This window comes from Muscardinus avellanarius, assembly GCF_963383645.1.
Source record: "Muscardinus avellanarius genome assembly, chromosome: 1".
Lineage (NCBI taxonomy): Eukaryota > Metazoa > Chordata > Mammalia > Rodentia > Gliridae > Muscardinus > Muscardinus avellanarius.
The window spans coordinates 65,176,978-65,321,156 of record NC_137786.1 but is presented as its reverse complement, the minus strand read 5'-3'; the positions used below and the strand labels follow the sequence as shown (position 1 = coordinate 65,321,156).

General features: G+C 39.3%; 2 protein-coding genes across 3 annotated transcripts; one reads left to right on the top strand and one right to left on the bottom strand.

Annotated features, from left to right (window-relative positions):
* Nucleotides 1-10,612: 10,612 nt before the first annotated feature.
* On the top strand, nucleotides 10,613-24,983 carry LHFPL2 (LHFPL tetraspan subfamily member 2; the record flags this gene model as incomplete). The annotated part of the gene is made up of 2 exons (XM_080706134.1): nucleotides 10,613-11,039; nucleotides 24,727-24,983. The coding sequence occupies 2 exons, from the start codon at nucleotides 10,613-10,615 to the stop codon at nucleotides 24,981-24,983; spliced, it is 684 nt and encodes a 227-aa protein (XP_080562260.1).
* A 14,140-nt stretch (nucleotides 24,984-39,123) lies between these two features.
* On the bottom strand, nucleotides 39,124-142,466 carry SCAMP1 (secretory carrier membrane protein 1; the record flags this gene model as incomplete). Of its 2 annotated transcripts, XM_080703809.1 has the most annotated exons (9): nucleotides 39,124-39,288; nucleotides 62,646-62,763; nucleotides 65,575-65,676; nucleotides 89,084-89,243; nucleotides 93,855-93,983; nucleotides 95,484-95,592; nucleotides 96,527-96,625; nucleotides 122,092-122,169; nucleotides 142,303-142,466. In XM_080703809.1, the coding sequence occupies 9 exons, from the start codon at nucleotides 142,357-142,359 to the stop codon at nucleotides 39,124-39,126; spliced, it is 1,017 nt and encodes a 338-aa protein (XP_080559935.1). The 2 variants fall into 2 exon arrangements, with proteins under 2 accessions (XP_080559935.1, XP_080559934.1); XM_080703808.1 differs by lacking the exon at nucleotides 122,092-122,169 and having other exon boundaries at nucleotides 142,303-142,359.
* Between the last annotated feature and the right edge of the window lie 1,713 nt (nucleotides 142,467-144,179).

Sequence of the window (144,179 nt, the reverse complement as noted above, 5' to 3'; positions counted from 1 at the left end):
CATCTCAATGAGAGGCAGACAGACAGACAGACAGACACACACACACACACACACACACACACACACACACACACACACAACATTGCTAGCTGTGTCCAGAGAGTGGGGCAACATTCTAAATCCAAACCATTACAAGGGCGGAGGGAATAGCTCAGAGGTAGAACACCTCTGGATTCAACCTCCAGTACCAAAATAAAGCCAAGTTTTATTATTTTGGGGTTTGTTTGTTTGTTTTGCAGATCTGGGATGGAACCCAGGGGCATTTGACCTCCGAGCTATATCCCCCAGCCCTATTTTTTATTCTTTATATTGAAACAGGGTCTCACTAAATTGCAGAGGGCCTCACTAAGTAGTAGCTGAGGCTGTCTATGAACCGCGATCCTCCGGTCTCAGCCTCCTGAATGCTGGGATTACAAGCGTGCGCCACCACACCTGGCTAAAGCAATGTTTTGATTACAGTGGCTTACTTAGTTGAACTGTACAGTGTGTGCTTCTGAGACTGTTGGCCAAGTTGAATGTGTCTCACTAGATGACCTTTACTATTGTTTAATTTCAAGACAGACTTGCTGCCATGTGTGTGGGAAAGGCTGGTAGCATTGAATTTAACCTGACACCAAAAGAGACAGTACGAGCAGGTGTCCTGACCCAGCAGGGCTCCAGTGCTGGGAACACCGGGCTTGCGCTGTGGCTTTGGGACCTCAGCACTGGTGACAGCAGGGGTGGGTTTTTTGCCCAGATGGCATGACCATCCAGGGTGGCTGTGATTCCACTTCATGTGGTCATGGCTGATGGAGGGGGCCCTCTGGAATTTTCAGCTGTCACTCAGAAGGAGAGGAGAGCTGTGGACTACTTCTCAGATTGGCACATACCGGTTCTGCTCACATAGGGTGAACAGAAGCAGGTCCCATGGTCAGGCCTGATGTCAGTGGGGTGGAAAACTATAGTCTTCCCCCAAGGAGGGACAGGGACTGTGAAACAATGATACCATCTTCCCTAGAACCCTCCCAGAAGCTTCCAGTGAGGACTTGGCTCTTGGTCTAGTCCATCTTTGTGTCTTTTTGGTGTTCTGTAGGGTTGTGTGAGAGACTCAGAAATAACAGATGGCCTGATCCTCTCTGTTTAGCATGTTTGGGATTTGCTAATCTGCTGGGAGGGGATGTGGCTGTTAGCCCTGCCTATTGTGAACAAGCCGTGGTTTTCCTCGTCTGTCAGAAGAGCTGGGAAGGGAAGCCTGCAGTTGCTGTGAGATGAATGAATGTCAGTATCCCCCACACAGAGAGATGGCCAGCTGTCCACTGGGTCGAGACAGAGCCTGTTCTCTAAGGGTGATTTATTCTCTGTTGAGTCACTTGAACAGAGGACCTTTGGAGCTTCCCCTCGACAATACAGGGAGTGCACGAAGTTTTTATTTATAAGTTCTGTTTTCCACCCTTGTGCCTTTTTGTCATTAAAACCCTTTGTTTTCTTATTGATCCTGAAAGACTCAGAAGCTCACTTTAAGATTTGTATTTGGCCCATTATCACAGAATTCATTATAAACTTGCAAAAGGCCTTTTGGTTAAAATTATGTAAAAGTAATGACAGTAAAAGGCAATTCTGTTGGGCATGGTGGTGCACACTTGTAATCCCAGCATTTGGGAGGCTGAGACCGGAGGATTGCCATTTGCAGACAGCCTCAGCTACTTAGTGAGGCCTTTCACAATTCAGTGAGACCCTGTTTCAAAAATAAAAAGACTAAAATCTAGGGTTGGGGGTGTAGCTCGGAGGTACAATGGTACTGGGTTCCATCCCCAGTACCACACACACACAAAAGGTAATTATTGAAATTCAAGTTTTAATTTTATTTACACCAAGTGAAAAAGAGCTTTTGACCCACAGTGGGCCCAGGTGCAGGTACAGCACCCCCCAGCTAACTCAGGTCCCGCCTCCACCCTGGGAGTTCTTTGTCCAGCACCTCCTGTCTGTCAGACACAGAGCGGTACATCAAGAAAGATATTCCTGTAGGCTTTTAGATGAGGACGTTTGTAGACATGGCAGGGGCTAAATAAAAAATATGGAAGTGGGTTTCAGAAATCTTAAAGGAGTCATTTAGAAAATAGGACCAAACAAGTGGACCTGCTGGCTGCAGGCCCCGCCCCCCTCTAGAAACAGGTGCGCAGGAAGCAGACCACATGGACCCGGGGAGCAAAGGCATGCAGAAAGAACCGCGGGGCTGGCAGGATGGTGAATTAAAAACAAACTCAACAAGGCCAGGAGGCAAGGACAGTGCACAGGATATTCAGTGCAAATTTGTTCAGGTGCTTTGGGGGAAGGTGCTGCTGGGCAGCTAAAACAGCCAGCAGGTTCAAGGGAGAGGGCAGCCCGAGGCAGGGCCAGGGAGAGGCCAAAGTGCCTGCAAACCACTCAGTTTACTTCATCAATTCCCTGACATTTGGAATGACTGAGACCACCCTGAGTGTGCACCGAGTGGCCGTCCAACTCTGGAGGAGGGCGTGAGAAAACCCCTGCCACTGGCCAAGCTTGGGATGTTCTGAAGCAGCGTCCAGGGAAAGTAAGTCAACAGCAAATGCACTCCTGGTCTTAATAATTGGAGAGCCCCATCTTGCCACTTTCAGAATATTGATTTCTGAAAACAGAAGCAAAATTTATTGTGTAACCCAGAGAAACCTCCCAGGACCCCAGGAGAGGCAGGCCCAGGGCACTGTCTGAGGGCCAGTCTGCTCTGACAAGCTGGGAGACAGGACGAGAGCCTGTCTCCTCGGACACTCCCACTAACATGGACTCTCACATTTTTTTCAGTAACACAACTAAAAATGAATTGAATAGTGTGAAAGTCTATCCAGATTATAAAACATGGCACATTCATCAGAATAGACCTTTTGAAAATGTAAAGATTTAAAAGCCCTTTTTTTTTGTAGTACTGGGGTTCTTGGAAGCCCTTCTACCTCTGGGCTACACTCCCAGACCTATTTTATATTGTTTTTATTTGGGAACAGGGTTTCTTAAGCCAGCACGGCTGGCTTCAAACCTGCTTGATCCTCCTGTCTCTGCCTCCCAAGGGTGGGGATTACAAGCGTGGGCCACCACGCCCGGCTAAAAGCCAATTTTTAATTTGTACCTGTACTGCTCTCAGTGGAAGCAAGCGGATTGCTCCTAGTCCACACCACTGGACAGGTAGGGCTGGATGTGTTTCTCCTTGCAGCTGTCCTGAGCACTGTGGGATGTTTAGCGGCATCCTTGGCCCACATGATACGAGTGGCGTCCTCATCCAGAGTTTTGTGACAACCACGAATGCCATCAGACATTGGCAAATGTCCCTTGAGAGGTGGGGAACAGAATTGCCCCAGGTGAGAACCACAGCTTCAGCGAGTTGGCAACAGAGTCGGAAGAGGACTTGCCATAAAGTCTGAGAAAAGATTTTGGCAAAAGCCAGAGACAGTGAGCGGGGTTCGGCCAAAACTCAAAGAATAATGTACTTACTATGTATCTGGATCCTTTTCTTCAACAGAGTCAGATGTGTGCACTTTCGTAATTGGTGTGTTTTACAAAGTGATCAGAGTGACAGTTTGCAAAACCTCCTTGGGTAGATGATTTAAAAGAGAAGAAGAAAAAGTCACAGGAGGTGCTGGGTGTTTTGTACCAGCACTGTCCTTCCGGTACTGAAGGCTCAGTCTGTTCTGAAGAGAAGGTCCTGAGTGTGGGGCGCTCATGCCTGCCATCAGAGGATTAGCTGGACAACAGCTGCTCTCTCCACAGAATCGCTGTCTCTGTGACTTGGGAGGCTTCCCGAGCTGTGCAGAGGATGGGCAGCTGGCCGCTGGCTCTGTCCTGAGGGAACTGAGCCTCACTCCCCCCTCGCCTGCTCCTGATGGCCTCAACTTCACTGGGGAGGTGTCTCCTGGGAGCTTGTTAGAGATGCAGGTTCCGGCACCACCTCCAGAACTTTGCCTTCAGTGGGTGGGGACCAGGAACCTAGGCTTTTTAAAATAGGTGTCCCATATCCTCCTCTAGGAAATGGGGGAGGTCCAGGGGCCATAGAAGCAGCACTCTAGTAGGCCTTCCCAACTTTCAGAAGCAATCATATGCATTCTACTTCCCCTGCTGCTCTCATCCTGATAGAAGACCTTGGTGGTGGCCACCATCTTGGCCAGCTCTTGTGTGACTCATGGCCTGAGGGAGGTGCTAGGAGTGAAAAAGAAATTGGCTAAGAAATAACCAGTGGCCTGGGTGCAGAAACAGTCTGTCAGAGATGCACTGATTATTTGGGCCCCAGGGCTCAGTATAGTAAATTTATTATTAACTGGAGCTAAAATTCTTTTTAAATTTAGTGAAGGTTTCTTGTTCTTCATGTATAGTGGGTTGCTCCTGTTCACATATCTTCACGAGCAGCTGGGGCATCTCCATCCTTGGTGTTGCTAGTTTAAATTACTTAAGCTCTGTGTTTTGAGGCCCAGTTTCTCAAGAGGCCACAGCTAGAGTTCTGAATGTACAATTCAGAACTTTTTTATAGTTTGTTTTTAGTAGATTTTTCAGGTAAGACTAGATCATTGAGCTTGCCCTGAACTTTGACTTTGAACCACTCCTTTTTGACCTTGTCCCCAGACTTGTTCACTGGGTCTTTGCCTTTCTCGGCCAACTGTCTGGTGTCTTTCTCCTTCTCGCCGTCCTTGGGCGATGTCATGGAGCTTGAAGTGCATCAGGGGCCCCTCGGCCTCAATAGGATGTTGGAAAAAAAGGACGTGCTGCTCACAAATATGCCCAGAATTCTCTGCCCAGGCTGATCTTTTTCTTTCTTACTGTACCACAGACATTGTGCTAAGTTGACCCTGTGGTAATTATGAATAAGAGTGATAGATGTTGGACACCATGAACAGAAGGTGTGCTGGTATGGTACACACAGCCTCGTGAGCAAGGTGCTACTCTCTTATTTTGAAGATGAGAAAATCGAGACCTGTAGAGGTTAAATGTAAACAGCCTGTTCTAAGACACAGCTATTTGTTGATAGAGCTGGGTCTGTTTGGGACACTGTGAAGGCACCATGCCGTCCCCAACCCCCACCCCCAAAGTCCCTTGCCCTTTCCCAGCATGATGCCTACTGACTCTCTGGATAAGCCCTGGGGCAGAGGTGATGGGCAGAGGACAGTGTCAGAGGAAAACAGGTCTGTCCTTTACGAAAGGGGACTCTAGAGATGGAGGAAGAGCCATGGCCTCCAGGCAACTGTTAAATTGTGATCTTATTACCTCAAGGCTTATTTTTCTTCATAGACTATATTCTCTTGGTTTAAGTAAATCTTCTGAGGAGAGGCCACATTTGTTTGAGGTCCTATCTTCCTCCATAGGTCTGCAGATCTTTTTGTGTTTTATAAGTTATATATAAAACACACAGCCAGGCATGGCGGCGCATGCTTGTAATCTCAGTAATTGTGAGGCTGAGACAACAGGATCGCAGGTTTGCAGCCAGCCTCAACTACTTAGTGAGGCCCTCAGCAACTTAGTGAGACCCTGTTTCAAAACAATAACAACAACAACAACAAAAAAAAATAACCTTTCATTTTAAAGAAACACAGCACATATTTCCAAGGAGCAAAATTTCTCTTTAGCTTCCAAGGTAGTGCTCTTGGAATGGGGTATCAGAATCCAAATTAAAAGAAGCCTGCCCAGACCAGCCTTCCCCTCACTCCCCCACCAATTCTGGTTCTGACCCTCCTGGCCTGGAGAGGACCCTAAGCACGGTGGGGGGCAGGGGGGGGCAGAGTATTTTTTTTTCTCTGCATATACCAAGTGCTTGTATAACATTAGTGATTCTTAGTTGTTTCTCCAGGACTGTTCCTCTCAGTGATGTCATAGGAATTCTGCAGTACCACATTTTGAGGTGCTCACTAAAAATGTTTAAACTGAATCTGAACTAGCCATTAGAGTGGACTTTACATTTCTGTAAACAGAGGATAGAGAACAAGTTCAAACTATGTCACGAGGAAATAGATCCAGGTTTCTGGATATTCTGCATAACCAGCCTCATATCTTCAAATAGTCAAATGTCAGAGGAAAAGTGGGGATGGGTAGGAAGGAAATATTTTTTTTTTTTTTGTCTAGAAACTAACTGTAATGTATCAGCCTTGACTGAGTCATGGTTTTAGGAGAAACATGACTGTTAAAATGGGGTGGGACAGAGAAATTCAAGTATGACCAAGGCGTTGGATATGAGGGAATCATTGTCTTTTTTTGGGTGTATTAATTTTACTCTGGTTACTTAGGAAAATGTCATTTTTAGGATGTTATGCTTAAGTATTTAGAGATGAAGTGTTAAACATCCACCCATATTTAAATTGATCAGAAAAATATTTGTATGTTATAGGAAAAATATGGTTGCTGATTGTCTATTCTTGTCAACTTAAATCTGTTTGAAATTTTTATAATAAAGTTGAAAAACAGAGTCAAGACAAGTAAGCAAGGTAGTGTTCATCAAACCCTTGTTTGACCTGGTCTCATTCTCCGTATCTGCCATTTCCATCATGCTGGAGAAAAATAGACTGTTTAATGAAGCTTTTTTTTTTTTTTTTCCCCGCTACTAGGAATTGAAACCATGGGACATTCTACCTCTGAATCACACTCCCAGCATTATTGCCCTATTTTAATTTTGTTTTATTATGAAGCATGGTCTTGCTAAGTTGCTGAGGCTGGCCTTGAACCTGGAATCCTCCTGTCTCAGCCTCCCAAGTATTGATGCAGCTCTGATTGCAGTCTCTCCAGTGTCCCTCTGCCCTCTATGTGGAGGTGCACTTTGCTCCTGGGCTTTTGTTCCAGGAATCTGGCCAGCGGTGCCACCTAGTTCTGGTTTCACACTAATTTCTTTGACTTCTCTCTGACTGGAGGAAGCTGCTAGAGGTGGAGTCTCATGATCTAAGCTAAAATCTCAGTGTAGCTGTGCTCAGCACCTTCACCACCTTTTACAATTAAGGCTGTGAAAAATGTATACAGTATATGACCGATTGCCACAGATCAGTTATTTATAGATTCCTTGCTCTCTCTTCTGAAGATGGTATTATTGTGTATTACTGAACAATTGTCTTTTCTTTTTTAAAAGTTACTTACTAAGAGGGTTTATGTTGTAGACTTTTCTGACCATCTATAGTATTATTTTATGAAAGTCAGAGGGCTGTCTAGATTACCCACTCATCAGAGATGTGATGGGGAAGTCTGGGGGCCTAGAGGGCAAATGTATTTAGAGGCCCAGAGAGAGAAGACTTTTCCTGGAAATGGCAGCGTGGGCCTGGTTTTATGAGTGAGCTTGGTGGAGCTCTGTGGGGAGAGTGGGGCCCAGCATCCCTGTTGTTAACAAGGATCTATAACAAAGATCTATTTCCCTCTGGGAGGGGTGTTGTCTCAGCAGGTGCCTGCCTTTCTGTGCATCTGGCCAAACCCCGCCACTTCCCAGAGGAGCTCAGAGCACTCTAGAAATCCCCGCTGCCTTTCTGGGTTTTCCCTTGTTCTTCCACCCTGAGGACTTTGCTTGGAGCTGGGGAAGCTGCAGGTCCAGCTCAGCCTTACATATCTTGCATAGCTACTTGTTCTATGGTGGCAGTTTAGCAAGTGTGCAGGAAAGACCAGAGTATCTTATCTCCCAGTTCAGAATGGAGAAGAATAAATAGACCCATCCCAGCCATTCGAGTAAGTGTGAGAATTTGGATGGGAGATTGAGCTTAAGCATGCAGGCCCTTAACCCTACCTTAAGTTTGGTCTGGGGTATTTTGGCAAGCTCAGGGACCCCATTTTCCCTACCCCTTTAATGTCATATTTTGGGGGGATCACAACCTAATCACATTCCTGCCTCTGAACAGAGCTTGCTGGCCCAGACAGAGGACACTGACATGACCATTAAGTTACAGATCACCTAAGAGATTGTAGTGGAGGCCGGCAGTTCAGCAAGGGGACCAATCTATATATTCACATTGAAAAATTGCCATTCAACACAACACAGAAGAGACAGGGACGAAGATGGGCTGGGCCTAACAGTCGATCCGTTTTCTAATCAAATGGGGAGGCTTTGTAGAGGCCTCAGTTTCTCCTTATTGGGCGGGCTTTCCACCTGCTGACTCAGTGTGTTGACTGAGCCTGGCTGGGATGAGTCTGTTTATTCTTCTCCATTCTGAACTGGGAGATAAGATACTCTGGTCTTTCCCACACACTTGCTAAACTGCCACCATCAGAACAAGTAGCTTTGCAAGATATGTGAGGCTGAGCTGGAGCTGCAGCTTCCCCAGCTCCAAGCAAAGTCCTCAGGGTGGAGGAACAAGGGAAAACCCAGGAAGGCAGCGGGGATTTCTAGAGCGCTCTGTCATCTGGAATGATCATTTTGGTTATCAGTGATCTTCTCTGAAGCTCACTTTGGGATTGGTGGCATTTTCTCAGGAGGCTAATTCTCTCTTGTAATATTTGGGAGAAGGGAGAGGAGTACGTGGGAGTAGGATGTGTGTGAATCCGTTTTCACCTGTTCACTTGGCAGCTGGTTTAAACAGTGTGGAAACAGGAAGTAAGACCAAGACCCTGCCCCCGAAACCCAGCAGGAAGGATGGACAGGAGCCCCAGCCCTGAAAAGCTGTGCTTAATCTTTTCCTGTGTGCAGCACCCAGGGCTCTGATCTGCTGAGAGCCTCCACTGGTTCAGTTCAGGTCTGACCAGTGTCATTAGCATTAGGGGAAAGCTGCTGAGGGAGGGAGGGGGGTTGATCCCTGTAGGGCGGGTACTGTGCCTGATGCCCTGCAGGGTCCTTCCTTATTCCCTACTCCATTGGTGAGGTAGGGGCTCCCGCACTGTCTCCATGGGTGTGGCAGGTGAGGAGGCTGTGAGTGGTCCCACCCCCACATGGCCAGGAACCTGACCTGTAGGAATCCCAAACTGTCTCAGTGGAACACACCAGCTCTGCCTCCCCCAGCACTCAGCACCGTCCATTTACACACATACCCTGACAATTCAGTGTGTATGTTCTTAGGATAACAATAGTTATGTGCTCAAAATTGCGTCTTTGTGTGACAAGTGATGCCGGGAGTTTTAAACTCATTGAGATTTATGGGATGAGTAGCCACCACTCACTGGGATGTTGGTGGGCAGGCAGCTGATGCAGGGGTAGGGATGGGCCTCATAAGCTTTGACACCGAGCTTCATTTCCCTCCTTCCTTCCCTGTAACTCCCTGCCCACCGAGCCCAGCAGGCCAAGGGGCTGGCTCTCTGTAGTCTTACTGGAGTTGACATGACATGACCCCCATGAGTGAGATCAAATCATTCAGAGCAGCTCCATCTGCACAGATGTCAGATGTGAGCAGCGTGATTCAGCCTGACCTTGGAGAAGAGGCAGAAGATGGTGCTGCAAATAGTGCTGCCAACCCCCGATTCAGGGCTCCTCTGGAGGAGGGTTGACCCACTGGGGCAAAGTCCTCTGGTAATGAAGTCATTTGTCCCTGGGAACAGAATGAGTCCTCTGTGAAATCAGAAACAATGGCCATGTTGAGCTCTGGACCTGGGGTGAACTAAGCTAAGGCAGAGAGGCACATGCGATGAATTGGGACAGTTCAAGGGATGCATTCTTCATGGACGAGTTTCTGCTGTCAACAAGTCCACTCAGTTGTAATGATGCTTAGTAAATGGTCATTAATGTCTCTGTTTTGAGTCATTTTCCTAAGTCATGAACTCTTTAAGTTTTCTTCTTCTCAGGGTTTCCACTAGTATAAATTATATACTGTCTAAAATAATTTGAGAAGCGGATGAAAAATAAGTTTGGGGGTTAGTTTCATTTATTTTTCAGGACTTGTTTCATTTTACATTCTCATTTACTCAGGAAGCAAACACTCTCTTACCTCTGCTAGTACTTTGATTTACAGGCAGTAAAAGCTGGATGCTCACTCCGTACTGTTCAGCAAAAGCTTTTGGTGCAAGTTTTCCAGAATTTATCTTATCTAATCCCAGAACAGCTGTCAGAGTCCTGCAAACTTCAGAGAGCACAGCCAGTCCATTGACATAGCTCAGTGCCACACATGCCTAGATGTGGATTCCTGTGCTGTTTGCCTTTTTCTCATAAAAGACGGGAGCCACATCCCAAGAGCTCAGCCACGGGGCAGTGTCCCCTGTCTGTCGGGTGCCGCGACACTGGGTTTTCCCCTGCCTCGGGACAGAGTCAACCAGCGCTGTCTGTGATCAGGTAGAACTGGAAAGACAGACGCCAGGCAAATGCCCCAGGTCCGGTCAGGGGCGCTCGGCCCTAGGGCAGCTCCGGGAGCAGACAGGAAGGCGGCTGGCCGGGGCACGGTGGGCGTGGCCTGTGCCGGGGCGTGGCCTGCGTGGGCGCGGTCCGCGTGGGCGTGGCCCGCGGCGCTCACTCCCTCCCTCCCTCCCCTCTCTCCTCTGTCGTAGGTGAGGCCGCCGCGGGGCTGCCGCCGCGGGACGGAGCAGCGGGCGTCCCTCAGCGCGGATGCGGCGGGCGCGGGGCGGCGCTGCCACTGCGGGCCGCGGGAGTGAATGAGCGCGGCCGCGACCCCCTGTCCGCGCCGCCGGCCGGCCGGCGCGCCTCGGTGATCGACCCCGCGGATTCCTGCCTCCTCGAGCCCCCTCGGCGGCCAATATGTGTCATGTCATCGTCACCTGCCGCTCGATGCTCTGGACCCTCCTGAGCATCGTGGTGGCCTTCGCGGAGCTCATCGCCTTCATGAGCGCGGACTGGCTGGTCGGCAGAGCCAAGAGCCGCGGCGGCGCGGAGCCGGCGGGCGCGGGGGGCGCCGCCGAGCCCCCCCACCCCACCCTGGGCATCTACGCGCGCTGCATCCGCAACCCCGGCGTGCAGCACGTCCCGCGGGACACGCTCTGCGGGCCCTACGCCGACAGCTTCGGCGAGATCGCCAGCGGCTTCTGGCAGGCCACTGCCATCTTCCTGGCCGCGGGCATCTTCATCCTCTGCACCGTGGCCTTGGTGTCGGTCTTCACCATGTGCGTGCAGAGCATCATGAAGAAAAGCATCTTCAACGTCTGCGGACTCCTGCAGGGGATCGCGGGTAAGTGCGCAGGGCACTTGTTGACTCACCTCGCTCCGCTCCTGCTGCTGGGGAGAAGACCCCTCCGCGGCCGGGTCTCCGCGCTGACTTCCTCTTCCAGGGGATGGCGCCAGTGGGTCCCTCGCCCAGAAGGGAGCCCTGTCCTGTGGCGTGGATCCCCGCGTGGCTCGCTTCCTCGGGGTCCAGGTTCTTGGGTAACGAGTACCTCTAATCCCACCCCCCCCCCATTAAACTAAAAGCATGCCAGTACATCTCCCGAGGCGGTGGTGAGAGGAGTCCCACCCGCAGGAGGCACTGTGCTAAGAAGGAAAGTGTAGCTGAGGTTCAGTAAGAAGTGGAGAGTCTGCCCCCCCACCCCCCCCCGGGATTTCAGCTTTGGGCAGGAAGACTGGCTGGGAAGGAATTAGTATCAGCTGCGCTGTGTTTAATGACGTTCTGATTTAAATTGCCTGTCTTCTGGAGCCTGACAGAATGTTCTGTGTTTCGGATCCGAAAAGGCAAGCTAACTCTTCCACTTCCTGAGAATTTCACACTAATGAGCTTGTTAGAAATGGGTAGAAAGAAAAGTATGGACTCTTTATAGGTATCCCCGAGGGAAGGCAGGAGCTGCAGGCAAAGGTCCACTGGCCAGCACTCCCCTAGGCTTCCCCAGGGGGCTCAAACGTGGGCCCTGACCCAAGAGAGCAGCAGTCTGGCCCCACTCAAGAGACACTGTGGCAGAAAAGCACACAGACACCGAGTTAGAAGACATCCCACAGAGGTAGAAGGAATGGGGTGTAACTTTGGTTTTCAGGAAAGAAGTATTCACCTTTTAACTAAGATACTCCAACAGGAGAAACAGGAATCCACCAGCAGCCCTAAAGAAGGCACAGGTGATTCCACCTCAGTAACAGGCTGAAGTCTAGTCAGAGAAGAGAATTCTCTCTGAGCCCCATTCCAGGGCTGCAAAGAAACAGTGCCCAAGTGAATGAACTCTCCCCCCTCAGCAGGGCTGCTCCAGATAAACAGATCAAATGACAAGGTTTTGTCCAAACAGCTGATAAGATAATGTTTTCTGTTCCTCAAATCTTAGGGGGCCCTTGTGTGCTGCATTGGGGGTGGTATGGGCTAGCAGAGACAGCCAGAGGCCTGCTCTACTGCTCTGCCTCCACATTGGCTCCAACCCCATTCAGACACCAGCACCCTGAAACTTTCTGTTCCAAAGTAACAAATCTTAGGACCCTCCTTTCTTTTCTTTTCTTTTCCTTATTGGTATTGGGGATTGAACCCAGGAACATTCTACCTCCAAACTATCTTATTTTTTTGTTTTGAGACAGAATCTCACAAGTTGTCGAGAGTCCTGAAACATTGTTGAGACTGTCTTCTCACCTGTGATCCTCCTTTCTCAGCCTCCCAAGTATTGCGATTACAGATGTGTGCCACCACTGCGCTAGGACCCTTGTTTTATCTACCAATATCAGCTGTACCATGAGTGACCCAGGCAATCCCAAGCACTTATAGAATCCAGCATTGCCAGGATTCCATTTAAATGTACCACCTTGACCTTAGCATCCCTCTTCTGAAAAATCGGGAGATTGGAAAAGATGACCTTACCTTAGATTTTTTTAAAAAAAGATTTCTGATTCTGTGACATTTATTGTCCCCTTTTGATTCACTTCTGAAATCTGAAGTCTGTCCCTTTGTGTTTGGCATTTTACCTCCCAGAAATGTTAGCTAAGAAGGGTTTCAGTATTTGGTTGTCTTTTTCTTATCAGAGAAATACTCCTCCTTTTTTCTCCTCAGTAAGTACCTCAGGAATTAGCTTAGACTATGAAGTGTTACTGAAGGCTTCTGAAAAGTCTAAATAAACATGTAGATAGAGCTGGCACAAATCTTACTAACCCTTTTGAAGAGCCCTGGTTAACCAGAGAGGAAAATCCGTTGGACTTCACCTGTGTGGAATTCATACACCCTTCATGATTTTACACCTTCGTTGCTGGTGTACAGATTAGAGACCTGGCTTGTCCCAGGGATTCTTCTCCTCCTGAGATATGTGGTGGGGCTCTGCCTTCTATCAAACCAGTGGCCATGTCAGCATGTGGGTAGGACATCTTTTTTCTTTTTTTTTCCAGTACTGGAATGGAAATCTAGGGGCATTTTACCCCTGAGCTACACCCCCCAGCCCTATTTTTTTAATTCTCTATTTTGAAACAGTCTCACTGAGTTGCAAAGGGCCTCACTAGCTGAGGCTGTCCTGGAACTGGGACCTTCCTGTCTCAGCCTTCCCAGATGCTGGGATTACAAGCATGCACCAGCACACCTGTCCTGGGGTAGGACATCTTGGTGCTCAAGACCACAATTGATTTTCATAGTCATGCAGAGGCAAAGTGCAGCTACATCCTTTAAAGACTGTTCATATTAAGGTTTTTTGTTTTGAGGTACTAAGGATAGAACCTAGGGGCATTTTACCTCTGAGCTACACCCCCCAGTCCTATTTTTTTGTCTTTTTATTTTATTGGTGGTACTGGGGTTCCTGAAAGCCCTTCTACCTTCGGGCTATACTCCCAGACATATATATATATATATTTTTTTCTTTTTTTCTTTTTTCTTTTTGGAAACAGGGTCTCTTAAGCCAGTGTTGCTGGTTTCAAACCTGCGCGATCCTCCTGTCTCCGCCTCCCAAGCGCGGGGATTACAAGCGTGCGCCACCACGCCCAGCGATCTTTTTATTTTTGAAACAGGGTCTCACTGAGTTGCAAGGGGCCTCACTAAATAGCTGAGGCTGTCCTCAGATCTCTGCCTCCTGATTGCTGGGATTATAAGCGTGAGTACATTAAGTTTTTAATAAGGAATAGTCCAGTGAATTCCACTTGTAAGGAGGTTAGTCCAACAAATCTTGTGTATCTTTGTTTATAGCAAGCGTGCAAAGACCAGCACGTAGATCATAGGTAGTGCTCATACACTATGGTGAGTTTTCCTGACTTCTCTACTCTTGCCTGCCTGCATAAGGCCCCTGGGAAGAAGAGTTGAGCAGAAGGAAGTCAGGGTATACCCACGGGGCTAATCTGCCGTTTGCTTTTCTCTTCCAAAAAGTCTGACTTTCCTGAAGAAATTTCAACTTTCTCTCCACCCTGTTACTTAGGCAGCATCTCAAAAATTCTGAAATTACTCACAATTTTCAACTGGCAGGAGGCAAAGGTTCCTGTCTAGTCAGTCTGCTCTCTGGGGGCCGCTGGTTTAAGGCTAAGCACAGAAACCCAGTAAAGAAGTGGTTCCTTTTCCCCTTGCAGCCTGGCCAGCAGCACGCCTTGAAGAGGAAATCCTGAGAAAGAGGGACTGAGCTATCCTCCACACCTTCAGGGTAGGGGAGGGAGGCTTTGGGCTCTATCCTTCCTGATGGAGTTTTACACCAGGCAATTCAAGCCAATGCAAGTGGCTTCCCTCGTCCTGGAATGGATGGCTGACCACACCGCCATGTCAGTGTCCAAACCTGCTGTGAGCACCAGGCTGTCCTCTCCCATGCTCTGCTCACGAGACACTTGAAACCACTGTGAGCAGGAGGCTGTGGCCAGAACACCACAAGCATTCTTCAGAAGCCCACTGGGGGCTGGGCTGCCTCTTACAACTCACATTTTCGTAAAAGTGGCATTTTTATAAAATAGGACTGGATAGAAACTGCATAATACCAGTATATTCCTTCACCACATAAAATTTCAAAGGATAAACAGGCCTCAAGGCTTATATGTAGCTCTCACTGTCTATAAAATATTAATCATTAAAATCCTGATATGGTGATTTTAGGAATGTGGAGGAATCTGCTACCTCAATGGAAATCCTTACCTGTGTTACTTTAAAAAGAACAGAAAGGCAACTGTTAAAGTTACCTAGATTTGCCTTTCAGGGTCTGGCCTACCTGGGCACCAGACTGCCTCCATAAACACTTACACACAGATGCCCTTGGTGTCCAGCACTCGCTCTGAGCAGTGAAACCTCACCTTCAAGTGGCTGTGAACGTTGACCAATTTACCTCGCCTCTTTGAGCCTGTTTTCTCACTTGTAAAATGGATAGAACAGTCTTACATATCTCAGGGTTGTTTCAAGAATTAAATTAGGTAACATAGGAGAAAGACTTAAGCACAATGCTTGCATACAGTAAATAATGGCAGCGGTATGGTACTTATTAAAAGTATTTCTGCCTTCTTGGCAATTTTAGTTTATTTTTATGTTTCCCAGAATTGCTGCATTCTAAGGAACAGGGATATCATTTATAGTCTTTAGACTTGACTCTGCTTTGTGATCATTCCCGGGCGCTTTAGTAGACTGGCTGTGTTGGAGCTGCAGGGTGCAGAGCAGTCCCCCAGGCTTTGGTGTGCTCAGGTGCGTCCGTCTGTCCCAATGATCATGTGTTTTAGAAAGCAAAAGATCACAGTCGCATCACAGGAAAACACATTTCTTCCTCCTGTCCCCCTTCCACTCCTTTTTCTGGAAGGAGTTTCTACAGTTGAGTCTTGATTGCAGGTGGCTTCTCAGACTCCCCTGGCAGAATAAATCACAGGCTGATTGGACTCCACTAGGGAGAACTTGGCCAGGACTTGGCAGAGCCAGAAACACACATGGGCTGGTATCCCCCTGGGGTTCATTACAAAAGCTGGGTAATCAGCCAGCAGGGCTATGTTTTCGCCAGCTGTCTTCCTTAGGTTGTGACCTGGATGTAATCCATGGTGAAACTGTAGAATGCAGAGATCCAGGTTTTCCATGACAGCATCAAGCAGTTTGTTTTTGGAAATGCATGTAGGGCTCTGAGACGTCCATGGAATCCCCAGTGACTCAGGTTTGGGAGAAAAGCCATTAAAATGAGCTCAGGGTTTGGCTCACTTGTGCTGGCTGGGACTGTTCCTCTGGGGTTGCCATGGGGGCTGGACTAGCACAGGAGCTGCGGGCCTGGCTGCCTGCTGTCTTCCGCTTCCCCTGTGCCTTTTTGCTTCTCAGGTCCTGTCGTCTCTCATGCTCAGTTCTCCCTCTGGCCTCTATCCACAAGGTTTCAGTCCCCTGGGATTGCTCAGCAAGCTGCCACGCCAGTCTGACCTACTAGGTGGCGGGTGGGCTGAGCTCTGTCCCTGAAGGGCAGAGTGGAGGGTGTGGTCCTGGGGATTGCTCTTTGCCTTGGTGGCTAAGGTTTTCTTGGATGTGAGGAAACTAGTTGAGAATGAAAGAGGGCAGTATGAAAAAAGAAAAGAATCGGAGAAGCCAGGTGAATGGCTTTGCCTTGGCTGCATGTAGAATAGCTTCCATCGTGAATCTGAGCGTGTACAAAAGTGTCAGTAGGCGTGTGGACTCACCAGGACCACCATCCAGGATTGGCAGTCTCCTAGGAAAAGTGATGTCCACAACCCAGTGTAGACCCAGGCTCCCTTTGGACTAGTTCCTACCCTATCCATTCACTCAAAGACAGATTAGCCACAGAAGAGAGAAATGAGCAAGGGGCTTAGGTTAGGAAGCAAGGAGCGCTCCACCGCATAATTTTACACCTGAACAACTTTCTTAACTCTTTGACCTTGCTTGCCCAACTTCAAATGCCTTCAGTTGAAGGGGTCTGAGGACAGAGGGAACATACTGCTTCCCCTTGTCACTGAGAACACTAGAGGCTTCTGGCCTCTAAAAGGGCCTCCTGATTTCTCTAGATGATGCCTGCATCAGAAATCAGGGCAGCTGTTCCACTACTGAATCAGTGTAAGATAGGACACAGATAGGACCCATTTACTAGTCCATCAGGCTTTGCTAATCCCTTGGTGTAAACAATGTAGAAATGGTACATGATAAGGCAGGCCAGAACTAAATTTCAGTTGAAGGAGCTGTTATTGGAAGCCTGTTAAGTGCAAAGATTTGTAGATTTGTGTCTACAATTACTGAAGTTTCTGCTTCCAAGCTGTGTTAGTCATCACTTTATAAACTGTACTCCAGAGGAAAAGAAATATCAACATGCATAAAGAGAATGAAGAGCTCAACCATATCATTAGATTAAAAACTACTGCCTAAAAGCAAAGGGCCAAGCAAGCATTAAGGTAAGTCTAGATACTGGGATCTGTTTTAAAAGAATCGATTGTAAGGATGAGAAGAAAATTGCGAACTCTTAAAATTCAGAAATAGCGATTAATGTAATAGCAAGTAATGTAATGAGATTACATTACAATTAATTAATTACAATTAATGCAATTAATGTAATGAAATGTATAAAATGATTTGCCATGGTTAACCACTTAATTGTTGACATAAATGATCATGGAGCCATAGATGATCTATGTTCCAGTTACATTAACATGCTGGGTATAGTGGTGCACACCTGTAGTCCCCGTCCTTGGGAAGCTCGAGACAGGGGAATCACAAGTTCAAGACCAGCTTCAGCAACTTAGTGAGATACTATTTCAAAAAAACAAAAAATAGTGCCGGGGATGTGGCTCAGAGGTAGAATACTTCTGGGTTCAATAGTTAAATGTGTGTGTGTGTGTGTGTGTGTGTGTGTGTGTGTGTGTGTGTGTTCACACACACAAATTACATAGATGAATAATCACTTAAGCATGGCTCTGAATACTGACACAAAGCAATTCAGGCACTGTTTTAGTAACTTAAGGAAATGGTGGTGTTCTTCTCTAGGTTGTAAAGCCATTTCAAAAATAATCTTTGTTTCCTGTGGAGAGCTGTACTATAGCAAATCAACCATGTTTATGAGTTTATTGTATATGATTTTCTCAGTAGCTTTCTTAAATGGCCAGCAACTGTTTTGTAGAAGACAGCCCCCATATAGACTAAATATTAAATATACATATTCAGATGAGTCTAATATTAAAACACTTTAAGATTCAGTACAGATATGTTTCCACAACCCAAAGTAATTTCACGTTAAAATGCAGAGTGGCTGTGTGTCCAGAGTGGTAGAAACCAACCTCCAGCACCTCATGTCCACAAGGTGGCACCTGATTTGTTGTAGTTGTTACTTAACACTATCTGTATCCAGTGACTTCAGCCGCCAAGAAGTTTACTTACTGTCTGAAAAATTTCATAGCTCAGTAACTTTTTAAAGTGTCTTTTAGTGTCCTATACACTGCATTTTGCTCATTTTTGCCAGTTTATCTTGAATTATCAAACAGGAGCTGTCTTACATAAGCCCAAGTGTCAGGTGAATAATGTATGGACAAAATATTTTAAAAAGTTCTCCTAGTTGCATAGAAGCAGTTTAACATCAGCTTCTTGCTCTGAATTGTTAAGCGATGCTTTATCACCAACGGATGTGAAGGAATAACCTGGATATTTGTCAGAATGTGTGTCAAGTTTTAGAGTAAGGTCATGTGCCTGTAAAGAGAGACTGTTTCGGGGAAAGGTCTAGGGAGGTGGCAACATTTTTACAGATTGTTTCCACAGACCCAAGGGCAGCAGATAGTTCCTAATTAATAGCTATTAATTCTGAGTAATTATAACAAATTTCCCTTGAGACCCTGGTTATGGTCTTTTACCAAGCCGACAAGCAGATATAATCCACTCTACAAAGCTACAAAGACATTCAAGCCATCAACCCAAACCCTTCTCATTCCTGCTAAACCCTCACCTCTCATTCTTGATCCGGTTCTTGAAGCAAAGTTCCTGAATGTCATGGCTGGACCCTGACCTAGCTTGTCCATAAAGTCTTAAAACTTAAAAAGTGAGATGCAGTAAAAAGAAGTTTGCAACTTGACTTCAAGGAGAAGCTAAAAAAAAAAAAAAAACTAAAAAAAAAAACCTCCTTACTGTTTACTTTGGTTCCTGCATAGTAAATAGGCTTTTCAGAAAGGTGACTCCAATTTAATGCAGGTTCCGCTGAGTTCCTCTGCGACCGCTCAGAAGGGCCCTAGACCAGGAATTGCTGCCTTTGAACAAGTGCTGGATCACTCTGCTAAATTCCTGAGTCCACAGCAAGACCAGAAGGGCTAGGCCAGTCAAGCAAGAGTCCATGGAGCCAAATGGCTTCAGTTTAAAGAACTGTCCTTCATTCTCAGAATATATCTTTTACTGTATTCTTTCCTTTCTGAAATGACAAGAGGAGATAATAGTCTTTTTTTTTTTTTTTTTTGGTGGTGGTACTGGGGTTCCTGCAAGCCCTTCTACCTCCGGGCTACACTCCCAGACTTATTTTATTTTATACTTTTTTAAAATTTGGAAACAGGGTCTCTTAAGCCAGCGCGGCTGGCTTCGAACCTGCGCGATCCTCCTGTCTCCGCCTCCCAAGTGCGGGGATTACAAGCCGTGCGCCACCACGCCTGGCTTGATAATGGTCATTTTTAGTCTCCTTCTATTAGCAAAATAAAAATTTGACCTCACAATGGTTGACTAACTAACTACCACTTACTTGTCATTTTTAGTTTTCACCCATGGAAACTGTTCTGGAGTATTACACATCTTCTACGCAGTTTTTTGTTTGCTTCTTTGTTCTTTTGTTTTTTGTTTTTTTTCCATGTAGAGTATAGGGAACCTACTGCAGCCTTGTCTTGATGACTGGGGACCATAACTGCGGGATGTCTCCCAAGTCCCTCAGGTGAGAAGCCTGTAGGTCCACAACATGCTCTTGGGGAGGAGAATGCCTGGATGCAGAGTCAGTGGCTAGGGAGCCCATGTGCCAATATGGTACACCCTCCTCAGGTCTTGAAGATGTCTGACACTGCCTTGGATACTGTAGAAGGAAAATGTCCCCACCTAACAAAGACCCACAGATGGCTGTGAGGAACTTTCAAGGTGACTTCCAATTGTCAGCACAGAAGATGAGTTCAACAAAACTGACAGAAAAGAGAGGGGGCGCACAGGCGAATGTTAACTGGCGCACCCAATCATTTCCTGAATCCATTCTCCAGCTGCACCCCCGAGGGAGGTCGCTGGTGCCAGACTCAAGCGAGATCACTGAGCATGTTATTCTGCTACTGGCAATGGACCCTTGTCCCACCCCCTGGTCTGTGGCTTGTCCTCGGGGCTGCTGGCAGGAGATCACCTTTTCTGTGGAACTGTGGTTGACCCTGTCCTTTCCCCAGGCTCAAGCTGCTTCTAGAGACCACCCTGCCTTTGCCGCCACCAGCAGGGGCCACCTTAGCCCTCCTTTGCCCCCCACTCCTGGCCTTGGCCTCTTCCTGCCTGTCATTTTTCTGCCCAGCTCCTGCTCTCTGTCCATGCTGCCTCCCTCCCTGGTGCCCGGGCCAGGTCCCGCCAACTAGCCATAGCCCCGCTCATTGGCTTCCTCTCCTCAGCCAGGCAGGGTTGGAAACAGTTTGTTTTGTGGCTGGAAGTAAGACTGGTCTCTAGATAACTGGAAATTTATTACCTTTAATCAACCTACTACCTTTTGCTGTGTGCCTCCCAACAAAGAATTATTTTCTGTGGCCTGGAAGGAGGTTTAGGTGCAGGTAGTTAAGTGAGGGGCCAGGCTTGTGGTGGCCCCGAGTGTGTTTCAGCAGGAACAGCATGGCTGGAGTTCTGCTGGCTGAGACTGCCGACTCGAAGCTTTTCCTCCAACTATTTCAAAATCCTGGTGAGAACTTTGTACATGGCTTTGCTTGAAAAATGTAATATAGTTGTTATCAAACTCACTTTTCATTAATTCAGAGTTCTCTATCCTCATGGAGTTTGCATTCAAGCTGGTGGGGATAGGACAGACAGCAAATAAAATATGTAAATTATATAGTATATTATTTACTGTCCTGTACCTACCAGCTTGAATGCAAACTCCATGAGGATAGAGAACTTTGTGTATTCTATTTTAAATGTCCCAGTTGCCTAGAACAGTGTTTAATGTGTAATATGTGCCTAGCAAAAATTGTTGATTGATTGGCTGATTGATTGATTGAATGAAAGGCGTGGCTAGGGCAAAAGAGGCCTGGTTATGTTTGGGTAGGGAGGGAGAAATTGTGATACTTTAAATTAGGTAATCAGGGTAGAATTATTGAGATGAGATTTAATCAAAGCCTTGAAGGAGATAAATAAATTGCCATATGAGTAATCCGGAGAAAGCATTCCAGGCAAAAACAGTAGCTAAAATGACAGATGAATGTGGGTTTTATGAAAAAGAGTCAAAGATGATACCAAAGTTTCTGCTCTGGGCAGACGTGAGACTCAAACTACCATCTGTTTAGACAAGGTCAACAGGGTGAAGAACAGAAAGCAAGCATTGAGGTTTGAACATGATTTTAAAGTACCTTGTCAGACGTCCAAGAGTCAGTCAGGTGGACAACTGGATATTCACATCGGGAGCCCAAGATTGGTGATTAGAATTCATGAGACAGAAGTATTTAAAGCCACAGAAACGTGTAATTGATGAGGAATGTGGACATGGAAGAGGACACATAACTGAGTCCCGGGTTCTCTGGGGACTGAAGGCAGGGCAGGTAAGGCAGAAGAGCAAAGGGCACCGAGACGGCAGAGCCGGTGCGATCTCCCATCCAGAGGCAGAACACTGCAGGGTGTTCAAAATATAGTTGCCAGTATCTGTCCTTAGTGTGTCTCTTATCTAGTAGCCTTAGTACTTGTTGAGCTTGATGACTGAAGCTAACACCTACTCCTAGTCCACTTAAAATGACTCCTGGTCTGTGTCCAGAATGGAGGTAGGATCCAGAAGGTCAACCACTCTTGCCTGGCTTGCCAAGTTCCTGTTAGAGACAGAGACACTGAGGGCGGAGGGATCTGTAGTGTCCACCTGGTCCCTGTCCACCTGGTCCCTGTCCACCTGGTCCCGCGCTAGTGAACTGAACCAGGTCAACACAGACTAGGGAACAAGCTCATCAGGTCTACAGCCTAAATCCCTCTAGGCACGGGGAGACCAGATAGGGGAAAAACAATGGGTGGAGTTTTCTTGTTCTTCAGAGAAATGCTAGAAGGGAAACAGATGTGTGACAGTTAGATGATCGCCTGCTGTGTTTCTGAATGAGTCAGTGGCTGTTTTAGAACTCTTTGAACTTCTGGCCTTGATTACCCAAAGTTTACTGTCACATACCCAACAGGTTTGTGATTAAGACAAAACTGTGTTGTCTGATTAGAATCAATGTTGATTCAGTAAACAGTTACCAAATAATAGCCATCAGGAGGTAAGCAGGATATGGGAGATTCTAAGAATAAAACTTTACTGACCCGGGTGGTAGCACATGCTTGTAATCCCCAATACTCAAGAGGCTACAACAGGAGGATCACAGTTCGTGGACAGCCTCAGCTACTTAGGGAGGTACTTTGCAACTCAGTGAGACCCTGCTTCAAAATAAAAAAAATAATATGGTTGGGGTGTAGCTCAGAGGTAGAATGCCCCTGGGTTCCATCCTCATTACAATAAAAATAAATAAATAAAGCTTTTCTGTAGACAAGAGGCTCAGAGTCCCACTAAAGGACCACAGTATTCCCAGATGTGATAATAATGCTTGGGTCTTAGTAGATAATTTGGTAAATAGTTGTTAAGTAAATACACAAAAATAATTGTCAATCTGGTGTGGCATTGCCCACTATTTGGGAGGCTGAGACAGGAGGATCATAGGTTTGAGGCTAGCCTCAGCAAGACTGTATTTCAAAACAAAAATTGAAAGAGGGTTGTAGCAAAGCAATAGAATGCCCTTGGTTCTAATTCCTAGTATTACAAAACATAAACAAGTGTGATAAAAACTGAAAAAGGCAATTCCTAGAGCAGTGGGGGCACAAAGAAAATAACACAGGAAGCAGTGACAGATGTTTCACATAGTGACATTTGGGCTGGGATGGGGGGTATTTCTAAGTGGTTGAGAACCCAAGGGGTTACCACCACTGAGAGTGCCTCTTTCAGAGAAAGAGATACATGTATGGCGTGACCCGATTCTTGGGTATCACCAACCTGAAAACGTGTTGAAAGCTATGAAAGTGGACTATGTCCACTCCTATAACCCTCCCTGGCCACTCAGAGCACCCTACAGGGGGGTAGCCATGGTGTGCCTCAGTGGGCATGCCTCCCCATGGCCTCTGTGGGGCCCACGTTTATCCAGAGGTCCTCGAAGCCTGCACTTGGCGGGCTGCTTGGCTTCGCTGTCCAGAGACTTTAGGTGTGTTCCGCAGCTTTAGAAGGTGCTTCTTGAGCACACTCCTGCACATGCTCAGCGCCGTGACTCACTGTGGCTTTCCCATGATGGCAGTCTGTTGTTCCTGTCCTTAGGAAAATCCTTTTACACAGTGAGACCTAGGCTGCCTGTAACATTTTGTCTGGAAGCTGTCTGCACAGGAAGCAGGGATGTGGTACTGAAGATCACGCTCAGTCACTCTACAGAGCAGTAACGGGCCCAGAGAGCTTCCTTTTAAAGCAGGAATAATATCTTCCTTCTGTATAAATGGGGGAAATCCACAAAGAGGCCTTGGGTCCCGCCCTCTGTTAGCAGATAGTGAGTGTGGCAACTGTGTGGCTGGCCTGGGGGAGAGAAGTTGGTGTCTGGAAGGCTGGGAAAAGCCCTGGGGTCTCCCCTTCCTCATGACTGAGGAGCAGTGCTGGCCTCAGCCCCTTCCTAGTGCCCCGCACACTAACACTTGAGCTGCTCATCTTCAGACCAGGTAAAGCGCTGCTCAGGTATCCAGCAATGTCTTGTCTTTCCAAACTGGAGGACTGGCAAGACCACAAGGAAGTTTTCTTTCCACTATAGGGGTTTGATTGAAACCTATGTTTGAAGGCCAGCTGTCTTATTCCTGGGCAGTGGTAGACATGACCTGGGATATGCTTCTGCAGCTGGTCTTTTCCCAGTTGGTGCTACAGGTTAGGAGGCAGGACTGACTACTCTTCCGAGTGTGTTTCATTTGTTTTTGTTACCTTCTGTGCCTCAAGCACAGTTCCTACCTTCTTGGAGCCCACAGGTGGGAAAAGTAGCATTCCAGATGTTCAGTGAGCAGGACAGCTGTGAGGAACAGAAAAGTAGTAGCAGGCATGCACTGATACAGTGATGGGGTAAGAAAGATGGAAGTGGAGCTCATTACTGTCTACTCCAGGCCAAGTCCACTTAAAAGCATCCAGACAGAAAGTCCTTTGAAGTTTGCAATTTATTTCTAAACATATACTGCCCCACCCATGCAGTTGTTTGTTGGCAAAAACTAGCAAACACTCCTTCTGGGCTTACCTGAAGCACTGACTATCAGGTTAAGAGCTGCTCTCTTTCTGAGCCCATCGCTTACATTTAACCAGGAGGCCAGGTGGTTCTGCAAATTGCCTTAGACCAGAGGTTGGCAAATTCTTTCTGCAAAAAGCCAGACCATGAATATTTGGGGTTTTACAGGTCATGTGGTCTGTAGTAACCACTCAGCTCTGCTGTTCTGGCATCAAAGCAGTCATAGGTGGTCTGTAAGTGGCCATGACTATGTTTCAATATAACTTTATTTATAAAGCCACATTTGGCCTGAGAGCCTTAGTTTGCCAACTTCAACCTTAGACTCAAAGGGAAATGTTTACTGCACTAGGAACCTATTGCAAAGAAGTAACAAGGCAGTTTGCTTTTCTAGAAAATATGAATTCGTGTACTAGTGGCTAAAAATACTAATAAAGTGACATTTCAGGAGAGATGGGTTGCATGAAATGTCCCTCGCAGTCTGTCGCAAAATGGACACCACTGTCCAAAGCAAGCAAGTCAAGCAGCAGAGGCAGCAGCTCTAAGCAGGCTGTAGTTGAAGGGCACCGAGGGATTCACCTCTTTTCTCTCTTGTCCCACAGGCCTGTTTCTTATCCTCGGTTTGATACTCTACCCTGCTGGCTGGGGCTGCCAGAAAGCCATAGACTACTGTGGACATTATGCATCTGCCTACAAGCCTGGAGACTGCTCCTTGGGCTGGGCCTTCTACACGGCCATCGGTGGCACAGTCCTCACCTTCATCTGTGCCGTCTTCTCCGCACAAGCAGAAATTGCAACCTCCAGTGACAAAGTACAGGAAGAAATTGAAGAGGGGAAAAACCTGATCTGCCTCCTTTAGTTTGGAAGAGACATGAACACTATTTTCTTGTATAATCTTGTGAAACAGTCCTCATCATTTGAATCAAGTGGAGAACTAGCCTTTACCTATCCAAGTCACATTCCACAGCTCGGGGCCTTAGCAGGACCAATGGGAGGCAATGGACTTGAGGGGCTGCAGTGCAAATTACAAGAGACAGAACCTGAAAACCTGTATCCAAACCCTGGGGGCGCTGGTGGAGTCAGGTCAGACACCATCTCCCCAGGGCTCAATGAAGGATAATGGTCTGAGTGTTAAAGCAGCTGATCCTCTGATAACAAAGGAGACAATTAGCTGGCTCTGCAGGCCATTCTGAGGCAAGTCTGTGCCCCACAGTCCTATGCCTGTGAGCATCCTTGCCTCAGTACGAGGGTCTAGGGTTGGTGTTTGGGTTTTCTTCCTAATGTTCCCAGTCTCAGCTGAAGACTGAGAACTTACTGGGGATGGGATGTATGCTAAAGGCCACAGCCAGACACTGTCTCTTGCCAGCTGACTGAAAGGGTCAGCAAGGACAGTTGTTGAGCCTGCTGTGGTTCCAGGGTAAGGTGGATCAACTGAACTGACACTCTTAAGATTTTAGAGTTTTTTGAGTATAGAAAAAGTAAGGATTTGTACAATCATATGAGAACAAAAATACAAAACCGTGCCAGTTGAAAACAAAGTATTTCTTCTTCCCAGCAACCAAGCTGGTGCCCACACTGATTAGGATTGTACCTTTACTGCCAAAGGAAACCTCACTTGGTTTGGTTTCTCTCTCCTAAGGACAGGGGTCTCCAGACCACCTGTGGCTCATTCAGGTGTTCACTGGGAATGGTTGTCAGAATCTCAGCCTCTGGGGGAGACCTTTTCTCTGACCATACTATAGTCAGCTGGATTGCCAAAACCATCAGAAGCAGAAAGGTATTTCTCTGCAGAAAACAAAAAACAAAAAACAAAAAAAACTAGTCACAGAAGTTTCTCTAGTTACTAATGCTGACCCTGAAAGCAGACTAAAACATTAAAATGCTGCAAATGAAGAGTTACATCAAAGACTTTATACCCAAGAAAGCATGGAGTAGAAATGTAATGCAGAAATAGGAGCTAGATGAACATCTCTGACCACGCTTGTTTACAAACACAATCAAACACTACTATTAAAAGGATTCAGGGCCTTTAGTTTCCATAATTTACCAATGTATTTGATTCAGGAATATTTTAATCAGAATGGCCAAAGTAGCCAAAAACAACCTGATGAGGCATCATGTAATTTCAGGATTTGATAGAAATACTCCTTAGCAACTGAAGCATGTGAGGCCAACCCGCCAGATTCCTAGAGGGATTAAAAGTATAGGTCTCCTTGGAATTATGAATCTACTCACTTGAGGCCTTGGTTTTGAGAATTTAACAGTTACTAAGCACCTTCTACTGGTAAGGTATTGTGTGCTAAATACCACCAGATACACAGCCCTGACTCAGATTTTACAGCCTCACCCTGGTGAATCATATTAAAGCTGTGAGCCTAGAGCCATGCTTTGGTGCAGAACAAGTAAGTGCTTTATACATAGAAGAGGCCACTAAAGTTTTATTACATTTTTTGTGGCCTTTGGCCAACACTAGAAACCAACTTATCTCACAGATGAAAGGCTAAAGGCACAAGAGGTAAGGGGGGTAGAACCAGATTTTAATGAGTTCACCAGTTTTGAACCAAAGTGTAAAGTAAGCAAAGTGTTCTTTTGTTTTGTTTTCCTTAAGAGAGAAGGGTAAATAGGCATCCTAGTAACCTAGGTAAAGGCTCAGGAAACATTAACCATCTCTCTAAACACATGAAGATAATCTATGGGAGCTACTGGATAAGGCTCCTACCCCTGATTGTGCATTTATAATATAACCAAATCCCTTTCTGCCAGCATATGGATAATATTTTGCAGTCAATACTTTTCTTTCAGGCAAATCTTCATAGACATAAATTTTTCTTAAGCTTATCATCAGATTAATTTATTTTTTCCTTACAAGATAATCCATTTTCTAAAGCTAATTTTACAGTCTGTCTCCTCCTTATAGACAAGTCACAAGACCAGACGATCCTCTGAGCATGTCCATCAACCTGCTTCTTAGCTAATGTGGCAGTATACCCTTAGGTCTACATGGTAACAGTCACAAATAAAAATGTGACCTCTCTTGGCCAGAATAAAGTCACTTGACAGTATTTATTAATTTGGATGTTATAGAAGACAAAAAAGGTACATGTACCAACAAAACCCAGTCCACTAAAAACTATGTAAACACTGATGCTGTAACAGCAAATTTTCTAGTAGAGACAGTAAAATGGTAATGTGGTTCTCTAAATCTTTGGCCCATTTAACAGACTTTCTTTGGGATGAAAGAACCATCTAAACCAGGCTCATCTAGACCCAAATTTTCCTGCATGGCTATTTAAAAACCACTTGTTGCTATTTTTTTTGATAGGAACATTATTTTCACCAGACATGTCTTATTTATGTTGCCTGCATTTGCGCTTAAAGTTTGGTCATGGGCTTGGCTTCTCGATGTACTCTAAGGCAGAAATATTTGCCTTGGAGTCTGTGGATTCTTTAAACCTGTGTGCTAATTCAACAATGTTACATTAATCGTGTAAGGGTTTTTGTATAGTTTTCAAACATCTGTGGTGTAATGATCTATGTTAAACATGTATTCTGTAAAGTGCCATAGTCTTTTTTATGTGTAGCATATTTAATATATATATTATACATACACAAGTTTGTGTGAAAGATGTGCAATAACAAAGGTGTATGTATGTTTTGTTTTTTGGAAACTGGACAGGAGTCAAAACAGGGATGTTTCTGTTTTGGCAATGGAGAGTTATGCATTTTTGCCTTCCTGGCCTAGTCATTAGCCCATAACAATTAATGCTACACAAATCTTATGTGAAGAAAAGACTGGTATGAAATCATTTTTCCTGGGTCTGAAATAATCACTATATTTATATGGAAGTTAAGCCAGCCAGCCAGGCCCAGTGAACGCTAGTCTTTTGTGTGAAATGTGAAGCTGCCATGTTGCCTTTTCTGTTAGCGTGATAACTAGTAGCTAGTACCTAGTCACTGAGGAGCTATTTCTTAACATGCTTTCATAGACTATGTTAATGCTAGACCACTATTTAAGGGCTAATCTCACACCTCCTTAGCCATAAGAGTCTGGCTTAGAACAGACCTCTCTGTGCAATAACATGTGGCCCCTGGGAATCCCTGGCCTACATTTGTGTTTGGGTAACAATGACTCCCAAGGGCCAACAGAGTTAAAGGGATGACTGGGATTTCTTCTGAGACTGTGGTGAAGCCCCTTCCAAGGCTGAGGGGTCAGTAGGTGCTCTGGAGAAACTTGGCACCACTTGATGTTCAACAGCCACTTGAGCCAAATAGAAAATTGTATTTACAGCTGATGGACTCAATTTGAGCCTTCAAATTTGTGGTTATTCTATTATAGTGTAAACTAATACATTATTTGTCTAGCATTGATTAGGTTCCTGTGCATATGTATTTTCACAATGTGCCCCCCTGCCCTCCTCAGATCTGAATTAAACCAGATTTTGCAAACTCATTCTGTCAAGTCTGAGTATATTGACTTCAATATGCTGTGTGCATGATTTGATCATGAAATACCTACTGGTCCAAACTTGTTTTAAACACTAACTTATTGTATCATTAGAGAAAAAAATACTCAGATATTTCTAACTATTCTATTACTAATATACCTACTGAAAGTTATCTTTAACTTCAAGATAAGTATATATTTCTTCCTTGGAGAAGCATCAACATCATTAAAAATAACAAAATTCTCATGTACTATACAAACATTTTAAAGTAAAGCTATAAGAAATAAAAGTGCTTCAAAGAATTTCTTTATATTCTGTGACAGGGAAAAAGTTAACTGAAAGATACATTCCCCTATTTCCACAAAAATACCCAAAGTGAAAGCCAACCATAAGGACATTCCACACCCCATTTCTTGAAAGTATTCCTGCCCAGAAGAAGCCTCTCCCTGAACAGTTTGATTTCTAACTTAAAAACTCAAAACACTAAATGTCCTTTCCATAAATTCATTCAACTCTTTACACCTCACAAAGCACTTGCTGATAGAATAACCCAAATGGCTTTCTTCTCCTGATCTATGACTTGTGATTGCTGAAAGTGTATTTATGCTTTGTTTTTAAACATACATTACAGGTTTCTAATGGAAATCAAAATTAGAAGCTGGCAAAATTACCCAAATCATTTAAAAAATTCTCCAAACAAATCATGACCTGAATAACCCAAGCAAAATTTGAAATTTTTAGTTGCTTTTTTTTTTTTAGATGCCATTACATCTTTCTCAAAAGTTAATGCACAAGGAAAGGGTCCCTGACTTAAGTTTCAGCAGAGGCCCCAATGTGCTTTCTGTCCTTAGTTTTTACCTAATAGTTCTGGACCACCTTTCCATGCCTGGTCTCCTGATCTTACTTCTACATCCCCTTTTTTGCTTAACAACAACAAAAACACCAAAGAACAGTCTTTATTATCCTGGACATTTCTTTTATGTGGGAATTATTTCAGTAGTTTCAAGTAAATTAATACCTTTTCAACTCAAACACTAAAGCATAAAGGAAAGACACTGAAGCAAACAGGACTACTCTTAAAAGCACAAGAATCAATAATGTCTCCTCTACAGAGACATTTTGTAGCAGCTTAGTCATTTGACAAGGCTGTCTTATTGCTGCCTCTGCTACTATCTTCTTCCTTGCAGCTTCCTCTCCTTATCCTAAACAGTTTTGCAAAATATGTGTTCAAGATATGAACTGCTAATTTTGCTTAGGTACACAGGATACAGATAAAGGTACAAATAGAGGAAGCAGTGAACCCAAAACCATACAGGAAAGAAAAGTCAGTAAACATAACTATTAGCAGCTCTGGGTTTTTATAGCCAAACATTCTGAAAGATATAACACCTTCAGGTAAGTAGCCCATAAAGTGCTATGTCCAGGGGAAACCACTATAATTTCATGAGAAAAGTAAGCCCATATTAAGACAGTGATAGTGAACACAGTCAACGGGTGGGAAGACTCAGAGATGCTGGAGGATAAGAATGGACAGCCCCAGGACTGATCAGCAGCAGTGTAGGAAGGAGAGGAGGGTCTAGGATGACTGTCCAGTATTCAAACACTGGGTAGAAAGTGATACAGTCACCAAAGTGAATCCAGAAGGAGCAGGAACATGAGCAGTGGCGAGGTTCCCGGAAGGCTGCCTCTGGACAAGTCTTGTGTGCTGCTGCGAAGAGCCTGGAGAGACCAGGTGAGAGAGAAAGATTTGGGAATGACCTATCTACGTGGAGAGACAGTATTTTTTTTTATCATTATGCACATTTTATGTGCAGATATTATAGTAATCACTTTAAACAATTCTTTTATTCATCAAACACCTTTGAGGCAGAACTCTTTACTTCATAGATATGTAACTGTCATTTAGGTATCTTAACTGAGGCTAGTTAAGTCACTTGCCACAGGAGAGAAAGATAGTAAGTGGAAAAGCAAAAGCTCAGAAACAGCTATGTTATGAGTCCTGCCTAGAAAAAGGAGGAGAAGTTACAGCCACACCCCCGGGGAACAGTCAACAGAATAGTTTCAAGTTAACTCCAAAGGGCACACTGTAAGATCACAATGGATGATAACGCTGCTCCTTCTTTCCTTTCAGAGAAGACCCTGGTATACTTCAACTCACTGATTGTGATTTAGCTCAATCCTGAACACAGATAGTAAAACCCACCAGGTACACGTCAATGGTACAACAAATGACAGGCTTTGAAAACTGTTATCTCCTATAATAAATAATCTCACCTCGGGTAAGCAGCTGTTATGATCTCATGAGCAGCACACTTAACCTAGTAATTCAGGATTTGTCTTCCACCAAAGTTACTCCAAACACAAAACAGCCAGTTGGTGCCTGGATACTGATGAGCAAGAGTGGATACTCACCAGCAGGCCATGAACTTCTTCACTCTGGAGGCTTCCACAGGCTGTATTTTCCTAGTGTCTTTTGTCCCTAAAGGATTAACCTGAAGTACTGGACATGGACGGATGAGAGGGAACACAGGAATGGAAGAGTGGCACCGTGTGGCAAAGCAAGCCCGCCTGGAAGAAGTCAGGGCCTGGTCCTTCTAACTGCCCTTCTCCAGGCCTCCGCCACTCGCTGAGAAGCCGTGCATGATGTCCTCATCCTCTATGAAAATAGGGCCAATAGTGGAGGTGACATCAGAGGTGTGGTGGGAGAGTTAAATCATATGTGTAAAGTATTTCATACAGTCTCTACTATCTAGAGTCCTTATTACAAGAAGAATCTTAAAAGAATACTCTGCCCAGACTAACATCATTTAGAGTTGTTTTCAGAAAGTACATTTTGTGAAGGATAACATAGCCTATTATCAAAATTAATCTAAGTTTTACCTAGAGAGACTCCAAGGATTGGCTACTGAGACCACCATTTCTTTTTCTATCCAGTTACAACACAGAATGCAGCTAAACATCTTACCTCAGCATTTTCACGAGGTGGAAGGTTTCTCTGTGGACGCCGAATAAACAGTCAGCTTCTAGTTGATAAGACCAAAAATTAGACAAGTAGGTAGCAATGAACAAGCCCACAAGCATGGGAAGCCAGAATGCTCAAGAAAGAGACCTCCGATTATTTGTCAAAACTTATAAAAAACTGTTTGGGGCTGGGCGTGGTGGTGCACACTTGTAATCCCAGCATTTGGGAGGCTGAAACAGGAAGGATCACGGTTCGCAGACAGCTTCGGCTACTACTTAGTGAGGCCCTTTCCAACTTAGTGAGACCTGTTTTAAAATAAAGAATAAAAAACAGGGCTGGGGGTGTCTCTCAGAGGTAGAATGCCCCTGGGTTTCATCCCCAGTACCATACGAAAATAAATAAAAATAAAAAACTATTTGGAGCTGGGCATGGTGGTACATGCTTGTAATCCCAATACTTGGAAGGCTGAGACAGGAGGATGGAGGTTCCTAGACAGTCTCAGCTACTTAGTGAAACTTTGTTTCAAAATAAAGAATAAAAAAAAAAATAGGGCTGGGGTGCAGTGGTAGTATGTGGAGACAGAAAACCCTTTACACAGCTGATGGAGGCATAAACTAATACCATTTTTCTGGTGAGTACTTTGACAATGCACATCAAAGGTCTTTTTAAAAAAATATACATATGTTGGCCCACCAATTTGTCAAAAAGAAAAAAGAGAATCCTGGGTTCCTCAAATTCAATAACAGTATATTCCTCGATAAGTAATTTATAATCTTAAAGATGCTGAAAGTCAGAATGTAATTGAATAAAAGGACTTCACTGAAGCTATACAGTGAATAAATGTTATAGAAATGTATCTGAAAATATGAAAATATATTCATTATATATACGCTAACTAAAAAAATAAAATCATTGTGTTAGTAAAGATTCTCCAGTTGAAAACAGTAGGAAAACAATTCAAGATAGGCTTGGGAAAAATATAATGTGATGAGATAGGGGTGAGCAATAGGGCTTCACAACAGATACAGAAAGCTATTTAGACTTTCTCTGCATCCCTGTGCATTTCTGCCTCATTCTTCATTATCATGGAAGTTCCCTTCTTCATGGCAGATCATGGCTAACCCACACATTCCAATTATGAAGCAGTGTAGTTCTTGACATCTCTACTCAGAATGAAAATTCAACAAAGCAGGGGAGAGTGCACCATGGCTGAATGACAGCCAGTACCAATGGCAGTCCAGGGCCCAAAGAAATGGAGCTTGCGAGATGATAAAAGGACTTCATGGTAGTTATACAGTGAATAAATGTTATAGAAATGTATCTGGAAATACATTTGTATGTATTTCCAGGTTCCCCAAAGAACCTACTGCTAGGATGTACAGGGCAATCTCATTTCTTAGTACTAGGAGAAAACTGTCGTCCTAAAAAAATAAACCAGACTCTTAATAAAATATATTAATGAATGTAAAATCATGAGTAATTTTATCTTTTCTGCTTATATTTTTATAATTTATACTGAAGTGTAGTAATTTAATAAATATTAAGTTAATTTTTATAACTATCAACTCATGATAATGCTAAGGAAAAATAGAATTTTTAGAATCCATATTGCTCATATAACCCTTAACTCCACAAAAAATGTATATGCACAGAAAAAGCATGAAAGAAAATACAGGAAATCATTAGCTGTGTTGTCCCTAGGTAATTAAAAGAGATTGGTTTGTCTTTTCATTTATCTTTTTCTCTATTTTCCTGTTGTTATACAACAGGTATATATATATGCATTGCGTGTCTTTTGTGTTTTTTTGGTGGCACTGTGGATGAAACCCCAAGGGATTCTACCTCTGAGCCACACTACCAGCCCTGTCTTATTTTGAAACCGGGTCTTGTTAGGTTGAAGAGAGTCTCAGTACTTGCTAAGCCTATCTTCAAACCTGTGTTCCTCCTGTCTCAGCCTCGCAAGTACTGGGATCACAGGTGTGTGCCACCACACCTGACTATATGCATTGCCTTCATACTAGAAAAAGTTTAAAGTATGTACATGGCAATGGGCTCAGGTTTTGTACAGATTAGAAAATTGTGGGAATTACTATGATCTCCAGATAAATGACAGTGGTTTCTTGTGCTTTACCCCCAGCCCCAAATACCTGCCTACTACTAATACTCTTGCAGCTTTCACTTATCTTGACAGTCACTGGCTCACTCAAAAGAAGAGCTAAGAAGGAATTCAAGGAGTACATCTAAGTAAGTACTGATATAACTAGAGTTCAAAAATATAAAACTGCATGGCATGATTCTACAAATCAGAACTGGTGTATATGTAACTGGGAATTGAAATTAGGCCGCTACTGAGGCCTCCAAGGCCAGGATTGGACCCTGACTAGGGGTTAGGCTGGTCCCGGGTCAGCAAGGCTGGGATCGGAGCCTGCTGTGAGACAAGGCCGGTGCTGGGGCCTCCGTGGCCGGGATCAGAGCCTGGCGAGGGTTTAGGCCGGTGCCGGGGCCAGCAAGGCCAGGATTGGAGCCTGCTGTGAGACAAGGCCAGGGCTGGGGCCTCCGAGGCAAGGATTGGAGCCTGCTGAGGGGTTAGGCCAGTGTTGGGTCCAACGAGCCTAGGATTGGAGCCTGCCGTGAGGCAAGGCCAGTACTGGGGCCTCCGAGGCCGGGATTGGAGCCTGCTGAGGGGTTAGGCCAGTGCCAGGGTCAGCGAGACTGGGATCGGAGCCAGCCATGAGGCAAGGCCAGTGCTGGGGCCTCTGAGGTCAGGATCGGAGCCAGCTGATGCGTTAGGCCAGTGCTGGAGCCAGTGAGGCTGGGATGGGAGCCTGCTGCGAGCCAAGGCCGGTGCTGAGGCCTCCAAGGCCAGGATCAGAGCCTGCCGAGGGGGTTAGGCCAGTGTCAGGGCCATGGAGGTCGGGATCGAAGCCTGCCATGAGGCAAGGCTGGTGCTGAGGCCTCCGAGGCCTGGATAGGAACCTGCCGAGGGGTTAGGCCAGTGCCGGGGCCAGTGAGGCCGGGATGGAAAAGAAAAACATAGATAATATTATATTCATAGTACTTTTATAAAAATATGTAATAGCAATATATGAAAAATTACTATGTAAAAATTAACTCTTTTCTGTCCTTATTAGGAAAAAAATTAAATGGATTTTAGCATTAGACGTACTTCTGCTATAACCATCAGCCATGTCAGGCCCAGAAAGATATAAGCTAAAAATTAATCAGTATTTGGAGAAACACAAACTTTAACACTCACTTCATGACCACACGGTGGCTCCCATGTTCTCTTGCCACTGGAAAATATGAACAGTGCTAATGACAATTCTACAGGTTGAAGACTTACTCTTACCTAAACCATAGGACTAAGGTGCAACTGCATCCATAGAATGGATACAATACCATTATAATATACCAATACCACAAATAATAATGATGATGATAATGTTTAAAATACCAATACAAAAATATGCTATTTTTTAAAATATGCCTTAACAATCCAGTGGAAATCACATTTCATAATATTTGACCACTGAGATGCAATTTTTTAGTTTAATAAAAAAAATTAAAGCAATTCTGATGTTTTAAAATGTGTTACTCTACTATACTATAAATCATCTTATACTAAGGTATTTGAAAATCTATCAAAGTAAGGCCTTTTTTCTACTTTAAACAAGCCTGAATAATAATAATAATTATTATTATTATTATTATTTTTTTTTGGTGGTACTGGGGTTCCTGGAAGCCCTTCTACCTCCGGGCTACACTCCCAGACCTATTTTTACATTTTTATTTGCACACAGGGTCTCCTAAGCCAGCGAGCATAGCTGGCTTCGAACCTGCGCGATCCTCCTGTCTCTGCCTCCCAAGCGTGGGGATTACAAGCGTGCGCCACCACGCCCGGCTTATGCTAAACACAATAAAGACATAGAATTAAATTTTAAGGTCAGTGTTTTCAAAAAAGATATAGCAGTGAGTCTAAAGCATCATTATACTATTACAAATGATTTACAGAAGCAACTAACCTAACAACATAAATCCCCTTAAAATGCAAACCACACATAATCTCTGTGAATTACAGAATGAGATATTTTCCTAGTAAATTAAGTGTGGCAATGAAAACTTACTTTCAGATAGCACTCAGAAAATGAAAAGTACTGTTCCTATTTTAATTCAGTATACATATATTTCTCAAAATAAGATACTCCATGAACATGAGTTTAGATTATACATTTATATCTTTTTTAGATAACCAAGTGAAAACCCATAAACAAATAGGAGCTTTGATCAGTCCATAAAAACAGCGCTAGGTAAGCAAGATGAGGACACAGAACACAAGTTCTTCAAAGCAATACAATACAGATACAGAGCACCCATCTTAAACCATGAGGAAAAATCTAGGCCCTGAAAGTTTTCCATTTTGAATCTAACTTCTAGGTAGTGTATATTTTGACCCTTTTTAAAGTGGTCAAAATATTTAGTATGAGTAAGGCTCATGATCTACTACCTATTAAGGTCAAATGCAACAGGAAAAAACAGTCATTTTACATTGCTGAGAGTTTTTGACTAAGTCTTTTGTATTATTTATTCTGTTTGATACACAAAAATTATATATACAGATTGTTTTTAAAAATCAAATGTGAAATTTCTATACACATTAAGCCTATAGCATAGTTTCTAATACCTCTCAATTGCTAATATAGTGTTTAAAATTATGCAAACAAACATCCAGTAAACAGTACTTTATTTTATGACATTCTGCATTAATACAATAAATATACAAAACTTTCAAACCACTGAAAACATGCAACATTAGTGGGACAGATGGAGGGCATTTATACATAACCATGACAGTCGCCATGACAGCAGCGCAGTACTACTCACCAACAAGATATACAAACATCCCTAGATAAGTAATCCACAGCCCAAATTACAGATCACTGAGCAAGGACTTCCCAGTGTTCAAGCTTGAGTCTGAAGTAAACTAGCCATGATTTCATACTGCAAACTGAAGAATAACACAGATGCCCCCTATGTGAAGGCCATGTCATGACTGTGACTCTGGATAATTTTAGCATAAATATAAAACACTAACAAATGCCAATCTTCTGATGAGCAAAAATGTAATTATTTATTATTTTTAAGAGAACAGTGAATGTAAGAATTTAAAGCTGTTTTGAGACCTGATCAAACTATAGGCATGGCTATCATTTAAATGCACATTTGTTTTGTAAAAACATAATTTTCTTTTTTGAACTTAACCCAAATAACTGAATTTTTAAAACAACACATTTCTATTGACACACAAAAAGATACTGTGGGTTACAATTATTCTTTGCCACCTACCTAATATTGCTACCTTTGGGGATTTCTACCATAATAGAAACATTCCAATTCTGATTAAAAGTATATCAGTATTTTTCAAATGTTTCTGGAATAGCATTTACTTGTAGTTTAGAAAAAAATTAAAAACTGACTCAGGATATAAATTGATGGTGGATATAAGTGATCTTCTATTCTGAGGCTTTTTTTTTTTTTTGGAGGTACTGGGAATGGAACCCAGGGGCATTCTATCTCCGAGCTACACCCCCAAGCCCCGTTCTTTATTCTTTATTTTGAAACAGGGTCTCATTGAGTTACGAAGGGCCTCACTAAGTGCTGAGGCTGTCTGCGAACCACAATCCTCCTGTCTCGGCCTCCTAAATGCTAGGATTACAAGCATGTGCCACCATGCCTGGCTATGCGGTGAATGTTTTAGATGCAAATAAAATCAAGTCAACTGATGAAACAGGTTTTTAACTAAGATCACAGATAGCTCTAAAAAACTAGAACTGCTGAGTTGGTTAAAAATGTAGGTCGAGATTTTATCAGTGTTCAGAAATATTTATAAAAACAGCTTTAAATTCATTCCCTGACTCTCATTTCCTTCATAATAAAAGAAATATCTTCCAACTATATTATTCAATAAGGTCCCAAATAAATCAAATGTAAAAACCATCTGGATGGATCTGTTTTACCTAGTATCACACTGAGCTTGTTCTAAATAGTAAGAATTTGGCATCCCACCCCCAACAGGAAACTTACTTTAACCCCAGATTTGGGAAGGAGAATAAAAGTGATCTAACCATTTATGCTTACTTGATTTTTTTTAAATTTGTCTCAAATAATATAATCCAAAAGACCATCCTTACTTAAAATCAAGTTAAAAATCACTCCCTGTCACTCTGTAATCTAAATTAAAGACTTTCAAAACACAGTCACATCACTTATAAATGCTTCTGAGTCATCCAATTGGAATTAAAACTGATGCAGTTTGAACTCAAGTTGAACATTAGAATGCAGCTCTTCTATGCTTGCAGAGTAACAACTTCAGTGTGACTATGACTATATTCATAATGTAGTTAACTGTATATTTTCTTGCATGGTACAATGTTTTATTTTCTCTATTGCTGAAAATTTTACTGTACTCAGTCTGTCTCAAAAAGTAAAAAGCATTGGGATTCAAGTATATTAGAAATTCCAGGGTCTTTTTAATTTTAATTTCACTAGAAATGAGGCTAAAAGAAAAATTTCTTAAATACTGTATGTTCTTTTTAGACAAGGGTTATGTTAGCCTTTAATACCTCTGTCAAAAATTACACACATTATACACACACCCCAAAAATAAGTTTCCAAATACAATTTCTGTTCAATTAAAAAGAGTAACCACAAGAATATACCAACATTTCCATACAGTAAAGTTTTACTATATGAATACTGAAAATTAAAAAAATAAAAGGAACTGTCACTACATTCTATTGCATTAATTAACTATCTTCTTTTTGGATAATGCACTGCATATTATATTAAATTCTTGTATTTTACCTCAATACATTTTTTTAAAAAGAAACTATTACAGAAAAGTCACTTCTATGTTTTCATAAACAACCCCTGATTCCTATAACTATAAGCAGTACAGAATCCAAAATGCTAATTCTTTTAATTTAAAAAATATGGTGTCCATGCAAGATCAGAGATGGTTATCAAAATATCAACTACTCTAAAAAAAAGAAAACAAAAAGGAAATAAAATATACATTATCTACCACAAAGCACACAGGCTCTTCACTAGTGACTGAAACTGATAACAAGCATTCAATTTAAAAATTAATTAAGTCTCTGCTGGCCTGTTTCTTTCAATATAAATAGGGGGGGAAAAAGACTGAAACACTGCTTCACCGTTCCAATGTGCAATCCTTATCTCTAAAGATTCTTGAAAGAACTACTCTAGTTTGTACTAAGTGTTTTTTTTAATCATAAGTGTCATATTAATTTCAGTGTATCACCACTGAAATAATTTGCTAAACATCATCCCCCAAAAATATGGAGAATATTTATGTAGCATGTAATTTTTTCTGCAAGGGGCATTGAAATATTAAGAAACTATTAATTAAAGTAATAAGAACAGGAGGTTTTTCTGATGTTAGCCCATGCATGTGTGAACAGGAAATATCCATGCTGTGTGTACTGTGTGTTTTCAACATAAAAATATTTGTAGAATACAGTAACTGGAGAGAGAAGTAGAGTCAGAAGGTAACAGTGTATTGTTGGAGTTCTCTACATCTGATTACCCTTGAAAGCATTCTGAGCGGCACTGGTTGCTGCAGTAGAGGCTGCATTTGCAGCTGCAGTCTGGACAGTTTTGTTGGACATCACACCTGTTGCAAACTCTTGTTGGGCCTTCTCAAAACTAGCACCTGTTGTGCGATACAGTCCATGTACCTGTGGAGGCACAGAAAGGGGGAGAAGGTAAGCAGCAATTTACATATTCATTCCCAGCCGGCTTCAATTAATCTCAACACAGAGGTGAAAGGAGAAGGATTCCTAAGATCAAGGGCATTCACCACCACACTGGCACACCTATTTTATTTAAATATTTTCTTACTATAGGTTTTGCATTTTCTTCCTCAAGCAGAAGAGATAATTAGGCCAATTCATATAAAATGTAATTTGAAGAACAACTTAAACTGCAAACGCAATGTTTTCCTTCACACTCAATTAAAATATTAACTATACTAAAATAGAATGGTTTAAACATACCAAAAGGAAATCTAATTTTACTTTACTATCCCAGAAAACTCAAAGAGACAATATCTTACCTATTTCTACATTGGCTATACACATAGCACTACCATTATTATAATGCACTGCTATCATTTTATCATTTTTGTACTTTCATTGGTACATTATAATCTCACATCATAATGCAGTTCATAGTTAAGAGTGGCATACATGCACACAGCACTCAGTGGGCTTTCCCCCAGCTCCCTACCCACTCCTCCTTCCTCTTCCCCTCCCCATACAAGACCCTGAGATTGGCATTGAGACCCTCACATATGTACATGAGATGGAAGTGTTTCCTCCACTGATTCTTCCTCTCCTCAGCCCCTCTCAAGACCACCTCCCTGGCTCCAATGGAGTGTCTCCTCCATCACCTAAAGTTCCTCTTGTATCTCAATTACTCCCTCGCTTTCACATATGAGAGAAATCATAGGAAACTTCACTTTCTGTGACTGGCTAATCTCACTTAACATAATGTTTTCCAAGTTCTTCCATTTTCTTGAAAATTTCATAATTTTGTTGTTTTTCATTGCTGAGTAGAATTCCATTGTGTATATTTTCCATAATTTTGTAACCCACTCATATGTTGATGGACACCTGGGTTGGTTCCATAATTTGGCTATTTTGATTTATGCTATAAAGAGGCATATATATATATTACTATAATAATCTAATTTCAATCCCCTTGGAAAGATACCCAAGAATGGTACATCTGGATCATATGGTGGATCCATTCCCAGTTTTGTGAGTACTCTCCACCCTGATCTCCATAATGGCTACACTAATTTGCAATCTCACGACCACTATAGAAGAGTTTCTATTTCCCACATCCTCGCTAGTATTTATTGTTGTTTGACTTCTTAATAATTGCCATCTCACCCCAATTAACATTTTCCTTATTGATAATGAGGTTGGACATTTTTTCATGTATGTATTGGATATCTGTATTTCTACACATCATTTTACCATTTAATGAACCAAGCATTATTTATATCTTTAAACATACTGCTGCTATTTATTCTATATATTTTTGTGAACAGTCAAATCCTACAGGATTTACGACAAAATGCCATGGGGAACTGACTTGCCATACTGACTGATCACTCAAATCTTGGAGTTTTTGTGAGCAGGGTTCTAAAATTTTCTAACAGAAACTTTTAAGCTGTATAATCAAACTATGAAGCCTATCATTACATACCATAAGCCACTTAATTTAACAAAAAGTTGAAAAAAAGAAATAATAAAGCTAGACATGGTGGTAAACCTATAATTCCAGTATTTGAGAGGTTGAGTCAGGATGATCACAGGATAAAAGGCAGCGTCAGTAACTTAGATGATCCTCAGTAACTTAGTGAGACCCTGTTTTAAAATAAAAAGGGCTAGAGGTATAACTCGGAGGCAGAATGGCCCTGGGTTCAATCCCCAGTACTACTACTACTACTACTACTACTACTACTACTACTACCACCACCACCATCACCACCACCACCAACCCCAACAGCACCAGCACCACCAATAATAATAATAATAATAATAATAATAATAATAATAATGTAAACTAGAACATTTATTACATGTCCATAATCATTTGGAGCAGGAAACACTGGGACTGCATCTATATTACAAGGTGCACTGAAATGCAATCAAACCAGGTTTTGGGAAGGGCCACATATATCCAAGTGAATCTTGAGCAAGTGAAAGTAGAGGTGGTGTGGTGGTAAAAGGCTGTAATTCCAGTACTTGGAAGGCAGAGAGAGGACAATCATAAATTCAAGGCCAGCATGCAGTAATCTAGTGAGACCCTGTTTCAAAATAAAAAGGGTTGAGCTTGTAGCTCAGTGACAGAACACCCATGAATTCAATCCAAAGGAAAGAAGAAAGGGAGGGAGGGAGGGAAAAAAGTAGACTATGTCAAAGACTTTCAAGTCAAGCTTAGATACAAGCAGGCAGTTTCAACAGAAACTATGTGTTGTCTTGGGGGAGGTGAGGGAGGTTGATAAATTTTAAATATCTTTCATTCCACAAGTGTCCACTGAGTACCTACTTTAGGCCTGACAAAGTAGGGAGGTGAAGGTTTGGTTTGCAGCTCAGGAGAGGAATGGGCTAAAGACAGGGACATGGAAACTCCTGTCATATACAGTGGACTGAATATTTATATTCCTTTTCCCCAAATTGTTATGCTGGAATCCTAGCCCCCACTAAGATAATATTAGGAAGCAGGGGTCTTTGAAGATGGCTAGGTCATGAAGGTAAAGCCTCATAAAATGATATAAGTACCCTTATAAAGAGAGCTCTGTGCCCCTTTCCATCAGTTGAGGACAACAAGGTGGCTGCTTATGAACCAGGAAGCAAGCCCCCACCAAACACTGAACCTGTTGGTACCAGCCTTCAGAGCTGTGCAAACAAACAAAAAAAAAAATGTTCTTTAACCTGCCCAATCTATGGGATTTGTGTTAGAGTAGCCAAAGGGACTCAGATACCATATAAATGGTAGCTGGAATCTTAGCATATATTAAACTATCTTTAGAAAATACATGGAGTGGAAAGAAAGTCAAACACTAGTCTTAAAGAGCTCCCAAAATAAGACAGGGTGATTAGAAGAGAAAATGGAACAGCCAGGGACTCTCACTGATGCGAAAAGAAGAAATCATGTTAAGGAAAGAAAATCTAGGTTAAAAAAATACCCAGACAGTCCCAAGTGCTTTCCATATAGTGGTAAAAGCAAATGTCATATAACTGTAGATCAATGTATAAAATGGTCAGAGAGAAAAAGCACTAAAAAATGCATATACTTTGTACCCCATTAAGAGGTATGACTACAATGCACCAATAAAAAACTGACCAAAGTAAATAAAAAAGAAGTTTGGTATTAAGAAATACATATACTGGTATACCCTAAAATTCTTTTTCCCTGAACATTAGCACTATCATAAGTATAAAAGTAATTGTTTTTATTTCCTTTCAAACATGCCTAAAAACTAACTACTCTTAGGTTCAAGAAATTACTTCACAGTAACTATAAATGATTAAGTCCTATTAGTGAAATCTCATGAACTTTCCTTACATACGAGACCTCATCACAGAACAAAGCAAGTACAGGTTCACTTGTCTGTCTCTTTCCTTGTTCCCCCAATGCTGTGGGTACGTAACCAATAAATGTTCATTCTCATTTACTTTGCTCTTATTTTCTTTTTCAAAAATGTACTAAATTGAGTAGCTGATGTTAAGTGTCCATGGGGTTCAGAGTTTTACTGCTTAAAGTGTAACCCACAGACTGCCCCGCAGAGCAGAGATGTAGAAGAAAAACAGGACCAGCACATATTTCTCAACAGTCTATATCTATATAGACACAGAGAGCCACCTAGAGGGAAAAGGAAACTTCATATTCCTTAGGAAGCCAGGGACAAATCCCTAACATAATGTACTGTTCTTTAAAAAATTAAACAACTTAAATACTTGCTATCTTTACTAGTTATAAGAAATATGTTAACCTAAATACTTAGTTCTAGCACTACCAGAGAAGGGGCACTAGATTTGGTATCTACTAATTCCACTTTCTGTCTGGTCACTACTCAAAAGTTTCAAATTAACTTCCCTTATAACAAGAATGTTTCTGCTTGTCAGAGTTTTCCTAAGGATCAAAATCAGAATATATATAAATGGTTAACCAAATTAAAATTAATTTCTTGTGGTACTACGGACTGAACCCAGGAACACTAAACTCAGGGACTGAACCCCGGGACTGAACCCACAAACATTCTACCTCTATATTAACTCCTAACCCTATTTTAGTTTATATTTAGAAACAGTGAGAGTCTCAGTGAATTGCTAAGGCTGTCCTTGAGCCTGTAATCCTTCTGTCTCAGCCTCCTAAGTACTGGGATTATAGGCGTGTGCCACATCTGGTTTAAAATTAATTTTCAAACACCTGCAAAAGTGTTATAGTCAAAATGTAGATGTGAATTCTGCTTCCTTAATGCACCCTCAGAGAGTGAACACGGTGGTGGCGTCTGGCACCAAAACCTACACACTATGGAAAGAACCACGGTGCTTCATTCACAATAATTCAAGCATGTTTCCATCCAGGCCTAGAGAATACCACTTCAGGAAATCACACTTTTACTAACATAAAATGCCTGTCATAGCAAAAATCACAAACTTTTATAAAATCTGGGAAAATAAAAATGAGTTGTTAAAATAGTTTTCTTTTTTTTCTGAGTTTATTTTTACGTATAGACCTCTACACCTCATTTTTTCAATTAAACATTTCTTAGAAACCCTCTATGAACTTTTCTGCCCATGAAAGGAGTCCGATATCCTTTCTGAAACCCTGCTTCTTCTCTGAAATCCCACTCTTTTTTTTTTTTTTTTGGTGGTACTGGGGATGAAACCCTTCTTACTCTGAGCTACACTCTCAGACCTATTTTATATTTTATTTGGAAACAGGGTCTCTTAAGCCAGAGAGGCTGGTTTTGACCTGCTCGATCCTCCTGTCTCCGCCTCCCAAGTCACCACGCCCAGCTTGAAATCCCATTCCTTTCTGAAGCCTGTCTCAGTACTGCTGCCTGAGCCATCTGCAGCTTCCCCTTCATGAACATTTGGACACTTTGCACATCTTAGGGCAAGGATATTATACTACTTCTTCTGTAGGTTTACCAGCATGTCTTTTTATACTTACATGCTTTTAGTTACTTGAGGACAAGAGATATTTTTTACTTATTGCTACACCTCCTAAAAGACAAAGCACAGTAATCTGCAGTAGAAGTCACTGAATGATTATTTGTTCATCTATCTAGGATTAAAGGCCCAAAATTGTTCTCATTAGTAAAAAATGAAGTTACCAAGTAAGTACAATAAAGCCCTGGCAGACTGTATCTGTGCTACAAAGTAAAATGTGTAGTTTGCAGTTACCTCCAAAGCTAAATGTTCTACAAATGAACATATTTGTTACACCTTTGATGAGAAAAATGAAGACTGACAGGTGGTAGCAAGAATGTAGAAAAACTGCTGGTAGGAATGTAAAATAGGGCAGCCATGCAGAAAACAGTTTGGAGGTTTCTCAAAAAGTTAAACAGAAGCTGAGCATGATGGTACAGTGCTGCAATCTCAGTATGTGGAAGTCTGAGACAGGAGGATGGCAGGTTCAAGGCCAGCCTCAGCAATTTAGGGAGCCCCTCTGCAACTTAATAATACACTGTTTCAAGACTTCCGGGAAGATGGCGATTGAGAAAAGATTGAGAAAAGCAGCTTTTACCAGTCCTGCTAAAACTCGATCTCTGTTGCCACAAAATCAGTGCTTTTCATAGCCAGAAAACACCATCAGCAGAGAAATAAAAAATGTAAACACAAGGGACAGAGCAAAAAAAGACTAGAAGAACAACCAGAGACCAGAAATCAAGCCCACAATGCGGCAGCGGAGCCGCGCCGGCACCATCTTCCCTCATAGTACCAGGTTCCAGAGAGGAAAGGTAAACAAGGAGCTGAAGTGAGCAGCTGCAGATCTTTCGGGTGTAACTCAGCAGTTCTTTCAGCGCAATGAACGTCTAAAACTCCCAGTGGCCAAGCTCATCACGCCTTCCAGGGACTCAGAACGGAGCTTAAAACCAGAAAAGAAATAAGCCAGCCTCACGGCTGAGGGTGTGGCAGCAGTGCCATATTGCCAGCAGTGCCAGCCTCATGGCCGAGGGCATAACAGCAGCACCATATTGCCCGCAACAATAGTGAGTTCACCATGCCCCACCACAGCTCCAGATCTGTACGCACAATAACCATGAGTGTAATTGCAGCCCCTAAAGGAGAAATCCCTGTACTGCACTCCCAGGGACTTGCGTAGCTTTGATAATCTCCTTGGGTTGGATATTTTGCAGTCCAACCCAGTGAAGGAGTAGCGGTGGCAGAGATACCACACCCTAGTCACAGCTCCCCATGGGAAAACGCCCAGCTCAGCACCCCCACGGTCTTGCGCAGCCTCGATTAACTTCCTGGGTATGAGACTTTGAGATACAACCCAGTAAAGGAGTAGTGGCAGCTGAGATTACAACAGACTCGAGATACAGAGCACACTAGGTAAAGTCGTAGTGACCCAGGGAAGGCACAAAATTCTGAAATCATGGGAAAGAGGAACGACAATAGAGCAATGAATGCCCACAACCCCACATTATCAGAACCTGATAACACAGAAATTCAGAGATCTCCAGAAGATCCAATCAGGAATATAACTGTAGAAATAATACAGAACCTTCTAAAAGAATTTAGAGAGAGTCTAAAAGAAATAAAGGAAGCAACCATTGAAGTAAAGGCCTCAATTCAAAGTATAAACAATCGATGAGACCACATGGAGAATAGAACCTCGCTCCTAGAAGATGATCATTCAAAAAATGAACGCATAATTTATAACTTAGAAAAAAAAATCCGACAGCAGGAATCTGACATTGAAGTAATATGGGCCCATTTTAAGAGAGCTAACCTAAGAATACTCAAAGAGATTAACTACAAAGAAGAAATAGGTAATACGCACCAGAACCAGAGAAACAAGATTTTCCATCCAGCAGACAACTAAGCAAAGAAGAATATATTCATGTGTTTATAGGTTAAAATCTTTGGAGATTCATTATTTATTTCAGTCTTTTACTTATTTCTAAATTGTATTTCTAAATTGTATTGTTTGCTTTTATTGTTGCTAATTTTTAGGATTTCTATTTGGAATATTAATATACCTTCAGATATAGCATTTTGAAATATTTTATCACATTCGATCAGTAACTTTTAACTCTTTACATTGTACAATATTTTTTATTTTTTAGGAAGTTTATTCTTTTGTTGCCTGTACCTTTGAAATCATATCCAAGAAATCACTGCCAATTTCAATGTTGTGAAGTATTATGACCCAGGTTTTCTTCTAAAAGTTTATAGTCTTAAGATTTACATTTAGGTCTTTTATCTATTTTGAGTTAATATTTGTATATGGTGTTAGGTAAGGGTCCAATTTTATTCTTTTTCATGTAATTATTATTTTTCAACAATATTTAGTGAAAAGATTATTATTTCCTTCACCAAATATTCTTGGAAACTTTGTCAAAAATAACTTGACCATATATGGAAGAATTTATTTCTATGCTTTTTATTTTATTCCACTGGTTTATATATCTACCTTTATAGCAGTACTACACTGTTTCAATTATTGTAGCTCTTTAAGGTTTGAAATCAGAAAATGTACATCTTCTAGCTTTATTCTTTTTCTAGATTGTTTTGGGTATTTAGAGTTCATATTTCATGTTAGGATAGACTTTTTCTGGAAAAAAAAATGTACGATAATTTTACCTTAAAAAAAAAAAAAGAAAAAATAGCCTCTGGTAAGAAAGAAAGCAAAAAGAAATACTGAAATGTTATCTCTAAGTGATCAAACGTTTGCTATCAGACAGATGAATCTGTTATGTGAGATTATCATTGTTAATTTTGGATAAATTGCTATAATATTAGATGTCAACCACTAAGCCAAGCATGGGAAGGAGGGATGGGGAGGGTAAGGGGTGGGGCTTGGGCAGGGGCTAACTTTGGGATGTGTGTATGTATGTCTACACAAGTTTTTATCCCATTATGATGTATGAATACAGTGCACCAATAAAAAATAATACACTTGTTCAAAATAAAAAATAAAATAGGGTGGGGTGTATCTCAGAGGTAGAATCCTCCTTGGCTCAATCCTCTGTACCAAACACACCAATAAAAGCTAAATAGAATTACTATGTGATCACATAGTAATTCCACTTCTAGATACATACACAGAAGTAGTGAAAGCAAGGCCTCAGATACTTCTGCACCAGTGTTCACTGCAGCATTAGTTAACAGTAGCCAAAAGGCAGAAAAAGACTGAGTGTCTGCACTGAGGATGTACATGGAAGAGTGCTTATCTACATTCCAAAGGCTCTGGATCCAATCTCAGCACCACAAAAACAGAAGTTTTTGTTCAACAACAGATGAATAAATGCAGTGTGGTAGACATACACAATGAAATATTCAGCCTTAAAAATGATATTCTGACATACAGTACAACATGGATAAACCTTGAAAACATTACACTAAGTGAAATAAGCCAAGTATGAAAGGAAAGTAGTGTATGATTCCATACGATAGGCAATTCACAGAGGCAGAAATTATGTAAGAGGTTACCAGAGGCTGAGAGTAGGGTAGAAGAGAGTTATTGCTTAATGATCAGAGAGTTTCTTTGGAGTGATTAAAATATTTTGCAGAGACTCTGGCAATGACTGTACAACACTTTAAATGTAATCAATGACACTGAGTTGTACCCTAAAAATGATTCAAATGGAAAAATCTATGTTATTATATATATTTTGCCACACTTTTTAAATGTGTAACATACCAAAAATCATTTAATTATACATTTTAAGTGGATGAACAATATGTGAATTATATTTCAATAAAGCTATTTAAAATATGCACATCAATTACTTAGATGTAAGTATATTACAGTATTATAAATATTCAGTGATCAATCTAATTTTAAAATGTCTAAGTCACAATAACTTAATTATATTAACTTACATTTGGTATCTCCTAAATAATTACCTTAGTACTTACTGAAAAGGATAATAAAAATTAGAGGATAGAACATAGCTCAGTGGTAGAGTTCTTGTCTAGACTGTGTGAAGTTCTGGGTTTGCTCCCCAGCACTGCAAAAAAAACCTGGGAGTCCGTCCGTCCGTCCTTCCTTCCTTCATTCCTTCCTTCCTTCCTTTCTTTCTTTTTGGTGGTACTGGGGTTCCTGGAAACCCTTCTACATCCAGGCTACACTCCCAGACCTATTTTATACTTTTTAAACTTGGAAACAGGGTCTCTTAAGCCAGAGAGAGACTGGCTTCAAACCAGCGTGGTCCTCCTGTCTCCGCCTCCCAAGCGTGGGGATTACAAGCGTGTGCCACGTCGCCCGGATTTGGGGGGATATTATTTTTAAAGCAAACATACTAAGGACACCTACTGAAAATGGTATCTAAACAACTTGTCCAAGCCGGGCGTGGTGGCACACGCTTGTAGTCCCAGAGCTTGGGAGGCGGAGACTGGAGGATCATGCAGGTTTGAAGCCAGCCGTAGCTACTTAGGCTCTCAGCAACTTAGTGAGACCCTGTTTCCAAATAAAATATAAAAATATAGATCTGGGAGTGTAGCCCGGAGGTAGAAAGCCCCTGGGATCCATCCCCAGTACCCCCACACATACAACCTGTCCAGCAGTATCAATTTTTTCTAGAAATTCAAAATTATTATTCCTCTGACTCCTCTGGATGAAAATGACAAGTAACTGGAGCAACATTTTAATAGCAACATGAATTGTCTGGCATCAATGACTAATCAGGAAAGATTGCAGTACCAGTTGTGTGTATAAGAGAGAGAGGAATAGTGTTCCTATATGTGACTATAGAAAACAGTAAAAATCGCCAGCTTTCATCCTATGTACAGAATAAAGTAAAAAAAAAAAAGATGAACAACAGCACTATGCTTTCAAAGACACTTTTAATCTGAGAACACTAACATTTTATATATAGTAGAATACCTTCACAAAGCATTTACTGAAAAACACCAATTTAGCTAATGAGGGAGACTTTAACCTCATTATTCTGGATCGTATGCCCAATTCCATACTCTTACACAAATTAAAAGAATATCTGCAGAACAGCCATTTCAATAAGTGACAAAACAAATTTAAAGCACTTACACAAACCTGGTTATTAAAGAAGTGAAATAAATTTTGTCTAATATTCTTTAGGAAAGCAAAAATCATTAGTAACTATTTGACTAATGTAAAATGAAAATTTGTGAACAAGTTTTCAAAGTTTGTAGAAAAGATAATAAATCAAAACCAGGTCCAAAAAAGCATAAAGACTATATAGTATCTATTAATCACTTTCCTATGGTATTCTAACTCTTATCAACTAAGGAAAGAGAAATTTCTGGATTCCCCTAATAGTTTCCTGTTAATCATTCATTTTTTGTTACTTGACCCATTTATAAGTACTTTTCCCCACAGCCCCAAACCATTATCCAGCTCTAATAGTTTAACATAGAAATGAGGCCTTTAAAAATAAAATTTAGAAATATAGGAGAGAAAACAAATTAGTTAAAGAACCGAATTGTTTCCTTACATGTAAAGATGTTCAGGAAGCATATAACCTTTCAATACTTGAAATTTGGGTTAAGAAAATTCTGTAGAAGAAACAAAGACATTCTGGATACTCTAAACCAGTGATAACCCACTCCAATTATACGAGACTTCAGAATGATAACAAAATTCTCAATATTATATTTATTTCTATTAAAACAAATAAATAACCAAAGAGCACATTTATCTAGGTCTGGAGAGAGAGAGAGAGCACGTAATAAATTTCAATAATTCTGGAGTCAAAATAGTGTGCAAAGGTCACTTATAGAGGGTATTAACTTTCATGAAGAGCCTGACCCCTAGTGGTTATAAACTATGGCTACATACCCTTAGAAGATTTGGTATTAGATAACCTATTGGGAGCAGATATGAAAAAGAAAAGAGAAAAACTAGTTATTTTTGTTGGATCTTAATTTATATCACAGTAAGAGAAGCAAAATCTGCCCCAAATTATTTTTGGTTTATATAATCATCATTTATTATATTTCATAAAATTATACAGAAAATAAACTCTATTTCACAGGTAAAGAATATGAGACCCAGGGAAGTTTAAAGATTTGCAGAACATCAACAGACAGTGGACATATATAAAAATAAGTGTCTAACTTCTCTAACTATGAAGTTTTAGGAAAATACAGCCAAGCCAGGCCTGGTGGCCACATCTGAAATCCCAGTACTTGGATGGCTGAGACAAGAGGATCACAGATTTGCAGGCAGCTTCAGCAACCACATAAGGCTCTCTACAACTTAGTGAGAACCTGTTTCAAAATAAAAAATAAAGTAGGGCTGTAGGTGTAGCTCAGAGGTAAAATACCCCTGTGTTCATTCTTCAGTAACACACACACACACACACACACACACACACACACTCTCTCTCTCTCTCTCTCTCTCTCTCTCTCTCTCTATGAAGCCAAAATATCAGAGTATGCTTCAAATCAACACTTTCATCTTATATGGTAAATAGCCATATTTCTTTTGAATTCCTGGCTTATGAAGATGAACATAGCTCTACAAGTTTTTCTTTCAATGGTTGAATCCTAGAAAACAGAAAGGGGAACAAATTCCAAATTGAAGAGCTCAGAACCTTGCACACAAAAGTCCATTATGCTTACACTGTGGAATTAACACATGCCCTGCACTCTACAAGATTCACCATGCCTAATATGGACTTAAACCTCTGAAACCTCCAGAATTGGGAGCTACTAAATCTCCTTTCCTCTAGATGTGGTCATCAAGGATTGAGAGTCACAGCAATGAGAATGCTGCCTGAGACACTGCTCGCTCGCAGGCTGGAGTGGACTGAGGCCTCTGAAGCCGAGTGCCTGTGGACACCTGCCTCAGGTCACATCACGTAAGTGAAGATGTCAGAATTCCAATCTGAGCTGCATGGTTACAAAGCAAAGTCCTTGCTCTCATTTAATTCCAAGCCATAACACGGGTTCACCCTGGAGAAACTTAACAAGAGGGGTACCCAGAATATGTACACTACAAAGCATATAAACTAGCTTATGTCCAGGTCCCAAGTAAGAAATACAGACAACTAGTTCCCCCAAGAAAACAGAGGATTACATAGCCTCTAAGACATGGGGTAATGAAAATGGGTCTGTGAAAGACAGCAGTATCTGAACAGAGTCTTGAAAAAATACTATGAGGTATTCAAATGACAGAGAAACAATATATCCTTGGGTTAAGGAGCATGGCATGAACAAAAATCCAGCACACAGAAGCATGCAGGTGGATCTGAACAAAGTGAGCAGATTGGTTTGACCAGAGTAGAAAGTGTGAATCCAGAAGTTGTCAGCTATCACCACCAGGCCTCACCCCCAACTCGACATAAAAAAAATCTATTGAATATTGGCTTAATATTCTTGTTGCTTGAGATTAACATAGTAACTCCATATAAAAGGGACTGAAAGAAGGTGACAGGGCATTTAGTGACCTACAGAAAATGTTCTGAATTAGCTGAGGCTGGTAATGGGAAGGAAGAGGATGGAAAGGATGCTAAGAAAATATCCAAAAGGTGATCTAAAAAGGTATGGGAGGAAAACCAAAGTCAAGTTAAAAAAAAATAATGGCCAGGCACAGTAACTCATGCCTATAATCCTAGTACTTGGGAGACTGAGACAGGAAGACAGCAGATTGAAGAACAGCCTTAGCAATTTAGTGAGAGCCTCAGGAACTTAGTGAGATTCTATTTCAAAATAAAGAATAAAGAGGGCTAGGAGTGTTGTTCAGAGGTAGAATGCCTCTGGGTTCAATTCCTAGTACCATAATAATAAAATAATAATAATAATAATAATAATAATAATAATAACAACAACAACAGCAATGATGATGATGCAAGCACTGACAGAAGCAATCAGAGCACTCACATAAATGTTAAATAGATTCACAAAGAGTACATCATACCATCTCACTTAAGGTATATACTCAATAAATGTCCCTTTTTAAAAAACAGCTTCGCCGGGCATGGTGGCGCACACTTGTAATCCCAGTACTTGGAAGGCTAAGACAAGAGGATCTGGGTTCATGACCAGCCTCAACTATTAATGAAGCCCTCCGCAGCTTACTGAGATCCTGTTTCAAAATAAAGAATAAAACTAGGCTGGGGATCTAGCTCTGAGGTAATATCCTCCTGGATTCAATCTTCAATACCGATAAATAAATAAATAAACAAACAAATACATAAATAAATAAATACTTCATTGAAATTAAAACTTACACCATAGAATTTATACCATAGAATTACCCTCTTAAAATGTGCAATTTAGCCGGGCATGGTGGCACATGCTTGTAATCCCTGTATTTGGGAGGCTGAGACAGGAGAATTGCAAGTTTGAGGATAGCCTCACAAACAGTGAGACTCTCAGCAACCTAGCAAGACGCTGTTTCCAAAAAAGAAATAACATTAGGCAGAGGGTGTAGCTTGTAGGCAGAACACCTCTGGATTCAATTCCCCAAGTACCAATCACACTAGAAAAAAGGGCAATTCAACAGCTTTAATATATTCAAAAAGATGTGAATGTAACATCTAAACAACCCAATGTTAGAACATTTCCATCATCCCCAAAAGACACTCCATAACCACCAGAAGTGACATCCCACCCCAAACAAGCACTGACCTACGCTCTGTCTTTATGAATTTGCTTATTTTGGACATTTTACATAAGTGGAATCATCTACTAGGTGATCTTAATATATATTTCTTGAATACGAGTCAGAACCTGTGGAAGGCAAGCCAATGCTGAGAAGGAAAAGAAGCATCAATGGCATATTCCATCACATTTGTGATGAGATATTACATCACAAACACACCGCTAACTGGAGACATCCACGACCAGCTCAAGACGCTGCTCAAGGTTTACATAGAGTATTGCCTAGCCTAAAGCCAAGACCCGAGATTATTCACATAGAAAATAATGAAAGACTTCCAGGAAGATGGCGACGGAGGAAAGTGGCACTTACAAGTCCCGCTAACAATCGAACTCTATTACCACAAAACCAGTGCCTTTCAGAGCCAGAAAACACCATCAGCAAAGAAATAAAAACTGTAAATACAAGGGACAGAGAAAAAGAGGGCTGGAAAAACAAGACACCAGAAAGAAACCAGCCCGAAGTGCCGTGGCCGCTGCGGTGCGGAGCAACCGGAGCCACGGCACGAAGCGGGCAGAGCTGCAGCGCGGAGCAGCCGGAGCCACGGCGTGAAGTGGCTGGAAAGGCCCTAGCCACAGCGCGGAGCACCCAGAGCCGCGGCGCGGCCTACATCTTCCCTAGCAGCACCAGGCTCCAGAGAGAAGGGAAACTCAGAACGGAGCTCAAATCCAGAGAGGAGGTATGCCGGCCTTGCGGACTAGGATGCAGCAGCAGCGCCTTACTGCTGGCGGCAGCTGCGAGTTCACCAGTCGGCTCTAGACCAATGCACTCAACCAGCCACCAGGCTCCAGAGAGGAGGGGTGGACAGCGAACCGAGGTGAGCTGCTGCTGAACAGCCAGGCGGCAGTCAGCAGTTTTTTCGGCGCAAGGAGCATCTAAAGCTCCCAAGGGCTGGGATCAGCACACCCTGCAGGGACTCAGCAGAGCTCAAAACCAGAGAAGAACTACGCCAACCTCACGGCCGAGGACGCGACAGCAGCGCCTTACTGCCAGGAGCAACGGAGAGTTTACCAGACAACTGAAGACCAACGCACTCAACCAGCCACCAGGCTCCAGAGAGGAGGGGTGGACAGCGAGCCGAGGTGAGCAAGTGCTGAACAGCCGGCCGGCAGTCAGCAGTTTTGTCAGCGCAGGGAACATCTAAAGCTCCCAAGGGCCGAGCACAGCACACCTGGCAGGGACTCAGAGCGGAGCTCAAAACCAGAGAAGAAATACACTGCATCACGGCCGAGGGCATGGCAGTGGTGCCATATTGCCAGTGGTGGCAGCAGCGAATCCACCGAGTTCACTACAGCTCTATCAGCGCACTCAACAACCATGAGTAAAATTGCGGCCCCTAGGGGAGAAATCCCAGTACTGTACTCCCAGGGACTTGCGCAGATAGTCTCCCTGGGTCGGAGATTTTAGCAGTGCAACCCAGTGGGGGAGTGGCGGTGGCAGAGATATCACACCATAGTCAGAACACCCAACTTGGCACCCCCCACGGTTTGGGCAGCCTCGATTGACTCCCTGGGTCTGAAACTTTGTGATACAACCCAGTAAAGGAGTAGTGGTGACTGAGATACCACAGACTCGAGATCCAGAGCATCTTAAGTGAACTTGTAGTGACTCAGGGAAGAACCCAGAGAAGGCACAAACTTCCAAAATCATGGGAAAGAGAAATATCAATGGAGCAGTGAATGCCCACAACCCCACAACATCAGAATCTGATAACAAAGAAATCCAAAGATCTCTAGAAGATCAAATCAGGAAAATAACTTTGGAAATAATAGAGGACTTTCGAAAAGAATTCAGAGAGAGTCAAAAAGAGATAAAGGATGCAATCATTGAAATAAAGGCCTCAATTCAAAGTATAAACAACAGATTAGACCACATGGAGAATAGAATCTCGCTTCTTGAAAAAGATCATTCCAAAAATGAACACATAGTTTCTAATTTAGAAAAAAAAAACCCGACAGCAGGAATCTGACATTGAAGAAATATGGGCCCATTTTAAGAGAGCTAACCTAAGAATAACTGGAATAGAGGAGGGAAAAGAAGGTGAAACCAAAGGGATCAATAATCTCTTCAAGGAAGTAATAGCAGAAAATTTTCCAAACAGAGCAAGAGGTCGATACACAGGTCCAGAAAACTTATAGAACTCCCTTTAGACAGGATCAGAGAAGAGGATCCCCATGCCATATAATTGTCAAATTGACTAATGTGGAAGCCAAGGAGAGAATCTTAAAGGCAACAAAAACAAAAGGCCAAGTGACATTCAGAGGCAAACCAATTAAAATCACTCCAGACTTCCCAAACCAAGTTATGAAAGCCAGAAGGGCATGGAGTAACATATTCCAAACTCTGAAAGAAAACAACTTCCAGCCAAAAATTTCCTACCCAGCAAAACTATCCATCAAATTAGATGGGGAAATAAGAAGCTTCCATGACAAACAGCAACTGAAGGAATTTATGTCTTCAAAACCAGCACTAGAGAAAATATTCAAGGAGATTAACTGCAAAGAGGAAATGGGTAATACACGCCAGAACCAAAGAAACAAGAATTCCCATCCAGCAGACAACTAAGCAAAGAAGAATAAACAGTATCTCAAATAAGATCTTAACATGTTGGGAATTAAAAATTATCTCTCTATAATCACACTGAATGTAAACGGCCTCAACTCCCCAATAAAAAGACATAAAGTGGCAAAATGGATTAAAAGCCAGAATCCATCCATCTGCTGCTTACAAGAAACACACCTCACAAGTAAAGATAGGAACAAACTCAAGGTAAAGGGCTGGAGCAAGGTAATCCATGCTAATGGTACTCGAAGACAAGCAGGAGTAGCAACTATGATATCAGACAAGTTAGACTTCAAACCCAAACATATTAGAAGAGACAAAGAAGGTCACATTTTACTGGTAAAAGGAATAGTCCAGCAAGAGGAAATAACAATAATCAACATCTATGCCCCAAACATAGGGGCAGCTACTTTCATAAATCAAACTCTTTGTGACATGAAGTCACACATAAATCCCAACACAATAATGCTGGGAGACTTCAACACACCTCTCACAATACTAGACCAATCTTCCAGACAAAGGGTCAGTAAAGATGTCTCAGAACTAAAGAACACCATTAACCAAATGAGCCTGTTGGACACATATAGAATATTTCACCCAACTACAGCGTGGTTACATTTTTCTCAGCTGCTCACGGAACCTTCTCCAAAATAGATCACATCCTGGGACACAAAATGAGCAAAATTTTAAAAATGTTACATACTTCCCTGTGTCATTTCAGACCATAATGGAATGAAACTAGAAATCAACTATAAGAAGACCCAGAGAAACAACATAAACATGTGGAGACTGAACACCACACTTCTGAATGAAGAATGGGTCATAGAAGATGTAAGAGGTGAAATCAAGAAATTTCTAGAAACAAATGAAAATAAAGATACAACATATCAAAACCTCTGGGACACTTTGAAGGCAGTATTAAGAGGAAAATTTATAGCACTGAGTGCTCACATAAGAAAAACAGAAAATCTTCAAATAAATAGCCTAACGACACACCTCAAAGCTCCTGAAAAGCAGGAAAAATTGAACCCCAAAGCCAGCAGAAGACAGGAAATTATTAAAATTAGAGCAGAAATTAATGAAATAGAGAATAAAAAAATACAGAAAATCAACAAAACCAAAAGCTGGTTTCTTGAAAAAATTAACAAGATTGATAAACCACTAGCCAACCTAACTAAAAAAAAGAGAGAATCAACCCAAATTATGAAGATAAGGGATGAAAAAGGAGACATTACTACTGACAGCGTAGAAATCCAGAGGATTATCAGAAACTACTTTGAAAAACTATACTCCAACAAAATGGAAAATCTGGAGGAAATCGACAACTTCCTAGATAAATACAACCTTCCTAAACTGAGTCAAGAAGATATAGAACACTTAAACCAACCAATAACAATCAAAGAGATTGAAACAGCAATAAAGAGCTTACCATCAAAGAAAAGCCCAGGACTAGATGGTTTCCCAAGTGAATTCTATAAAACCTTTATAGAAGAGCTAACCCCAATACTACTCAAACTATTTCGGGAAATAGAAAAACCGGGACACGCCGGGCGTGGTGGCGCACGCTTGTAATCCCGGCGCTTGGGAGGCGGAGACAGGAGGATCGCGCAGGTTCGAAGCCAGCCGTGCTGGCGTAAGAGACCCTGTTTCAAAAATATAAAATAGGTCTGGGAGTGTAGCCCGGAGGAAGGAGGGCTTCCAGGAACCCCAGTACCACCAAAAAAAAAAAAAGAAAGAAAAGAAAAAAAAAGAAAAACCGGGACTCTCCCAAATACATTCTATGAAGCCAACATCACACTAATACCCAAACCGAATAAAGACAGTTCAAGGAAGGAAAACTACAGGCCTATATCTCTGATGAACTTGGATGCAAAACTATTAAACAAAATACTAGCAACACGCATTCAAAACCACATCAAGAAAATCATTCACCATGACCAGGTAGGGTTCATCCCAGGGCTGCAAGGCTGGTTCAATATACGAAAATCAATCCATGTAATTCATCATATAAACAGAATCAAAGACAAAAACAACATGATCATCTCAATAGACACTGAAAAAGCATTTGATAAAATTCAACATCCATTTATGATAAAAACACTGCAGAGAATTGGAATAGAAGGAACATATCTCAACATTATTAAGGCAATCTACAATAAGCCTATTGCCAACATCATATTAAATGGAGAAAAACTTCAAGAATTCCCCCTAAAAACTGGACCGAGACAAGGATGGACGTCCACTATCACCACTTCTCTTCAATATAGTACTAGAGACTCTAGCCAGAGCAATAAGGCAAGAAAAGGAAATCAAAGGAGTACAAATAGGAAAAGAAGAACTTAAGCTTTCACTATTTGCAGATGACATGATACTATATTTAGAAAACCCAACAAACTCAACCAAAAGGCTTATAGAACTGATCAACAAATTCAGCAAGGTATCTGGATACAAAATCAATCTTAAAAAATCAGAAGCTTTCCTGTACACCAACCATAAATCCACTGAAAAAGAAATTCAGAAAACACTTCCACTCAGGATCTCCCACAAGAAAATAAAATACCTAGGAATAAACTTGACCAAGGAGGTAAAAGATCTCTACAAAGAAAATTATAAAACACTGAAAAAAGAAATCGAAGAAGATCTTAGAAGATGGAAACACCTTCCACGTTCATGGATTGGCAGAATAAATATCATTAAAATGGCCATCCTCCCAAAAGTGATCTACAGATTTAATGCAATGCCCATTAAACTACCAAGATCATTCCTCACAGACATAGAAAAATCAGTCCTTAAATTTATCTGGAATAACAAAAAGCCCAGAATAGCCAAGGTAGTTCTCAGCAACAAAAACCACACAGGAGGAATCACAATACCTGACTTTAAACTATACTACAAAGCCATTGTAATAAAAACAGCATGGTACTGGCAAAAGAACAGATATATAGACCAATGGAGCAGAACAGAAGACCCAGAAACAAGGCCACACACTTTCAGCCAATTGATTTTTGACAAAGGGGCCAAAAACATACACTGGAAAAAAGATAGCCTCTTCAACAAATGGTGTTGGCAAAACTGGTTAACCATATGCAGAAAATTGGATGTTAATCCCACTTTTTCACCCTGTACAAAAGTCAACTCACGATGGATCAAAGACTTGGAAATTAAACCAGACACCTTGAAGCTCCTTGAAGAGGGCATAGGTCCAACACTACAACACATAGGTACAGACAAACATTTCCTCAACAAAACCCCAAAGGCACAACAAACTAAAAGGAGAATCAATACATGGGATTGCATGAAACTGAAGAGCTTCTGTTCAGCAAAGGAAACTATCAAGAACCTCAATCGAGAGCCAACAGAATGGGAGAAGATTTTTGCCACCTACCCCTCTGATAGAGGACTAATATCTAGAATATACAGAGAACTCAAGAAACTCAACACTAAGGAAACAAAGCATCCAATAACAAAATGGGCAAATGAACTAAATAGACACTTCACAAAAGAAGAAATTCAAATGGCCAATAAATGCATGAAAAAATGCTCAACATCACTGGCAATCAGAGAGATGCAAATCAAAAGTACTCTGAGATTCCACCTAACTCCAACTAGAATGGCAATCATTCAAAACACAAACAACAACAGATGCTGATGAGGATGTGGAGAAATGGAAACTCTAAGACATTGTTGGTGGGATTGCAAATTAGTGCAACCACTTTGGAAAACAGTATTGGAGAATCCTCAGAAGAACGGGAACAAATCTACCATTTAATCCAGCAATGCCACTGTTGGGTATCTACCCAAAAGAAAAGAAACCAAACTACCAAACTAATGCATGTGTATCTATGTTCATAGCTGCACAATTCACCATAGCCAAACTATGGAACCAGCCAAGATGTCCATCAACAGATGAATGGATTACAAAACTGTGTGATATGTACACAATGGAATTTTACTCAGCCATCAAAAAAAAAACTCAATTACATCATTTTCAGGGAAATGGATGGAACTAGAGGACATTATGCTAAGTGAGATTAGTCAGTCACAAAAAATAAGAAATCAGATGCTTTCCCTAATATGTGAGAGTTAGGGAAAAATGGGTCATAGGAGGAACTCTTGAAAGAGGAAATCCTATAGAGGAGCAAACAAGACAATCTAAAGGAGGAGAAAGGAGGGGGGAAAGAGGAAAATCTCTAAAACACACAATGTACTTAAACATATCGAAGTCAATCACTAAGCCAAGCAAGGGAGGGAGGGACGGGAAGGGAAAGGGGTGGGAATTGGGTAGGGGTTAAATCAGCGATGAGTACATGTTTGTACACACAAGTTTTTTACCCCAATATGTTGTATGAATATAATGCACCAATAAAAAAAATTAAAAAAAGAAAAGAAAAGAATGAAATAATGAGGGAGGATGAAATTCCAAAGAAATAGAGGGTACAGCACAAAGAGCAGAGAGCCACCTGCATTTGAGACCTTTATATATGAGGTGGATGAAGAAATGGAGTAGGAAAAGCAGCTGCAGTAAAACATAATTACAAAGGCCTGAGAAGAGGGGGGGCATATGTGCTATAGAAGGCTGCAAGAGGAGAAAATGTGGGGAAAACCCTATAGGGCTTAGTAACTTTAAAAAAGATAATTTCATGTTTAATTCAGAAAATAAAAGCTTCTAAGAGAGAAAATACGTAGCAAAATGAAGATAGAAAGAACACAGCCCAGCCTTCAAAGGGCTTTTAGAAGGGTAAAAAGCAAATATATAAGTATTTCTGTTTTTTGGGGGGTTTTTTGGTGGTATTGAGGGTGCAACCCAGGGGCTTTCTACCTCTAGGCTATACTCCCTATTTTATGCTTTATTTGGAAACAGGGTCTCACTAAGTTGCTGAGAGCCTTACTAAGTAGCTGAGGCTGGCTTTGAACTTGTGTGACCCTCCGGTCTCAGTCTCCCAAGCACGGGGATTACAAACACCACCACGCCCAGCCAAATGTACAAGTATTTCAAGAATGCAAATAATCTAATACTCTTAACCCATGAAGTCCCCAAGTTTTTAATTCTGCAAATATTTCAATGAAATTGACACATATTAACTAAAATAGAGTGGAAATCATAATATAAAACTTATTACATAATTATCATCAGTATTAATGAATATTATCGCTAATAATTCACCAATTACTTTTAACAAAAGAACAACTCTAAAGACACTTATTTTAAAGATACCATAAGTGGTATATTTGTCGCTAAATTTAAAGTTTTTGAGTGTTCCATAAATGGGACAATGGGACATAATAAGCTAAATATAAGGTGCAATTATTTCTACATGCATTACTTGTATATACTCTCAAGATACCAGACAGTAAAAAAAATGAAAAAAAAATGTAAAAACTTTTTCTTTAAAGTGATATCCACCAAAAAGTCTTCATCATTTTAAAACAAAGGTGTTATCCTCTGGGTCTCTATATCATGTTTGAACACATATAGAATATCAAATAAATAGCCAAAGACAATAAAATTTTAAATAAGCAAATAAAAACTGACTTATCTTATACTCTATGATGATTATTTTAAGGCAGTAAAAATAGTCATGGGAATTCTACAGGAAGAGCTGTAGGTAAGATAATTAGGCAGTTACTAAAAATAAAATTCATATTATAACCCAACTTTGAACCTATCGCCAGCTCACTTTTTTTTTTCTAGTACTGGGGATGGAACCCAGGAGCATTGTACCTCAAAGCTATACCCCCAGTCCTTTTTTATTATTTATTTTGAAACAGGGTCTCACGAGTTGCAAAGGGCCTCACTAAGTAGCTGAGGCTGTCTAAGAACCGCCATCCTCCAGTCTCAGCCTCCCAAATGCTAGGATTACAAGCGTGTGCCACCACGCCCCGCTAACCAACTCACTTTCTATTCTTAAATAGAGTCTATATATTTTAAATATGATACTATATACACTCAACAGAGTAATTAACTTCTGTTTATTAATTAGCCTAAGATACTCCATATTCAAAACAGAAATTTGGCTATATAAAAGATCCAAATTTCTCTCGTGTGTGTGTGTGTGTGTGTGTGTATGTGTATGTGTGTGTGTTACTAGGGACAGAACCCAGGGACATTCTACCTCCAAAGCACACCACCAGCCTTTTTTTTTTTTTTTTTTTTGGCAGTACTGGGGATAGAACCCAGGGTCATTATACCTCTGAGCTACACCCCAGCTCTATTTTTCAGTCTTTTTATTTTTTGAAACAGGGTCTCACTGAGTTGAGAAGGGTCTAAGTAGCTGAGGCTGTCCATCAACTGTGATCCTCCTGTCTCAGCCTCCAAAGTACTGGGATTACAAGTGTGCACCACCATGCTTGCCCAAAAGATCCAAATTGACCCTTTAAATCATAAAAAAAAACCTTTTAGTTTAATAAGATTTAAAAACATGGATTGAGTATCCTTATCCAAAACGCTTGGGATCAAAAGTGCTTTGGATTTCAGAGTACTTGAATATACATAATGAGACTCCTTGAGGATAGGACCAAGTCTAAACATCATAGCCTTGAGGGTACTTTGATTTGATTTTTTTTTTTTTTTTTTTTTTTTTTGTGGTACTGGGGTGGAACCCAGAGGCTTTCTACCTCCGGGCTATACTCCCAGACCTTTTTTATATTTTATTTGGAAACAGGGTCTCACTAAGTTGCTGAAAGCCTCACTAAGTAGCTGAGGCTGGCTTCAAACCCGTGTGATCCTCCTGTCTCAGCCTCCCAAGCGCGGGGATTACAAGCGTGCACCACCACGCCTGGGTTGATTTGATATTTTTAATGTGTCTACATTTAACAACAGCCTGTCATGCTAGATGTGGAACTTTCCACTGTGACACCATGTTAGTTCTCAAAAGTTTTGAATTTTGGAGTGTTTTTAAATTTGGGATGGATTTGGGATTTTCAACCTGAATTCCCTTTGTTTTCAGAAGTTGAAAATGATGCAATCTTTTCAAATATATCTATGCATAACTTCTCATTATAAAAAGTAATCCTCAAATTACACATGAACAACAAAGTGGTTTGAGGTTCTACTGAATAAACAGCAAAATGAGAAAATGGGAATTTGACATCAGGCTCACTATAAAAATTACAGATATGAAGTTTCACTTACTTTTTTAAACATAACTAGTGAGATGACTGCTGATGCTGTAAAAAGTGCTGCTATGATTATCATCATGATTCCAACAGGAATATTTTGGTTAAGACCAGTCAGGGATGAAATCCAACCACTACAAAATAATAAAAACAAGAGTATAACTAGGCAACTAAGTTAAATGAACACTTTTTAAAGGTAACACAATATCTAACCCATATCCAGCACTTATGAACCAGGCAATGTTCAAGCTCTTTATATGTATGCATTAACTCATTTGATTCTGACAACCACTCCACAAGAGAATTGCTATTTTTAATCTCTATTTTACAGATGAGGAACTGGGTCACAGAGACATTCAGCACCCAAGTTTACAGAGCACAGTCTGAATTCAAAAGCAAATGAAACTCCTGAGCTGCAAGTGTTTACCACATTTATTGCATTGTGAGTTCATTATTATAATTTTAGCTCATAAAATATGAAAAAGAACTTTCAAAAGCTCAGCAAAATAAAAATTAAAAACTAGGCAAAACAAAGATGACACATTCACTATGAGGGCATAAAGATGGCAAATAATAACATGAGAAGGTATTCAATGTCATTTAGGGGGAGGCAAATTCAACCCACAGTAAGCTATTGCTATATACCTGTAAGAATGGCTAAACTTTAAAAAAAAAGTGATAACACTGTCAAGGAAGTGAAAGCCGAACCACTCAGAACTGTTAAGAGGAATATAAAATAGTGTAGCCATGCTGGAAAACAGTTTGCTCATTTCTTAAAAAAACAAAAACAACAAAAAACCCTAAACACGCAACTAGTTATACTTTTATCCTAGAAAAATAAAAACTTATGTTTACATGAAAACATGCTTATGAATGCTCACAGCAGCTTTATTGGTAATAGTTTCATACTGGAAATAATCCAGATGTCCTTCATATGGTGAATGGCTAAAATGTGGTACATCCATAACATGGAATACTATTCAATAATAAAAATAAACTACTAATATACATAACAACCTGGATAAATCCCCAGAGAATTAGGCTGAGTGAAAAAAGCCAACAGTTGCACACTGTATGATTCTGTCTCCATAATGCTCTTAAAATGACAGATAAATAAAGCTGGGTATGGTGATGCATGCTCGTAATCCCAGCATTTGGTAGGTTGAGACAGGAGGATTGTGGTTCACAGACAGACTCAGCTACTTAGTGAGGCCCTCTGCAACTCAGTGAGACCCTGTTTCAAAAATAAAGAATAAAAAATAGGGCTAGGGGTGCAGCTCTGAGGTAGAATGCCCCTGGGTTCCATCCCCAGTACTGGGGGGGGGGGGCAAAATAACCAAAATGACAAACAGATTAGCTAGGGGTTAAGGAGAAAATGAGTGCAGAAGAATTTTGCATGTGGCTATAAAAAGCAATCTGAGGAATCCTCTAGTGATGGAATAAGAAGATATGTCCTGGCTATCAATGTCAAGGTCCTTGTCTTTATATTTTACTTCACAAGAGTTAACTACTTTGGGAAAAGTACACCTGGGATCTTTCTGCATGCATTTCTTGCAACTTCATGGAACCTATAACTACCTCAAAATAAAATATCATGGAAAATTATCTGAATTATATAAGGCCTGTTTTTAAACAGGTCATCCCATATGTGCCCTTATTAGTAGACTCTTCTGAACTATTTAGTTACCTGCTCTTCTGCTCAATTTTGACATTCCCCCTGTAAGTTTATACTAAACACCAAAAGAAATTACATCTTTTTTGCAAGAATAAAAAAGATCTGTGCTATTAAAGCATTTTCCCCCTTAAATGTCAAAGACTAATCACTGTGTGCATTGGGGGGGGGGCACTGGGGATTGAACCCAGAGGCATTCTACCTCCAACCTACATCCTCAGCACAATTTTTTTTTTTCTTATTTGGAAACAGGGTCTCACTAGGTTGCTGAGAGCCTCACTCAATTGCCAAGTTGGCTTTGAACCTGTGATCCTCCTGTCTCAGCCTCCCAAGTACTGGGATTATGAGCAAGCACCACTATACCCGGCTCTCTAATCACTATTTAAAATAATGATAAAAACTATTATTCCAAGAACTGATAATATCTATATAAATTCTCTGCATGTCTATATTACCCCAACAGGAGTGCTGCAAAATTATCAAGAGTTGTCTGACAGCCAATCACTCTCTGATTCAGAGGCATCACACTGAACTTTAGTCCTCAGCACACTGCAGTTACTTGTTCATTTCAATTTTAGTCTATGAATATAGTAGAAGTGGCACCAAACACACTTTGGGTATACAAAAACTAGACTGAATGTAACTCACTATGAAAGACAGAAGAAGGCAGAAGACTTTAGAGATGTGTACTCTACTGCCAATTTACTCAAGCAATGCCTCTCCAGTGCCTAAGAAAAAAGACACCGCTCTACTACTGCCTTCCAGCATGGGTCCAGAAAGCCCATTTCTGTGGGCCCCCTACTAATCAGCTGAGGCTGATTCTATGTTAAAGATGTACATATACATGTGTATGCAGGGATTCTACCTTTCAAAGACAAAGGTCCATGTATAAATGTGTTTGTTTATTTAAAATCATGCTTTACACATAACAAAAAGCCTTTTCCTTCAAATCATTAAGTTCTTTTCTCTGCCTCCCACAATCTCTGCTACTCCTATCTCTGACCAATCCTTAGTCTCCTTTGCCTTCTACCTCTTGATGTACATAAACACTTGGTTTAAACTAGATATAATGTGCCACTTTTTAAAAAATGGCAACATAATCTTCAAAGAGAACAGTTTATCCAAAGGTTATGTCCTGGGACATTTTTTAGATTGGGTTTGCTTTTATATGCTTTCATTTGCAAATCTGGCTTTTCTGTATGAACTATATTAGGATGCCAAAAGTTATAAGCAAATATTAGATTAACAACTAAAAACTAGTAAATAAACTTACCAATTACCCCAATTATGAAATCCTGCAGCTTGGAGCACATGCACAGCAAATTGACAAATATAGACGAAGAAGAACACAAAAAATCTGAAAGAACTGTCACTCCTTCAAAAAGAAAAAGGGGGATGGAGAAGAAAGGGAGTGTCATTTTCTTGTTATCTTTACATTCACATGCAGGATGACATTCAAACCTTAAATTCAAAGTAACAGAAATATCATACTAATTTATATGAACTTTTCATCTAAATATCCTGTATTATTTCAATCTTATTTTATACTTTAAATTTCTAGCTGTACCATAATTAATCTTAACAAAAAATTAGCTTTCCTTTTTTATTTAAATTCATAAAGTTATAGTTAATAGAAACTATAAATATTTAATATAATTTGATAAGTATTAAATTGTACATATGTACAATTAAAATATACATATGTATATCCCTGACTCCCTATCAATACTGTGAGCATATCCCTCAAACTTCCTTGGGCCCACTGGTAATCCCTTACCTTCTCCCCTCCCTTTCTTACCCACAGCTCTGTGTCGTCACAGTTTGCCTATTTAACAATTTTATTTACATTGGATCATACAGTATACTTTTTGCATGCTTGGTTTCCTCTACTCAGCACTATTATTCTGAGATTCACTCATGTTGTGGCATGTATCAGAAATTGATTCCTTTTCATTTCTGAGTATAATTGCATTACATAGATAAACCAACAGTTTAACCATTCACTGTTGATGGACATATAGGATTTCAGTTTACCATTAAAGTTATCATAAACATTCATGTTCAAGTCTTCATATGGGTATATATTTCCTTTTCTCTTGGGTAAATACCTAAAGAGAGAATGGCTGGAACACATGTTAAGTGTCTGTTAAACTTTTTAAGAAACTGCCAAACTATTTCATAAAACAGGTGTTTCATTTTATATTTTCACCATCAGTATATGAGTACTCTAGGAGACTTCTACTGGCATTTGTTACCAAAAGTAGTAGATCTTGTACATAAGAAGAAATTAGGAAGTGGAATATTAAGTAACCCAGCTTGTACATAGCCTTATTTCCTTGTTTTATACAGTGCTAGGGATCCAACACAGGGCATTACACATTCTAGGCAAATAATTTACCACTGAATTATATCTATATAGACCAACTTAGCCATTTTATTTTATTTTATTTTATTTTTATTTTTGGTGGTACTGGGGTTTCTGGAAACCCTTCTATCTCCGGGCTACACTCCCAGACCTATTTTATATTTTTTATTTTGAAACAGGGTCTATTAAGCCAGCGAGGCTGGCTTCGAACCTGCGTTATCCTCCTGTCTCCGCCTCCTAAGCACCGGGATTACAAGCGTGTACCACCACACCCGCCCAACTATTTTTTTTAATTTTTTTCTTGTTGGTTTAAAATGGCTAAGTTGGCGCTGGTCGTGGTGGCACACACTTGTAATCCCCGTGGTTGGAAGGCGAAGACAGGAGGACCACGCAAGTTTGAAGCCAGTTTGAAGTTTGCTGGCTTAAGAGACTCTGTTTTGAAACAAAAATATAAAAATAAGGGTCTGGGAGTGTAGCCCAGAGTAAAGGGTCTCCGAGAACCCCAGTACCACCACCAAAAAAAAAAAAAAAAAAAAAAGTTGGAAAAACAATATAAATTGATTTAAGTTAGTGCCTTGGTTCACAATAAAATATTTATAGTATCATGGATATTTAATAAATATCTTAATAAATCCACAAAAATAATCTATTTCCTGGTCAGAATAAATAAGAAAATAAATAAAGCTTCCTACTACTTGCCATTATAGCTCTTTTTGAACTTATCATGCAAAATTTCAGGAAATAGATTCATATGATCTTATAAAATTTATTTTACAAGTCAAATCAGTATCTAAGATTTTAATTATAAATAAAGTTTGAGGGAACAGGGGAAAACATTTTTTCATTATTTTCATTATTAGTTCATTATTTAAAAAAATAACAGAAATTTTAAATTTACTATTATAGGAGCAAAAGTGAACTAAAATATTAAAATACTATCACCTTTACCTTTGGGAACTTAGCATAGTGGTTATTAGAATGAAACTCGAGTGATAAAGTTGGGTTTAAATCCAAAGGTCCCCACTTAAAACTGTGTAACTTCAGACAAAATATTAACCTTGAGATTTCCCTGCAAAATGGGATGGCAACCAACTTTGTGTAGATAAAATAATACATGTAAAGATGTAGAGCTTCTCAACAAGACCCCAAAGGCACAACAAACTAAAAGGCAAATCAATATGTGGGATTGCATGAAACTGAAGAGCTTCTGTTCAGCAAAGGAAACTGTCAAGAAGCTCAATTAAGAGCCAACAGAATGGGAGAAGATTTTTGCCACCTACCCCTCCGATAGAGGACTAATATCTAGAATATACAGAGAACTCAAGAAACTCAACACTAAGGAAACAAAGCATCCAATAACAAAATGGGCAAGCAAACTAAATAGACACTTCACGAAATAAGAAATTCAAATGGCCAATAAATGCATGAAAAAATGCTCAACATCATTGGCAATCAGAGAGAGTCAAATCAAAACTACCCTAAGACTTCACCTAACTCCAACTAGAATGGCAATCATTCAAAACACAAACAACAACAAATGCTGGCGAGGATGTGGAGAAGTGGGAACTCTAAAACATTGTTGGTGGGACTGCAAATTCGTGCAAGCACTTTGGAAAACAGTATGGAGAATCCTTACAAGAATGGGAACAAACCTACCATTCAATCCAGCAATACCACTTCTGGGTATCTACCCAAAAGATAGGAAACCAAACTACCAAACTAATGCATATGTATATATGTTCATACCTACACAATTCACCATAGCCAAACTATGGAACCAGCCAAGATGTCCATCAACAGATGAATGGATTACAAAACTGTGGGATATGTACACAACAGAATTCTACTCAGCCATTAAAAAAAATACAATTGCAGTATTTTCAAAGAAATGGATGGATCTTGAGGACATTATGCTAAGCGAGATTAGTCAGTCGCAAAAAGTAAAGAATTAGATGCTTTCCCTAATATGTGAAAGCTAGGGTGAAAGGAGAAACTCCAGGTGAAAAAGGAGATCCTATAGAGGAGCAAATAAGGCAACCTAACTGTGGGGATGGGGGTGGGGAGGGAAACTCTTTAAAGTGCATGATGTACTCATTCATATCATAGTCAACCACTAAACCAAACATGGGAGGGAGGGACGGGGAGTGAGTGAGGTGGGGACTGAGTGGGGGCTGGCTGAGTGATGTGTACATCTATGTCTACACAAGTTTTTTTTTTTTAACCCCATTATGTTGTATAACTACAATGCACTAATAAAAATTGTTTTAATAAAAATAATAAAAATGTTGTGGCAAATAAAATGTTAAGATTTACTACTCAAAAAAATGATGTAGAGCACAGAGTAAATAACTGACAATTGCTATTTATTGATACCGCTATTTCACTAATATAATGTTGCACAAAAACATACTGTTTTTCTCCCAGATGTGACTGACACTGGGCTGAGCAAAATTTGGCCAAATTGTGCAAAATACCCCTACATATATGTATTTTTTAAGACAAGGATTTAAAGATTTTAAGATTTATGATGGAGTCAGTGGCTTTAAAACTATGAAGAATCACTCAGTACACTAGGATGAGTTAAGAAAAAAAAAAGCCTAAGAACAGAATGGAATAGATCCTGAACTCTGTCTTCTTTCCATCTGTGTTCTGCTAAAACCAGGGAGGCATAATAAGAAATTCACATGAAAAGAATTTTTAAGCCTGTGTCACACACCGGGTTTAAGCTCTGGATCCTCTGTACTAGTCTGTACTTTGTAAAAGTAGCTTATGTTTTTTCAGTATGTGCCAGGGACCATGCTAACACAAGCATTATCCCCTCAACACTTATGGCACTGCCCCAAGGTAGGAACTAGTACTGACTCTATTTTACTGAACAACATTTGGAGAAGGTAAATAATCCAAACGCTGCCGGGCATAGTGGCGCACACTTGTAATCCCCGCGCTTGGGAGGCTGAGACAGGAGGATCGCGCAGGTTCGAAGCCAGCCTCAGCTACTTAGTGAGGCTCTCAGCAACTTAGTGAGACCCTGTTTCCAAATAAAATATAAAATGGGTCTGGGAGTATATCCCGGAGGTAGAAAGTCTCTGGGTTCCACCCCAAGTACCACCAAAAATAATAATAATAATAATAATAATAATAATAATAATCCAAACACATGACTGGTAATAAAAATGTTTAGATTAATCTCTATATCTATTGTTAATGTTCTCAACCATGTGATAAAAACTACTTCCTTAATTCTGCCTTCTCCAAGAAATCTAATTATCAATTTAATATCACTATCTAAAATAAATGAATTATGTGCTCAATGTAGTGTTTTCTATATAAGGGGAAATGATAAATTTTCATTTGTAATCATTTAAAATGCTCTCTTTTAAAAAGAGTCAGGAAAGATACAATAGACAAAATATTTTGCAACTAATAGGAAAATAAGGACTAGCCAGGAGTGGTGATGCATGCCTATAATCCCAGCTACTTAGGAGGCTGAGGCATGAGGACCACAAGGTCAAAGTCAGCCTGGGCAACTCAGCGAGGCCCTTTCTCAAAATGAAAAAATAAGCCAGGCGTGGTGGTGCATGCTTGTAATCCCAGCCAGCATTCAGGAGGCTGAAATAGGAGGATCGCCGTTTGCAGACAGCCTCAGCTACTTAGTGAGGCAGTTTGCAAGTCAGTGAGACCCTGTTTCAAAATAAAGAATAAAAAATAGGGCTGGTGGTATAGCTTGGAGATAGAATCCCCCTAGGTTCCATCCCTAGAACCGCAAAAATAAAAAAATAAAAAAAAAATTAAAAAATAGAAAGGGCAGGAGCTTGTAGCTCAGTAGTAGAGAACTCCTGGGTTCAATTCCCACTATCACAAAAAGAAACAAACAAATAAATACTGGAATTTCATAAATTACTTGACTAATCAAAAATTTTCTTGAGTGACAACTACAATCTCACAATTGAATTACCATTCAATGTAGAAAGTATTAACAACTGTTGTTAGCTAGTACTTAGCCACTTTCAAGTTACCTTTGAATAATAAAACTAATAATGTAAAGGAAAAGAGAAGTCAACATTGGCTAGATCCTAGATCAAGAATAAACTATATTCAGGATATTATACAGCCAATACTCTTATAAAACAGAAAAGCAAAACATTTTTCTACAAATATTCCTCTATGACACCTATTTCAACAGAGAACACCGAATGGCAATTGAGTCTGAGTTCTGACATATCTAATATTGTAATAGGAAGCTATTCATCAAGCCTGTTTTCTTATGTCATAGTATCAATTCTCTTCCTTTACAGTCCTATCATTCCTATACTACAGGTTCCCTATCTAATCATCTCCCTTGAAATATCCCTAAACATTTCTGCAAGTGTTAACACAGCCTCAAATTCTTCTCCTTTTCCTTCTTATTCATGATACTGGTGATCAAACTCAGGGCATGCTAGCCAAGCACTCTGCCACCAAGCTACACCCTTGCCACTTCAAACATTTTATTTTAAGAAGAAATATTAAGAACTTGCCCAAACTGGAATCTATCTTGCAATTCTCCTGCTTCAATTTCCCAAGGAGCTGGGATTACAGGAGTGTGCCATCATGCTTAGCTATCATAGCCTCAAATTCTCAATTTTAGATTTATTGTTGGTTAATAGGTATGTATTGATTCTTGAAGTAAAATGTCATGGAAAAACAATTATTTCATGGAATATTGCCCAAACAAGTAACTTTTATTGAATAAACTAAAACTTAGACTTTTATCACCAATATCAATTCTTTTTAGATTACTAAAAGGATCACAAAATCTCTATTTGTATCATATTGATGCAAATTATCTTTCTGTTCATTAAAAATACACAAAACTCTCCTGGTAATCTCTTTTTTACCATAAGGAAATACAGTTTTTCCTGTTTCCTAGCTTTTTCTGAAACTAAACACTAAGCTAGCTTTCATTCTGTTAATAGCTGAATAGCATACTAATAGATAAGAATAATAATCCTAAACTCATTTGTATCTATTGCCAAAGAATATAAATACATAAGCATTCTAGCAAATATATTTATTTTAATATGAATTACATAATAGGAATGTATGTTACTCTCATATTTAAATATTTAATTATATAGTACATTTAATGTAAAATGTATAATATATCTTTTACTTTTATTTACATATATATATATATATTAGTTACACCACACATGTTCCTTTTTTTTTTTTTTTTTTTTTTTTTGGTGGTACTGGGAGTGGAACCCAGAGGTTTTCTACCTCCAGGCTATACTCCCAGTCCTACTTTATATTTTATTTGGAAACAGGGTCTCACAAGTGCTGAGGGCCTCACTCAGTAGCTGAGGCTGGCTTCCAACCTGTGCAATCCTCCTGTCTCAGCCTCCCAGGCATGGAGATTATATGCATGCATCACCACACCTGGCCACCACATGTTTCTTAGATAGTTACTTTTACTGTTCTAAAATAATGCTACTCTGTTCATTCATATTTCTTTTTAACATAAAAATAACCAGCTGATAAAAAATATAGAATCTAGAGCTGACTCATCAAAAATATGTTTTTTTAAATTGACCTCATAAATTGGGTGTGGTGACACACGCTTGTAATCCCCACGCTTGGGAGGCAGAGACAGGAGGATCCCGCAGGTTCGAAGTCAGCCTCGCTGGCTTAAGAGACCCTGTTTCCAAATAAAAATAATATAAAATAGGTCTGGGAGTAGAGCCTGGAGGCAGAAGGGTTTCTGTAACCCCAGTACCACCCCCCAAAAAAAATTGACCTCAGAAACCTAATGTTATTTTTATATTTAGTAAAAACCTCAAAAAAAGTACTGATTTACTCTGAATTGCAAATGATCTCTGATAGCACAGTAAGATGCCTTCGCAAACAGGTTTGCCTCAAAAAAGAATAGCACATGGAAATAAGCAATAATTCAATGCTTTTTAAAAACACAAATGGCAAAAATAAGAACTAAATGCTTTTACAACTTCTTTAAATAGGAGAAGGAAGACGGATGTGGGGGTCCATGCTTCTAATAGCAGTACTTGGAAGACTGAGACAGGAGGATCACATGTTCCCAGCCAGCCTCAACTACTTAAGTGAGGCCTTCCGCAAGTTAGTGAGACCCTATTTCAAAATAAAGAATAAAAAATAGGGCTGGGGGGTATAGCTCAGAGGTAGAATACCCCTGTTCCATCTCCAGTACCACAAAAAATAAAAAATAAAAAAATAAGAGGAGGAGGGCAAGATCACTAAGAAGAGCAGCCGGTTCCATTCCAGAGATGCAGCCCACCTAAGGCTTCTGCTGAATCAGAACAAGAATGTCCTCTCTCCTCAACACACTCCCATCCGCCAGGCTAGCAATGTATAAAGTAGGGAAAAAAGAAAGTGTGGAGGGAGACAATCTCTGAGGGAAGGCACAAAGGGGAGAACTAAAGTTAATAAAGCAGATATGGGGGGGGGGGAGCCTCAGAACAAACAGTCCTCACCTTAAACATGAATAGCACCAAAGGAATCTCAGTCTGCACAGTACCGAGGGCAGCCACGGCAACCAAACTCCCAAACTCAGATCAATCCCTAACTAGACTGACTGATACCTCCCCACCCCACACACAGCCCTCACTAAAAGCCTATATGGTAGAAAAGACACATCCATTTCAAAACACAGAAACTAGTTATTTCAGTGTACTGTCTTCAGAAGATGTCTAGCTTTTAACAAGGATTCACTAGGCATAAAAAGAAATGAGGGAAATTCCCTAATATACATGCTGTACATTCACAAACATATCAATCAATCACTAAGCTAAACATGAGCAGAAGAGAGGCGGGGCGGAAATGGGGTAGGAATTGGGGAAGGGTTAAATGAAAGATGTGTGCATGTATGCCTCCACCATCTTGTACTCCATTAAGATGTATGACTACAATGTACCAATAAAACAATTTAAAAAATAAATAAGAAAAATACTGGCAAGAGACAAAGCATTCAAGAAAAACTCACAAAACTCAGACAATGGCACTGTCAGACAAGGAATTAGTAATAACTATAATTAATATGCTCAATATTCTGGTCAAAAAAGTGAACAACATGCATGAAGAGAGGGAGATCCCAGCATACATGTACGCCACAAGGGGGTGGGGAGGAGTTGGTGGAAATGAAGAATGCCATAACAGAGAGGAGAAGGCTGCGAGCTGTCTACCAATGCACTCAGCACAGCTGACAGTGGAGAGAAATTACACACACCAAAATGGAAAGACAAAGAGGAAGCCAGGTGTGGTGGCCTCCACTTGTAATCCCAGCATTTGGGAGGCTGAGACAGGAGGCTCCCGGTTCACGGACAGCCTAGGCTACTACTTAGTAAGCTACTACTAAGAAGCTCTACTACTACTACTTAGAAGCTCTTTGCAACTCAGTGAGACAAAGAGACAATGACTGGGAATTTTACTAAATTAAGGAAAGACTCCAAGTTTAAAATCCAAGAACATTAGAGAACACCAAAACACTATGTACAAATGACACACACATGTACTTAGATCATATTCAAAAGCCCCAGACTCCTAGTACTTGAGAGGCTGATACAGAAGGATCTCAGGTTTGAAGCCAGCCTCAGCAACAAAGAAAAACAAAACTCTGAGAGTCCAGAATTTTCTACAATACATTTCAAAAGTGAAGGAAAAATAAAAGGCTTTTTCAGCCAAAACCCAGAATACAAGTTACTAAAAACTTACACTACAAGATATACTAAGGGAAAGTATGGCAAAATTATAATAAGATAAACAAACATGAAACTCTATACACACAAATAAAAATGTTGAAGTAGCATTAATAAAACCCATAAAACTTCATCTTTTTATTATTTTTAATTCTTCTGGAACAACTGACTGCCTAAAGAAAAAGTCAGTAATGTACTATACTTCTTGGTATATATAAAAATACAAAAGAAAACTCCACAAAGAATTGAAGGGAAGAATTGAAATTATCAGACTTCAGGGAAGATGATTAGGGAAGCAGCACATCTCAGTCCTACTGACACTATCTCTGTTACCATGAAAACAGCATCTTGACAAGAGAAAAGAACAGCATAAAACTGAACAGAGCAACAAAAATTAAAAGGTGGCAGAATCAAAGCTAAAAGACAGAACAGAAGACAGAAAAGCACCCTGCTCACCTCTAATAGCTGTAGCCACGGGGATCGCAGGGCAGCACCATCTTGCCTAACTGCGCCAGGATTGCTGGCACTGCAGCCTCTAGAGACCCCCAGAAAAACAGACAACAATTGACGCAAAGTAAGCAGCTGAAGTTTATCAGAATTGTGAGTGGTCAGGTCTTTGCCCCATGCTTCACAAACTACTGCATGAGCCGGGTGTAGTGATGCATGCTTGTAATCCCAGCACTTGGGAAGCTGAGACAGGATGATCTCACAGGTTCGAAGCCAGCTTCAGCTACTTAATGAGGCTCTCAGTAACTTAGTGACCCTGTTTCTAAATAAAGTATAAAATGGGTCTGGGAGTATAGCCCGGAGGCAGAAAAGCCCCTGGGTTCCACCCCCAGTACTACCACACACACACACAAAAAAAGATACTACTGGACCCCAGCTACAACCTGCAGCAGTAGCAAACAAGCTCATCACATCCTGTAGAGATCCAGGGTGATGCTCAACAACACTGTAAGTGAACCAGCAGTCCCTGAAAGAGACCATCCAGTAGAGCCACAGGAGACTTGCAACTTATGCAGCAAGGGATAGACTCCCAATATCTGAGACTTTGAAGTTCACCCTGGTGAAGGTGGGGTAGAGTCTGCTGTCAGACACAGCAGAGACACTGAGTAGCAGGTAGCCCCCAGAGCCAACTGGGCAAAGAAGCCAGTCTGCGGGGCATAGAACTCTAGTAGGGTCTCTGGAGATCACCACAGATCACCCAATTGTAGGGACCAGAGAGAAGTCAGACCAACCCAGCTCTGTGTTGGGAATGCGACTCCTACATATACAATGGGTCTGGTCCCAGGGGCACCACCACCTGTGTAGGCAAGGAGAGAAGCAAGCTCAGAGTCTGTGGAAAGCGTGGACACCCACACCTACATTGGATCCAGCCCCAGTGATACTGGCCACCTGTGTAGATTGAGAGTCTCAGAGACAGTCTCTTTTTGAGAGATAAGAGACTGAGGATTCCAGTGGGAGAGGTGCTGGTGACACTTGGTGCCTGCACAGAGAAACACACCAGGCCAGGGTCCCAAACATTGAAGGACACCAAAATGCAGGGCTGCAAACTGACATCATTACTAGGTTAGAGAGCAAATGAGAGTGCTAGGAACATACTCAAGAACCTATTATAGAATGTGAACTTTAACTGAAAGAATCCATGCAGACTCAGGAGGACTGCAAAGGCCCAGTCTACTCAGAATTCATAAAATTGTTGTTTCATTTTGTTGTTTTGGGTTTTTTTGTGTGTGTGCATGTATGCTTGTTTGCTCTCTGTTTACAATATTCTTCCCTATTTCATATCTACTTTCCTCTCTCCATCTTTTTTTCTTTTCTTTTCTTTGTCTTGTATTAAATCCACTTCATATCACTATACCTAAATACACTGGTTAATATAACCCTTATATATATATTTACTATGTCTAATCTCTACTATATATTACATTACTACACTCAAACTCTCATTCTACTTGATCCTATCTGCTACTTTACAAAATTAAAGATATATATGGACCATTATTAGATATATATATTGTAAAAAACCAAAGCATCACTAAAAAAATTTGAACAGGAATATATAATAAAGAAACAGAGCGGATATAGAATCATTAACAAATACTCAGCTAATCCAAAAGAAGGCAAAAAAGGGAAATAATAATTGAATAATTGTTTCTTTCAAATAGAAAACAGGTAATAAGCCAGCTATGGTGGTACATGCTTGTAGTTCCAGTACTTGGGAGGCTAAGACAGGAGAATTACAGGTTTGAGGCCATCCTCAGCAACCTAGTAAGACCTTTAGCAACTTACCCACAACCCTGGGACCCTGGTTTCAAATTAAAAGAATAAAACAGGGGTGAGGGTGTAGTTTAGGGGTTAAATGCCCCTGGGTTAAATCCCCAGTATCACAAAAAATGAAATAAAGAGAGAGTGAAAGATAGACAGTTGGTAAAACAGCAAATTTTTTTAATTCAAGCTAATCATTAATTATATTATATAAAAATGACATACACTACAGATAATTAAAAATGGATTTAATACATCTAACTTACCTAAATTCATAGCTTAGCACTACTAGGTTATTCACCTTTGCAATCATATATATGGTTAGCTAGGAACTGGGGCTTTCTGTAGCTGCCCAGCATCATAAGACTATGAGTTTGGGAAAAAAATAAAAATTCATAATAGAGTTTTTCCTGAGTGGATTTAATTTTGCATATCAGAAAGTAAAAGAATCCTAAGTCCAACCATTGTAAGGTGGGGAATATTCATAATCAAAAAATACTGTCAACTTGGAGTTTTGTAAAAGCAATACTTAATGATGCCAACCAAAAATAGTTTCTTCCTATATAAAGACTTAGATCAGTTTAAAAGGACATAAAAAGATAAAATATGCAAAGATGAGTAAAAACAAAGTCAGAATATCTGTAACAATACCAGATAGAGTAGATTTCAGAGAAAAAAAAATATTATCACCAGGGATAACAGACGTTACATACCCAATGGCAGGATGCATGGTCTTTTAAGTGGTGCGGAATTGTTAAAGTTGCAGAGTTTTAAAATTTCTAGTAGTGCTGTATCTACATGATTTTTCATATCTATTTCTGTACTCATTCTGTTAAATGTGTTGTGTTAGTTAAAAATAAAGAAAGGAACATTACAAAGCTAAATAGTTAGAAAATAGAAAAGAGGCCTTTTTACTTAGAAAAACTATTATGAAGTGAACTATAAAAAAAGTTAACAGGCACTTTTCTTCTTTGCATTGTCAACACCCAATTGGAAAAACAGCTGATAATAAACACTGAGTACATTAAAAAACTATCAAGAAATAAACATCACTGGTAACTATTCTAAACTTAAAACTATTTGTGTGGGGATCACTGAGATACCTGCATCTACTGTGAAATAAATGAAAAGGCAAATGTGAAAAGTAGGAAGGAACACAAACCCTAAACTTCTAATCTGAAGGCATGGGCTAAAATCTCAGCTCCTGATGATTTGTCCAGAAGATTATAAAGATTAAACAATAAAAGTACTGAATGTGACTTCCAGACTCTACAAAACTGTGTATTCATATACGCATGTTAGAATATGATAGGCACTATGTTCTTCTGTGGGTATAGAAAGAACATTCTTTCCCCAGAAGAAGTTTGAGACTTTGCTTTGAAAACTTCTCTTTTTCCATGTAAGGAGGAAAAGAGTCAATTAATTACAAGAGAGCATTTTAATTTACATTAAACTAAACTGAAAACTATCTAATTTAGACTCCAAATGAAACTATTCTGGATTTTTTAATATGCTTTTATATCTACAATCAAACATGAAGTGCTTTTTATGGAAAAGTATATTGACTTTCTGGTTCATACTGTTTTTCAAAATAAAACAGTGTTATATTTTTATTTAATTTCTGTTAGCAGAATATTACAATATAAAAAGCCTAATATCCTGCATAGGTATGAAGAGTGTGTGTGTGTGTGTGTGTGTGTGTGTGTGTATTTTTTTTTTTGTGGGTGGTACTGGGGTTCCTGGAAGCTCTTTTACCTCCGGGCTATACTCCCAGACCCTGGAAACAGGGTCTCTTAAGCCAGCGCGATGGCTTCAAACCTGCACGATCCTCCTGTCTCCGCCTCCCAAGCGCAGGGATTACAAGCATGCGCCACCACGCCTGGCTAGGTATGAGGTATACTATAAAAAAATAAAAATGATGTCTAGTGTCCAGAGAAATGTTGCTCTTAAAAAGTATACATGGCTGGGTGTGATGGTACATGCCTGTAATCACAATACTTAGAAAGCTGAGACAGGAGGATCTCAGGTTCAAGACCAGCCTCAGCAACTTAGTGAGACTCTCAGCAATGTAGTAAGATCCTATTTCAAAACAAACAAAAAAAAAAAAAAAATTAAGGAAAGGGCTGGGGGTTTATCTCTGAAGTAGAATGTTTCTAAATTCAATCCCCGGTACCCCCAACACACAAAGTATACCTGGATCTCTAGTGAAACATAATAGATTTAACATACAAGTTTACTTCTACTTCCTCTCAAATTGCCTCTCAAATTAGGGTAAATAATTTTGTTTCTGTCTTTTAGATACAAAACCAAGAAGGATGTAAGAAGGATTAACGGATGGACCCAACCAACCACAAGGACAAAAAATAAAGGAAAGAGATGATAAATGAATTTTGTAAGCTACAAATGAGAGGATAAGTAATAACTGATTGAAGAAAAAAAAAAACTGAAGCCCAAGTCAGCAATCGAAAAAATAAAGAATCAACTTTTTTGAACTACATGAACCTTAAAAATCTAACAAATTACTAGATAGAAATGCAAGCTCCCTCTGTAAGACAAAGGCAGACAGGGGCAAGCAGGAGGACTGGGTAAAAGCCTATAAGAAGTAGGTCCCAGATCCTACCTCCATCCTTTCTACAAGACAGAAGACTGGATCCTTACTTTCTAGAAAAATTAAACTGAAGATATTCTGAAACTAGGACACAAGAGTCAGCTAACCACAAACAGAGAAATTAGGTGATATTTGTATTGTGGATGGTTAAGATGATACCCAGTCTCCTGCAGTGACATTAAATTCTGAGAATACCAGCAGTTAAATTAACCCCAGGTGTGAGTATAGAAAACATTGATTTTAACCATTTGATTCTAAGAAAAAGAAACCATTCAACATATAAAACCTAGTGAAAGAGAGAATACCCCAAGAAAAGTAACCTTGCCATATACTACTTACTGAAAGCCAAACATCCTACCCACACCCAAAGAACCTCCAAGTTAATTCTGTCTATATTTTAATTTTATTCATTATAAAGGTATACATTCAACTGTTGAGTCAATTCTACATAGTGGTTTTGAAAAAACAGTAGTCTTTCATCTCTCCTCATACCTCTCCCAGCATGACTGGCACTCCCCAGATAGAACCATGTTTAATTTGGGGGGGGGGGTGGTAGTGGGGACTGCGCCTCTCAGGTACACTCCCAGCATTTTTTTTTTAAGCAGAGTCTCCATAAGTTGCTGAGACTGACCTTGAACCTGTGATCCTCCCATCTCAGCCTTCCAAATACTGGGATTATAAACATAAAACACTATCCCAGTGACCATGTGTAACTTTTAATTGATTATTTTGCTATTGATCTCCACTTCTATGAGTGACATGTTTATATTTCACTTCTTGGTTATTCAGTTTGAACATTACTAGTGACTTACTATTGCAGAAACTAAAGACTTGACTTCCCTGTACATTCTTCCCCACTTCCATCTCTATCATGTAGATGGACACTTTCTTTTTCTCCATCTTCTCAAGAATATAATCAATAGTTTTGCTCATATTAACAGTACTGCTTGCTCATTATGACTATGACTTATTATTCATAGCTGAGACATGATGGATGCTATATAAACAGATTCTTTATCCTGTAAAACCATCTAAATTTCTCTGAACTCAGCAATTGTACACACACACACACACACACACACACACACACACACACACCTATCAGTAACTGACATGTAACCGCTCCTTAATTTGCACAAAACTTCTTACCACATTGAAATTAATTAAGAATTCTACCAATTTTATCTTCTAAAGTTGTTTCTCTTTAAACCTAACTTGTTCAAATTTGAAATGCTAGATCCTTGGACCACCCACTTGATATTGTGAGACAGATCTCCCTTCAACATTACCCAAAGAATGAAGTGGAGCCGGGCATGGTGGCACACACTTGTAATACTCGCGCTTGGGAGGCGGAGACAGGAGGATCGCACTGGTTCGAAGCCAGAGTCGTCGCTGGCTTAAGAGACCCTGTTTCCAAATAAAAAAAGTATAAAAATAGATCTGGGAGTGTAGCCTGGATGTAGAAGGGTTTCCAAGAACCCCAGTACCACAAAAAAAAAAAAAATGAAGTAGGCTTCTTTATTGAGTTATAATTCCTATTTTATGGATCCCATATTTACCCTCCTTTTGGTTTACTCCCTCATTTTGGCAGTGCTCATCTTCTACTCTAGTATTTTCCTAAGAAATGATACAAGAAAGATATGCATTTTAAAATCCTGTTGTCTCTAGTATCTTTACCCTTACTTAATTTGATAGTTTAACTGAGTATTGAATTCTAGGTTAGAAATTATATTTCCTTCAAACTGGAAGCACTGATCCATTGTCTTCTAAATTTCAGTGTGGTATTAAAAAGACTGATGTCATCCTGATGCTTAGAAAATTAGGCCAGGAAATTTCCTATAAAGAAGGGGAAAAAAAACCCAAAAGAATAGAAAATATAAAAAAGAACATTAAAATTTTCCTGAGTTTCAATAGCTTATTAACACAGATTTTATTACAAAGAATAGAAAAAAACCAGAAATAATTAAATAATAAAAAATGATTCAATTAACTGTCCCAGAATTTAAGGATCTACGTCTATAGGCCATTCCCAGTCCCAACAATTCTCTTGGCATGACATTTCAAGACAGACAGGGTATGTCAATAAAATCAGCACCTCTGCTACAGCTCATATAATAAACTGGAATGTAGAAAATAACGCAAAGTTGGCTTAATACATGAAAGACAATAGACATAACTCACCATACCCATAAAAGGGGGGACAAAAATCACATGATCATCTCGACAGACACAGAAAAGGATCTGGAAAAATCCAATATTGAACATGATAAAAAATTATCAACAAACTTGAAATAGGAGAGAAGTTCCTCTAACCAATAAAGGACAACTATAAATTCTAGCGCTAACATCACAATGAATGGTGAATATTCTAGAAATTGTAGCCAGTTTTTACTCTTTCCATTTCTATTCTCACTATTCTAGAAATCTTTTGTCTTAAAAGACAAAAGAAGAAAAGTAGATTGATTAAAGATAACCAATTTGGAAGGAATTAGCAGAACTTTTTATTTGCAGATGATATTTTATATGTATACATATATATATAAAGAATTCCAAGAAGTTGACTATGCCTGAGTGTACATGAGCATGCATGTACACACACAAGATCTACCAAAATTAATGGAAAATTTCAGCAAAGTGGAAGGATATAGGATCACTATACCAAAGAAAAATTCTATTTCTTACTACTAGAAACCAACAATCCAAAGAGTACATTAAGTAAATTATTGTATTCAAAATAAGATTAAAGCCGGGCGTGGTAGCACACGCTTGTAATCCCCACGCTTGGGAGGCGGAGACAGGAGGATCGTGCAGGTTCGTAGTCAGCCTAGCTGGCTTAAGAGACCCTGTTTCAAAAAAATATATATATATAAAACTAGGTCTGGGAGTGTAGCCTGCAGGTAGAAGGGCTTCCAGGAACCCCAGTACCACCAAAAATTAAATAAATTAATTAATTTAATTAGAAAAATAAATTTAAAAAAACAAAATAAGATTAAAAAGATAAAATTTTAGGAATAAATTTAACAAAAAGTGCAAGATATGTAGAGTTAAAACTAAAAAAACCTGTTAAGAGAAATTATAAATATCTAAATAAATGAAGAAATCCATATTCATAAATTACAAAGCCAATATTGTTAAGATATTTATCCTCCCCAAATGATCTACAAATGAACTCACACCTATCAAAATCACAACAGAATTTGTTATAAAAATGAATAGGCTGATTCTTGAATAGTCAAAGCAATTATGAAAATGAAGGAAGTTGGAAGGCCAACATACCAAGAAATGGCATTGATCAAGAAGGAAATACTGATTTTTAGAATAAGCATATAATTCAATCTATGACAATTGAATATAACATTATATCCTTATATTTACAATTAATAGATTTTTAACAAAGATATCCAAATGATTCAATTGGGAAAGTATAGAAATGAATATGAGCAAGTGATTTTTCATCAAGAGTGCAAAGGCAACTGATTAAGATAATCTTTTTATTTATTTACTTATTTTGGTGGTACTAGGGGTGGAACCCAGAGGCTTTCTACCTTGGGGCTACACTCCCAGACCTATTTTATATTTTATTTGGAAACAGGGTCTCACTAAGTTGCTGAGAGCCTCACTAAGTAGCTGAGGCTGGCTTCGAACCTGCGTGATCCTCTTGTCTCATCCTCCCAAGTGCAGGGATTACAAGCGTACGCCACCACGCCTGGCTTGATTAAGATAATCTTTTTGACAAATAGTGTTGGGATATTTGGATATCCACAGTAAAAAAGATTAATTTAGAACTTTATACATTAAGCCAGACATGGTGGTACATGTCTGTATCCCAGTCCTTGGGAGGCTGAATCTGGAGGATCGCAAGTTCATGGCCACTCTCAGCAACTTAGTGAGAACCTGTTTCAAAATACAAAGTAAAACAGAATTGAGAAAATAGTCTTTGAGAGGTAGAATTCCCCTGGATTCAATCCCCAGTACCAAAAAAAAAAAAAAAAAAAGAACTTTACATCTTATAAATACAAATCAACTTTTATACATGATAAACAAAAATTAACTAAATATAATTTTAAGTCAGACATGGTGGCACATGTTAGTAATCCCAACATTCAAGAGGCTGAGACAGAAGGACCACAGTTCACAGCCAGCCTCAGCTACTTAGTGAGGTCCTTTGCAACTCAGCAAGAGCCTGTTTCAAAATGAAGAATAAAAAATATAGGGCTGAGGATGTATCTCGGAGATAGAATGCCCCTGGGTTCCATCCCCACTACCACACACACAAAAAAATTATATATATGTAGTACATATAAATATATATTTATATTATACAGTATATAAATATATGAAATGTATATATAATACATAAATATATATAATATAAAATTATAAAGTTCAAAGAAATATATGAGAAAATCTTAGCTGAGCATGGTGGCGTATGATTGTAATCCCAGCATTTGGGAGGTTTAGACAGGAGGATCTGGGTTCTCAGCCAGCCTCAGATACTTAGTGAGGCCCTTTTCAACTCAGTGAGACCCTGTTTCAAAATAAAGAATAAAATATAAGACCAGGGCTGTAGCTCGAAAGTAGAATGTCCCGGATTCCACCCCCAGTACTGCAAAAAAAAAAAAAAAAAAAAATCTTAGCAGGGCAGAATGGTCCATGCCTATAGTCCCAGCTACTATTGAGGCTTAGGCTGAAGCAGGATTGCTTGAGCCCAGCAGTTCAAGGCCAGTATGGGCAACACAGAAAGACTCCAGGTGAAGAAAAAAAAATCTTAATGACATTGAATTATGTCAGTAAGATTTCTAAGACTAACCAATCTTAGACCACATCCTAAATAGGACAAGATATTTTAAAAATTTTTAATTACACTACATTAAAATTGAAAGTTTTTTGTGATTTCTAGGACACCACAGTGAAGCCCCAGACTGGGAGAATTACATGCAAATCATAAAAATGACTTGCACACAACTATTACAACAAAATATATAATATCATGTAAAGTATGTAATATAGTATAATCTTTATAGTAAGAAGTCAACAACCTAATTTAAAAATGTACAATAAACTTGAACAGACATTTTACAAAAGAAGATACACATGGCTGATAGCAGACAAAAAGTTGCTCAACATCATCAGTAACTAGGGAAATGCAAATTAAAACCACAATGAGACACTACCACAGACCCACTAGAATGGCTATTATCAGAAAGACAAAAGAGGCATTAATGAGGATATAGAAAAATTGAAAGCCTCAGACATGATTGATAGGAACATAAAATGGTATAGAGATAGAGATTAAAACTTCAACACAGTATTGATTCAGATTAGCCCCTGACTTTGATACTAGCAGACAAGCAAAGCAACAATGAATTCTCTCTAAAACAACATTATCAGAAGACTTACAAAATTTTTATTTCTAGATAAATAAAAATCTATTAGGAATGCTAAGTGAAAGCAACATATGATTGAAAACCAAGACAAAAAAAAAAAAAAAACCAGCAGTACAGACAGACCCACAGAGTGGGCACTAAAGTGTGTATTCAAATACATTAATAGGAGAATTTCACCAGAGAATATAATTTTTAAAAAATACTCAAGCACACATTGTAAAATTGAAAGAAACCACTAAAATTAAGAATCCAAAACATGAGTTTAACTGCAAACCACACAATATGGAAGACAATATGAAAGTGAAAGGTAAGACAGGTCAACAAAAATATTCCAACTGAAACTTAGGGATAAAAAAATTGGAAAATACATGAAAGGCATATAGGATAGTGAAAATGTCTCACTTCGGCCACGTGTGGTAGCACATACTTGTAAACCCAGCATTTGGGAGGCTGAGAGGAAGATTATGGTTCTCAGACAGCCTCAGCTACTCAGTGAGGCCCTCTGCAACTTAGTGAGACCCTGTTTCAAGATAAATAATAAAAAATAGGGTTGGGGTGTAGCTTGGAGGCAAAATGCCCGTGTTCCATCCACAGGACTGAAAAAAATCTAGCTTAGCTAAATTAAAGTCTATTATGAGGTAAGAAAAAAATGGTACAAAAGTATTATTTGAAGAATAATGTCAAGCATTTGATGTTGAAAAAACATCAAATCTATAAATTAAAGAAGCTCTACAAATTCTAGGCAGGATAAATACAAAGAAAATCACTAGGGAAAAAAAACAGCAGAAAAATGTTAAATTAGCCCTAGGTTAAATAATTGCCTTTAAAAATCATTATTAAGGCTGGGCATGGTGGAGCACCCTTGTAATCCTCGTGCTTGGAAGGCAGGGACAGGAGGATCGCACTGGCTTCAGAGACCCTGTTTCCAAATAAAAAAGTATAAAAATAGGTACTGGGAGTGTAGCCCGGAGGTAGAAGAGTTTCCAGGAACCCCAGTACCACACACACACACACACACACACACACACACACACACACACACACACACAATTATTAAGACCTAATGCTTACTTTTCAATTGAAATAATGAAAGATGGGAAAAAATGAAATAGTATCATTAAAAGTGCTACCTGAGGTTAACTACTACAACAGAGTTTTTATCATTAAACTTCAAAAAGGACCATGAAATGACAATATTTTAAATGAAATAAAGACTGAAGAAATTCATTGCCAGATCTGTGCCAAAAACAAATAAGAAAAAGAGAACAAATAAGAAAAAGTTAAGAGAATATGTAAAAATTGAATATTTCATTAATTTTTAAAAAGAAAATAAGGCAAACTTTATATAATAAGATGTAAATAGTAAGATAACACATTCAAATCCATATATATCATTAAATATGGAAAAAAATCCAACTAAAAGGCTAGATTATAGCCAGGCCTGGTGATATACGCTTGTAATCCCAGCATTTGGGAAGTTGAGACAGGAGGATCCGGGTTCGGGGACAGCCTCAGCTACTACTTAGTGAGGCCCTTTGCAACTCAGTGAGACCCTGTTTCAAAATAAAGAATATGCCAAGCGTGGTGGCGCACACTTATAACCACAGCATTTAGGAGACTGAGACCGGAGGATCACGGTTCGTGGACAGCCTCAGCCACTTAGTGAGGCCCTCCACAACTTAGTGAGACCCCGTTTCAAAATAAAGAATAAAAAATAGGGTAGGGGGTGTAGCTCGGAGGTCGAATTTCCCTGAGTTCCATCCCCAAACCCGCAAAAAAATAAAGAAAGAAAGAATAAAAAATAGGGCTGGGGTGCCTTACGGAGGTAGAATGCCCCTGGGTTCCATCCCCAGTGCCGTTAAAAAAAAAAAAAATTAATCTAGCAAACAATGAACACATTAGCTTGAATTATACTTTTCTCTTAGCTCAAACCGGGCCAAAGAAGACAGCAGACTAAAAGATGCAAAATATAGTATACAGCAGATAACACTCCACTTATCAAAAGTAAATGATAAAAATTAAGAGACAAAAAAGTAAAAAACTAATTCAAGCTACACATTTAATGATCATCTAGAAAGACAAACCTTTTGTATACCTTATCCCTAATCCTTTTAGCAACTGTGGATATTATTCCATTATATGTAACAAACTGAAGTTCTGAGAGGTTTGGCTGCATTTGACCAGTCACACAACTTTTGAAATGGGAAGCCAGGATTCTATTTTTGTTTCCAACAGTTATCCTTTTTTTAAAACAATGCTCTACCATTAGTAATTACCTACTATGTTTAAGTATTTACATAATACTTAGTGATTTGTGGAAGAAAAACTACAAGCTTTATACAATGCATAAATGACACCACCATGTATAATTCTGATATTTAATAAATTTAGCTTTTAAAAGCATATATTTAAAACTTATATAATTCTCATTCACTTTTATGTAATGAGATCACTTTATAAAGCATAAAAGCCCTGCAAATATATCCGTGAAAGGAAACAGCCAAAATTATACACTGATAAGGTAAATTAATAATATAAAACTAGCCAGGCGTGGTGGCACACGCTTATAATCCCAGTACTTGGGAGTCTGAGACAGGAGAATCGAAGAGGTTCGAAACCTGCCTCAGCTATTTAGTGAGGCTCTCAACAACTTAGTGAGATCATCCCTTTCCAAATAAATTATAAAATAGGTCTGGGAGTATAACCTGGAGGTAGAAAGCCCCTTGGTTCCATCCCCAGAACCACAAAAAAATAAAATAAAATAAATAATATAAAACTACTTCATCTTTCCCATAAAAAATTTATTACTTTCCTTTCTGCTCAGCACAATGAAACCCAGATAATTAAAAGATCCATGATATACTCTAAAAGGCTGAGCTGCAGCTAAGAACATAGCAAGGGACTGATAATACCAGAAGTAAGAATGTTACAAAACATTTTTTATTTCAACTGACAAAGAAAGGGAAAAAAGGTAACAAGTAACTTTAATAAAAAGGCAGACAGCTGGCTTTTAGTAGTATATTTTGGCTACATAGTTATGTGTAATTATTTTAAAACCTGAAGTCTCTAATCCCTGATCATTTTTATAGAAAAGTCTTAGAAATGTTTTCCTCCTCCTACTCACTAGCATCATTATAGATAACATATTGGTAACATAAGGAAGGTAAGCAGACAGAGGCTAGATGTTAAAAAAAAAAAAAAGCCTTGGAAGGCTGCCTTGGATAACACTGTGAAGGAATCAACAGACCTTATCATCCCTTTCCAACTTATTTCTACAGGGGAACTTCTTCCCATTCCATGACAACCATCCTCCATATTCCAATATGGCCAAATAATATATCCAAAGATCCCATACTCTTTCACCCTCCTTTCATTATTTGGTCTGTTTCATTTCTATCCAATAATTTAATTTACTTTTCTGTTTCTTGGCACCTTCTTTTCTCTAAATTCCCTAGTGTTTTTTATTTCTCTTCAATCCCACCAAATCCCTTTAGTACATCTCTCTTTTCTCTCCTCTCCCCTCTCTTTTCTGTTTGCCTGTCTTTTGAGATGGGGTCTCACGATGCTGCCCAGGCTGTCCTAGACTTCCTGGGCTCAAATGATCCTTTTGCCTCAGCCTCCCAAGTTAACTGGGACAAGGGGAAAGCAGTGCATCCAGCTCCAATTTCTTCCCTTTTATTAGCTAGATATTTACAAATTTATTAAGCCAGTGAATTATTTTTACCCAATACCTATTAATATCCCACAAAACTGTGTTTAGGAATTGTTAATATTTTTTAATTTTTTTTTTTTTTTGCGATACTGTAGATGAAACCCAGGGGCATTCTACCTCTGAGCTACACCCCCTGCTCTATTTTTTATTTTGAAACAGGGTCTCACTAAGTTGCAGTGAGTTTCACTAAGTATCTGAAGCTTAATCTTAACCACTGATAAAAATGTGCTGTATAAAATCTTATAGTTCATTTTGTCGTCACTACCTTTGAAAAACCAAAAGAATTGGCATGGAATTACCAAGTTTCTAAGTGAAAACACTGTATGTATAGTGACCTTACCACTTCACTTCATTTAAAGAGTAAGATTATAATCACCAGTTGTAATTTTGTGATTCTAGAGATGGGGGAGGGGAAGATGAGAGGCCAAATAGTTCTTAAAATCAAGCGTACTGTATGAAATAGAATACTTACAGATACTAAAATCTAAAACCATTTTTATTTTTCCTTCACTGATTTTCATGTTTAACCTTTTATTCAAGTGAGGATAAAAGAATGAAATTTTATGATTCAATGAATGCACAGGCATATTATGTTAGACTTTTCAGAAGATATATAATAAAATAATAAAAATAAAAAATTTCTAATGAAAATATGTCCATTTTCCCTTAATGGTGAAATACAAATTATTTACTTCACATATTTTAACGAGAATATTTAAAAATACACACATTTTACCTGAAAGCTCCGTAAAGTGGTCTGTACCAACAGACAAATGAACAAGGAGTAAAAAGCAAGAACCACAGGATACTCAATCCAAAATCAACCCCTCTTGCAGAATCAACAAAAAACCAAGCCAAGCATCCGAAGATATTTAGAAACAGTGTTACAGCGTGGACTGTGGAATCAGAAAACAAAATAGAAAAGAAATGTTTACATTCAATTTATTAATCAATTCAACAAAAATTGTAAATGAAAAACTACCAAGAACAAGTGCATTCGACCCCATGTTTCTGTTTGTTTTCAAAGTACCATTTCTTACATATTTTATGTGAAAATAGTATATACAGAAAAGTGACTCCTAACACATGTACCACTGGCAAAACTTCTGTGGACTTTCTCTCTCCTTCCAATAGGCAACTGTACAGCTAACCAAAACAGCACTACCTTCCGGGCTACTTCCCTGAGAAGGAATCTTGCGATGTGGCTCTTGATCTAAGACAAAAGAAAAAAAAGTGCTTGCTTTGAAAAGAACTGGGACTTGGGAGGAAAAAGATCCTATACTCAAAACTTGATTTTTATAGAATGGGGTTAGAGACTAAAAACTGGACTAAAAATACAAATAAGAGTACCATTTTCCAGTGAGTACATAGGCAATCTATAAGGATTATCAATTCATCTATGTCTATAAAGATTATTAACTCAGTTTTATAGAATTGTTCTTTGCTTAAAATCCTGAGAAAAAAGCTAAAATCCTTTTGGTAAAGGATTAAGGTTATTAACACCACCCCACTAAACCTTCCTCAATATGCAAAGCATGATGCATTTCAGCTGCTGTAGCAGGCCTCTTCTTTAGGTAATACACATACATCTTGTAAACTCTCCCTCCCTACACTGTTAAGAATGACTTTCACTGACTGATGAAAAACAAAAAAACTAAGTAACATCTCACTACATATGATCCTAAAAAATGCAGCGACTCATTATAATTAATGGATTTTGAAAGATTTTTTTTAATGTATTCATGAGCTGAATTATAGGAAATAAATTCTCATGAAAACTAAAATACTGTAATATGTAAATTATCAATATAATAAAAGTATGCTAACAAACTATGATTTGAATTAAAAGAACAAATGAAAAACCTATTAAATCTGAATATTAAAAACAAGATGCATTAAAAACAAATTTAAAAATCACCTTATAAATCAAAATCATTAAGCAATGGAATTGGAACAGTATAAAACCACATATTCCAGGATGTTCTAGATTCGCTCTCATCCACTAAATAAACTCTCAAGTGAAAGAGCTCCAGAGGATGAGTGAAGACACCTAGATTATAGCCATGTAATAGAGTCAATTACTTCACCTCATGAGCATCCACTTTTTAGCTAAAGAAATGGCAGTTCTTCTAGCTTCTAGATTTCATTCCCTTCTACCACACAAAAGAAACTCTACTATTGTATTCCCATTAGAATTCTCATGAAAGCTAGCTTACCAAAAAATTTACAAAAATTTTTTCCTCAAAATAAAGGTAGTTTTGGTAATGGTCTAAAAGTAGAATTTTTAAAATTCTGTGAAATAGAAAATTATTCTGTTGTAAACACATCTGGCTAAAATTGTTTTAAATGTTAACACTAACTTAAATTTTAATATTCATAGAATAAAATTTTAAAGGTTTATCACCTAATCCATGGAAATAAAAATGTTTTGAAATCCACAGAAATTCTTCTAAGTAAAAAAATATATATAAATTTAATTTTGTATAATCTATAAAGTTTTTTCTAAATATTTTTATATTACCCAATAACCATGATCAGTAATTCATTTATTTGTAACAATGAAGACTGTCTATGGCTACTTACTGAACAATCTGTCCATTTATGCAGAGACCAAAAAAATGTATAAAAGGCAAAGTAATGTGAAATGCATGATATATATTACTAATTTCAACCCAATTTAAGGAAGCAATGAATCTATGCTGGTAGACTCCAAAGTCCTTAGAAGAAAATCCTTAGACCATTTTGTTAACAAGATTTGCAAGCTGAATAACTCTTTTGTATAAAATTCCAATTTGCTTTATTAGGCACTCAAATCTGGTATTAGAAGACATAAATTTACACTATCATTATAATATTCTTCATAATAAGTTCTTGAATTAAATATAGATACCCAACATGGTATACTGTTCGATCTTTCTTCCTTTTAATTAAAAATTTGCTCAAAAAAGGGTTGATATAGTAATATTTCTCTTACACACGCACACTCTTACGTGTGTGTGTTACTGACAACTGAACCCAGAGCCTTGTATATGCTCAGCAAGAGCTCTACTGAGCTAAACATGATAATACACATAAAGTGATTAGCACTACTGACTAGCATGAAATAAATCTTCAACAAATGTTAGCTCTTGGCATAATTATTATAGTATGAAAGCATTATTCAACCCCAAATCAACAAGAGGTTGATACTTCTTGAAAATAAATTATTGAAATAATTTACTAAAACAGCCCATATTCTATAAAATTTAGGTACATTACTAAGCTAGTAATACTTTGTTCCAAAAAAATGTTCCTTCAAAATAGAATACCAACTGGAATCTTGAGTTCTCTTTAATATCAGTTAACAGATCTGCCAATTGAACAGAATTGAGGAAAACTATATGATTTCTAACAGACTCCAAACATTATTTACTTCTAAGACAACACCAATGTATTCTGAAACCATTAGCATTTAGTTAAAAGTTAACTATCTTCCCCATTTGATCTCTATACACTAAATTCCTCACATACTTTTCTTCTAACCCCTATTTCCCTACACACACACACACACACACACACACACACACACACACACACACACACTTTTTGTTAAGTCAAAAAACTTATGCCAAAAATGTTAGGCCAATTTCTGCCTATTTAAAAAAAAACTAAACATGCATATAGAGCCGGGCGTGGTGGCGCACGCTTGTAATCCCCGTGCTTGGGAGGCAGAGACAGGAGGATCACGCAGGTTCAAAGCCAGCTGTGCTCGCTGGCTTAGGAGACCCTGTTTCCAAATAAAAATGTAAAATTAGGTCTGGGAGTGTAGCCCGGAGGTAGAAGGGCTTCCAGGAACCCCAGTACCACCAAAAAATAAAAATAAAAATAAAATAACATGCATATAATATAAACACATTATATAATTTAGGACATAGTAAATGAAATATATGAATTGGTTAGCATATACATATATGGAATCATACCTTTAATTTAAAAAAATGTAAACCAGGCATGATGGCATATGCTTTTGATCCCAGTAGTTGGGAGGCTGAGATAGGAGAGTCGCAGGTTCACAGCCAGCCTCAGCTACTTAGGCCATCTACAACTCAATGAGACCATGTTTCAAAAAAAAAAAAAAAAAAAGAGAGAGAGAGAGAGAGATAGGGGTGTAGTTCAGAGGTAAAATGCCCCTGGGTTCCATCTGTAGTAACAAAGTTTTTAAATATTATACAGACACTGGAATTCAGCAAGATGTTAGACCACAACAAAATCTCAACAAGAAACTAAGAGTAAAGAAAGTACTATCCAGAAGAAAAAAGTACTATCCAAAAGAAATTGCTTCTCTTATTCCAAAACAACTTCACCTAGTTTACGTAAAGAGTGCCCCTCAAAGATTTTGAAGAAAATTATCTCATCTCTTTAGGAGAAAGAAAAAATCTTATTAATCACAAAATAAAAATAAAGTTTTCCTTCATTAAGAATGTATCCTACAAATTACCCATCACCCCAACTGTTGTATAGCTAAGTTGTGATTTCTTAGCTAAGAAGCCACAATTGCTATCTCCTCTATCAACATAATGATATCAAATATGGTTAAGACTACTGTTTGAAATAAAAACGAAGAAGAGTAAGTGGGAAGTCTGTATACATACAGTAAAACTGTTAACAGCTTAACATTTATTTTAGTATCCCATGAGTTATAATTATATTCAAAGCAATATGAGCATCACAGCCTAAAACGTATGCTCTACTGTTCTAGTCAATAAAATGTACTGTATTACTTAAGTACTTTCAAGAATAAAACAATTCGCAACCACTTGAAAATGAAAAGTAAGCTGCACTCAGAACAATTTTTAAAATTAGTTTTAGTATTTTATGTCCTTTTTTAAAAAAAAACCCATAATGCCTACATTTAACAGAAGTTAAATGATCTTCCTCTGCATAAAAATACTATGCATATTTTTTTCAAAGCATACTGTCTAGATAACATCCTTTAAGAAAAAAACAACCATTATAAAATCCTACCCAAATGACAGAGCAGTTTCCCTTTCCTTACAAAAAAAAAAAAAAACCAGTTCTCAATATATAGGCTTTCCTCAGCCAAGGACTTACATTGTCACATACAGTACAATTCTGAAGTGTCTATATATGACATTTCACTTTGAAAATTATGCTTATAAAGATTTAGCTATAGAGGCCAGCTGTGGAGACACACGCTTGTAATCCCAACATTCAGGAGGCTGAGACCGGAGGATCGTGGTTCATGGACAATTTCTGCTACTTAGTGAGAGCCTTCGCAACTTAGTGAGACCCTGTTTCAAAATAAAGAATAAAAAATAAGACAGTGGGTGTAGTTCAGAGGTCAAAATGCCGCTGGGTTCCATCCCCAGACCCACACACACAAAAAAATATTTAGCTACAGAAAAAGACTAATTCCTATACTATCTTCAATGTATCAATTACAAAACTGGAGGATTTTAGTAAAAAAAATAAACTGTCAACAAATTAATAATCTGTTCTATACTCACACATCCACAAGTAGTACATAAGCTTTACTGTCTTTTGAAATTCTACAGGAATGTCTACAGAAAAATCTTGATAGAAGCAAGGTCCCACAGGAAAATTGTCAGGAAGAGGTGGCCAATTATTTTTTCTGCCTGTAAATGAAAAAAAAAGAAGTTACTTATATCAAATATGTTCTATTCTTATTTTTGTTTTGTCCTTGGCTGAGGAAAGCCTATATTATTTTGATATTTTAAATATCACCCGTTTTGCTTTAACAGGTGATATTTAAAAATGTAGCACTATGTCTCTATATTCCTGTAAAAATGAAAGCCAAACTTTTTGTTTTTACTTTTTTTCATATTAGCACTTTAGAATATATAAATAATAGATGCTAATTTTCCACTTTCATATCATATCATGTTTAACAGGTACCATTTAAAATGTACAGGAGAAACCAAGAACAAAAAAGAAAGTAAAGAGACAAATGTTTTGACTGCCATAAAAATAAGATTTTAAAGATCTAAGACCCTAGGGGCATTCTACCTGAGATCCACCCTCACCCATTCATTTACTTTTTATTCATTCATCCATTCAGTGCTACTGGAGATTGAACCCAGGGGGCATACTACCTCCGAGCTACATCGCCAGCCCTATTTTATTTTTATTTTGAAACAGGGTCTCACTAGGTTGATAGAGTCTCACTTGTTAAAACTGTCCTTGAAGCTATGATCCATCTGTCCCCGCCTCCCAAGTACTGGGATTACCCAGCACAAGTGTAACTCTTAATTTCCCACTCTTTGTTACTACCTTTATTAAAATATCCATCATAGAAATAATTTTAGTAGTGCTAAGAAATAGGTCAGATTTAAGTTATAGGTATTTCAGAAACGGATCCAAATTAAACCTGCTATAAATGCTATCTCTGATGCTGGGAGCTAGAAAATGAGCCAGGATAAACTGTTCTCATGAGGCCCTAGACCAACATATACAAGGTGAGGAAGAAATAGTTCTGTTTATTATCATTGTCCTAGCCTGTTATTCCATCACTATGACAGGTACCACAATGACTTACCTAGCTCCCTATCACTTCTTATCCAGAAATTATGAGTTTTCCCTCAGATATTGTTTTAATTACCTTTGGTGGTTATAGCTCAAATAGATTTCATAGCAAATAATTCAGCACTGATTTATTTTTTTTTTGAGTCATATAAATACCCTGGGCTTCCAAGGGTCACTACATTTATTTTTTTTTTAATGTGTTTCAACAAGTAAGATGTATTTGTGAGGACTGGGACAAATAATTTGAAACTGGCCTGAATAAATTAATAATCAAATGTGGAGCACACTTGAATGTACTCATAAAGGTTCAACAGACCCACAGAGAGCCCAAGTGTGGAATCACAGACTCCTGGACTTAGAATGAACCAAAGGTCTCAGGTTTGCATTCACTTTCTCTGTAATGGGGCCAACACGGTTCTAATCTATCAAAACACTATGCAAATCAGCAAGATCAGAAAGCTAGAGTATCAAGTAGGCAATATCCTGTGTCTGATCTCTTTACTAGAACAGGAAAACAGGGCAGGGTTTTATCCACAAACCAAATGAACAAAGCTAGGATAGACATTTATATTTCAAACTTCTCCAAGAACTACCATGTTGACTGAGGTTTTGCATTTCTCGTTCTCGACGATCTAATTCTGCAGCTTTTCTTTCTAGTTCTTCTTGGCGCTTAAGAAGTTCAGCTTGAGCCAATGCATGCTCCTAAACCAAAAAAATCAGGCATAAATAGGCTGTCAGAAGCATAAAATACTCTAACATGCATATGCTATCTCCTATTCTCTGTGATATGATAGAAACCTAATTCAAATGTGTTTCCAAACTATAGGAATTCATGAAAGACTATAGTTTCAGGAGATATTATGTGGATATTTGGCTCATTTGGGACTTTTTGGTTATGAAAACCCTCAATACGAGTATTTTGTCCACAGGGCAGGAAAGTCCCTCTCAGAAAAAGTAATCAAAGTCCTACAGTAATCTGGAATAAAACAAAGGTGACCTTTGTGCTTAAATGAGAGTAAGAACAGAGTCAAGGGGAAGAAAATGAACAAACAGATAAAAGGGGAATTGAACTGACTCTGACAAACTGGGTTAAATGCTTACAATGCTCCCAGTAATACAGGAATACCTTAAATATCATAAGACATGGATTTAAAAGAAGGCCATGCTTAAGAAGTTCTGGTCTGTAACCCTATCTGCATGTATGTGATGCCAGGAAACTTATTCACTTTATTTTTCTAGGACTTTTGCCATCTTCCTTCTCTTCCTGCTATCCATTCCTCAGCCATTATAAATCCTCTCCCAATAATATCTATTACTCTATCATTGTTACTGTAGAGGTAACAATTTAAAATGCATTAAAGGTTGAGAGCAAAGGTAAAAAAATTTCACTTTATAAATTATATGCCAAAATGATATATAAATTTGATTATCCTAATAGTGGGAAAAGGCAAGTGTTAGAAACTGACAGAGGAGTACTTATAGGGTGACAATGCTAAATCCAGACTCAAAAGTGATTTAAATGTTTAAAAATAAAGAATGTAACAGTACAAAAGAATTATTCTGCTCTGAAAGCAAATATTTTTGATAATGTAATTCTCAAAATAAACTTACATCATTAATGTTAACATAAACTAACCTTTGCAATCTGTGTGTACGCTGGATGCTCCTCTGTTGGTTTCATTATTGCTGGTTGTGTATTAGGTACATTAGGCATTTTCACGCTGCCTGGTGGAGGCTAGGAAGATTAAGAAAAGGACAAAGTACATAACACAGAGAACCAGCTTAACTTCTTTCAAAAGGTATAATAAAAATAAAAAGCAAAATCCCCAAATCTGCCTCTTTTCTTCATGTGTATTACAAAGAGCTGCTTAAGTTTTCCATCTTCATTTTCTCAAATTCCTTCATTTCTCAACTGCACAAGCTACCTACTATGTTTAAAATTATGCCACACATTTTACATATGTGTGTGTATGTCACTGTCAACATGATTTACATTATGATGTGAGACTATAATGCGCCACTAAAAGCATATCAAAAAAAATTAAAATTAAAACATCCCCCAGAGCTCATGTGTTAAACTATATAGTCACTGTAGCCATGTGTGGAGGTGGGACATGGCTGGAGGTGGGCTCCTGGGGGCGTTGCCATGAATAGTCTTTCCCTTCATAGGCCAGGCAGCTTCTTTCTTCCCTGCCACCATGAGAAGGCAATAAGCTCTCACCCTCTCTCTCTGCCTCCCCACCATGATGCCTTGAGGACCTGCAGCCACGGGCACAGCTTGGAAACCAACCTAACATGGACTGAAATCTCCAGAACTGTGAGCTCCAAATCAAATGCTTCTTTCTCTAAGTTTTGCATGTCAGGTATTTGCTTCACAGCAATGAGAACACTGACTCAGTGGTATATATTTAAAAAAAAAAAAAAAACCTGGCCAAGATAACATTTAAATCAATAGGAATAGAAACAACTATCAAAATGGTGCTTGGTCAATTCTTAAATTTGAGGGAGGAAAATCAAATCCATATAACTCAACGGAATAAATTTCAAATGGATTAAAAATATTAAAATTTAGCTAGGCATGGTGGCGCACGCTTGTAATCCCTGCGCTTGGGAGGCAGAGACAGGAGGATCACGCTCGTTCCAAGCCAGCCTCGCTGGCTTAAGAGACCCTGTTTCAAAATAAAACATATAAAATAGGTCTGGGAGTGTAGCCCAGAGGTAGAAGGGTTTCCAAGAACCCCAGTACCACAAAAAAAAATTAAAATTAAAAAAACTTATAACTGAGTATAGGTACACACCTATAATCTCAGTACTTGGGAGGCTAAAACAGTAAAATCTCTGGTTTGAAATCAGTCTCAGCAATTTATCAAGGCTCTCAGAAACTTAGCAAGATCCTGTTTCCAAATTTAAAAAAAAAATTTAAGGGCTAAGAGTATAGCTTGGAAGTTGAATGCTCCTGAGTACAATACCCAGTACCTCAAAAACCATTCTAAACATTTCAAAGAAATGACAAAAGTAAAATCACAATAAGAATGTAACTGACTACATAAAAATTTGTAAGTCTGATAACACAAAGTATTTCATAATAAAGATTCAAGATTAAAGGGCAAAACATATATCTATAAATATATTTATTATATATAATAAGCAACACATGCAACAGAAAATAAAACATGTTATTGAATAAAAAATGAACATAATAAAATACCTCAACATGCACATTATTGAACACAAAAGAAAAATAAACACATAAAAATTCAAACTCATTAGTAATTAAAAATGCCAATGTAATGTGATTATTTTTAAAATTATAACCATGGGATTACCACAACATTTTGGAAAAGATGAAACAAAATGGTTATTCCCACACACTTAATAGTATAAACTAGCACATATAAAAATCTTGAAGGACAATTTGGCATAATGTATCAAGAGCTACAGAAACATTTATACCCTGTGTCCCATGGATAGCTAGTTTTTAAAAATATCCCAAGATAGGCTATTTACAAATGTATAAACAAAGCTGTAGTTACCCAACACTGCTAACTGCAGCTTTATTTATAAAAGCAGACCTGGAAATAATCCAAAGCCCAACAGTAGGGAAATGGTCATAAAAATTATGATCCAAACATCAGAGAGTATATTATATAGATACTTGAAAGTTCTGAAAGGGAAATAGGAGTGTAGCTCAGTGGTGAGTTCTTGCCCAGCATTCATGAGGTCCTGAGTTCAATCCGTAGTACCACAAAAGGAGACAGAGAGACAGAGACAGAAACAGAGAATTCTGAAATAATATTCAATAAAATGAAAAAGGTTGGACATTAAGTAATAAAAAGCAAATTAAGCCAGGCGTGGTGGCGCACGCTTGTATCCCTGCACTTGGGAGGCAGAGACAGGAGGATCATGCAGGGTCGAAGCCAGCCCTGCTGGCTTAAGAGACCGTTTCCAAAATAAAAAGTATAAAAAATAGGTCTGGGAGTGTAGCCCGGAGGTAGAAGGGCTCCCAGGAACCCCAGTACCACCAAAAAAAAAGAAAAAAGAAAAAAAGAGAGAGAGAGAGAAAGCGAATTATAAACCAAAGTAATATATAATAGAATCATCTTGTATATAAAAGTATAAAACAGATCAAAATATTAATAGTGATTATTTCTGGATGGTGGGATTAATAAGTTTTTGTATTTTAATATCCTATATAATATTGTTACTGAATCATAAATTCCTTGTTTCACCTGTCTACTCTCCCCACCCCAATACCTATAGGCAGAAAAACTGAAGGTAATCAGTCCTGTTTTCCAACTAGAAAAGCATGATCCTAAAGTCCTACCTGCTTGGCTTAATAAGCAGCAATAACAAAACACTGTCTAAATAAAGTACCTGGCAAAGTCGATTTTGACAGTATATCTTAGAAAAAGCACAGAATAAATTACCCAAGAACTTACTCAGCCAAAACTTTAGTATTAATGTTTTACTGTTTTAAATAAAAATGAAGTATTGAGTACAATAAATAAGTAGATAAGAACAAAGGTGGGGTTAGGCTACTAATTTGACAATTATTATAAGCTCATAATTGCTTGTGGAGTAGCAACACTGATAAATGCTGAAGAACAAATCTCGAATGACACTGACACTAATCTAACATCTATTATCTGACCAATTTCTTTACATTTGTAGATGTTAGCTAAATCTCTATCCCTGAGACCCAGTATCTTCTTCAGCCACAACACACTTGATTAGCCACCTCAAGTCAAGTACAACTCTAGAAGACTTCTTGTCATAATAATTAAAGACCTATTTTGGTGACAGTTGCTAACTCTTCTCCAAGTGTTTACTTCTGCACATATTAGCAATATATATCTCAAGTTACTCAAGATTGAAGTTTCTGACAAAACAGCAGACCATATATCTGTAGATACCTATGGTATATAATAACTAAATTACTGGGTTAAATATTTTGAACCATGATCCTCTTGTCTCAGCCTCCCAAGTACTGGGATTCCAAGCATGTGTCACCACTCCCAGCTCTACTGTGTTAATTTTTAATTAAATAATATTATAAATAATTGGCTGAGCTACAATAAATCCTAGGAGGCCATAAAGTAGGAGAAACTATAAATCCAAGAGAGCAGAGCCTTGAAGGTATGCCATCAACCAAAGCACTAACAGACTGGAAACAAAGCTTGGAAGCTGATGCAGGTAACAGAGCTGGGAGGGCCCTGATTCCCCCAAGATTTCCCACACAACTATGAGCTTTTTTTTTCTGGTACTGGGGATGGAATCAAGGGGTTTTCTACCTCCGGGCTACAGACCTATTTTATATTTTATTTGGAAACAGGGTCTCACTAAGTTGCTGAGAGCCTCACTAAGTAGCTGAGGCTGGCTTCAAACCTGCAGGATCCTCCCATCTTAGACTCCCAAGTACTACGATTACAAGCGTGTGCCACCACACCCGGCCAAACTACTTTTTAAAAAAATGTTTCGAGCCGGGCGTGGTGGCGCACGCTTGTAATCCCCGTGCTTGGGAGGCGGAGACAGGAGGATCGCGCAGGTTCGAAGCCAGCCGTGCTGGCGTAAGAGACCCTGTTTCAAAAATATAAAATAGGTCTGGGAGTGTAGCCCGGAGGAAAAAGGGCTTCCAGGAACCCCAGTACCACCAAAAAATAAAAAATAAATAAATAAATAAATAAATAAATAAATAAATAAATAAATAAAAGCCGGGCGTGGTGGCGCACACTTGTAATCCCCGCACTTGGGAGGCGGAGACAGGAGGATCGCGCAGGTTCGAAGCCAGCCGTGCTGGCGTAAGAGACCCTGTTTCAAAAATATAAAATAGGTCTGGGAGTGTAGCCCGGAGGTAGAAGGGCTTCCAGGAACCCCAGTACCACCAAAAAATAAAAAATAAATAAAATAAATAAATAAATAAATAAATAAATAAATAAAAGCCGGGCGTGGTGGCGCACACTTGTAATCCCCGCACTTGGGAGGCAGAGACAGGAGGATCGCGCAGGTTCGAAGCCAGCCACGCACGCTGGCTTAGGAGACCCTGTTTCCAAATATAAAATGTAAAAATGGGTCTGGGAGTGTAGCCCGGAGGTAGAAGGGCTTCCAGGAACCCCAGTACCACCAAAAAAAAATTTAAAAAAGTTTCTACCGATAGCCAGGTTTAAGAACTGCTGACTCCTCCCAAGCTTTCCCACAACCCCCACATGCACAATATGCATGAATTTGACTGATTCATGGCCTCAGCAAGCTGGTAGTAGTGAACACCTCCAGAATCTTTTGTGAGCTGAGTGTCTACAAATCTGACACACATGTACAGATTGCTGTGTCAAGTGCAAATTCCAGTGTTGGGAGCAAAGATCTGACAAGATGCATACAGAAATCCTGAGATCTTATGTAATAGCTGACTGTGCTCCAGTATGAGCCTGCGATTTTTGTCTGAAATCGTTGCTTCTCTCGTCCCTAGAGAGCAGTTCAAGAACGGTCTCCTGTGTACTCTCTCTCTTGTGTTTGAGCACAAACTACAATAAAGCTTCATTCAGATGGCATTGCTTACCCCTTTCTGACTTCAAATTGAACAAAAACAAAATAATAATTCTACTCGCAATAGCCTAAAAAAGTAACTAAGAATAAATCTAATCAAAGAGGTAAAAGACTTCTACAATGAAAACTATAAAATACGAGAAAAATAAATTGAAGATATTAGAAAATGGAACGACCTCCCATGTTCCTGGATAAGCAGAATAAGTATTATCAAAAGGACCATTCTACCAAAAGTGATCTATAGATTCAATACAACCTCTATTAAAATACCAATGTCATTCTTTACAATGCTAGAAAAATCAGTACTAAAATTCATATGGGAAAACAAAAGACCCAGAGTAACCAAAGTAAGTCTGAGCAGTAAGAATCAGGCAGGAAGCATCATGATATCTGACTTCAAATTATACTACAAAACTATAGTAATAAAAACAGCATGGTATTGGCACAAAAACAGACACACAGACCAAAAAACAGAAAATACAGAAACTAATCCATACACAATCAGTTGATTTTTTATAAAGGTTCCAAATATACACTGGAGAAAAGATAGCCATTTTAACAAATGATCCTGGGAAAACTGGTTATCCATTTGCAGAAAAAGGGAATTTAACCTCTCATCTTGCACCAGAGTCAACTCAAAATGGACTAAAGACCTGGAAATTTGACCACAGAATAAAATTACTAGAGAAAGGCACAGGACCAACATTCCAACATATAGGCACTGGTAGAAACTTCATCAATAAGACCCCCAAAGCTCAAGAAATTGATAATTAGTAAATGGGATGGTATTTAAATGGTTTTGTGCAGCAAAGAAAACCATCAAGAGTCTAAAGAGAAAGCCTAGAGAATGGGAAAAGATCTTTGCCAGCTACTTCTCTCACAGAGAATATCTAAAATATACAAAAAACTTAAATGACTTAACACTAAAAATTAACCCAATCAATAAATGGGTGGTTTAATTAAATACTCAACAAAGAAATACAACTTGCCAATAAATATATAAAAAATATTCAATATCATTAGCAGTCAGGGAGATACGATAAAAACTATAATAAGATTCCATTTAACCCCAATAAGAATAGCAATCATCAATAATATAGACAACAATAAATGTTGTCCAGGATATGGGAAAACAGAAACTCTTATACACTGTTGGTGGGATTGTAAATTAGTGTTAGTGCTATAAAGATCAGTGTGGAGATTCCTCAGAAAATTGGGAATGGAAGCACCATATGATCCAGCTATACCACTCCTGGATATCTTTCCAAAGAAATCAAAATCAGAATATTAGAGTACTACATCTCTATCCATATTTATAGCAGTACAATTCACAGTAACCAAATCATAGAACCAGCCTAGATATCCATCAACAGATGAATGGACTACAAAATTATGAGATGTACACACAATGGAATTCTACTCAGCAATAAAGAACAATATTACATCATTTGCATAAAAATGGAAGGACTTAAGAGAACATTATGTTAAGTGAGATCAGCAAGGCACAGAAAGTGAAGGGTCATATGTTTTCTCTCATCTGTGGAAGCTAGGGAGTAATCAGGATATAAGAGGGACTTGATAGAGGAGGAAAAACCTCAGTGGAATGACAAAGGGGGTCTGGGAGATGGAGGCAGAACTAATGAAGGAAACGCTTGCTTCCACTGACATTATGTACATATATGAAGTTGCCAATGCCAATCTCAGTATCACGTATGGGAAGGGGAAGAAATGGGAGAGCCAGGGGAAGGCTCACCAAGTGCTGTGTGCATGTATGTCCCTATTAGTCTGAACTTCATTATGATATGAGATAGCAATGTACTAATAAAAGTATATCTTAACAAAAAGATATTAGAAAAAAAAATAATGAGCTGCTAACAGGGAGGTACCTTACAGGGTTAAGGGGAGGTACCTTACAGGGACGGTCAGTACATCAGGATTACGTGAACAAAATGGAGGTCATGGGTATAAAAAGGTCGAGTCCACTTGTGATCCCTTGGGTGTATTATTCAAGTCACCCCTCCATACCACTCTGGCATGGGGCTGTATTTCTATTTTCTGTATTTCTATCTTTTTAATAAACTTGTTTAAATCTTCAGCAACTGTCCAAGCTATGCATATTTATTCTTAGCTTAGGACAAGAACCCGCGGTTTTTTTTCTGTGTTTAGTCATTTTGGGTTTTGTTGTTGTTTGAGGGAAAGTGTGTCCGGGACCCTAACAGGGGTCCCCGGGAACAGTTAACCCCAAACCATACTCTCCCAATCCATAACACATTCCATGTAGTTTTTTTAGATCTACTTCCATTTCCCTTGTTATTACATCATTTTTAACCCTGTAAGGTACCTCCCCCGGCAAGGGGTGGCAAGGTGTCTCCTTTCATGAAGGGCAAGGTCAAACCCTGCTCCATCCTCCCTAGATTATTGGGTAGATCTGTCTGTAGATAGAGGAAGGCCTCGGTTTTTCCTCTCCTAAGATCTGTCTTTAGATAGAGAAAGGTCTACTTCTCCTCTCCTATTGACTTGTTAATCACCTTTTAGCTATGTTAATTTAAATTGGAATGGTTGCCTGCTTTTAGGCAGAAACCAAGTCCTTGCACAGATTTGCCCCTCACCCAATTTTTGAAATATATTAATAATCATAGCTTTCTCAAATCTTCCTAAGCCATTCCCAATACTGGTACATCTGCCATAACCATTATGATAGATGAGGAAAATAATCCTCCCTTTCCACCCCTATAGAACCAAGGTGAAATAACAACAAACATTAAAAGAATTACTACCAATAAACCCTCACAAAAGGAACATCTACTTTAGGAATAGTGGGTTAATGATACCATATGGAAAATTGAAATGCACGAAAGAAGACCCCTCAGTCCTACTGGATACTTCATAGAATATAGTCTTTGTTTTATATTCATCAAAACTCTAGCTATTTCCGGGCGTGGTGGCGCACGCTTGTAATCCCAGCATTTGGGAGGCCGAGACTGGAGGATCGTGGTTCGCGGACAGCCTCAGCTACTTAGTGAGGCCCTCTGCAACTCAGTGAGACCCTGTTTCAAAATAAAGAATAAAAAATGGGCAGGGGGTGTGGCTCTGGCTCGGAGGTCAAATGCCTCTGGGTTCCATCCCCAGACCCGCAAAAAAAAACCAAAAAACAATAACAGCAAAAAAAAAAAAAAAAAAAACTCTAGCTATCAATAAAAAAAAACAATCTGTAGGGAAAAAGAGAGCACTTTAGTGCAACTGATATACTAATAGGACACAAGTTCCTCTGACAAACTGCAACTATATTACAGCAATATTTTGTTTAATATTTGAAAAACTTGAAGTTCTAGGAAACTCAGATAGCCCAGAAATAAAACAAATAGCAAACTAGAAAGCTAGGTGTGATGGTTCACAGCTGTAATCCCAGTGCTTGGGAGGCTGAGACAAGAGGATTGCAGATTTGAAGCCAGACTCAAGAACTTAGCCAAGACCCTTGCAGTGAGACCCCGTTTCAAAATAAAAAGTGTTGAGGTTATAGCTCAGAGCTAAAATATCCCGGGGTTCAATCCTCAGTAGCAAAGGAAAAACAAAGAGGGGGAAAAAGAGCATATCCAATCCAAGAAGAGGATAAGAGAATGGATTATAGATACATACTCAAAAACAAAGTCTGAGAAGGGCGTGGTTGCACACTATTGTAATCCCAGCGCTTGGTCAGGCTGAGACAGGAGGATCGCACAGGTTCGAAGCCAGCCTCAACTATTTATTGAGGCTCTAAGCAACTTAGTGAGACCCTATTTCCAAATAAAGTATAAAATAGTTCTGGGAGTATAGCCTGGAGGTAGAAAAGCCCCTGGGTTCCACCCCCAGTACCACCAAAAACAAAACAAAAGTCTGAAAGAACAAGGCTATATATCCTTCTCCTGTGGTTGATGAAATTTCATAAATAAGGAATAGATTTTAAAATATGTCTGGAAAAAATTAAGGGGTCATAATTCTTTGATATTTTAACACAAATCATCTTACTACATTTATATGCTATATGTCTTTACCCAATTTAACTAAGACTGATAGATAAAAATTACAGAAAGTATATATATTACCTCAATAGAATTAAGAACATTTTAATAGTCATAGTTATACAATAGTGGATAAACTTTTCTGTAATATAGTGAGCTCTCTGCATTGAAAATTCTAAGGTGCTTCATTAAAAAAAAAAGGCTAGATATGTGTACCAATATTGGGAAGAGGTTTTAAAATGTATTAATGAGCTAGTATTGGGAAAGATTTTCAATTTTAAAATATATCTTTGGTAGTGAAGAAAGCCAGGAGCTGAGGGGAGAGGGCTGCAGATTTCACCATGGATAATTAGCAAAGGAACAGAAGAAGCCTAGGGCCTTTTTACATTTCTGAAGAGAAGCAAACTCCCTCCAGGATGTGAAGAAATCCTAGATTCCCTATAAGCAATTTAACACATTTTGGAGTGTAACAAAAGGTGTGGGAGGAGTCTATACTGGAGACAGAGGCAGAGCTGCCCTCCACCCTGCTCCAGATGTGGGGGGGGGGGGGATCTGGTTGGGTCTGAGAGCAGGATACCTGGGTTAGAGACAAAGCAGGATACCTACATATCACAGGATCTGCCACAGATCTGATCGGGCTGCCTATAAGAATACTCGGCATCCAGGGATTTTTGGTGAATTCATTCAAACCACCCCCCATGCCACTCCTGAATGGCATGGGGCTGTAACTGTCTTCTGTATTTCCATCTTTTTAATAAACCCCTTTAAATCTTCAGCCAGAGTCCAGGCTACTACATATCCATCCTTAGCTCAGGACAAGAACCTGTGCTTTTTGTTTTTTTGTGTTTTCTTTGGGAAATTATTCCTAGGGGTCTAACAAAGGTCCCTGGGGACAGTTTCCCAAAACCATAACATCATCTTCGTCAAACCCTAACAGATATCAAATACCCCTTCAAGGCATGGGAAGTCCAGAGCTGTCATTGTCATACATAAACAAACATTTGTCCTCCTTTCTGATTTTCCTCAATATTCTAAACATGTATCCCAGAAAACGTCCCCTTGCTTTCTCCTCTTATTGATCCTGAGAAAACTTAGAAATATTTCCTATGATGTATTCATGTATCTCCTCAATCAGACACCCCTGGAAATTACTGAAAATGCCAACTCTGGGCAGAGAACCTGAGGGGATAAAGTAAAGGGAAAGAATTTAAAATTTTTAACTAGTTAACTCTTTGATCCTTTGTAGTACTGTAGGAAATAAACCCAGAGTGGTTCTACCTCTGAGCGATGCTCTCCCCCCAGCCCTATTTTATTTTTTATTTTAAAACAGAGTCTCACTAAGTTGCTAAGGTCAGTCTCCAAACCTGCCATCCTCCTGTCTTTAGCTAACATTTTTCACAAGCCCCACAGGGTGATTCTTAGACACCTTCAATTCTAAGAACTTCCTTCTAAGACAGCTTCTATAACCTACTATTGTATTCTTTTACCAAAAAAAAAAAAAAACACTGCCAAAAAAAAATTCTAAAGCCTTTTGTAGATTACCTCTTTTAACAGTCTCTGACTCAGCAGATAATTGTGGCTATGCTTAACGTAGATCCCTCTGGTATTAAGGGTGAGGACAATTGAACATACTAATCTCAGAATCAGGACTAAGAGAGACAATTTTATTATAATAGGTAATTATTCTAACACAGGTCTTTGAAAGATTAGAATAATTATTTGGGGAAATGGTGCACAAGAGAAGAAGGGAAATGCCAGGATGGGAGATTCCAAAAAGAAAAGGCACACAAAGTGTACCAGTATTGGGAATGTCCTAGGAAGATTTGAGAAAGCTCTGATTATTAATATATTTCAAAAATAATTGTGTCAAAATGGCGGCAGACCTGGAGAGAGAAAGGCTTGGCTTAAGTCAGGAAGCAAACAGCTACTGAAACTTAGATTGACTTAGCTAAATGTAATTAGCAAGTCAATAGGAGAGGAGAACTAGGCCTTTCTCTTCTAAAGACAGATCTACATGATTAGATAAGCTAGCTTTGACAGGAGGAGGAGTCAACCTTCCTGAAAGGAGACACCTTGCCACACCTTGCTGGGGGAGGTACCTTACAGGGACATTCACTAAGTCAGAATCACACAAACAAGATGGAGGTCATGGGTATAAAAAGTCTGGTCCACGTGCTATATCTTGCGGGGGCGGGGGGAGTGAACCGGCCCGGACCACCCTCCCCCCATGCCATTCTGGCATGGGGCTGTAACTATTTTCTGTATTTCTATCTTTTTAATAAACTTCTTTAAATCTTCAGCAACTGTCCAAGCTATGTATATTTATCCTTAGCTCAGGACAAGAACCCGCGGTTTATTTCAGTTTTTGGTTGTTTAGGGTTTTGTTGTGGTTTGAGGAAAATTGTGTCCAGGACCCTAACAGGGGTCCCCAGGAACAGTTTCCCTATAACCATACTCTCCCAATCCGTAACACAAAGGAACACAAGCATGATCATTCACATTCATTCATACAGTCATCAAATATTCATCGATCAAGTAAAAGGAGCCACAAAGAGATACAGGAACATGGGATACATTAATGAACAAAACAAGCAAATAGCCCTACTATTAAGAAGCTTATAATCAGGTAGTAGAAGATAAACAGTACACATGATAACAAATACCCTGCAAAGCATCTACATAATACATTTTATAAAACATAGGTCATGAGTATAAGTGGACTGGGAAATTTTTACAAAGGTGGCTAAGAAATATTTGAGCAGGGAACAGATACCTGGAGGAGTCATTTTAAGCAGAGGGTACAGCCAGTACAAAGTCAACAGAGTGCCTGGCACAAAGGAGAAAGACAAGCATGCTGGACAGAAACACACACCAGAGAGAGTGTGTGTGTGAAAACATGAAGAGCAAAGAGGCACAAGGGTGCTGATGACAGGCTGGAGGATAAAAACTCATAATTTTAGCCAGGCGTGGTGACACACGCTTGTAATCCCAGCATTCGGGAGGCTGAGACAGGAGGAACCGGGTTCGTAGACAACCTCAGCTACTTAGTGAGGCCGTTTGCAACTCTGTGAGACCCTGTTTCAAAATAAAAAATAAAAAATAGGGCTGGGGCATAGCTCAGAGGTAGAATGCCCCTGAGTTCCAACCCCAGTACTGCCAAAAACAAAAAAACAAAAACTCATAATTTTACTCTGAAAAAAAAAAATAAAGCTATTATAGGGGACTTCTAATTTCCAATTCTACATATAAAAGTTTAGAATTTGGCACAATATTCCAATAACAAATAAAAAGATGGACCAACTGAAAAACCAGCAACTCTGATACCTTAAGAAAGGTGGGAGGCCTGGTGTGGTGGTGCACACTTTGTAATCCCAGCATTCGGGAGCCAGAGACTGGAGAATCATGGTTCACGGACAGCCTCAGCTATTTAGAAAAGTACTTCACAACTCAGTGAGCTCCTGTTTCAAATATAAAAATAAAAGGACTAAAAAATAGAGGCTGGGGTGTAGCTCAGGTACAATGCCCCTGGGTTCCATCCCCAGTACCGCAAAAAGACAGGAAGGAAGGAAGGAAGGGAGGGAGGGGTCATAGGGCAAAGGGCAAATGTCTGCCCAAAGACTGGAAAAGCAGACTAGAGAATCCAGAGCAAAAACACTATGAACCTGCAGCAGGAGCTAGTACTGGGGTGGGAAAACGTGAACTGTAATTCACGAATTGCCAGAGGCTTAGTGTGGACAAGGGTGGTCAATCAAAAGAAGACTCCAGGGAGACCTCATCATAAGATGACCCTCCACACACACTTTAGTTCTTCCTTCAGAAAGTCAACTAAGTTCTCATAGTACCTATCAGAGAAAAATCCCCTGGTACTTGTCATGAGGCAAAGGAAAAATAACCATTTTGAAAAATACTAGAATACGCTCACCAGTGCCAACCTGCTGGAGTCTTATCAAGTTAATATCAGACATCAAACTGAGAATCCAGAAAGCTCAGAAAGCACTAAGCAGAATAAATACAAGGAGAAAAAAAATAACCCCAAAACAAACAAACAAAAAAAGAAACCTACACAGAAACTACAGAAAAAAAAAACCAATTAAAGAAAAATTCCAAAGCCAGGCATGGTGGCACATACCTACAATCCCAACACTTGAAGGGTAAGACAGGAGGATAATAAATTCAAGGCCAACTATAGAGAAACCCTGTCTAAAAATAAATAAATAAACAAATAAACAAATAGGGTCATGGGTGTCAGTGGCAGAGCACCCCTGGGTGCAATCCACAATATCATGAAGAAGGAAAAAATCCCAAAAGTCAAAGGGGGAAAAAATTTTTACCTATAGAGTCAGAAAAAAATTATACCTGACTTCCTGAAAAAACATTCATGCAAGAATAGAGTGGGATGGATTTTTTTTTTTTAAACCTACCAGCCCGAGCGTGGTGGCACATACTTGTAATCCCAGTACTTGAGGCTGAGTCAGGAGGATCACGCAGGTTTGAAGCCAGGCTCAGCTACTTAGTGAGGCTCTCAGAAACTTAGTGAGACCCTGTTTCCAAATAAAATATAAAATAGGTCTGGGAGTATAGCCTGGAGGTAGAAATTCCCTGGGTTCCATCCTCAGTACCACAAAAAAGAAAAAAAGAAAAAACTACCAGTCTAGAATTCTACATCCTCTAAAATTGTTTCAAACCTGAAGGACATAAGTACTTTTTTACACATACACAAACTGAGGAATTAAATGCTCTATATGCCTTGCAAGAACTGTGAGCTAATAACCCATACAGGTACCATCACTGCCACAATCTCCTGAAGCCTAGACCACTAAGTAACCTGTGGTAAACATTAGCATTGCTCACAACAAAAGATGCTGCACAGAGCCTACAGCACTGAAACCACATGGAACCAGAGCCACTGTCTCACTTCCAACAATGGACAGAGCACACAGACAGAAAGTTAGTAAGAAAATACTGGGCTTGAATTATACTTTCAAACAAACATACCTAACAAAAATAAACAGAACATCCCATTCTATAGCAACAACAAACATATTTTTCCAACACACAAGAAACATTCTCCAGGATAAATCATATGTTGAACAACAAAACAAGTCATAAAAAACTTCTAAGAGGACTGAAATCATATCTAGTATCATTTGAGACCATAATAGTATAAACCTGAAATCAGTTCTTATGGTTTGGAAAGAATATGTTGGAAAATTCACAAATGTATGGAAACTAAATGACATTTTCCTGAACAACCCATGGGTCAAAGGAGAAATCAAAAGAAAAATTAAAAATATCTGCTGATGAATGACAACAGAAAAACATGCCAAAAACTATGGGATGCAATAAAGCAACTTTAAAATGAAGGTTCTAGAAATAAATGCCTACATTAACAAAGAAGAAAGATCCCAAATAAATAAAGGATGCATGGAAGAACAAGAAAAACAACAAACTAAGCTCAAAAGGAGCAGAGGAAAAAAGATCAGAACAAAACTAAATCAAATACAAAACAGGAAAACTACAGATACAATGAAACTAAAAAAAATCAAAGTTCACAAATATTAACTAAAAAGGAGAAAACACTCAAATAAAATAAAAAATGAAAGCAAAGAAGGTGTCACAGGTGCCTTCAAAATAAAAAGGATCACAAGAAACTATTATGAACAAAGTTATTTCACTAAATTGGATAACCTGGAGGAAACAGATAAGTTTCTAGAAAGATATAACTTATGAATATTGAGTCATAAAGAAATACAAAGCCTGAATAGACTGATAACAACATGATGGATGGGGTAATAAAAATCCTTCCAACAAAGAGAAGCCCAGGACCAGATAGCTTTGCAGCTGAACACCAAACATTTGAAGAAGTAATAGCAATATTTCTTAAACCCCTCCAAAAAAAATAGAATGAGAAGAAATCTTCCAAATATGTTTTATGAGACAAGCATCACCTGGAGACTTAAGACATCACAGAAAAAGAAAACTACAGGGCAATGTCTGTGGATAAAATTGATGAAAAATCATCAATAAAAACCCAGCAAAACTTGATGCAAAAAACATCAATAAAACCAGCAAACTGACTCCAACAACACATAAAAAAGCTTAACATCATGAGCAAGTAGGATTTATCCTTGGTCCGCAGGCTGATTTAATATACACCGATCAATGTGATAATATCACATTAACAGAATGAAAAATTTAAAAAAAACCATGATCATCTCAATTGACATGGAAAAAGCCCTCAACACTATCTAGACACTTTCTTAACAAAACTCTCAACAGTTTAGGTACAAAAGGTAAGTCCCTCAGTATATAACATTTTAATCACTGGGGGGAAACTGAAAACTTTTCCAATAAGATCCTGTGCAGGACAAGAATGTCTATCATTCTTGTCATTTCTACTTAATATAGTACACTAGAAGTACGAGGAAGAGCAGTAAGGCAACAGAAGGATGTGAGTCATTCAAATCACAAGGGAAGAAGTAAAATCATTTCTATTTGCAGATGACATAATATTGCATGTAAAAAACTCCAAAGATCCCACAAAATACTATTAAAACTAGTGAATGAATTCAATTTTATTGCAGTATACAAAAATTAACATATAAAGTCAGTAGCATTTTAATACACAATCTAATTGAAAAATAAATCAAGAAGCAATTACACTTATGATAACATTTAAATTTTTTTATTGGTGCATTGTAGTCATACATCTTAATGTGTTATAAGATGGTAGAGGCATATGCACACATCGCTCATTTTAAAAGAAAATACCTAGAAATAATTTGTTAAGAAAGGTGAAAGTGCCAGGCATAGTGGTATATGTCTATAATCCCAGTCACTCAGGAGAATGAGGCAGGAGGACTGGGTTGCAAGTTTGAGGCCACAGCCTCAGCAACTTAGTAAGACCCTGTCTAAAAATAAAAATAAAAAGGGCTGAGGATATAACTCAGTGGTCAAGCACTCTTGCGTTCAATCCTTGGAACTTAAAAAAAAAAAAATTAAGGGTCCCCCAAAGGTGCATGTGTTAAAGGCATGATCCCCAGAGAGGCCCTATTGGAAGGTGGTGAAACTGCTAAAAGGTGAGGTATAGTGAGAGATCTTTAGGTTATTGTGGTTGTGCCCATGAACACAATGAGACCCTGACATACCTTTCCAGACAGAGTGAGCAGTTTTGCTCCTTCCTGATGTACTTCCTCACCATGGAGCCAAACAAAGGGTTGAAATTTAACTTCAAAACTATGAACCCAAAATAACCTTTTTCTCTGTATAGACTGATTATCTCAGGTAATTGTTATAGTGATAGAAAACTAACACAATCTATATGCTGGGAACCATAAAACATTGATTAAAAAAAAATAAAGATACACATAAATGGATAACCCATGTTCATGGGCCATATGAACTAATATTGTTAAAATATCCATAATACCCAAAATATATAGAGTCAATGAAACTCTATTAAATCCTAACAGTATTCTTCACAGAAATAGAAAAAAGTCCCAAAATTAATATGGAATTATAGAAGACCCCCAACAGCCAAAATAGTCATAAGAAAAAAAAACTTGAAGGCATAATACTTCCTGATATAAAATTCTATTACAAAGCTATAGTAATCAAAGCAGTATAATAATAACAAACACAGAGATCATTGGAACAGAATATAGCACAAATTTAAAAATAAATCCAGCTGGGTATGGTGGTGCACACTTGTAATCCCCGCGCTTGGGAGGCAGAGACAGGAGGATCGCGCAGGTTCGAAGCCAGCCGTGCTGGCTTAAGAGACCCTGTTTCCAAATAAAAATATAAAAATAGGTCTAGGAGGGTAGCCCGGAGGTAGAAGGGCTTCCAGGAACCCCAGTACCACCAAAAATAGATAAATAAATAAATAAAAATAAATCCAAACATATATGGCCAACTGATTTTTTATAAAGTCACCAAGAAAATACAATGGGGGAAAAGACTTTCTTCAGTAAATGGTGCTGGGAAAACTGATTTTCAAATTTAAAAGAATGAAACTAGATCCTTATCTTCCACCTTATACAAACACCATCCCAAAACAGACAAGACTTTTAAATATAAGATTAGAAGCTATAAAACTTCCAGGAAAATATAAGGGGAAAGCAACTAGCCATTGACCTTAGTGATGATATTTTTGGATATCCAAAGCTCAGTCCAAAAAAGCAAAAATAAACAAATGAGAATCAAAATATTTCTACACAAGAAAGAAAAAAATTAATAATATTAAATATCAGTCTACAGATTGGGATACAAATATTTATAAGTCATATATCTGATAGGAGGTTAATATACAAAATTTATAAAGTCATAAAACTCAACAGTAGAAAAACAAATAACCTAAAATGCCAGGAGAAAACAAATAACCCAATTGTAAAATGGGCAAAAGAAGCCAGGTACAGTGGTACATACCTCTAATCCTGGTACTTGGGAGACTGAGACAGGAGGATCACAGGTTCAAGGAACTTAGGAAGTAACTTAGGAAGATCCTATTTCAAAATAAATAAAATAGGGCTGGGGGGGTATCTCAGTGGTAGAACACCCCTAAGTTTAATCCCATTTTACACACACACACACACACACACACACACACACACACACACACACACGGGCAAAAGACCTGAATAGACATTTCTGCAAATAAGACATAAAAATGACTAACAGGTATATGAAGAGTTGCTCAACGTCATTAGTCATCAGGAAAATGCAAATAAACCACTATAAGATACCCTGTCACATTTGTTAGGATAGCTATTATCAAAAAGCCAAAAGATAATAAATGTTAGCAAGCAGTTTTGGTAGATCATTGAGAGTAAAAGCCTGCTGAGATGTATTTTTTTTTTTTTGGAGAAAAAAAAACTGGGAAATAAACAAGTAGACTCCTTAGAGGAGTTTTGCAGCCATGATGAGCAAAAAAAGGTTTTCAGGAAAGGAGATGAAAAAAATGGGATGGAAAGGAAAATGAGGTAAGATAAAGGTTTGTTACAAAGCTGCAGGTACTGGCAAAGACAGATCCCCATCAACAGAAAAGAGCTGAAAGCTCAGCAATACATGCTTACATATATGGTCAGCTGATATATATATATATATAAAGATAGATAGATAGATAGATAGATAGATAGATATAGATATATATTTTGGTGGTACTGGGGTTCCTGGAAGCCCTTCTACCTCCAGGCTACACTCCCAGATCTATTTTTACATTTTTATTTGGAAACAGGGTCTCCTAAGCCAGCGTGCGCGGCTGGCTTTGAACCTGCGCGATCCTCCTGTCTCTGCCTCCCAAGTGCGGGGATTACAAGCGTGCGCCACCACGCCCGGCTGGTCAGTTGATTTTTAAAAAGAGTGTCAAGAAACTGCAATACGAAAAAATAATCTTTTCAACAAATGGCATTGGAACTGGATGTCCATGTAAAAATAAAGTTATACCATACATACATAAAAATTAAATACATACATATATAAAATTAAAAATGAACCTGACCTGACCTAAATCTAAGTACAAAACTGAATAAACTCTTAGAAGAAAACACTGGAGTAAATAAATCTTCATGATCTGGGCTCAGCAATGGTTTCTTAGATGTGATACCACACAAGCCCCTAGTGGAGTGGGAGTATAACTCAGTGGTAGAGCACTTCCCTAGCATATGTGAAGCTTTGGTTTTGACCCTCAGCACCAAAAAAGAAAAAACTATAAAATACAAGTACCTAGAGAAAAAATAGACAAAACAAGCATCAAAAAATTAAAATTTGTATATCAAAGAAATTCATCCTGAAAGTATGGAAGAATCTCAGAATAAGAAAATATTTGAAAATCATATACTTGATCAGAAACTTGTGTCCAGAAGTACAATAAACTCTCACAATTCAATACTAAAAAGATATGGAGAAATGCAGTCTCAGTTCTAATGTACATCTTATTCCCAGGGTGGCATGCAGATTGCTCAAGTGAACATCTTCTTTTATAGTACTCTCCCCTTGAGTGCATACAGGACCTGTGACATGCTTACAAGCCAATAGAATATGGTAGAAGTGATGTCATTTCACACCCCTGAGAAGCTTACATTATGTAAAACTCCCCGAATTGGCAGACTAGAGCTAGAGACTCTCAAGACTTGACAAACTGGCCATGTTAGAAACGCCTACACAAGAACAAACTAGGCAGCCTCTGGGAACTGCCATTGGCATCTGTAGCCTGAGGGCAGCCTTCAGCTTAAGGCAGTAAAAAGCTGGGCTCTCAGTCATAGGACCACAAGGATGTTAATCTGTCAATAACCAGAATGAGCTTGAGGATCCTTCCCCAGCCAAACTTCTAGATGAAAATGCAGCAGAGACAACACCTTGATCACAGCCTTTTGAGAATTGGTTATGTTGTGCCCAGACCACTCACCCACAACACTGTGAAATAAATGTGTTGTTTCAAGCCACTGTTTGTAGTAACTTGTTAGGCATCAATAGAAAATGAATATACCCAATTTCTACTACTGAACAGGATGCAAATGACCCAAAGAGGCAGGCACTAGGATCACAGTCTCTCTCAACTCCATTCATAACTAATAAAAAGCCTATGGGGGAAAAAGAAAAAGAAAAAGCCTACCAGAGGTGGTCTTTATAAGGTTGTAGATTTGAGAGTAGATAATTTTGACTAGAGCAAAAGTAACCTGGAGGGTAGGAATTGGGGAAGGGCTAAATGAGTGATGTGTGCATGTCTCTACCATCTTATACCCATTAAGATGTATGACTACAATGCATCCATAAAAAACAAAAAGTAACCTGGAAGGAGTAAACTGGGACCCTCTGTATTTTTCTGGTAATTTTTTTTTTTCTTTTGTGGTACTGGGGAGTGAACCCAGGGGTATTCTACCTCTGAACTACAACCCCAGCCCTATTTTTCATTCTTTATTTTAAAACAGAGTCTCAAGCCGGGCGTGGTGGCACACGCTTGTAATCCCTGCGCTTGGGAGGCGGAGACAGGAGGATCGCGCAGGTTCGAAGCCAGCCTCGCTGGCTTAAGAGACCTGTTTCTAAATAAAAATATTAAAAAATAGGTCTGGGAGTGTAGCCCAGAGGTAGAAGGGCTTCCAGGAACCCCAGTACCACCACAAATAGATTAATTAATTAATTAATTAATTAAAATAAAACAGAGTCTCACAAAGTTTCAGAGGGCCCCACTAAGTAGCTGAGGCTAGCCAAAAACCTGAGATCCTCTTTTCTCAGCCTCCAAAGTGCTAGGATTATAGGTATGGACCACCATGCCAGGCTCTTGTTCAATTTTTTTTTTTGTAAGCCTAAAACTATTATTAAAAGTAATCTATAAGCCAGGTGTGGTGGCATAAGCTTGTAATCCCTGCACTTGGGAGGCGGAGACAGGAGGGCAGCACAGGTTCGAAGCCAGCAGGACAGCGCAGATTTGAAGCCAGCCTCACTGGCTTAAGAGACCCTGTTTCCAAATAAAATATAAAAAATAGGTCTGGGAGTGTAGCCTGGAGATAGAAGGGTTCCATCCCCAGTACTACCAAAAAAGAAAAGAAAAAAGTAATTTATACTTTTTTTTTTTTTTTTTTTGCGGGTCTGGGGATGGAACTCAGGGGCATTCGACCTCCAAGCTACACCCCCTGCCCTATTTTTTTTCTTTATTTTGAAACCAGGTCTTAAATTGCAGAGGGCCTCACTAAGTAGCTGAAGCTGTCCGCGAACCGCAATCCTCTGGTCTCAGCCCCCTGAATGCTGGGATTACAGGTGTGCGCCACCACGCCCAACAATTTATACAAATTTTTAAAAATTAAAACTGAGCATGGTGGCACATGCCCACCATGGGAGGCTGAGACAGAAGGATCACAGGTTTATACACAGCCAGACTCAGCAACTTAGCAATGCCCTCAGCAACTTAGTGAGACCCTGTTTCAACATAAAAAATAAAATAGAGCTGGAAGTGTAGCTCAGAGGTATAAGGTCCCAGGTTCAATCCCCAGTATGTATATAAACAAACAAACAAATGAATGGCTGGGCTGTAGCCTAGAGGCAGAATGCCCCTGGGTTCAATTCTCAGTACCAAAAGAAATAAAATACGCTGAGGTCAAACCTGAGATGATACCACATGCCAAACTACCAACTAGGTAATGCATAATCATTTTAAAAAGGTTGATGATCTAATATGACCTCTGCTCTAAGAAAATAAATCTAACAGCGCAAAAAAAAAAAAAAAAGTGGTTTTAAGAGGAGATGAGGTAGGCAACTAGAAAGGCCACTGTATTGTTTCAAATAACTGCCTGAATTAGGACGGTTTAGGAGGAATACAAACAACAGACAGGTAGTATCACTTGGAGGTATAAAGGACAGGATGTGGCACTGATTAGATACAGGAAAAGAAGCTATTTGAGCCAGAGGACTCAGGCATTTCCAGCCAATAAAACTAGGAAGGCAGAAGTCAACAGTATCATTAAGTGAAACTGAGAGCAAAGATTGGTTCCTGAAAGAATAATGATCCCCAAGAATAATAAAACAGTGCAAATCAGGGAGAAAGGGAAATGCACAGAAAACACAAACAGGTACTGCAGTGTAGAGATTACTGTTAAAAACAGGTTAGAAATAAGTTTACCATGCAACTCTATAGTCAGTCTCTAAAGTTATCTTTCATTTTCAAACAAGAGAATAATATGATAAATTGTTAGTTCAACATTTTCTTTCCTGTTAACACATGAGAAAAAATTCAAAAGACACTAAATGGTTTGCCTGGAGTTACCAACTAATTAGTGGCACGATCTAGGTCAAAAGTCAGGTGCTCTGACCCTCAATCTACTTCAAGTCCTGAATTATGCCTGAGGTAGTTCTTTCATTATTTATGTCCCTTATGGTCAGAGAGGACCACCTGGGTACATTCCCTCACACTCAGTACTTGGTATTTGCTTCTCATGGTTCTTCTTTCTGGCGGACTGCTTCTGTATGTGAGATAAATCAGAAAAGGAACCAGATAGACAATTCCTGAAGACTGAAAATATAACAGTTAAAGTAGTCCCAACAATGTCCCCAAGAATTTGTAATAATAGTGCTATACCTCTCCAGGTGTACTCTAGGCTTCAATATGCACCCGAAGTAATCCTGTCAGAAGCCATGAATGTCAGCAGTAGTGGCTGAAACTAGTGAGAATCAAGCTGTAATATGCGTTTTAAACTGCCATCTAATTAGGCACGGGATGTAGCTCCCTGGCAGAGCACTTTCCTAGCATATGTAAGGCCCTGGATCTCCAACACCACACACACAAATACACAAAAACAACAACAATAAACAAATAACCTGTTGTCTAATGTATTTCCCCACAAATACACATTCATTTTCAGGGACAAGATAATTTCTCTAGTAATTTATACATTAAATTTTAGAGGGTGGGCCAGGGAACCTACTCACCATGGACAACATAATCTAGTAAGGAAATACTTTTTAAATTCAAACAAAAAAATAATTTTTTTTTACAACTTAAGACTATTCAACATTTTTATAGCACATTTCATTCAGACTAGCCATGTTTCAAGTGCCCAGGAGCCTTCCTTGGGACTGCCAACAGTATGACCTCATCTATATTATAAGGTGTCCTGTGACAATTCCTTCCTCTGAATTTATGATATAAAGTGAATTAATATTTAACTTATAAAATTACTCAAAAATTTATTTTATAGTCTTCTTCAAATACTTTAAAGTTTCTTTTCAAGTAGAAAACTAACTATAAAAGAAAACATACTTTTTTTAAAAAGAAGATGACAAGAACAGACTAGGAACTTTCTAAATCTTAGCAAGATTATACTTAGAAATTCATGCTGAAGAATCCTCTTTCTTGATCTCAAGTAACTCACCACATTCTGATGCAACAATCTAGAAGCTTCACATCTATTTTTCACATCTATTTTAATAAAACAAATATGAATACCAACAATCAACTAAAACAATATTTGGACTGAGGCCTAAAACACTTAAATTAATTATCCAAATTCTGTCTGTTTTGAAAAATATAGCTACAAAATTGGACAAATATCTGGACTCATACCATACAGAAAACAAAAAATAGTTTAATTTTTTTGTTACTTCAACTGTGTTTTTATCATGTAAAAAGTGCAGCAAAAAATATACCAAATTCCCTCAGAACAATAATTTTCCTGTCCTGAAACAGCACCACTGTTCATAAAATCTGAGACAAGTGCTTCATTATAAACTGACTTCTCATTAGTGGCTAGTTTCCTACTCAAGACTACCTTCCTTCAGCAAACCTTTCTGTAAATGCAGTATCAACATTTAGAACCATAATTTGCATTTTTATTTTATTTGTCCTGGGTATATCTCTTTGTATTTATATAGTTTTTAAATCCCACTTAAGTGTGAGACATTTCCCAAAGATGAGGACTACCTATCTTATATTCTTTAGACATCTATCTCTAAACACAGCACTAGCAAAATGAAAATGTCAAAAGCTTTACAGAAAACAAAGATGAGTTAATAGATCACTTCTGCTGCTATGTGTCCTATGCCTCACTTTTTTTATCAGTAAAATTAATATAAAAATATCCATTTTGAATGGTATGAAAATTCTAAAGGTAATATAGGTAAAGGACATGGTACAAAGTAGACAACTTGAAAAAGAATGCTGCTACTTATCATCAGGAATTGGAAGAAAGAGCCTACAGACTGAGAGATGTTACAGTTAGGTATGAAGTGCCCCTAAAGAGCTCATAAGTTGGTGTTCAGACTTGCTGTAACTGAGACAGGAGGCTGTAGTCTCATTGTGGATTTATCTGGGGGTAGCCTAGGCAGGCAGGGTGTGGCTGGAGAAGGTGAGTGCCTAGGGGTGTGGCCTCCAGGATTAAGTATGGCTCTGATCCCCTTGCTTGTTCTCTCTGGCCTCCAGCCTCCAGGAGGTGAGTGGAGCCCATGTGCTCTCCATGTCTCTGCTTCCTGCCACCACAGCCTGAGCTCCAGCTCCACATCCTCATCTCACATCCTCACCTCACATGGACTGAACTCTGAGATCTCAAAAAAACTATGAGCAAATAGATTTTCCTTCCTTTATTTTTGGATTATTATGCTCCATTATATTTATGGTTATTATTTTCATGATTATTATGATTTTCATTATTTTCATGATTATTATGGTCCATTATTTTTGGATTATACAGTGAGAATAGTTGACTAAAACAGGAGAAAATCTTTGCCAGCTACTCCTCTGATAGAGGACTAATATATAGAATATATAAAGAACTCAAAAAACTTAACACCAAAGTCATAAATAATCCAATCAAAACTGGGCTACTGAACTGAACAGATACTCTCAAAAGGAGAAATACAAATGGCCAATAAGCTCATGAAAACATGTTCAACATCATTAGCAATCAGGAAAATGCAAATCAAAACTACCCTGAGAGTCTATCTAACTCCAAATCAGAATATAAACAATAATAAATGCTGGTGAAGGTATGGGGAAATAGGCACTTTTATACACTGTTTGTGGGGTTGTAAATTAATACAACCACTGTAGAGATCAATATGGAAGTTCCTCAAAGACTAGAGATGGAACCACCATATGACCCAGCCATGCCACTCCTCAGTATTTTTCCAAAGGAACTGAATTTAGAATACTGTAGTGATATATGTTTATAGCAGCACAAATTTACAAGAGCTAAATTATGAAACCAACATAGGTGTCCATCAACAGACAAATGGATAAAGAAATGTGGTATATACACATAATGGAATTTTACTCAGCCATAAAGAACAAAATTATGTCTTTGGAAGGAAAAATGGATGAAACTAGAGAATATTATGCTAAATTAGATCAGTCAGTCTCAAAGAGTCAAGGGTCACATATTTTCTCTTATATGTGGAAGCCAGAACAAAAATAGACTATGAAAATGAATGTACCAGGAAGAGCTGATTATAAATTAAGAATCATTATAATGTCATATAAATCCAAGCACACAAGTAAAGAATTTCAGTGTCTTTCAGGGAATGATTAACATTTCAAGAGATAAGACTACTTAACATTAGGAACCTCATGAGTATTCTAAGATAAAGACAAATACAGAAGGTGGACTCTAGATCAACAGTTCTCATATCTGATCCACAACAAAACCATCAAAATAACTTTAAAAATATGCTTTAACTGTTAAGAGAGCAGGACACTAGTGCACAACATAAGAAAGGCTTATGATTTTAAATTGCCTTACATTTTATAAATAAAGACTAAATTTTGAGAAGACGAATATGCTTTCCTAGACCTGATAAAAGTTCCAGAGGTTTCAGTCTACCAAAGCCAGAATACCCTAATTCAAATGATTGTCAGACAAACATTATGGTACAGTCCCATAATTTCTACTGAAATAAAGCATCAATTCATTTTACCATGAAGACAATATGCACACAAAGAAACACTTTCTGACCTCCCAGTATTTCAAATACTGCAGATAGTATTTCACTAGGACCAAGATGGTAATTTTCAATTACTATTAATAGTCCTGCACATTTAAAAAAAAATCTTGTGTAATTCTAAATAAAACATTAACATTTACTTAAGTTTAACTGATCAACTATAAACATAATTAAAATAAAATTCCTATTTAATTTCCCTTTATATATTTAAAAGTAGTCAAACTAAGAATAATCTTACTGTTCTAGAGTCCGAGAATGGATTATATTCATCAAGTCCTGGTGGAACATTTCTTGTCACTTGTGTAACTGATGGATCCTGGAATAAAATTTGAAGGAAAGAAAAAAAAAAGGTTACTTATCCTTTCAGATATAATTTTTATATTTACATAACATTTCTTTTATCTGTACTTTTGGCCACCCACCCAAACTAATAGAGAAAAATAAAGGAAGACTATCAGATGTACTCAGTCCCATTTCAACAAAGATGAAATCCAAACCTCTACCCTCACACCCTCAAAGAGAAACAAAAATTGGGTTAGATGCAAATTAGCTGCTAGTTATTCTATAAAGATTGAAAGTAGACTGCCTCCTAATTGCTGTGTGGAGCTGACTGCACAAAAGCATCTGAACAAATCTCAGATAAACCCACATCCCTCCCTTTGGGCTGTACAAAGAGCTCATATCCCTTCTTTTTATAACATCTTCTATCAGTTTTCCCAACTACAGATTTGAATGTCATATTAAAAATCAATGTCATGTACAGCCAACATTTAGAACATTCAAGATTAAGTACCTCCTAGCACCTCCTACTTGTTTTATTCTACTCAAGCATCTCTACTCCAATGTGGTTTATTTTTCCACATGATTCTAGACTGTCTCCCAAGTACAGCAATAGTACACTGCCCTAGCTTTTCAAATCTTTTGCTATTGGGCTTTCATGAAAATGACTAAACCACAAACTCCTAGATGTTTTATTTCTCCGGATTATGTTCATAATCATGAGCAACAAAATCAACTAAGTAATTCATGTGAAAAGCATTTTACAAACTGTGGTGTAGCCTAACTGGCCTTCAATTTCTAGTCTCAAACTATAGTGTGCATAAGGACCAAATAAAATTCAGACTGCTTACACCACACTCCCAGAGTTTCTGACTGCAGATTTAAGGCTCCTGCAGTGACCTGTGTCCTTGGCTAAGGGAGAAGGCATATGTCCTCTAGAGGAGGGCCTAAAAATCTATATTTCTAACATATCCCTAGGTGATACTGCCCCTGATCTGGGAACCACTGCTCTCCACCAACACTGTACTCTGTCTAGTCCATTTTTCTAGTCATCAAAGTTACCTTTCAAAACAACAAAGCTAATACTGGCATTCCCTCATTCCCACCCTTTCCTCTGTTCTTCACCCACTCCAGATTTTGAGGCTCCCCATGAACAGTAAGATAAAATATGAATTACTCAAAATGAAATGCAAGGCTCTGACCATCTAGCCCAGCCCTCACCTGCTTTCCCAGCCTCATCAACTCCCTCATCAGCACCCTCACCCTGGCACGCGCCTTCTCCCCAACCAACAAAACAAGTCACTGCAGGAGCCTCAAACTTGGCAAAAAGCAAGTGGTAAGGTAAAAGGAAAAGTAATAAATAAAGGCTTTAGGCTTTTTTTTGACAATAATTGGAAAGGAGGAAATGAAGTCACTCTATTTACTCTCCAGATTTCCCCTCCTAAAAGTCTAAGGAGCAGGAAGAATACAAAGAAGGGATGCATGCCTCACAGAGAAAATTAAGAAAACAAAAACATGGGTATTTTCATCAAAATTTTCAATTTGGCATTGCTGAAGTCAACCTAATTTAGAAGAGGATTTGGAGCTGAGAAGAAGAGCCCTTCATCAAATCCAGATGGTCCAGCAGCAGTCTGAATACCCACCCTTCACCATCACCCACACAACCAGCAACTGTGAGTCCCCAAGACACCATACTCTTCTTTTACATTGCTTCTTCTAGCAGAAATATTCTTCCCAGCAGGATCAGTCTAGCAATCTCCTTCTCTTCCTCAAAGACTCAGTCCAAGTATTATCTCATATGCTAAGCATGATCTTCCTGATACCACGCCCCAGCCAGTCTCCCCAGTCTTCCCACTCCAGGCTCAGGGCTCCCACAGCCTGTGGCATTTGTCTCCATTCACTTATTTCACCAAGCTGTGGTGATTTTCATGCAAGTCTCCCCCTGTCCCACATTAGATTGTAACCTCTTTGAATCAGTAAAAAGGTCTTTTTTTTAAACATGCATGCCTATTTGTCAGTACTGATTTGTCAACAGGTATTACTACCCTTAGAGAGAAACAGTAATTCTTCAAGATAGCAGCAGCAATAAGAAACCAAGAAATAGTTTCTGAAAAATAAGCATAAATATAAAGGTAGTTAAAATATGTACATGAAAATATGTTTAATCTCATTTACAAAGAAATGCTAGTTAAACTGATACAATCATTTCTTACCTATCAAATGAGCAAAAAAAAATCCAAAAGTCTAGCATATTCTCTTATTTTTTTTCTTCTTGCAGTATTGCAGATTGAACCCAGGGACATTCTACCTCTTAGCTATCCCCCCAGCCCTATTTTATTTATTTACTTTTATTTTAAAACAAGTTCTAGCTATATTGTTGAGGGCCCTGTTAAATTGCTGAGGCTATCCTCCTGTCTCAACCTCACAAATACAAAGTCTGACAGACTCTGGACAAAGCAGTAAGGAAACAAGGATTATCTTGTAGTGTTAAAAGGAACAGAAATTGTTACAATGTCTATATAGGGAAAGTTGGCAGTATCTAGTCAAATGATATCTGCATTTATCCTTCGAATCACAATTTCACTTCCAGGAATCTATTCCAAAGGTATACTAGCAAAAACACTGCTTATAACGGCAAAAGACTAGAAGCAACCTAAATGTCTATCAGTAAAGAATGGTACATCTGCATGACAAAGCCTTGTGCAGCCATGTATAATGCAGTTCTAAAATAATATAAGGAGATATCTACACTGTTAAAAATGAGTGAAAAAAGATGCATAATAGAGTAGATAAGATGTCACTTTTTTTGTAAAAGGATAAGCCCTAAACTATTAACAATGATCACCTACCCGGGAGGAAGGGAATAGTGAAGAATGAGGTCAGGCTTGTAAGTTAGGTTTTCTTTAAATGTGCCTGTTTTATAGTTTTTACTTTGGAACTATGAAAATGTTTTTCAAACTGAAGAGTTTCTGTACAGCAAAGGAAACTATCAAGAACCTCAACAGTGAGCCAACAAAATGGGAAAAAATGTTTGCCAACTACTCCTCTGACAGAGCACTAATATCTAGACTACACAGAGAATTCAAATTCAACACTAAGAATAACCCAATCAATATGGGCAAATGAACTAAATAGACACTTCACAAAAGAAACACAAATGGCCAATAAATGTACAAAAAAATGTTTAACATCATTAGCCATCAGAGAGATGCAAATCAAAACTAACCTGATATTTTACCTAACCCCAACTACAATATTCGGCAATCATGAAAAACACAAACAACAACAAAAACAACAACAAATGGTGGTGAGGATGACTGCAAATTAGTGTAGTCACTTTGGAAAACAGCATGGAGGATCCTCAGAAGAAAGAGAACAAACCTACCATGTGACCAACAATACCACTTCTGGGTATCTACCCAAAAGAATGAACACCAAACTACCAGACTAATGTATGCCTATCTATGTTTATTGCTGCATAATTCACAATTGCCAAACTATGGAACCAGCCAAGATGTCCATCAACAAGATGAATGGATTACAAAACTGTGGGATATGTACACAATGGAATTTTAACTCAGCCATAAAGAACACAATTACATCATTTTCAGAGATTTGGATGGAACTGGAGAACATTATGCTAAGTGAAAGTAGTCAGTCACAGAAAGTAAGAAATCAGATGTTCTCTCTAATATGTGGAAGCTAGGGAGAAAATGGGTTATAGGAGGGGCTCTAGACAACAACAACAACAACAACAACAACAACAACAACAAAAACTTAGATCAGTAAAGAAGGCAATCTGAGGGGAATGGAAGGGGAGAGAAGGAAACACCCTAATGCAAATGATGTACATTCACAAACATATCAAAGTCAATCACTAGGCCCCAACATGAGATGGAGGGAGGGGAAAGGGGGGAAGAAATAGGATGGGAATTGAAGAAGGGCTAAATGAGTGATGTGTGCATGTTTGCCTCTACCATCTTGTACTCCATTAAGATGTATGATTACAATATGCCAATAAAATATATATTATATGTATTATATATACAAAACAGAACAATATTAATTCAAAAGAAAAAAGGAGGGAGGCAGAATGTAGGGTCAGAAAGATGCAAATTCCCTAACCAACATTCATACCACTGATATCGTTCTGTAATGCCACAAAAGTACAACGGGTCCCATGCTCATTTTTCATATATACATACCAAATTATCTTGTGTTCTAAAATTCACCTTAAATTCTTTTTTTTTTTTTTTTTTTTGGTGGTACTGGGGATGGAACCTAGGGACATTCGATTTCCAAGTTAAACCCCCAGCCCTATTTTTTATACTGTATTTTCAAACAAGTTCTCACTGAGTTGCAAAGTGCCTTAGTAAGTAGCTGAGGCTGTCCTCAAACCAAGATCCTCCTGTCTCCGCGTCCTAAATGCTGGGATTACAAGTGTGGTCCACCATGCCCAGTTTATCTTTATTTCACTAGTTAAGCCATGACTATTCTACCAATACTTTAGTAGTGTCATTTAACATCACAATCACAGTTTATTAAAAACCACAATACAAGCCAGGCATGGTGGAGCACGCTTGTAAACCCAGCATTTGGGAGGCTGAGACCTGAGGATCGTGATTCAGGGACAGCCTCAGCTACTTAGTGAGGCCCTCTGCAACTTGGTGAGACCCTGTTTCAGAATAATTAAAAAGAAATAGGGAAGGGGGTGTACCTCAGAGGCTGAATATCTGAACATTGCTAGTTCTATTACTTTAGGTAGGTCACTTAAACTCTCTAAGTCTCTGTTTCCCATCTTTAAAACAGAGAAAATCTGATCAGGAACAGCTCTGATAGATTATACTTCTTGATTAGCTGGAAAACTGTCTGCTTATATTTGTCAGTTCCAATACCAAGAAAATGTAAACTTTGAACAAGTACTTCATATTCACTGAACCTCAGTTTTTTATCAGTAAAATGTATTGTACAATTCATGAGGTACTGCATGTAAAATGCTTAATACAGTTTGTGCACATGGAAAATGCTCAATAGGTAATAACTTAGGCTGTTCTCATCATTACCACCAAGCTAAGGATCAAGGGAAAACACCTCTCCATTTATGATTAATGGAGAATTTTAGAAAATTATATGCATATTAGGTACATACACCAAAAACAATACCCACAGCCATCTTCTAAGGAAAAGAACCAGAAGCAATCCTTTGTCCAATTTGTGTCACATAACTCTATAATCTTAGCTACATGTAAAGGATGAGGAACTGGCCTCTGAGCCCAATGTGAAGTGGACGTGAGAATACCTGGCCGGCTCCAACAAAGTGACTCTAGATCCAATTACAGCTACTTCTTGAGGAGTCTGAATATGAGACATAAAAATCGGTGAGTAGTAGCAGCAATTGTTGATACTAGTCATTGTAGTGACCAGTGTCAATGAGGTAAAAAGAAACTAAGTCACAATAAGGTGACCAGAAAAGGGAGCAGAGAACCGCAGGTACAACGTGGATGGAGACCTGCAACTACGAGAGTTGCCAAGAGTCACTGGAGCAAAGCCAGGGCCAATAATACAGTTACTGCTCTGTCCTCCAAAAGGTGAGGAATGACCTCGTGAAAGCACGAAGTCCTATAGCTCCTCTGAAGGGCTCGGCATGGAGAAAGTGCGGCAGGGCAAAAGCGGAGAAGAGGGTGGTAGAGGCCAATCATACTTCCATTAGTGTAGCTCATCTTTTATGATTTCCAAATACTGATTTCATTTGGAAATAGTTCTCATTGCTTGGCAGGGGGAGGAGGTGGCTGAAGTGTGTGTGGGAGCAGATGTGAGGACTGAGGAAACACCTCATAAGCTCCCAGAAACTATTTCATGGCAATTAGAGAATGAGCTGTGTTGGACCTCCTTCCCTTACCCAAGAATCCTGAAAATGAGGTCTCATCACTTGAGGTATGTCTCTGCACCTTAAAACCAGAACAGATGGAACTGATAATTCTTTGCCATTTCATATTCCATCAAAACTCCACAAGTTTACTGCCATTGTATATTTAAATAAAATCTTCTGTGAGCGAACATTTACTTACCCCTATAGTATAGTATACTATACTGAAACCCAGCTGTTAATCACTGATTAGTTTAACTTGACTTTTACTTTTTTCTTCCCCTTCCAATTAAAAAAATAAGAGAAATATAAATCTAGTCTTTATCCTTTATGGTTCTTAGCGTTAGATATATCCCTGTAGTTTAGGACTGGGGACGCAGCTCAGTAGTAGAACATTTGTTCAGAACTTTATAAAAATTAACAAGGCCTATCTACAAAAAACGTCCTCTTCCTATCTCAGCCTCATCTCTTAAACCTTTTCTCAGGACTACCCTATCAATTATCCTTTTCCCATATATTCAACTGCCTCAACATGATGCTTTGTATCTATATTTCAAGTCTTCATAATCTTTAAAATTACACAGCAAAGAAAAACAAACATTGTTCAGGCAGGTCCCCCCAGATATCAGCCCCCTCGCTATCTTTCCTTGAACTTCTCGAGCTCGAGCCACCTATACTTCTCACTTGTAAACTGCAAAGCCTTCCTACTAGCCTCTCCGCCCTCCTCAGACCCTTTCCTAATCTGTTCTTCATATCCAGCCCCAATGAGCTTTTCAAAAACCTGTTCATATCCTACCTACAGGATTAATTAATGTGAAGTGGCCATTTTAGGCCTTGTAAATTTTAAAAATGATTGAGAGTGTACAATGAACAATTGGTAAGGTCATTTATGGGGTAGAGATTGCAAAGATAGGTAAATACTCATACATAAATGACTGCTAAAGAACGTAGACAAACGTTAGATTGGCAACAACTATTAACATTCTTTTTATCAACAACAGTAATACCTTATTACAGTTCACTACAAAAGCCATTTAGTGTTATAATAACAGATAAAAGAAAAATTTTAAGATGTCCTAAATTTAATTACAAGGGCTGAAGGATGGAAGGGAGGAAAAGAAGGTTAATCAATTAACAGCAATAAGCCAAAGCAATAAAAAAAAACTACTCCACATTCCTGAACATATATTGAAACTTTGACTCACACCCCAAGCAGCCAGACCAACAAGCGCCATCCTGCTTACAACCCCAACCAATGCAGACACAGCAAATACCTTTTATGGACTACCCTCTTATCTCAAAACTTTTCCTGCTTTCATTATCCTGCCCACTTATCTATTGCCAATGGAGATTCAATGTAAATAATTCATGCTTTCTCCAAATTTTCATTATAAAAGTGTTCTTAATCCAGAGAACACATTTTCAACTGCTAGCTAGACTTGCACCTTGCTGCTGGTAGCTTCAGAAATAGTTCCTAAGAATGGCTCTTTTATTTCAGAGACCCCTCAGTCTCAAGAGTCTTGATTTATCATAATACATTGTATTCATCCAGACCTGTCCTGAACAATATGGTGACCATAAGCCACATGCAGCTCTCGAAATACAACTAGTCCACTAACTGAGATGTGTTGAAAGCATAAAGCATACCAGATTCTCTATTTCAGACTCAGCACTTATTAAAGCCCCATTTAATCTTTCTAGTCCAAGTTCTGTCATTCCCGAGTAAACAGAGATTTTAACCTGTGCTGAATGTATCGATAAAACACAAGGGGGTGAACTGTAACCACACAGATGAGATGCCTTCTGCTTTAAATGCTGCCTTTCAGGAACAGTCGCTACAAGACAAGCAATTTTTCTCTCTCCTTCGAGACAGCTTAGGCAGCACCTTCTTGTGAACGTTTGCTCCTGCAGTATGAAAAATATACTATTTCTGTTTCTTGGCCAAAAAAACATTTCTCACACATTATGTTCCCCCACTAGAGGGTGAACTCTTTGACATCAGGGACCTTCGCATCTTTGCATTCCCAGTGACTGTCGTGATGTCTGCCTGACTTTAGGAGCGCCACACACATTTGCTAAATAAATAACCTAACTCTTATTCCACCGCATTGGTAACAATCTCTCAGACAACTGACTTTGGTCCTTTCTAATATCTAGTGCAGTCACAATACTATAGAGTTTTCAGTAACTATGAAGATCTTAAGCTGGAAAACTATCGTTTTTTTAGGTGAATATAAGAGGCTTATTTAGGGAAGTAGGGATACAGTTTAAGAGAAGGCTATGATAAAGAGTTATGTTCCAGAGAAAGGCTCTGGAATGGTCCATTTTCAGAAATTTAAAATGGCCAAACAATCCATTTAAATCTAAGGGTTGAGCCAGGCAAGGTGGCACAGGCTTGTAATTCCAGCATTTGGGAGGCTGAGACAGAAGGATCATGGTTCAAGGAAAGCCTCAGCTACTTAGTGAGGCCCTTTGCAACTCAGTGAGACCCTGTTTCAAATTATAGAATAAAAAATAGGGCTGGGAGTGTGGCTTGGAAGGTAGAATGGCCCTGGGTTCCATCCCCAGTACTGCAAAATAAATAAATGAATAAATAAACAAATAAATAAATGGGTTGAAAGCTGGGCATGGTGGCACATTCTTGTATCCCAGTACTTGGGAGGCTGAGACAGGAGGATCCAGGTTCACGGCCATCCTCAGCTACTTAGTGAGGCCCTCCCCAACTTAGTGAGACCCGGTTTCAAAATAAAGAATAAAAAAAGGGCTGGGTGTATAGCTCGGAGGTAGAATGCCTCTGGGTTCAATCCCTAGTGCTCCAAAAAATAAACAAATACATACATACATACATACATACATACATACATACATACATACATTAAATAAATGGTTGAAAAAATTGAGAATATGCTTTCCTTGCCATTGCTATAATATTGTGTCAAGTCCACTTAAGTCATATTAATTACGTGACCAAAACAACAGAATTTGATGGTCCACTGGTAACTGTCCTGAGATACCACTGAAGTAAAGGGGTCCTGCTCTTCCAAATTTCAGTCTTGATTTTAGCGCCACATGAATTGAAGAATGTGAAGACCAGTCACTAAAGATAATACGTCTGAAGTCTGGCATAGTGGCACACACTGGCAGTCCCAGATACACAGGAGGCAGAGTGAGGAGGATCACTGAAGCCCAGGAGTTAGAGGCCAGGCTGGGCAACATAACAACGTTGCGTCAAAAACCACAATTTAAAAATGAGCAAAGGGTCTATATAGATATAGGAGGTCTGGGAGTGTAGCCCAGAGTTAGAAGGCCCCTGGGTTCCATCCCCAGTACCAAAAAAAAAAAAAAAAAACTAATAGTGGTTAAGCTCCCAAGGCCAGTAACTAGATGCATAGTACCACATACCCCAAGCTTTCTCTACAACATGTATCCATGGAGGTGAGGGGCACTCATTGAGAAACTAGGGACTTATATCTCCTGTTACTCTATCATGACTTCAAGAAGTAATCATAAACTGGGCAATTGGGATATTGAGACAGAGGAAATCATAGGTTCAAGGACCTGTGAAACCCTGTTTCAAAATAAAAAATAAAAAGGGCTGGGGGTATAGCTCAGGTTAGACTCCCTTGTATTCATCCCACAGTACTACACACACACACACACACACACACACACACACACACACACACATATATGCACACATCTACATAAATTAGTAACCACAACTTCAAATCTATTAATTCAAATATAATAAAAAGAACACTTTTCAAAAATCCCTAAAATTAAGCAGCTAAAGTGTATAACTCTCCAACATTTCAATGAAACCTACATCATAAGATGATTTGTCATAAAAATAAAATGAGCTTTTTAGCTATCCTCAGTTCATGTTGTGATATATAATAGCTTCTAAAATCCCTTAGCTTCGTAAGGCAACCAGTAATTTGTATGGTTTGTTTTTGTTACTATTTCTGTTAATACCAAAAAGTTTAAAAGTTAATAAAAATTAGAGTCTGTTTTAGAAAATGAAGGCAATTTAAGGATGAAATAATAATAATCACATGTTGCAGCCAAAGAATCTTGCACTATTATTTATTTTCTTTATCTGTTATTTTAAGAGACTCCCATCTTAATTTTTTAACATTTCTTGTAGTTCCTTTTGAATCAAGACAAAAAAACAAATAAGTACTGAGAGTACTGAAGGTAGAAAAATTAAATAATTTGCCTAAGGTCGCCTAAGCAGCCTGGTTCCAGAGCCCCCTTCTTACCTATCCCTCTACTGGTAGAAAATAAACCTCTGCAAATTTCATTCAGTTCTTCTAATTCCCCATTACACTAGGCTAACAACACAGAAATGTTTGCCTGAAATCTATATAATTCAGAAAACATTTTCTTGGGAACTCAACTCTAAATGGCAGTTAACTTCCCACAAGATTCAAATTTTAACACTTCCATTAAAAACTTAAAAAACAAATAGAAAAGGCATTTAACAATACATTTCTTTTAAGCTTAGGGAATATGTTAATTTGCATTTTTATACTATGCTGATTTCTTATAAGCAATTTACTAAAATTTATAACTAAGATGCCAAAAGCTGGGCATATATAAAACCAAGGACTGACTAAACCAACCTCAAAAAAGCACTGAAAAAAGTTCTAGAAAAAGATTACACGCCCGGGGGCACTATCCCTAGCCATACATCTCTCACTTCCATCTGTCACCACTTTCCATATATTCCAAATTACCATACAAGGATTCCAACCACCATGACAGGATTCCTACAGTTGTAAAATGACTGCCACTAACAGTGTATGCAACTCTGTCACTGCTATTTCTCTTGGAGAATGTGGGAACTTCCAGTATTTGCTATGTATTTAATGCTAGGCAGTGTTTTCATTGTGTTCCATAAGCAATCCTTAACGGGCATCTACACTGGGAGGGAGGGGTAGATTAGCACTAGAGCACTTGTGTGTAGCCCTGGGTTCGATCTCAGCACTGCAAAACAAACAAACAAATGTGAATCTTGCCGTTTATACTCAACCACTTTCATTCAAATATCTGATTTGTGTTCTCTTCTGTTATCAATTAAAATGATGAGTGTAGCTGGGCATGGTGGCGCACGCTTGTAACCCCAGCATTCGGGAGGCTGAGACAGGAGGATTGAAGTTTGAGGACAGCCTCAGCTACTTAATGAGCCTCTTTGCAACTCAGTGAGACCCTGTTTCAAAATAAAGTATAAAAAATAGGGCTGGAGGTATAGCTCGGAGGTAGAATACTCCTGGGTTCCATCCCCAGTACTGCAAAAAAAAAAAAAAAATGAGTAGCTGAGGCTGTCCACAAACCACGATCCTCCTGTCTCAGCCTCCCAAATGCTGGGATTACAAGGGTGCACCACCACACCTGGCTTATGTTAATGTTTTAAAAATATCAACATAATAAGGTTTTTGTTTGTTTGTTTTTTTGGTAGTACTGGGGTTCATGGAAACCCTTCTACCTCTGGGTTACCCTCCCAGACACCTATTTTATACTTTATTTGGAAACAGGGTCTCTTAAGCCAGGAGGCTAGCTTCGAACCTGCGTGATCCTCCAAGCATGCGCCACCATGCCCCGCTCAACATAATAGGTTTTACACTTGTTTTTAGAATGTAGTTAAGACCACTTTATCAATATAACAATATGCCCTTGCAACTCAGTGAGACCCTGTTTCAAAATAAAGAATAAAAAATTGGGCTGGGGGGTATAAATTGGAGGTAGAATGTCTCTGGGTTCCATCCTCAGTACCACAAAAAAAAAAAAAAATTAACATATGCAAGGATGTAGTAGAAGTGGCTGCAACACTAGCTCTGGCGATTTGGTATTTCAAGAGTATAGTTATACTATACCAGGTATTTGGAAGCCCTTTGTGCATGAAATATGGGGACTCTTAGATAAAATATTTTCTCTACTTTGTAAGAACACAGATTAAGAAACAATACTGAGCCACCAAATGCGGCACCCACCTTATTATAACCCCAGTACTTGGAAGTCTGAGACAGAAGGATCACACAGGTAGAAAGCCAGCTTTTGCAACTTAAGTGAGACCCTGTTTCAAAATAAAAAATAAAAAGGGCTTATGATATAGCTCAGATGTACAGCCTTCCTAGGTTCAATTCTCAGTTCCAAGAAAAATGGAGGGATTAATGGAAGGAAGGAAGGAAGGAAGGAAGGAAGGAAGGAAGGAAGGAAGGAAGGAGATTTGGTAGATTTTCAATAGGGGTGCCAAGAACAATGGAGAAAGAATGGGTCTTTTCAAAACACGCTGTGGAAACAACTGTATATTCACATGCAAAAGAATGAGGTTGGACCTTATCTCATACCATATATAAAAATTAACTAAAAATAAATCTTAAACCCTAATAGAAAAGCTAAAGTTACAGAACTCGTAAGAAAACATAGGGATATACCCGCATATTTTGGACTTGGCAAAGGATTCTTAGATATGATAAACACAAAACAATAAAAATAGATATTAAAACAACAAAATATAGATACTTTTTTTTTTGGTGGTGGTACTGAGGATGGAACTCAGGGGCCTTCTACCTCCGGGCTATACTCCCCAGACCTATTTTATATTTTATTTGGAAACAGGGCCTCTTAGGCCAGCAAGGCTGGCTTCGAACCTGCGCAATCCTATCTCCCCCACCCAAGCGCGGGGATTACAAGCGTGCGCCACCACACCCGGCAAAATATAGATACTTTAAACAGCCAAAGTTGAAAACTTTTATTCTTCAAAAGACATCAAGAAAGTAAAAAAATAACACAAAAAATGGAAGAAAAATGCTCATAAGTCACATACCTGATAAAGAACTTGTATCTAGAATATAAAAAAAAATAACTAAAACTTTAAAAGTTAAATAGCCCAGTCTAAAAATAGGAAAAGGGTCTCAATAGGTAATTATTCAAGGACAGAAAAATGTCCAATAAGATCATGAAAAGATCCTCAACATCATTAGCCACCAAGGGAATTCAAATCAAAACCGTAAGATTCTACTCCACTACACCCCCAGCCCAATTTTATTTTTTGTTGTGAAACAGGGTCTCGTTAGATTGCTGAGAGTCTTGCTGCATTGCTGAAGCTGTCGTCAAACCTGCAATCCTCCTATCTCAGCCTTCCAAGTCCTGGAATTTTAGGTGTATGCCACCATGCCCAGCAAAACATTTTAGAATATTTGGATTGGCAATATTCCACTATACCACCCAAAACTGAAGGTCTAAATATAATACAAGTTTAATACTAAAAAGCGTTACTTTGTAGTACTATTTGGCAATTCTGATTGAAAGAAACATGCTAAAGGAGGAAGAGTATTCCTCCTTGTTAAGACACTTTTAACAGTCCAGGTGTTGTGGCTCACACTTGTAATCCCAGTATCTGGGAGGCGGAGACTGGAGGATTGTGGTTCTGGGACAGCCTCAGCTACTTAGCGAGGCACTTTGCAACTCAGTGAGACCCTGTTTCCAAAAAAAAAAAATTTTTTTTAAAGAGACTTGTTAACAGTATGGACTAAAAGGAATAGTTTTTTCAAAATAGAGAATGTCTTCAGGTATTCTGTCAATGGACAGACAGGAAGCAGGCTGAAAATGCTACCTGACTACAAACAGGGATCATTTCTTAAAGGAATAAAAAGGACCTCTCAGATAATGAGAGCAGAGGAAGAAAAAAAATAATAGATGGAGTAACAAAACTGGGTACTAACAAAGAAACTTCATGCCTCCAAAGTATGGGACCCTAAAATCAGGTGCCTGGTTGGATTTCAGAATTGCTCTGAACTGGCAACTGGTAACTGTCCTTCACTTCTCCTCTCTTTTAATAGGAATTCGGATCTAGGTTATCCTGTACATGTCTCATTATTTTATGTGTGGTATATCTTTTCAGCTCACTGAATTTTTGCTTAATGTTTAAGGCTAGCTTTTAACCTGTGATCCTCCTATCTCAGCCTCCCAAGTATTGGGATTAGAGGTGTGTGCCACCATGTCTAGTTCAGTTTGGCTTTTTGTTTGTCTGTTTGTAGTACCAAGGATTGAACCAGGAGCATTCTACCTGTCTCACTAGGTTGCTCAGACTCCCTACATTGCTGAGGCTGTCCTCCAGCCTGTGATCCTCCTGTCTCAGCCTTTCAAGGCATGTGTCAACCAGACTTGGCAAGGTGTGTTTTCAGTTCATATGTCTCTGTCAACAGGGACACAGCATTCCTGTCATGAAGTGAAGTCTAACTCCCAACTCCCCTTTTTTAATCTGAGATGATTTTGTTTTATTTGGCCAACAGAATGTAGCAGAAAGACACTGACTTAAGCTTTGTAGCTTCAGCTCTTAGCCTCCTACTACTATGTAAAAAGCCCAGCTATTCCCAGCAAAGAGGCAACGTGAGAGAGTCGACTGCTGCCCCCATGACAGCTCCAGGCAGTGAGGAGGCATTTGCGTGAGTCGGCCAGTGAAGCTGTCAGATGACTGAAGCACGTGACTGACCCTAGGCAGAACATGTAACAACAACAACAAAAATAATAAACTGCCAGGTCAGTGTAAGTCAACAAAATATCAACAAATAATTTGTTGTTTTGAGCTGCTACATTTCAAAATTGTTGGGTACCAACAGATAACTAAGACAGTGGGTAAATAAAATAATAGTCCATCTTAAAATAGGTAGCATCTTAATCCTAGTGCTATTCAATCTCTGACTCAAAATTTTAGCTGGACAGAGGACAACAACAATTTGGTGTAAATGTCACTTTTTTTTTTTTTCTTGCGGTTCTGGGGATGGAACTCAGGAGCATTCTACCTGCAAAAGACACCCTCAGCCCTATTTTTTTTTTAATTCTTTATTTTAAAATAGAGTCTCACTGATGCCGAGCATGGTGGCACAGGCTTGTAACACCCATGCCTGGGAGGCGGGGACAGGAGGATCGTGCAGGTTCGAAGTCAGCCTCGCTGGCTTAAGATACCATTTCCAAATAAAAATATAAAAAATAGGTGTCTGGGAGTGTAGCCCAGAGGTAGATGGGTTTCCAGGAACCCCAGTACCACTAAAATAATAATAATTAATAATAATAATAATAATAATAATAATAATAATAAATAAAAGAGTCTTGCTGAGTTGCAAAGGGCCTCACTAAGTAGCTGAGGCTGTCCTCGAACTGTGATCTTCCTGTCTCAGCCTCTCAAATGCTGGGATTACAGCTACAGTGTATGCCACCACGCCTGGCTCAAATATCACTTTAAATGTAAATGAAACTAGATGGGTAGCATCCACAACATTATACAATTAAAACAAGTGGTACTACAGCCGCATTATTTGTGTCCACCAAAGTTCTATGTTAAAAGCCATTCACCAAGGTAATATTAGAAGATGGGAGTCTCTGGGAGGTGACGGAGCGCTCCAGAATGGCATAAATGCCCTTATAAATGAGGTCCCAGAGAGCTGCCTTCCCCTCTGTATGTCAGGACTTACAGGAGGACCTATATGTGAAGATGGGCCCTCAACCACACTGAACCTGCTGGCACCTCCGTCTTGGACTTCCAGCCTCCGAAAGCAAGACCAATAAATTCTGCTTGTATATAAAATTAGCCAATGTATGGTATTTTATTACAGCAGCCTAAACAGACTAAGACAAATGAATAGCAGCCTTTAATTATGGGTCACTTTTTAAAGACAAAGTTTAGTAATTTTAACTTCAACTAAACTCTTAGGATGCCACTTAAATTACTAAAACTTAAAATATTACGTAAATGAAAATGCTAAATTATAGGCCATTTTAAAAATATTACAGTCCTACCCCTTTATCTTCAGGGGATACATTTTAAGACACTACACTGATGCCTGAAATAGAACCCTAAATATATGGGGTTTTTCCCTGCATATATACCTATGATAATGCTTAATTTATAAATTAGGCACAGTAAGAGATTAACAATAACTAAAAATGGGATAATCATAATAATATACCTTAATAAAAACTGTTGTTATTGTTGTTGTTACCAGGAATTGAATCTAGGGGTGTACTACCTCTGAGCTATACCCCCAGCCTTTTTTAATTTTTGTTTTGATATAGGGTCTCAATAAATTGCTGAGAATCTCTCTGAGTTTATGAGGCTGGTCTCAAACCTTCAATCCTCCAGTTTCAGCCTCTCAAGAATTGGGATTACAGGTGTGCACCACCAGTCCTGGCTGAATAAACTTTATCAATTGTTTTACTTCTGGAATTTTCCATGTAATATTTCTAAAAGCAGTTTGTTATGGGTAACCAGAAAGTAACCAAGGATAAAGGGGGGCTACTATTTTTAAAAATAGAGGGATTTTTTTGGGGGGGTGGTACTGGGGGTAGAGTCCAGGGGCTTTCTGACTCCGGGCTATCCTCCCAGGCCTATTTTGTATTTTATTTGGAAACAGGGTCTAAGTTGCTGAGAGCCTCACTAAGTAGCTGAGGCTGGCTTTGAACCTGCGTGATTCACCTGTCTCAGCCTCCCAAGCACAGGGATTACAAGCGTGCGCCACCACGTCCAGCTTTAGAGGGAATTTTTGAGGCCAAAATGACACTATGCTCAATTTTAACATGAAATTTTTCTATGGGATGGTGTGATAACAAAGCCCTAGAATTCAGACAAACCTGAGCTCATCTTGTAGCATGACCTACGACAAAGCACTTAATTATTTTTAGGCTTGATTTGACTCTGATCTGCCTAACAGCTACAACTAGCACAAAATGTTTTAAAAGAGCTGGGCGTGGTGGCACAGGCTTGTAATCCCAGCATTCGGGAGGCTGAGACCTGGAGGATCACGGTTCGCAGACAGCCTCAGCTACTTAGTGAGGCCCTCTGCAACTCAGTGAGACCCGGTTTCAAAATAAAGAATAAAAAATAGGGCAGGGGGTATAGCTCGGAGGTCAAATGCCCCTGGGTTCCATCCCTAGACCCGCAAAAAAAAAAAAAAAAGTTTTAAAAAACATGAAATTTACCAAATTAATAGTTAAGAATACTGTGGTTGTCTATAATTAAATATAATTTCTTTTTTTAATATTTAATTTTTAATTTTTTTCTTTTTATGGGTGCATTGTAGTCACACATCTTAAGAGAGTACAAGGTATACATGTACACATCACTAATTGGGTGATGTGTACATGTATGCCTCCATCATCTTGTACCCCATTAAGATGACTACAATGCACCAATAAAATTTTTTTTTAATTTTGAATCTAGTCAGGGAAATAGATGGAACTAGAGAGCATTACAAGTGAGATTCGTCAGTCACAAAAAATAAATCAGATGTTCTTCCTAATTTCTTAAATTGTTATTCATAGTAAATATTAGCTTAACCTAATAAAAGCCACCACACATTACGCCCTCCCTACATGATAAATATGCATTCATCATGGGTGATGAGTACATGTATGTTCACACAAGTTTTTTTTACCCCAATATGATGTATGAATATAATGCACCAATAAAAAAAATTTAATATATGCAAAAAACAGAAACATAAGAAAAGAAAAAAGTGTATGTATTCATCAAATCCCATTAATAATCCTAAGAAGCCAGGCTTGGTGGCACACACTTGTAAACCCAAGTTTGGGAGACTGTCACAGTTCACAGACAGTCTCAGCTACTTAGTGAGGCCCTCCACAACTTAGTGAGACCCTGTTTCAAAATAAAGAATAAAAAACAGGGCTGGGGGTGTAGTTCGGAGGTCAAATGCCCCCAGGTTCCATCCCCAAACCTGCAAAAAAAAATAAAATAAAATAATAATAATAATAATAATAATAATAATAATAAACCTAAGAGAAGATATTTCATCTTATTTTACAGAATTGTAAGTTGTTACATTCCTAACATAAAAGTAGAGCAAAAGAAATGTTAAGGAACAAAAACAAAAAAAGCACTGATTATCCAATAGGATTTAAGAAATAAACAGCAAATGTGAAATATCGAACAAGCTTTGAAAGGAAGGATGACAGTGAAGTACACAAATATGAGTCTAAGGACTTTTTAGTTTAGGTAATATCAAAAATGCAGTTTCAAAAATCACCTTTTCTTATAAGGAAGCAAAAGCAGAAAAAAAGGAATATCCTGTAGATGTAACCTTAAAAGAGGAAAAAATATATATATATAAAAAATAAGAAAATAGAGTCAGATAACTCTGACAGTACTACTGTAACAGTCACTGAAAATAGAGAAATAACATAGGAAAAATGTGTACGATCAAATCTTCCTTACACCTAAATCATCCATCTCTTAAAGCATCTTATAGACTTGACTAAACATTGTGCACTGAATTACAAAAAACAAGGATTTATAATTTTATGCCACAATAAATGACAGCTCAAAACCACTTTTGGGCTTAGATTACTCCAGGAACCTTACGAATGTCAAAACGGCAATATTTGATGTCACAAAGAGACAAAATCTTGCCCTAACAAGAGTACCTAATATAAAACAAGCCAGGAAATAGATGACCAGATAGGAAATCAACAGCCATATTGTTAAATTCTGAATAAACAGCTTCAATGAATAATCAGAATTAGGAAATGCTAACAGGTTCTTGATGTTATATCTTCAAAATATTTTAAAATAACACCCATTTGGCAAATTATAAAACGTCTCTTTAGGATGTATACAATTTAAGAATAACTCATTTTCCACAACATGGAAGTAAGCCCGACAATCACTGAAGCAAAAATTCTGGGGGGAAAAATTCTCCTTAAAAATATAACCAAGTCATCTGTTCAAAATAAGCTGAAACTTGAGTCCGGAAGGGTGGTGCATGCCCATACTCCCACTGCTTGGGAGACTGAGATAGAAGGATGACAGGTTCAAGGCCAGCCTCAGCAATTCAGTAAGGCCCACTGCAACTTAGTGAGGCTCTGTTTCAAAATAAAATAGGGCTGGTGGTATGGCTCAGAGGTAGGATTCCCCGGGGCCAAAATTCCTAGTACCGAAAAATACAAAACAAACAAAAAACTGAAAGTTACACACCAGTTGTAATGAATTTTCTCAAGTGACATTAAGGGCAATGGAACGGTGACTGCGTCTGTTGTCTATTTCTATAAAGGGAGTCAAATTGTCCATTGTAACCAGGATCATTTCATTATAATAATCCTCCATGAAATTATCAGGCTAACCATCAGAATACGAATATTTTTCCTTTTCCAGGGTTCTCAATAGGAGATAAAACCAAGAGTAAGAAGAGACTTAAAACGAGCCAGAAGTAACACTCATGCAACCAAAAATCAGTTACTATTTCATTTTAACTACAAGTTGAAGTCACTATTGCACACGGCCAGGGGAGATTAACAACTAACTTGAATTGGGAGTGGTGCCACACTCTTGTAATCCCTGTACTTGGGAGGCTGAGAAAGGAGGATCGGGATCCTGCACAGGTTCAAAGCCAGCCTGGGCAACTTACTGAAGCTGTCAGCAACCTAGTGAGACCCTGTTTCCAAATAAATAAAATGGGGCCGGGATTGTAGCTTGGTGGTATGATGCAGCTGGGTTCAATCCTCAGTACCAAAAGGAAAAAAAGATACAACTAACTTAACCAACAGTTGGAAGCAAATTACACTTGCTAAGCTTTACTCTCATTAAGAAACTCAGAGTACTTTTCAAGAGCTAGTGTGGATGCTGCGTTCATTTAGGCGCAGATAATGAACATCTTAGCGAGGTTTCCTTGCCGGTTTCCCTGCCAAGTCCTTTTGAAGCTGGGAGGATAAGGTCGACGACTCCAAGAAGGAAAGCAGCTCACGTGGGAAATGGTATCCTGGAACAGCCCAGCGCACCGGTGACGCACTAAGAGCTTGGAAAATATCCCACCCTCTACCTTGCTAGAAGCAGCTAGGTAGGAAGACGTCGTCCACGTGCACTATTGTTTTCTACAGATATTTATTTATTTTTAACTTCTGCTTTGATATCAGCTTCCTGAACCAAAGCCTTACGGGGAAAGGAAGGGGGAGCATGGCAGCGCCGCTGGTGGTACCTGGGCGCAACACAACTTTAAATAATAAAAACACAACAATATTTTTTCTTCCATCGCGGCGCGCTGGGCGCCCTCGCCCCTCTCCGCCTCACCTCCAGGGCCGCCCCCGCCGCTCCCCCGGCCGCGGCCGCCGCCTCCCGGGTCCCCATGACAACCCCGCCCGGGCGGCCCCGCCGGCCGCAGACCCTCCGGGCCGCACCTGGGGGCGAGGGGGGGCCCGCGGCAGGTGAGGCGGCGGCGGCGGCGGGGGCCGGGCGGGCGGCGGGCCGGGCCGGGACTCGCCGCGGTCCCACCACGACGCCCGCGCGCTCACCTTGAAGGGGTTGTTCAGATCCGGATCGGCGAACGGGTTACTGTCAAAATCCGACATGTCTGTGGCGCTCGGCGTCACCCACCCGACCCAGGCGCAGAGAGAGAGACGAGGCGAGGCCGCCGCCCCCCTGCGCGCTCACGTCGCCGCCGCCGCCGCCGCCGAGCAGATCCGGTGCAGCTCGCGGCCGCCGCCGCCGCCACTGAGCATGCGCGGTGCGCGACGCCGCCGGCCCGCGCTCCTGCCCCTGCGCCTGCTCCGGCGTGTGCCCCTGCCCCTGCCCCTGCCCCAGCTCCTGCTCCTGCCCCCTTCCCTGTTCCTACCCCTCGCCCACTCCCCTGGTGCCCCTGTCCCTGCTTCAGCCCCTGCACCTGGTGCCCCTGCTCTTGCCTCCTTCCCTACCCCTGTCCCTGGTGCCCCCGCCCCTGCTCCTGCCGCCCCTGCCCCCTTCCCGGCCCCTGCCCCTGGTGTCCCTGCCCCTGCTGGGTCCGCGCTCCGGGCTTTGCGGGGGGCCGGGCAGGACTAGGGCTCCGGGAGCCGGGGGAGGCCCTCATCCCCAGAGCAACTCGGCGGCCTGCTCAGCAGTTTAAAACAGGCTTCCCGAGTCCCTGCCGAGCCTGACCTGGGGAGGAGGGGGCGAGAAAGACGCACTCAGATACCACTGGATAGGGCCCACAGGTGTACGGGCATGCGGGCTGCGCACTGGGGCAGCGGCTCTGGAGGCCCCAGGACCGGAGAGACCTAGGCAGCAGCCTCTGAAGATCACGTCCCAGCCCTGGCTTTTGAATTTTTCACACCCCTGACCCCCCCCCCACGCACACACACACACACATACACCTGGGAATCCCAGCCTCGCATTTTCCTGTCTCTCCGGTTTTAGGTTACTGCAAAATCACGGAGAGCAGCCTTGAAGCTGCCGATCCGAACTTGCTCCGAGGAGGTTTGAGAACTGGATGGGACGCGTTGCAGAGTTCAGTACTTCCCAAGCCCCCACTTCCGAAATCACTGAGAAGGCTGGGAGAAGGAATGGGGGTGGGGAACAAGTCCCGAGATCATGTTATTGGGAGTCGAAAACAAAAAGATGCCCCCCTCTTTTACTTCCAGGTATTTGAGTGCAAAACAAAGACATAGGCTTTTACCTCTTCGCTTCCCAACGTCGGGAATGAGATTACAGGAAAATCTGTATACATAAGGAATTCATTAATACGATTTGTTGCGCCACCTCTGAACTTGTTGAAAAGGCGTCGTCTCCTCCCCCCCCCCATTATCTAATTTCCACGATAACAGAAAGCACTTAGATGAAGCTATGAAGAGCCAGAATTGTTTAGACTTGGTGGGTACCTAAGAATTGGAAGAATCTAGATCTAATTCTCATTGGTCGTTGGGAGACTTGAACTCTGCATAATCACCTAGAAAGTGATATTGTCTTCCCCAATGTGAAAACAAACCAGAGGAAACACATTCGCTATATTCTGCCGTGTGTGTGTGTGTGTGTGTGTGTGTGTGTGTGTGTGTGTGTGTGTGTGTGTGTGGTGTGAACCCAGGGTACCACCCCTAGGGCTACAACCCTAGCCCTTTTATTTATTTTGTATTTTGAAACAGGGTCTCACTAAATTGCTCAGGTTTGCGTTGAACTAATGAGCCTCTGGTATTAGTCCCCAAGTACTGAAACTACAGGCATGCACCACCATCACTGGTTTGTAATCTGCTTTTGATGGGACCCAGGTGGGCATGACAAACCAGCTGTCTCTAGGCAGTCAACTAAGTGACAACAGACAGGAATGCTCATGGCAGAGCCTTAAGGGTTGAGATATGAAAAAGCAGTCCATTGTATTTACCATCATATCCTCCACAGCTAGCTGCTCATAATTTAGTTTAAA